Source organism: Sinohyriopsis cumingii, chromosome 14 (assembly GCF_028554795.1).
Source record: "Sinohyriopsis cumingii isolate HCF-2022 chromosome 14, ASM2855479v2, whole genome shotgun sequence".
Taxonomy (NCBI): Eukaryota; Metazoa; Mollusca; class Bivalvia; order Unionida; family Unionidae; genus Sinohyriopsis; species Sinohyriopsis cumingii.
The window spans coordinates 97,080,480-97,204,866 of NC_142974.1; the positions used below are offsets into that span (position 1 = coordinate 97,080,480).

Genomic DNA, 124,387 nt, shown 5'->3' on the forward strand with positions numbered 1-124,387 from the left:
CACCCACAAGGGTTGTTTTTGTAAATCTTGCACAGAAGAACTAGGGGAAGAAGGACTGGTCGACGTAGCTGCGTCTGCTGCTGTGTGAAAGGGCATGATGGTCACTTCTTCTTTTTATAGTCGATGACTTGCGAAGCGTCGATCCAAGAATCGAAACTGGGTGGATATCCTTTCCAACGTACTTTGACTTCTTTGACACGTCGTTTGCCCACTTTACGGGTTCTGCGTTCGAGAATGCTTTCGATGTCGTACACGTCGTCTTCTTTTTTGGTGACACGTTGTAACTCGGGCAAATAAAACGTTCCTTTGAGTACTTCTCCGTTCATGTCTTCCAATTTATAGACGGCAGGATGACGGCCATGTACTCGTCCAGTGACGCGAAACAGTTCGGTCGTCCAGTTAGGTAAGTAACCTTTGTCGAAAGTGCGTTTGGTTTTGCCAATGCGCACCCAATCTCCCACGGTCAACTCTCCACTTTTCTTGGGGACAGCCCTCGTCGGGGACGTACCGAACAGGCGCTCGAACACCAGCACTTCGTTGTCGGGAGTCACGTCTTGCGGGGCACGTCCGATGCTTCGATGGTAAGATTGGTTGTACGCTTGCACCAGGTGCGGTAAGATGTCGATGTACTTCAGAGTGTGGTGATGCGTAAAATATTTCCACATGCGTTCTTTCAAAGTACGTTGAAAACGTTCCACGATACTGGCTTTGGTTTCGGGATTCTCGGTGGTAAAAAAATGAATGTCACGTTTCTTTAATTCTTTTTGGAAAGCTTGGTTCAGAAATTCGGTGCCTTTGTCCGTTTGCCATCGAAGAGGGCGACGACCGCTTTGTTTCAACACCCGTTGCAGGGCTCGCACTAACTCGCTGCTCGATTTGGAAGTCAAGGGCACGACCCAGGCAAATTTGGAAAAGACGTCGATGACACAAAACAAATATTTGTAGCCGCGATTGTAGCTGGCCAAATGAGAGACATCGGCTAAATCGGCTTGCCATTGATGATCGATGCCTTCCACTCGGGTGCGACTTCTGGCAAACTTGCGTCGAATGGGTTTGTGTAAAGTGTAGGTAGCTTGTTCTTGTAACCATCGTTGCACTTGAGGTAAACGGAGACTTTTCAGTCGAGTTTTGGCAGCACGATACAATTTTTGAACTCCTGCGTAACCTGCAGGATGGGAGGGATCGTAGTAAATGCTGGCTAAGACTTTTTCCATTTTTTGTGTTGGTTGATGTGTTAATAAGGCACCCACTCTTGGAAGAGGCTACTCTTTTTCTCTTGGGGTATTTTCTTGGATTGCAAGGCTTTGCGTGTGCGACCAGCAATAGGTGTCGAAGAGGAGGAGGATGTCTGTGCAGGGGATATCGGTTCTTGTTTCACTTCTGTCTTCACTTTCTTTTTCTCTTGTGATGAAGAAGGGGTGGCCATCATCTTTTTAATCCATCCAATTCTGGAGGTAGGTGGTGTTGTTAACTTGCGTACTTTTTCTGGTGGAGTTAGAAACCCTTCCTCTTCTTCTTCTCCTTTTTCTGTCTTGACCACTGGTACTGGTACTGGTACTGGTACTGGTGATGGTGCTGGACTTTTCATCAAGGTCTTAAAATCTTTCAGAGTGGGTAGAGCTGTTTCGTCTAAAGCTTTCTGGTGAAAGAGTTGCAATCGTTGCAAGAGTTGACCGTACTTTTGCGATTTTTCTGTTTCGGACAAATCTTGGCGATCCATCAAGGACTGCAATTCGTGTTGTAACTGGGACATTTCGCTCAAATTGGGATTGGGAGGTAAATGCGGGGTGCGTTGTTCTTGCCACCGATGGTATTCCATCCATCGTTTGTAAGGCACTAAAGCTAGTTTTCGTCCTTCCATGGGGTTGTCAGGGATGAATTCTGAGATCTTGGGACTTCCGAAGGCCTTTTTATCTTGCTCCCATCAGTCCTCCCAACATGGTTCCCAAGACTCCTTTTAGTATGGGGCCTAACAAGAGAGGTAAAATGCCTCCACGTTGGACCAACATCTTCTTTTTTTGACGAATGGGAATTTTCTTTTGAACCATTTTCCGAAGAACGTGACGATGTTTGCCTAAGCATTGTTTCTGGTGTTTGGACAAAGGGATCGTGCCTTTCAAAACGTTCAAACAACATTCGCACACGGTATCGATGACCTCTTTGGAGGCCGTTTGAATGAGTTTTTTTCGTAGGGGTGGAGAAGCTTTGGACAGGACAGATAACAGGTCCCCATGTTTGGCTAAACGTGGTGGCAGTCCTTTCCTTTTTTTTCCTTGGGGTTTTCTGGAGGGTGACATTTTTGCTTGTGGGTTCCGGGACATTCACCGAACAGACACTAACGTCGATGACTTAACGCACACCCTTTTATCTTTTTTTTTCTGGGACTATCGCTTTGTCATAAAGGTGACAATGTTTTTCCGAAAATCGCCAAGGAATCCTCCCCTTTGTTGACGCCTCTTTTTCTTGGAACGACTGTGTCTATTTTTAGGGTAACGTTGATGCTTGGCTAAGCGCTTTGTCGGATGACGCGTCTGCCTTTGTCTCTTTCTTTTGTGGCTTCTTGGAGGTGACATCTTTTACAAGTTCACTGATACCCCCGACTTGGTCACAGGTCTTTTTATACTGGAACTCGTCGCCACTGATTGTCTTTACGTTTTATCAGTTTGAGGACAGGCATGACACGTCGTGCAGGGGTACGTAACGGACTAAATCGAGCCAGTTCTTGCTTGGACAAATCCAGTAAACTTTGTAACATGCCCGATCTTTCATGGACTTTGATTTTGGGAGAAGGTACTTTGTGAGCAGCAGCCACTGCCGCTAAATTGGAAGGTCCTGCCACTGGGGAAGTTCTTTTGGGGGTCATCAACGGAGAAGTTCTTGGTGTGATCAACGTCTCCAAGTACTCTTCAGTTCCTGGTGACATCAACGGAGAAGTGGACAAACGTGAGGCTGCCGGAGACGCTGTGGCAGGTCGTGGCTTGCGAGTGTAAGGTTGCGTCCTGGCCGAAGTGCCTCTCTTGCGACTAGTTTTCTTCTTCTTCTGTGGACTTTTCTTTTTCTGGGGACTTTTTCTCTGTTTCTTTTTCTGGGGGCTTCTTTTCTTTTTCCGGGGTGATGGTGGTGGTGTCTGGTAAGAGGAGGGTCCTGCCACTGGAGAAGTTATTCTTCTTGGGGACCTGGTCTTTTTCTTTTTCTTCTTGGGGCTTCGTTGGACTTTTGTCTTGGGGATAACTTTGGGGGCATTAGGATCCCATCTTAAGAGTGAGCGAATGATGACCCCTCCTAGAGTACCGCTCCCTCCAGGTTTCAAAATGATTTGTTTTTTGGTTTGAGTGTCGATGCGGGGATCGGCCAGTTGGACCAAAGCGACTTTGTTTCGATCGAAAAAGCGTTGGGTTTGATGAGGAATCTGAATGATTCCTTGGAGTAATTGACGTGCCGTCACCGTGAACCATCGTAAGACTTCTTTGAGACTAGCTTCTAAGACACGAGCTCGTGTTTGTGGATCTTTTTCTCGACTGATGCCATACAAGGCACGAATCAATTTGACGGGAAGATGTGACTGAAGGGACGTCATGTTCACACTGTGTGAGACAGACGAAAAAGGGTCTGAGGTTTTTATAGATTTTTTTCATGGGGAGTGAAATGAAGTCGAGGACGGAGACGTGTACAGGACAGGCCCTCCGTCTTGGCACCAGTGGTGAAACAAGTGGGTACGAAATCGCAAATCCTCGGGAGTCGTAGGTTTCAAATCGACGAGTAAATAGGCGTGTGGCGTTTGAGTGGCATCGTCGTACGCCTGAGTCAGCCAAGGCGTTCCTAACTGTTTGGCTAAGACTTGTACTTGCGATTTATCTCGAGGGCTTTTAAACAAGACCACGTAATGCGCATTGAGACTGATGGTGCGATGAGCTTTACTTTGTTGAAACAAATTTTGGGTGATGTAAACGACACTGGCATTACGGTGATGCCCTTTGCGCGTAAACCACAATTTAATTTCTTCTTCGTCTTCTCCTAACATGTCGTCGAAAATGACCAAATGGGTTAGACGGGAGTCAGAGACGATGCCATCGTCTTCTTTAGGAATGCCTTCCACAAACACGATGGAATCGCCTTGACTTTCTCGCAAGAGGTTGTACGCCGATTGCCACTCTTTGTAACACCACACGATCCGTTGAGGGGGCCGATCGATCAAATGATGTTTATGTTCGATCAAACGTTTGACGAATTCGGTTTTGCCTGAACCGCTAGGTCCAGCAATGAGCATGTTAAAGGGATGGCGAAGATACAAAGCCTCCCAACTGGCACGATCTAAGTGTTCGTCGATGACTTTGACAGTAGAGGAAGAGGGAGCAGAGACAGCAGAGGTAGCCATGGTATGAGAAATGTCACTTGTGACACTAAAAACAAACAAGACAAGAGTTTATATACTTTTTCAGAACACGTTTATTGAATGTTTCAAATATGAACACGAAAGACAAAAATACATACAACCCAAATAGTGATGTACAGGAATATAAAACACAGCAAAGCGATCAAAGTGGAATATAAACAAGTGTCTGTACAACATGTTTTGGTTAACCAAGATGTCCTAGGGACAGTGTGTAATGTTCTTACAGTCTCTACATGAGGTATTGTCACACAAGTGTCCTCCCGGAATGACCTTTCAGGCATGTCCATGACAGTCCTGTCCTGAAGCGAGTGGTTGTTCTCGGTGACGGGTTCTTCTGGCACCGTCACTAACACAGGTTGAAAAGTAACTTTTTTCCTTGAACAACTCTTGTGCATACTGGGCCACTTCTTGGGTCCAAGCCTCAAAACCCCCCTTTTTCCAATCACGAACATCTGTCCAATGAGGGTGTAAGTCACAAGCTACACACACATCGTCATACACGTCTTGGGTAGCTAAAAGTTGACGAATCTTTTTTTCCTGTTGAGGTCGAGAAGTATCCAGATGAAAACGCAAGGCTTTGAGCAAAAGGAGTTTTTCGTGACCATTTAAGGCCATGGAGGTGGTAAGTACTGATCGTAAAGAGTCCACAAAGAATCGACTGGTAAACGAAATCCCAGAAAACAAGTCACTAAGACACACACCACTTGTCGTCCAAAATTGAATGGATACAGTTCTTGTAATAATTGATGGTAATGATCCACGGTTTGAATATGGTCATTGAGTTCCTTCCACGGAATCTGTTGGATGACATGTGACATAAACCGTGGCATGGCAGCCTCTTTTTATATTCTCTTTTTTTCGGATGCAATAGACGTACTTTCTAGCCAGAGATCTTCGTTCTCCAGTAGGGAATCTAAATCTTGCATACTGTAACCGAAACGTCAGAGTTCGTTTAGGTGTTTCCTCTTCCTCTAAGTAGATTCCACGTAAAATATGTTGGTAATCCTTTAACTTGTCTTCCTCAATGTATTGCTGTAGGTGAATCTCGAAGTAACCATAATCATGAACATGTCGATCATTAGCGACCTCAAAGTTTTGAACAATGTCTGACCATTGAAAGAATTTCTGACGAATCAGTTCTTTTATACCATTCAAGTACCAGTGGTTAAAGATCTGGTGACGTATCGGATGCAATTGTTCTTTACGTTTCACTTGTATTTTCACCAGCTCTCGGTAAATGCGTTCTCTCAACTCCACTGGCAAAGCACGAATGTTCTCTTGTAAAGTATCCATGAATAGGTCATACTAAATCCTCTTTGGTCTGACACAAGAAATGTACTCTTTGCACAAACATGGTTTCACTTCAGTGTCGAATTTAAATCGTTGAGTCACTAATCTACACATTACAATTCGTTCAGAAGTTTCCTCTTTCACCAAGTTGACATTGTGTGAAAGATGTTGGTAATTCGTTAACTCTTCCTCTGGAATTCGATGCAATACGTTTACAATGTAGTAGATAGAATCGTCAATACCAAACCATTCCTTTTTATAACCAGGAGGTCGTTGATCAATGTCTGTCCAATGGAACACTTTCAATTGAATCAGTCCTTGTATAGCCTTCAGGTACCAGTGGTTCAAACACCGGTGACGTATCGGATGCAATTGTTCTTTACGTTTCACTTGTATTTTGACCAGCTCTCGGTAAATGCGTTCTCTCAAATCCACAGGCAAAGCACGAATGTTCTCTTGTAAAGTATCCATGAACAGATGATTATGGTAAGAAGTTACTTCAATGTCTCGGTCCCACTAAAGGTAAGTAATGACAATTCGGTGACCATCGAGCATGTTCTACGTAGGCCGAATCTTGCGGTTCCCAGTGGTGAAGTGACACACCGCAACTGAAGCACTTGACTTTATCTCCTTCGCCCAAGTAGAAAAATCCGGCTCTGGCTAATTCTTCGGGGGTCGGTCCTCCCAGATACTTTGGCCATTTTCCTTTGAACGATTGAAGACGATTTTCAAAATCGCAGTATTCCGACAAACGCACAGGAAACGAATATTCGTTTTTCACAGGTTCGTTTCGATGAGGGTTGAGTGACATGGGCAGGAGTTTGCTCAGGGCTGGATGACATCCGTAGGGAGGTAAACGTGAAGGTGGACATTCCCCTTTAAAACGAAACCCAGTAAAATGTCCAAGAGGACGAGCAGCATCGCTTTCGCATCCCACAGGTTTGACACGCACAGCATCACTTTCCATGACAGGGGTAGGGGCACTAAAGTTCCCATGATGCTTTACGGCATCGCTCAGGTCACAAGGTACAGCATTGGTCCCATCGCAAGGCTCACAATCGCACTCGTCTGCAAACTCCGTTACGCAATTACAATGGTAACCACATGGACAATCGCAGTTTCCTTCCGGACATTTTCCGTCGCAATGCATGGGTCTTATCCATCCAATATTAGTCACACTAGAGGAAGATACAACTTTTTTACAATCCCCAAACTGAAACGATGTCTTTTTCAAAGTATTCATCTTGTTCGCTCGGTCTTGGTAGTCACAATGAACTATCGATCTTGCCTAGGGTTCCTTTTTTATATACAGACCAATACCGACGTGACCGTACGGTAAGGTGAAATGATTGGGAAGTCGAACTCGCTTCTGGTATACAATTTGATAGACTTTTTCCAAGGGCCGACTGACGATGTGGTGAGTGGGTAAACGTACAATTTTGTTCGGCTGGTAGGTGGTCACTTTAAAGTTTCCATCCTCTCCCGATTGCAAGGCTTCTTTCAATACCCCAAAGTTGACCACTCGACTGGTACGATAATTCAGAGTCAGTCCTTTCACTTTGCACGTCGTGTGCACTTCTCCTTGTTTGTCACGGTATTCGTAGCCGTAATTTTTGGGACCGCCACTGACGAAACTTAGAATCTTGTCGTCGGGATGTTCGTCTGTCCAGGCTCCTAAACGGTCTCCTTCGATGTTAGGGTGATGTTGAATCGGGTGATGGATGTAAATGCAACTGTCCGTGTCAAAGTACAGGACGCGTTCCCCTAACAGTTCTAAAGCTTCGTACAATTTTAAGCGAGCATGGGCTGTCACGTAAGCCGCAATGATGACATTTCCAAAAGGGTCGTCTTGTACAAAGTCCAGATCTTCTTCGTAATTGACCAAGATTAAATTCTCTCGAACGACGTCCACGTGTTTCATGTATTTGGTTTTATCGTGAATCATCTGGAAGTAGCGGGAAGGTTCTGTCAAATATTCCGTCTTGGGTAAACACGGTCGTTGTGCCATTTTACCCCACAAGCAATTTAACATCACTTTGGCAAACGATCGCCTGCCTTCGTTTTTCTCGATGTGGTCTAAAGTGATGCCTTCTTGTTCCCGGTATTTCTCTTTGAATTGTATTTGGTCTTCGGGAGTGTGACACCAGGAAGGATAGCCGCTGGCTTCTTGCTTCAGTTTCAAAAAGGCATCCACGTAGTCGGCGAAAATGCCTTTCTGAGTAGGGTCACCCTTGTGGTATTGTTGTGTCTTGGGAAAGTGGCAAATTTCGTACACTTCTAACAGTTGGTATCCCATGTCCAGAGCTTTGAACAATTCTACGCTGACCCAGGTTCCCGTCAAGGCACGTTCTTCCTGGGTGTGCTGACAAGGTTGGTCTTGGTTGCACGTTTCGGCACAAGTACGGCACAAGGGAAACATCAGTTTGCCTTGACAATGGTGAGGTAAGACGGTATGGTAGAGGTTGGTGGGAGGCAAAACTTTGCACTTGATCAAGCCTTCGTATTGTCGAATGTTTTTCAGGTCGATGTGTTCCGTCAGCAATTGTGGGTGCCCTACGGGAAAACGACAATATTTGCACACGTAGGGATACAGCGAACACACGTCCAAGTATTTGATTTCTTCTTCTTTCTCTTCGTCGGCTTGGTACAGCAAACAGGTGGCATTGGTCCTTCCTCCGTACAAACTATCCCTCGGGTTCAGCGGGTCCATGAACTGGTAACTTTCCACGAGGCGTTTAAACTCGGGATCGGTTTTCATACGGTGATCGTACTCGTGTTCCCACATTTCCACCACTTGGTATCCTTCCTGTTCTAACTTTAGGCGTCGCTGACAAGTGTCCTGGTACAAGTCTTCCATGGTTCGTTGCAAAAACTGATTTTTAGTACCACGGTCAGGGTAACAGACGGGACATCCGTGAAATAAGCAACCGTTAAACTCGTACACGATCTTGGGGTTTTCTAAGTCCCAGCCATCTACCGAATACGTTCCGATGGTCTTTTCGCCCCCTCCGTTGCGGGCATGCTGAATCCACTTGTCTTCCTTGTCGCACAAGTAATGTAACCAACGTAGGGCTTTGACCGAGTATTGACGCTTGACATAGTGGGTCGTTTGAGGACTGATGACAGCCACGGTCTTTTCAGGCATGAATCGTTGGCGGTACACTAAGGAACACGCTTTGGCAATGGTGCAAGCTTCTTTCAAAGGATCGACCCCTCCGTGTTCCATGAACAGTTCTCGAAATTTTCCACAGCAACGTCGTAAAATGTCCACGTCGGAACGACAATACTTTAACATTTCTTCCTGAAAGTCGAAGGGGTCAGAGGCATGAGCCTGGTACCAAGCGTAGAAAGCTTCTCGTTGTTCGGTACGCATGTTGTCGGGGTCGTAATAGTGAGCCTCAGGTAAATGGGGTAGAACGGCATGTTGATTGGCTTCCGTATTGAAAAAGTGTGGAAAGTACCCTTTAGCCATTTCTGTCATTCCAAACGTTTTAGGCATTCGACTCAAAGGCATGGCCAAGTAACTCATCGAATCTTTAAACTGTACTTGTCCCACTTGCATGAAAATGATTTTGGCTCCGTTCAAAGTCACTTTAGGACGCTCGGTGCCTTGTTCCGTATAGTACCTCAAAAGAAACTGTCCATCGCTTCCGGAGAAATTGTGAGCCATCACCGTGGCATGACGATGACAATCTCCGTAACGTTCGATGTCCTCTTGGCTCCACGTCTTGTCGATGGGGTCTAAGACCCATTGTGCAAAATCGGCTAACGTGTTTGGTCCCCGAAAGATTTTTTCACGTCCTCCAGGAATCTTGCTGCAGTGAGGGCAATGACTGAAGATAGGTTCTTGAATGCACTTCTCGCACGCTCGATGAGCCACGCAGAAATTAGGAATGTGAATGCCAGTCTCTTGCATGCATTCGAAATCGAAAAAGATGAAATTGCCTTTCTTCTTGTGACCGTCCTCTTTCTCTGGTGGGGGTTGGTATTTTTGCACGTAGCATTCGTGTTCCAAGTCCACAATGTGGTGACAAATGTGACATTTTTTCTTTCCTCGACATACGTGTGCCTTGGTACTATTGGTACGTATGCCTTGTCCACACGTAGGGCACAATCTCAGCAGTTGACAAGCGCATTTCTTCTGTGAACCTTGCGTCTTCAGATGTTGTTGGTAACAGGTAGGGCTGACAAACGTGCGCAGACAAGTTGAACAAGGCACTGGTTCTTCGCTCAGACAGGGTAGAGAGGCCAAACATCCTGAGCATTTCCATCCACAATGTTTGTGTTGCTCTCGATTATTATAACCATAGTCACATTTCTCACAATAATAAACATATCCCAGGAATCCAGTGATACTGGTAATGGTATCGAAATGGTCATCGTGATGATAAAGGTGAATGTATTTTCCGTCCTTAAAATCTTGGCCTCGAAACAATAGAGGCCCGCGCATTTCTTGAGGGTGCACTTTCAAGGTGTATCGTGGAGCTAGGACATCTTGCAATTTTTGCATCTCGGGAATGCCACAAGGTGTGTCTTTGGGCAGTCCGGCTTGTTGTAACAGGAGTTCTGCTTCGTTTCGTTGTTTGGCTCGGTCGGAACGTTGAATAGTGTTCCAGGTTCTTTTCCATTCTACCGTGTCGTTCTTGTTGGCATAGGTTCGTCCCACCACGATGGCACGGGCTAAACACATCTGGTCATGAGGGTTGTTAATTCGGACGAGACTCGTTTTGGTGTTGCGAAGGTCGTCCACCAATAACATCTTTTTGCGTCCAGTCCCTTGAGGAGGAGAGACGTGGGTCATGTCCAGTGTGGCTTTACCATCGGTGATGTCAAACTGATCATTAGATTGTTGTACGTGTTGAATCTTGTCCATGACTTTGGAAGCAGTTAATTCTGCAGGGGTGCTAAACTCGATCCAAACAGGGGATTTCAAACCGTCGTGTTGTATGGAAAGTCTCAAGCGATCGTCTTCTTTGGGTTGACATTGTCGCTTGAGTGCAGTGAGCAAAGAATCCCACACCTCAGTGATGAACCCTTCTGCTTTCTCTAACGGCACTTCAGCCTTGAAATCTTTAAACTTCACCGTGTATTTGTAAGCCGTGGTTCTAAATTTTCTAGAGGAGCGCTTTTCCGTCTCTCGAATGGAATAGTAATTTTCAGGGTTAACTAAGGGTGATGAACTTGGTTTAGAGGGTTCGGATTCTGGTTCACTCATGTCCTCTTCAAAATCACTGGCATGAATTTGTGCCAAGATCTCAGCCCTGGTACGAGGCGATAGATCACGTTTCTGCCTCTTACTTTCTTCTTCTTTCTTCTCGAATGAATGGGATCGTTTCATCTTGAAAGCAAAAAGTCAAATGACTCAAGTTCAAACACCATAAACTACTTTATAGTCATAGCAGACCAGCGTATATAAAAGGGTGTGTGTCTTGTCCTTTCACTATTCATTTCACTCTCGAGCCGAGCACAACGATGGAAGAGACTGACCAGATGGAACGTTTCGTCAGAGCTTTGCGAGGGGTCATTAGAAAATTCTCTTCAGACCAGCCTACGGACTACTCTCCTTCCTTTAGAGATAAAAGTCAAGATACTTGCTATATCTGTCAGAAGAAAGGGCATTGGTCTTCAGAGTGTCCAGACCGTCAAAAAAGAAAAAAAACAGGGAATAAAAGAGACAAAAGTCAAGATACCTGTTATTATTGTAAAGAAAAAGGACATTGGTCTCCAGATTGCCCAAAAAAGAAACAAGAGGAGTCAGAAGAAGAGAGGAATTCTTCAGAAGAAGAGAGGGATTCTTCAGAGAAAGAGAGGGATTCTTCTGATGAAGAAAGAAGACAGGTGAAGAAAAAGAAACAGGAGAAAAAAAGAAGAAGGGAAGAAAGCGAGGAGGAAGAAGAGGAAAAGAGTGTGACGGTGAAGAAATTCAAAAAACAGAGAGACTAAACAAGGAGAAAAGAAGAAATTAATGAACTTTTTATTAAAGTGTTGTGTTATAAATTGTGAATTGGATTGTAAAAAATGGAGAAAAGAATAAATGAATGATATAAGGTAAGTGTCTTTGAGTTGTGATTTTAAAATAAGAAGCTACACTCACGCACTCATACACAGACACGTATTAAAAGGGTAACATGGGTGAGTTTTTTTTTTTTGAGTTATTGGCAAATTGAAATTGTATTTCTTTTCGAGAAATGTGGGTGGCCCTGAAAAGGGCCTTTTTTCTTCATGGTGTAGGGGTGAGTTTAAGCAATCAATTTTAACTGCCTTAAGCCTTTGCCACGGCCAAGGCCTACTTCTGGACTGTGTAATGTTGATGATGATAATGATTGGGTTGAAATCACTAAGGGTGGTACGGTAGGCTTAGTCACAGGGTTGACATGTTTGGCTCGGGAAGGTCGTATTCTCTTCGGTCGTGATAAAGAAGTCTGATACATTTGTTTCAGACTTCTTAACTCCGCTAAAATGTCCAACAGTACCGTGACCGTTTGATTTTCACCCTCTTGTTTCTTTGCTGCTACTTCTTCTTGCTGTTGTTGCTGTTGTTTTTTTCTTACCTCTTCTTCTTGTTGCTGTTGCTGTAGGAGAAAAGTCTGTTCCGCTTCCTTTTGTCGTTGTATAAATTTCTCCAATTCTTCTTTCTGTTTCTGTCTAAAATTCTCCACTTGCGGTAATGAAGAAAGTAACGAAGGTTCCGGAACAAATTCTTGCGAGGAGAGAAAATCCACAAAATCCCAATTCACCTCTTCTGAAAGTAAGTCCGGGTTCCCTTGGGCAGTCTCCCCTGCTGGTGCACCCCACTGGATCGTTTTCTGAGTTTCCGTCATGTTGAATCACTGTCGCATAGATTGACTGCACACAAGCGCTAGCGAATCTATATTGACTACGTGACGTCACAGACTGCTCTCTTCGGATTGGATGCGAGCTGACTGAATTCTGTAACGCGTGTTCGGATTGGTAAATGAACTCAATCCGTTTCAATCCTTCCTCCGCCTATAAATAAGCGCCGTTCAATGCATTGATTCACCTGTTCTCGTCGCTTCAAGATGTGGACTACAGTTGAGTCATCCACCCTTGTGTCTTCCATGATGTTTCGGACAGACTTGCTCATGTATGTCCGATCGAAGTGGACCGTTGTCCACAGGACAAACACCAGCCTGTGGATACGTAGGATCTACGTCGAAAGACAAGGATGCCTGAAAAGAGTGCTGATGTACGGACCAACAGTAAGACGCAGCCTAAGGACAAGAAGAAGACCAATGCGGTGCCATTTATGTTAATGAATACATTAACATAAAACCCAAAGGCCCTTTTCAGGGCCAGCCATATTTCTCGAAAAGAGATAGCCTTTGAATTGCCTACCCCTTTTTTAAAAAAAATTTTAAAAAAAATCCCATGTTAAATTCCCCTTGTACGTAGAGTGACCCACGATTTATTGCCATGTTAAATTCCCCTTGTACGTAGAGTGACCCACGATTTATTCCCATGTTAAATTCCCCTTGTACGTAGATTGACCCACGATTTTTCGCCATGTTAAATTTCCATTGTACGTAGATTGACCCAGGGGTCCCTGTAATGCTAATTCCCATTGTACGTAGGGTGACCCCATTCACTACTCACAAGTTCTAATAACTTAAATTAGTCATCTTACATGATACAAATGTAACAACAAATTTCAACATGATAATAGCGTAGCAAAAATTTATAATGACACATGAGTGCAGAGGGGGTGGGGCGGGACGGGGGCTCAATTCGAATATGATGTTGACATCTTCCAGCATCATATATATTTGCATACATGTTGTAGAGTTCTGTATTATTCATTTGCATCCCAAAGCAGTAAATTTACGCTGGATATGACAATGAGCGTAATTTTCTTATCAACTCAGTTCGTTGTCTGCTGTACTTGGGACAGAACACTTGAATTGCTTAATGGTTTTTATCCTACCGCAAGAATAAAAATGGGTGTCTACAAGTTAAAGTCGGTAAAGATCAGCCTCTAATGAGCCTACACTATGTCTAGCATGGAAAATATCTAGGGCCCTTTGACTAAAACTAGGCATTTACTAGACCTAGGCACTTTTGTTTTCATGTCGCAGCAAGACTTACTACATATGTGCATTCTGTTTAAAATTGTTCCACAAGGCCATTGTTGATGGTACAAAAGATGATTTAGCCTGAAATAGCAAGTGACCATATTATTTGAACGTTGAGGAATGTTACTTATTCTGACACGAAGGTGGGATGGGAGTGGGGTGGAGTAATTAAATGAGATAGTCCAGAGTTTGCCAAGTTGAATTTTATATATTGTTAATAGTTTTTTGTTTCTTTCGTCAAGATTGCAGAATCTCCCCGCCGAGTTTCAAAACAGAGAGATTGCCTGCCCGTGTACCGTTGAGCAATGTAACTCTTTCTCATCGTTTCAAGCTATTTTTCGAGTTTTTCTGAATCTATCGAAAATAAAACTTGCCTGCTATGTTTGCATTTAAATTTTTGAATATTGATTATCCAAGGTAGTGCTATTTTTTAAAATCCTATCAATGAGACAAGTAAATTAGATTTTGATGAAAGTAGTATTCCAAGATGGTGACGAGAATTGACATACTTAAGATGAGTAGTTTTAAAACCTAGTTCATGAATATTTGTAATTTTCATGTTCGGGAGAAACAGCCACCGTTTCATTTTCTTCTGGATTAAACTTTAAGTGTAGTTGCTGGACAATTTAAACTTTTTAATTAGATCATTAGTCACGTCTAGTTCTATTTCAGCGCAAGAAGGGAACGAATAAGTGTGTGTGTGCGTGTGTGTGTGTGTGATTTTAATTTGTAACATAGCTTGAACTATTCTATTCATATCTTTATGATGTCTGCAGTGTGGCAGTTTATAGTGATGTCTATCACTGGGACATCGTACCGCAGACACGTAGCGTCATGTCCCACTGAGTCACATTATCTTGACACCAGGCTGACCTATTCTAACACTAACCTCTTAATGCTGAGCGCCAAGTGAGGCAGCTGCTAGTACCATTTTTATAAGTATTTGGTGTGACTCGGCCGGCGTTCGCTTTTGGAAAGGACGAAGGGAAACGTTATAATCGTCAACAGTTGAAATCGATATAAAATACTCATTTAATAAGTTAACCCTTTCTTTTCTGTTATAAATGCAAAAAGGAAACCTAATAAATCGTAACTTGTAATGATGGGAATTTGACGGATTTGAAACTTTCAAACGTAATTGTGTAATTTTCTACGATTTTTTTGTTAATGTTTTTACCCATTCAGAATCTGAAAGATGTGCATCAATATTACATATATGTTGCTCTTTAGAATACTCTTCATGTTGTTTAGATTATTCCTAATTTATCTACTTTTATTCCAGTCGATTGATCTACCATGACTAAAGGCACATCTGTGTGCCATGTTCCTTAATGGGGAATCGAACCACAGTTTATCAGCTAGGCGAATTGTTAAAGTTTGAAAAGAAAAGTGGAGGATTTTAATAATTTGGTGGTAAATATATAATTTGTAGCATAAAATATTACCTGGGGTTAGAAATAGATTTGTCCAGTTTGTTCCTGCTGTCAGAGCGTTGAATGTGCTGAAATCAGCTTGTTGTATATTCAGACACGGCGCTTATAGGCCGCTTGGAGGTTCATGTTAGCAACACCATGGTTACTATATTATCTATCGAGTTTTAATACGTCAGTGTTAAGTATAATCATACTATTACTTGCAAAGATTGGATTAAGCAATGTTTGGGTAGTAGAAATTCGTGTTAAGTTTATTATCACATTTCGTAGATAAATTTGGTATGAGTAAATCAGTAGTATGGTCTGCCACGGTAATAATGTTTGTACGTGTCAATTATGATATCAATCGAAATTTAACAACTTTTCCAAAATGTATTTTTTTTGGAGAGTGGAGTGGTTAAAAACTTCAGTAGAAAATTAAAAGATTGCAAAATAATTGAAACAGACCCGCTAAATATAAGTTAAATATACACAAGATAACATTCACAGTATATTATTCATCTGTTCAAACCATATTAATCACTTCTGTTATAGGAGAGTAACGTCAGGTTCATATCTCAATATCTAAGAGGTTAATGGAGAATTAAATGTGAATATTTGGACTTTGTCAATTTCTGGTGATGTTTTGAAGGAATTGCTTGTTCTAGTGGTAGTTGATTGACTATTCATACCTGTTTCTTATTCTTAAAACTACATTTAACATAATAAAGCACGAATAAATTCATTAAAATGAAGAAGAAGAAACTACAGGGAAAGAGAAGAAAAAATAATTGAGTTCAGTTCTGTGAAGATTTGCAAATGCTGCTTTAAACGACGACTGGGTGCTTGCGCGGTGAAAAACGTAAGTAAAGATGACTGGTTCATGGCATGGTCAGGTGCTCTAACTTCCACTAATAAACATTAATAGTTTTATATTAAACCGGGAACCAGGTTAAATAGTTGATTCTATATTTATTTGTTGTCTAAATTGTATAAATATTATTTCATTTTGCTATTAAAATGTTATTTTTAAAACTTAGTAAAATTTTCATATGGTAAAAAGTACATGTTTTAAAATCATTCTTAACGTTTTAATTCATTTTATTTTGGTCCAAGAGTACAGCATGACATCATCGTCAGCAAGCTGTTTTTCTAGTGCGAACCAAATATCGAGATTATTTACTATACCGATTGTTAATAAGTTTTGCATTTTGTGAGAATGTCATCACCTGTCAAGACAGATGATACAGTGCCAACGCCTCAGGCAAATGGTATGCATAGCACATAATGAAATTAATGTAAATAAGGATTTAAATATTGTTATTACTTCCCCCCCCCCTCCTTCCCATGCTTGTGTGTGGTTGTCCAAAGCATATGCAATCCGAGGTCGATAGAAGCGGTCCACTGTCCTGCCATTAAGCAGTTTTCTTCTACTTGTCCCCATATCGAAGATCGACACTCTTTTTGTCCTTTAAGTGTTTGTAGCGTTTGTTTGGCGCAGTCTCGGCACTTTGTAAACTACATGTTAGCCCGAGTTTCCTCTGACCCTTGCCACCCCATTTTTGATATTTGGAAATGTATAGTTGGGTGTAGGGTCAGAGTCCGTTGCCTATCGAAAAGTTGGATTTTTTTTTACCCCAGATTATTACAGAAAATATGAGTTCTGAAGGTTTTAATTCTGAGTAAAAAGAAGAGGAATTTTACTGACCATCCACATACAAATGTCAGTCTTGGTAAATATATTAATTACTAGCGAGCACAGGTGCTGGACGCAAGCTTGATGTTAAGAAAAAAAACCAGTCATCTAAAGGAAAAAGTCATACAGAGTGACAAAAATACCTTAGATTACCCCCATGACCCGTTCTGACATAGGACCCTCTCTATCATAATATATGAGAGAAGGTACGGAACTGCCAAATACTTCGCTTCACCCATGACCCTCGATTTCCTTCTTCTATTTCCGTCTTTAAAGGCACACAGCCATACTATATGGCACGTTTTACTCCTGAGATATTTTTCTATCCATCAAGCCATATTGACTTTTCTGCGTTATACCGAAATGAAGTTACGGGCTCCGAAACGTGGGATTTTCGCAAAGATTTTAACTGTGGACACTTCCGTGCTCATGTGAAAACTGGTGACAAGAGTTAAATGGACAATGTTTTATGGTGCATCCCTTCTTGAATTACAGAACAGTGGTAAATGCAAAAGTAAGTTTTTTACTTACCATTAACTTGATTCAACTTTACGAATCCTGTTCCATGCAAGAATTAGACATTGTCTTCTTCACTGCACATTGTATACATGCATCTCTATTTTCAAAATAGGCAAACTATGTGGCACACACGTCATGGCTGTAATATGATTGGCTCAAAATGTTATACTTATTATCAGAGGAGCACAGACTTGTCTCAGCAGTAAAACTTCACGAAAATGCAACGTTTTGGTCCTATGTCAGAACGGGTCAAGGGGGTAATTTAAGGTATTTTTGTCACACTGTATGATTTTTTCCTTTAGATGATTGGGATCACTGTCATCTCACCTCTGTCTGCGTGGGTTCGAGTCTCGGATTCAGCCAATGTGGGTATGTGAGAAAGCTTGTCAGTAGCTTCTCGAGGGTCAGTGGTTCTTTCTTTCCCATGTATAGCCTATCGTGTGCTGAAAAATGGCATTAAACCCTACAACAACAACAACAATTTAGATGATTTTTTTTTTTTTCTTAACATCAAGCTCATGTTGAGCACCTGTGCTAGCGAGCGACCGAAAATCTGATGACAGATAGATTACAAGATAATACCTTGTCCGGTTGATCTCCGTTACCAGAAATGTCAACAAAAAAAAGTGAATATTTTACAACATACAGTACTCATCCTAGATGTCATGATAAGCTGATTATAGTATAACAATGCACTGTTTAGATGGTTTGTCAATATGGACAAAGAATTTGTTTATGTAACAACAGATACTTTTCAGTGCATTTTTTAGCCAGCTTGCAGCTTCCTTTCATGGGCCTCTGAATTTCTCCACTCCAAACCAATGGTTGTATATAAAAATTTAAACGGCCAAAGTTGCAAATAAAAAAATCGCCACATGGTATGTTTTTGTAGCCAATAAGGAAAAACAATCCAAATTTGCGACATTGGCGAAGACCTACATGATCTCAGAATAAACTTTTTATACGTTATTTTTTGTACTTTTAACCATGCCACGATCATCTTGTATTATTCATACGTGATCTCTTCCCCAAAATGATAAAATTTTTACGTTTTTTTCATACTTTTAAGAAAGATTTTTTTGTGCAAGAAAAATACTTGAATATGAAATTTTGGGAGCCACACTACAACCGCGTTATCTCTGAATTCATGTTACAATGGAGTGCGCCATAGCGGGGTCACACTGTATTTGCATGATACTACATAAGCTGAAGCTGCATAGAAAATATACAAAAATAAACGTTGCACTACAATAGTTATACACAAGATATTAATAACTCACATACCTATACAGCTGAAGATGTGCAAGTCCTTATAGTAGACTGCTCACTGACAAGACGTTCTGTAATGTAAAGATTTTGTCTTCTGTTGAGGCATTTATACACGGACGATTCTGCAATACATATCTGTGTGCTGGAAGTATTCAGTTCTTCCCATCAATAGCACTTCGCACATGAGGCATAAGATGAACTGAACTCACTATTTTGAAATCTTTATAGGATATACATAAATCACCCTCGGGGTATGGTTGTACACAAAAATGAAACCTGAGTACATGTATTTCATAAATAAAAGGATTTATACAATTCCATGACATATATCTCAATGAAAGGTTGTTCAAGTTTGCTGGGCAGGCTGATACGCATCTACCCCATTCTGACACCAAATAATGTCGGCAAATTCCAACTGTTTGATAAGCAATGGACTCTGACACCACACTCCAACATAAATGTCCAAATATAAAAAATGGGGTGGTACGGGTCAGAGGAAACTCGGACTAAGTATATGTAAACATGTAGATTACTGACATTTAACATTCATTGTTATTCTAAAATTTAATACTAATATAGTTTAACCAAAGTATATTTAAGTCTGACTTTTGATTTTTCAGTACCTTAAATGTCAATAATAAACTTAACGCCAACCATGCCAGGCAATATTTCATGATGAAAATTTCACCCTCCAATCCGTTCTGACTATCAGACATGCACCAAGTGCCCAGAGATATCTTTTTAAGACACAGGCCCAGGGCTGGTGACTTAAATAAACTCAAAAGCCCTGACTGAAATTCCATAAGCCTGGACTCCAATTTCAACTTGCCCAGATTTCCAGTTTTTTAATATTGTCACACAATGCTGCAATAACTACAGTTTGAATATGAATTCAATAGGGTTCAAAGGGGTTTGAAGGTAATGCAAGTGTCATTAGTATTCATCACTTTTTTCACTTGGGACTGGACTAACAGCAGCCTTGCTTGGCGCTCAGCATTAAGAGGTTAGTGTTAGGACTGGTTGGCCTGTTGTCAGGATAATGCTAAACATAACTATAAACTGCCACACTGCAGACATTGTAGCGATATGACTGCAAAATTGTTTAAACATCTACATTAAAAATCCTAATCACACACACATACACACTTGGGACTGGATGGCCCTGGTGTTGAATCTTGGTCAGAACTGAGTTGATGTATATTAATGTGTTGTTTGCAGTATGTGTAAAGAATTAATAGCCCCCCACCTTTTTTTTTTTGCGTGTTTCACAATGTAAAACTTTGTCAACAATGGGTTCTGAAATTTATTTATGTTGGGCTTTGCTGATTGCTAATTGCTTCCTAAATCGCTATTAAAAAATCAATTACACTTGAACACTATTCCGACAACTGAAATGATCATGCTTTGCATTCTATATATGTAGCAAACCCTGACTTAAGGCAACATGGCCACTGTACACAAACTTGTCAAAAATATAATATATATGGCTTAAACATTCTATTCAAGGCAGTAAAATGTAATAAATTTTGTTCTTGTACACACATCTAGCATCTCTTTGATTTACCTAAAATGGGCTGTTCCACTTCCTGATCCTACCAATGCAAATTAGCACAATGGTCTCACCCACTGCAGTCTTCAAACACATCTCACTAGCTATTGACAACCAGTTAAGTAATGAATGAAATGCTGGTTTGTACTCGACCTCTTTTCCTTTAATTGCGGCTATTTACACTGCCCAAGGGATAGTTTTTCATCAGCTCACTGGTTTCTCACAATTTTTTGTCCAATGTCCCTTGGATCTTAAGCCTCATGTGTTTTCATCAGGAAATCAAAATCAGAATATATTTCATAACTTTTCATTAGTGGATATCAATCCGTTTCTCTGTTGGCACCAGCAATGGCTATTGTCACAAAAGCTGATAAAAACTGTAACTTGGCAAAGAATATTTATTTTACAACAATGTATCTGGCAATGAAAACATTAAAGTAAAGGTTTATGGTAGCCTGTCAAGTTGCAATATATGACAGCCATTAGTGGTACATATTTTTGTGGTTAAAGTCACCCACCATCGAGGAAAACTGAATTTATTTCGAGGTTGAAATAATGACAAAAGAGTCTAAATTTATGCAAATACACAGGAGTTGTTCATTTTAAATGAAGAGTAATTTAGAAACAGGGACTTTGTATGCACTGAAGGAGTAGTAGAATGTGTGCATATATAACAGTTATCAATGAGATGTAAATATATACAAGGAGAACAGTTGAATCAAGCATTCAGTATGCCTAGAGGGCATGAACAGCCAGATAACAGTAAAGTGATTATGGTATGAAAATGAGCACTTAGCCATTATTTTTTGAATAGGAAACTTGTCCTTTGAAAATTTTAATTGTCTGACTACGAAATTGAATAATTCAGGATGTCTGACTAAGGGATTTTCTGTATTTGTTATAGGTATTGGAGCACTATTTTTTTTTAACAGCCAAAGATCCAGTCTGCTGGTGTAGGAATCAAAACAGGGTACTAAATATTTTGAGATGCACCCATGGCTTGTAAATGGAGTTAACTTTTTCCATTATACATTTCATAAGCTTCAGTCAATGTGTACTATAGATGACAACAAAGTATTTGCATTAATTTTGATATCCTGTATTTAGTTATGGGTTCTGAGTGGTCTAAAGTGCTCACCATTCCAGATTACTGTCATCTCACCTCTGTTTGGGTTTGAGTCATAGGTTCAGCAATGTGGGTACATGAGAAAGATTGCCAGTAGCTTCTCATAGGGCAGTGGTTCTTCTTCCATCAGTTATACTGGCCGCCATGTATAGCTTATCTTGTGCTGAAAAATGGTGTTAAACCTAACAACAACAATATCCTGTATTTAATTTTCCACTGACAAAATTGCATTTAAACTCCTGTTTTGAGGCTATGTTATTAGGAGCAGACCAGGGAGTCTACTGTTCAACAGCACAAGGCATGAAAAATTACAGCAAAACATCTGTTTTTCAAGGTTGGAAAAAAATCCTTCCTTAAATGGATGCATGTATGGTTCATAGGCCAGTCAAACCAAGAAATAAGTTGGGAGTTCTGTTAACAATAAATTCTATGGGAAATGAATTAGTTTTCTGAATCCCATTGGGGGTTCAGGTAGTGTGTGTATTTATGACAAAATTTCAGCATTTATTTTAGTGTCATTAGTTAGATAGCTAGATTACAATTCTCCCAAAGAGGGAAAACATGTGCACATCAGATTCTTGCGCATGTTCTCGTAATACATAGGGTTACAACTGAGTGTTGAGCCTGGAGCTGACCTTATGTGACCCATAACTCACATCATTTGTAGCAACAGGATGTTAGAACCGTATTATCGCCCCCACCCAAGGAAGTGGCGGAAAATAAACACGTGATTTTAAAGTGATTCTCATGAGAAACTATTATTTTATGCATACTTTGTCATGCAATGAAGCACCAATTTCCATTCGCTCAGTTGTATCCCTTGTGTTGTTCCAAGATCTGTCAGCATTTGACTGAAAATGGTGTCTAATGCAAAAATATAAAAATCCAAAACAAACAAAATTAACTTTTGGACACTTTTATGACTGACCAATGATAACAGTATGTTATTGAACCAGTGGAGTCTTTATCGTCCAAGGATCAGGTAATGGTTATTCATAAGATAAAACATAATTTGTGCATCAGTTGTTGAAAACAGTGGCTACGTTTTCAGAAAAAATTTAAGTGAAGAATGTGAAAGTAAAGATGCCGTTATGTTTTGCCATATATTTACAGAGGCTAAAAAAAACCATAACCAACTGTGCAAAAAACAATAACTTTCAGAACAGTACACTGGCAAGCATGTTGGGCTGCAAGAACACAAACTGCTGATTGAAGGTCCACAACACCAGGCAGATTTGAATGCAGGGTTACAGAAACATTCTTCCAAGCAAGACATAGCAGTGAAAGTGATGTTTAAGTATGTACATTGGCTGAATGTAGAAGACATCCCTTGTGTTAAAATACAAATCTCTTCTTAATTTAATACACGACTTAACGGCTGAAGAAATTGATGCCATTGGTTTTTTGAAGAATTCTACCAATCAGTATGCCTCAGCTACTAACTGTTCAGAGTTACTGGAGAGCCAATCAAATGTTGTTGAGGATAGTCTTATATGTGACCTGCAAATTTCGTCATGTTCAGATGCTTCTGGCAAGGGAATTGCCTTATTGGCTTTAGTCATATTATATAACTAATATTTTTGTTGTGTATTTAGACAATGTAATTATCTTTTAAAAACTACTGAAAACTGATCAATAGCTTTAATAAGATTTATAGGTTTAGATTTTGACTCACTGTTTTTTGCCTTGATGAGTCAAATGACTTACATGAAGCCATTTGTAGATAAAACACTGATATGGTATCAAATTTAATTAAATTCATCACTTGAAAAGACAACAATAGGTTCCATTGTGTTTTAAAGATAAAAAAAATCCATCCAAAAAATTGAGAGAGCTGAGAATGGAGCCTTGCATTGTGATCAACAGAGGATCCAACCTTAGCCATGTGGAAATAATTTTTGAAAAGGATCTTTTGTCAAATCTGAAAAGAGCCAGGAGCAGTTTGGAGGACAATTAAAAGAATACACAGCTGTGTACTGTAAATAGTGTTACATAACTGCACATAAACATATTTTGTAATATTTTAAAATGATTTTATCATTCTTCTGGCTTCCACATGGAATTTTTGTTTGCTGCAGAAAGTTTCACAAATTCATGTAACGTTCTGTTTTGTGAGAATAAGAATAACTAGCTTGTGACAGGTAGGACATCATACTACATGTGTGCAGCATGATGCCCCTGTCCTAGGTATCACTGTAAACTTAGCTTGTGACAGGTAGGACATCATACTACATGTGTGCAGCATGATGCCGCTGTCCTAGGTATCACTGTAAACTTAGCTTGTGACAGGTAGGACATCATACTACATGTGTGCAGCATGATGCCCCTGTCCTAGGTATTACTGTAAACTTAGCTTGTGACTGGGTAGGACATCATACTACATGTGTGCAGCATGATGCCCCTGTCCTAGGTATCACTGTAAACTTAGCTTGTGACTGGGTAGGACATCATACTACATGTGTGCAGCATGATGCCCCTGTCCTAGGTATCACTGTAAACTTAGCTTGTGACAGGTAGGACATCATACTACATGTGTGCAGCATGATGCCGCTGTCCTAGGTATCACTGTAAACTTAGCTTGTGACAGGTAGGACATCATACTACATGTGTGCAGCATGATGCCCCTGTCCTAGGTATCACTGTAAACTTAGCTTGTGACAGGTAGGACATCATACTACATGTGTGCAGCATGATGCCCCTGTCCTAGGTATCACTGTAAACTTAGCTTGTGACAGGTAGGACATCATACTACATGTGTGCAGCATGATGCCCCTGTCCTAGGTATCACTGTAAACTTAGCTTGTGACAGGTAGGACATCATACTACATGTGTGCAGCATGATGCCCCTGTCCTAGGTATCACTGTAAACTTAGCTTGTGACAGGTAGGACATCATACTACATGTGTGCAGCATGATGCCGCTGTCCTAGGTATCACTGTAAACTTAGCTTGTGACTGGGTGGGACATCATACTACATGTGTGCAGCATGATGCCCCTGTCCTAGGTATCACTGTAAACTTAGCTTGTGACTGGGTAGGACATCATACTACATGTGTGCAGCATGATGCCCCTGTCCTAGGTATCACTGTAAACTTAGCTTGTGACAGGTAGGACATCATACTACATGTGTGCAGCATGATGCCGCTGTCCTAGGTATCACTGTAAACTTAGCTTGTGACAGGTAGGACATCATACTACATGTGTGCAGCATGATGCCCCTGTCCTAGGTATCACTGTAAACTTAGCTTGTGACTGGGTAGGACATCATACTACATGTGTGCAGCATGATGCCCCTGTCCTAGGTATCACTGTAAACTTAGCTTGTGACAGGTAGGACATCATACTACATGTGTGCAGCATGATGCCCCTGTCCTAGGTATCACTGTAAACTTAGCTTGTGACTGGGTAGGACATCATACTACATGTGTGCAGCATGATGCCCCTGTCCTAGGTATCACTGTAAACTTAGCTTGTGACAGGTAGGACATCATACTACATGTGTGCAGCATGATGCCCCTGTCCTAGGTATCACTGTAAACTTAGCTTGTGACAGGTAGGACATCATACTACATGTGTGCAGCATGATGCCCCTGTCCTAGGTATCACTGTAAACTTAGCTTGTGACAGGTAGGACATCATACTACATGTGTGCAGCATGATGCCGCTGTCCTAGGTATCACTGTAAACTTAGCTTGTGACTGGGTAGGACATCATACTACATGTGTGCAGCATGATGCCCCTGTCCTAGGTATCACTGTAAACTTAGCTTGTGACAGGTAGGACATCATACTACATGTGTGCAGCATGATGCCCCTGTCCTAGGTATCACTGTAAACTTAGCTTGTGACTGGGTAGGACATCATACTACATGTGTGCAGCATGATGCCCCTGTCCTAGGTATCACTGTAAACTTAGCTTGTGACAGGTAGGACATCATACTACATGTGTGCAGCATGATGCCGCTGTCCTAGGTATCACTGTAAACTTAGCTTGTGACTGGGTAGGACATCATACTACATGTGTGCAGCATGATGCCCCTGTCCTAGGTATCACTGTAAACTTAGCTTGTGACAGGTAGGACATCATACTACATGTGTGCAGCATGATGCCCCTGTCCTAGGTATCGCTGTAAACTTAGCTTGTGACGGGGTAGGACATCATACTACATGTGTGCAGCATGATGCCCCTGTCTTGGGTATCACTGTAAACTGCAACACTGCAGACAAAATAGTGCTATGACTGGAAAATTGTTACGGCTACATTAAAAACCCAAATCACACACACACACAAGTAAATGGCTTAGTTTCTAACATAAAATTGAATTTACAATTCTCATTGCCAAGGTATTACTTGTATAGGTTTATGTCCTCTGGACCATCTGTCTGAAGTTTAAAATGGTACATGTATTTTGCATTTTTTTAAATTACAATTCAGAAGAAATGATTTTAAAATATTTTTACCAACACTCCCTTGAACATAAAGTCATATCGGCATTGATTCTTTTTCTTATAATCTCCAGGTGGTCCTAAACACTTGGATATTCAATATGATTACTTCTTGAAAAATTGTCACTACTACTGAATGATCATAAGAACATGGGCTTTTTCACTGAAAGACTTTCAGTAATGTCTGATTGGCCATGATGTTGAGTTGGTAATGAATGAAAATGGTGCCCATCTGACCTGCAATATGGTCACCAGTGGCAGCTTAGAAAATCTTATTGCTATTTTTCTATGGTTTTTGCATTAACACATTAATCCCTGGAGCTTTTTGTCATTTTTGCCTGAAAATCGAGTAGGAAACACATTTTGAAAGCTATTTCTGAATAGATCCGAAAACACCAAATCCCCATTGATCTTTCAATAACCTACTGCCTGGTTGTGTTAGAAACATCATTTTTCATTGGCTATTTAACTCGCACGTGAGCAGAAGGGTAAAAGTTGGATTTTTTAATAAAAAAATTTGCTAAACGGAGCCATTATTTTTGTATGGAGACCACTCTTTATTCCAAATGCCCATCTTATCTGGCTCATCTGTCCGTTTGCAGTTCATACCGGTTTGCCTTAGATCTGAGACTAAAAAGTCTAAAATCCTGACACAAAATTGGATTCCGACCACGGACATATTTTCAGTAGAAAAATGTTGGGTCCATAAAATGAGTTCTTTTTATCTGTATTTTGTTGTAAACTAGATATTCCAGATTATTTGGTATCATTGTAGAGCTACATCTGTCTACCTTTCTGTAATACCACCCACGTTAGTGTATCATGCATGACCATGACGCTACAGAGCTCATCAGTAGGCTACTACCTCCTGCCCCGTTAAGTCGTCGCTGGGGGTTAATGTGCTAACATTATGCATTTACCAGATGACTCCTTATGGTGTCTAGTTAGTCCTAAATGAAAAGTGCAAATACTGTATACTGTACAGTATGGCTACCATGGCAACCATCTTGAAAAAGCTAGTTATTCATATTCTCACAAAACAGAAAGTTATATGAACATGTGATTTTGACTTTTTATAATGTCTTGCTGGGCCTTAATTAAAATGGTAATCTGAATCCAGTATGTCCACCATGATGGCCAGCTTGAAAATCTTGTTAATGCTATTTTAAATCTAAAGTTATTTTGACATGGGGCTTTGATTAGAAGAATTCTTACGGTGGCCACCTTGATAGCGTTTTATTTACTCACTTTTGCAAATTTCTTCCAAGACAAAGTTCAGTCTATTGTAGATGAGCTTGAAAGCACAATTTCAGTTGACTCACTGTCACCATACAGTTGTGATACATATCTTACATGGTAACCTTTAACAGCATTTGGACTGCCTCTATGGATTTGTTACATACAATTGTAACTTGATCTGATTCTGACATCATTGCTACAGCTCAGCTGACATGTATTTTCAGGACCCACCACATCACAGTGGAGGTGGAGATTGAGTTGAGAGAATTAAGAAAAAACCTCCACCTTCTCGCCATGTGTCCTAACAGAGTTGATCTGTTCACCACATCAAAGATGACCACCACTGAGTGGACATGGTCTCTATCAGATGGGCATGGTTTATTGTGTATGATTCCTGCAAGCATGCTTTGTAGAGGTTTACGGAGAGAGAGAGAGGCTCCAATTTATTTACATCATTATCAGATGATTATACACATATCATAGATCTAATGAAGGTTATATAATAGATATAATGCCAGATAAAATTTAAATAGTATTACCACTGCAATGCCTTGGAAACAGAAAAACTGCACTAATACTACTGTCCTTCCTTAAGTTACAAAAGGCTGATTGACACTGTTTCAATAAGTTTATGCTTTAACTTTATTCAAAGAAATCTGAACAAACAAATGCACTGACTTGACCTTGTTGAGTTTCTCTTGAACACTGCCAAGTTATCTTGCTGTTTAAACATGATAAGCAATCCTCTGAGATATGTACTCTTTAATTACCAATGGCCGCCACTAAAAAAACAACATGAAATGTGAACCACTTGTTTAGTCCTTGACAAGTAATGACCCAGTCATAAAGCTGAATATATATGTACACAGCTGCAAATTTTAGTTCTGTTCTGACTGCATATATACTGTATGGGACTGGTCAATTTTTCTTTCCAATTGGGGTAATATTTTTATTTATTATTTCATTCATCACCAGATAATTTTGTTTGAAATAATATAACCCTTGGGAAACTTAAATGGTCTCTCCATTTGTAAACACTGTAATAACATTTTTGCATCAGAAGACGATGTCAGTTTCAGCTAATAATTATGGTTCCATCATTAACAGAGGAAGTTTGGTAAATGTTCATAATTAATCTGAACTCATTATATTGTTGAAATGAATAATAATAATATGGGAGCTTACCAAATCTTACATGTTCAACATTTTTATGGCATTCCGCATGGTTGTGTCCCAGTATCCTATTATTCGCTTGTGCTTGTAAGGAACAATATAAAAACAACTTTTATCATGATAGAAAAAACTAATCAGTCATATGGAAATGATGTCAACCTAATTGTGATACAGATAAAAGATGTTTAATCATTTCAAGACAGTTTCCTGTTTGTGACTATTGGAGCATTTGGCTATTAAGACCAAAAATATAAAACTGCAAACCAACTTCTTTCAATAGTATTTAACATATTTCTGTATCAGGTATAATATTTAGCAGCTAAAATGGACCATGTGGAAGATGTGGGATTGATAGAATGACGGTTGTTAAATTTACATTTCTCTAACATTATGCAATAACTTTACGCAAATGGAACACCTATCAGTAGCAGTATTACCATGTTTCGTCTGTACATGAATCTCAAATTGTTTTAGTGCTTTCTACTACATATTATAAAGTCCATTACTTAAAATGAAACAAGAGCTTAAGAAAGTGCTAATGGATCGATTTTGAGTACATTTAGCACAATGAATCTTATTTTAAAATAAAAATTTTCAGTACTGTGTTACTGGAATGTCATTTCCATATTTCTGTTACATTTTGTGCAATATACTTTGTTAGGTATCATATGAAATATGATTGACACATTGAGAAATTGTTTTTGTTTTTGATTTGTTTTTTTTTATATAAGCAAAAGTGGCTGTCAGTTGGATTTTATTTGTCTTAGAGGATTACTTTTCATTCTTAAAAAATCAAGATAAATGTACACTTCAAGAGAAGATCAATACATTGTGTCTCTTGTCAAGTCAGTGCATAAGTTTGTTCAGATTTCTATAAGAAAAAAAAAGTTTAAGCATATTGCAAAAAAGTAGTTAGTTTTTTCTTAATGTATTGAATATACAAGACTCATTAGAAAAATTCTTGAAATGCTATCTGATTGTAAATCATGCATGGCATCTCAGTCTTTCTTTGGGCGATCATCCTTCATTGTTTATTCTAATGTCAATCAGTAAAACTTCCATTGTTAATGACTGGTCCATAATTTGAGCTACATGAATTAAGTGAAGTGTGCCAAGTCATGCATGTGATAGAAATGCACCTTTCTCAAGCTGAAATTGACATCTTCTGGTGCTGACATAAAAGTGTTTACAATGGTCACTGTCTTTATTTCAGATTAATATCCACTAAAGCCAGTTCTTTCTTAGGAATAGACCATTTAAGTTTCTAAAAAAAACATGACCTCTCAGTCTTTCCATGGGTGGTCTTCATAGATCTGTTGTTCAAATGTTAAATCATTCATCCTCTCAGTGGTGGAGATGTGGTCAGGGTGCTGTGATGATTTGTATGTATTTTATTGCTTCATCTTGGAAGGTTATCATGGAGTGAAAGTGGAGAGGATTAAGTCCCCCACCATGATGCATAGGGTTCTGATATAATACACATGAGCTGTACTGTGTGGGCTTAGATTCAATATTGCCTTCAGTAACTAATGTTATCAATACTTTTTTCACATCTGGGGAATTCCCATAAGTTTTCAAAACTGCCTTTGCTGAAGAAATTGACACTTGATCCCAATGATTTAAAGAACTACTGCCTTGTTTCTAAATTCATTCATTTAAAACAATCTTAGAAAATTTTATTAAATCCCAACTAGTATCTCATCTGAAGTCGAATAGCCTTTTAGCAATATACAGTCTGCATATCATGCTTGCCACAGTACTCATCTGCCTTTCTGAGAGTAGTTAATGACCTACTGTCTGCTTTGGATAGTGGGAAGATTACAGTCCATACTCTTATTGACTTGTCTGCAGCATTTGACACCACAGACCAGGATATTTTACTCACTGTCTTCAGCATGTTTCTGGTATTCATGATACAGCCATACTTTGGTTCAAGTCCTACGTAGTCAACACAACACAAATTGTATCTGTAAATGGAAAACATTCCAGCCCAGTAGATCTACATTTTGGTGTTCCACAAGGCTGTCTACTCAGCCAAGTTCTTTTCATTCTATACACTCAGCCACTCAACAAATATCATAGGTCGACATCCAACAGTACACTGATGATGCTTGAATATACCTGTCTAGGTATCTGGCTGATGTTGAGGCTACCATCCAAGGTGTAGAGAGTTGCATTTCCTATGTGAAGTCATGGATGACATGTAATGAGCTGCAGGTAACTGACAATAAAACTGAAGCCATCCTGATTGCCACATAATGACTTTTGCATTCATATCCTTTACCTCAAACAATAAGTATCAACAATATCAACATTATATTTACACTCAGTACAAAACCTGGAAGTCACTCTCGACAGTATGCTGTCATTACACCAACATGTAATGAAGATGGTTTTAACACTCAGCATTGAAAGGAAGAAAGATTTTAAAATTCTGCTAAAAAATTTTTTTGTAAAGTAGACTATCAGTCCCTTTGAGGGACTCTTGTTTTTAACTTATTTTGTCATAATTTGGGTCAAGCTAAACCCTACCTATCAGATTTCTAGTCAGATGGCAGCTTTAGGTTTCTGAACCTGAATTATTTTATGTTTGTCAGCTTTGCAAATGTTTTAAGTAGTGTCTAGGAAAATCGTGGGCTGTTATTTGACCATTTTGCTTCTGAAGTGTGTTGTAGTGCATTCCCTTGTATAATAAATGGAATACTATTCACCTCATTGCATGCATATGATGTACCATTTACAGTACTCTTGTTGACTCTGATTTAACCCTTGGATATACACAGTGCAGGTTCTGAGAAATGACTGTTGTCAGAGTTTTGAAGCATTAGTAACTTCAGAAACAGATCATGGTACAATTGAGACAAAAGTAATTAGAGTTTACAGTTTATTGATCAAAACATTGGGATGTGGTCTTATTAAAGCATGCGAATATTTTATTGAATAGTATTTATTATTTTGTTATTACTGCACAAAGTTATAATGTACTGGCATTTACAAGAAAAAAATATGATCTATGTATTGCATGGTGGATAGTCAGAATGTTCTTCACAGACAAAGTAGTTACATTCTATTACCAGGATCAGCCAGGAGCCATACAAGGTGCATAGTAAAAATAATAGGTTGGCAAGAAACATACAGAGTTTGGGATGGCTAATCAACCAGAATATAAAACACATAGCATATAAATTTTTCACAGGAGATTTATGGTGATTTATAGATAATAATAATAATGAGCACTTTGTATAGCGCCTAATCTTTAGAAGCAGAAGCTCTAAGCGCTTTACAACATTAGACAACACCTATAAGATAAAAAAGATATAATGATACGATTACAAAAACAAACACCATGAAATTAGAAAACATTAAAGAACATGCTGAGAATATTTAAGGTAGGAAACATTATTAGGTCTTTAAGTTTGTTCTTGCAATCAAAATAAGTGAGTTTTGAGAGCCTTCTTAAATGTGATCACTGTGTCTTTGTGTCTAAGTTCAGTGGGCAATTCATTCCATGTTGCTGGGCCCTGGTATGCAAAAGAACGCTGTCCATTTGACTTTGTTTTCATACTTGGAATAATGAGTATACGATTGTCCAAAGAGGAGCGTAAGTATCTTGCTGGTGTGTACACATGGGTGAGGTCGGATAGGTATGTTGGACTAGAGTCCGACTGTGAAACGTAGCACAGAGAACAAATTTTGTGTTTGATTCTGGATCAAATGGATAGCCAGTGTAGGGTACAGAGCAGTGGAGAGGTGTGCTCAGATCGTGGTACTCTAAGTATGATCCGAGCAGCTGTGTTTTGAACTTTTGAAATTTCTGAAGCAGATATTGAGATGAACCAGACAGAATTGAGTTACAATAGTCCAGTCTTGAAAGTACTAATGAACACACAAGTGCTTTATTGGCATCAACTGAAAGATATTTGCGAATTGAGTTGATGCGTCTCAGCTCAAGATATGCAGCCTTGCATATGTTCATGACATGTTGGTGCAGTGTGAGAGTACTGTCCAGAGTAACACCTAGGTTTTGTACTGATTGTGTGAATTTAATGTTGGTGTTGCTGATATTTATTGTTTGAGGTAAAGGATGTTAATGAGAACGTCTTTGTGTTGTGATCAGAATGGCCTCAGTTTTATCATCATTCATCTGCAGCTTGTAACATGTCATCCATGATTTCACATCAGAAATGCACCTTTCTACACCGTGGATGGTAGCATCAGTTGGGTGGCTAGATTTGTATATTTGGGTGTCATCAGCATACAATTGGTGAGACACTGGATGATGATCTATGACACTTGAGAGCGACTGAGTGTACAGAACAAAGAGAACAGGTCCAAAAACAGACCCCTGTGGAACACCACAACATAGATCAACTGGGCTGGAGTGTATTCCATTTGCAGATACAATTTGTGTCCTGTTGACCAAGTAGGACTTCAACCATAGTAAGGCTGTATCATGAATGCCAAGTACATGCTGGAGATGGTGAAGTAATATATCATGGTCTATTGTGTCAAATGCTGCAGACAAATTGAGGAGGGTGAGAACTGTAATCTTTCCGCTATCCAACGCAGAGAGAATGTCATTAACTACTTTTAGAAGAGTAGTTTCAGTACTTTGGTAAGGGCGATATGCAGATTGTACATTGCTAAAAAGACTGTTTGAATTTAGATGAGATACAAGCTGGGATAGAACAACCTTTTCTAAGATTTTTTTATACGAATGGGAGATTAGAAACTGGGCGGTAGTCCCAGATCAGTTGCTGGGATGTTTTTAGATGTCCCTGTTGATTTGAAGAAGTTCCAGTCTCAGTTTAAATGGGCCCCACCTCCCAGTGTACATCATCTTTGCTGGCCAAGGTTCTGATATGATAACCCTATCTACACCTTAGCATATTGAGCAGATCTTCCTGTGCTTTGGGTCTGTGAATTTCATTGGATGCAGCAACAAGCCACTGCATCCAATCAGAATTGTTCAAATTTGAACACTTTTCCTACATGATTGAGACAAGGGGAGCACACAGCTTGAATGGACTGATAAATAAGCAGTTTTGCACTGCCAATCTGTGTTTCTTCAAATACCTTTCACTCAAATACAGCTGTAATGGCTTCCTTCTGGTACGTAGTCATACTTTGTTAAAGTAAGAAAGCATAATTTTTAGGACAATTACCTCCACCATTTTTGGCCAATGTACAATACATTCTGTTACATGCTATTGGTTAGTTGGCATTACATACTTAGGGAAGCAACTCATGACATCCAATTGATATCACTAGGACACAGCACTAAAATGTCTGTTTGATCTGCCAAGGTACAGATAGGAACCTTGGCTAGCAAGGATGAATGTACCAACCTAAATGGACCCACATCGCAGTGTAAAATATTTCAGTGTCCTCTAGAAAATGTTGTTCCGAAGTAATCACACAAATATTTAACCCTTTTAATAATGTTGTTGGCATAACTTAACAAAAAGTACTGAAGGTAGAGTAATGACATTTGAATTCATATGTATGTATCCTGCCCTAGTCAATTTTTCAGAATGTTCTGATTTGTGAAAGGTTTCAGCCTCTTGGACTCCTAGTATGGACAAATGTCAAAATTGTCATAGATTAGTCAGCATTATTTAATTAAGGGTTGTCATGCTGCTAGTTCTAACTACTTGATCACCTGAGGTCTCTGCTCTGCTGTGTTTACAGGTCATTGAGTCACATGAGTCACATATGTAGACCAGACATTGGATAGTATATACATGTAGCTGCATATCTGATGACTGATTGGTAATTGTTACTTACAGTGCCCTGACTGTATAAAAGTGAAACACACAGTGGATAAATTTAAATCAGTTGGACATGATTGTAATATTTACTTGCCTTTATATATTGCAGTATTTATAATATATTCAAAGCTTTCAATATATATATATATATATATATATATATATATATATATATATATATATATATATATATATATATATATATATATAAAGGGAAGTAGCTTTTAGATTTAATTAAAACTGGTATAGAACCAGCAAATCTCTATGTGTGTGTGTGTGTATATATATATATATATATAGTTCAAGATTTCATTAACTAACTGCTGGTCTACATTTGAATGGCGGATTCGGCCAATGTAGGTATGTGAGAAAGCTTGCAAGTAGCTTCTTGTGGGTCGGTGGTTCTTTCCGGGGTTTTCCCAAGTTCTTCCTCCACCATTAATACTGGCTGCCTCGTATAGCCTATCGTGTGCTGAAAAATGGCGTTAAACCCTATAACAACAAGAGTAACTTTTGACTGGTGAAATCAGAATTTTCATGCTGATACAAACTTGAATGAACAACGTTTTATGACTGTGCACTACACTAGAACATGCATTGTGTGTAAACATTATGGTAAAAGATACAAATATAATTACTGACAAAGTTTTTAAATGATATTTACAACAGTCTTGCATTCCATGCTGTTATATGTATTTAATTTGTATTGTGTGATTGACCTTGGTTGGGAATTGAGGGCCTACCAGACAAAACTCTTTGATTTTAGATTACATGTATGTTTTAAGATCATTACTACTGGAGGTAAACATGTTTGCTGGTTTCTGATTTTGTGACATTAGGTTTGGAAATTCCAGATCTTGTTGTCAACTTGGAATGTTTGAGAAATGAATTTGTAATCTTCATCATGGTCCTCATTGTGGGACTTGGGTGTTTATATAAGGAAGCAGTAAATAGAATTACTCGTTCCTATTTTAACATCAGTCTTTAGAGAAGTCAGTTTTTAGTTAATATTTGAGAGGATTTATTTATTTAAATTATTCACTTGAGTGATAAAGTGCTCATTAATATTTTCCACGTAAATCACTATTTTGAGATACCATATATACTCGCATATAATCTGAATAATTTAGGAAAAAATTAAGGCCAGGCTAATGGGGGTGTTGGCTTATCTGCGGCCCAGTTTGTAAACTTGACTGTTTTTAGGTCTTTTTGTTGACTGCTGTAATGGCTATACATCTTGGGGCACAAAACAATAGTTTCTTCCATGTCCTAAGATATAGGCATGTAAAAAAGTAATTTTCGGTGACCCAACAATTGTTAAATAATGGTAAATACAGACTTCATAATTCGTGGGCCAGTTGAGTTTACCAGGGAGACCATACTGTACAGTACTTAAACACTGCAAAGTGTGCATAGCATCACTTAAATCCTTACTTATTCCCAAACATAGATGCAGATTTTGCTTTATTGTTTCGACCAAATTGCATTCTTGCATGTAACATTTCAGCTAGTCCTAAACAGCTGTTTCATTTATGTTGAATCACGCACTCACGAGTTACTCATTTTCAGTGATGTAAGCGATCCTACAAATTGAGGTAATATTTTTAAAAAGGTATGCATGTTTATTTGTGCAAGTCACATAACCATCATAATTTACATGTTCACAAAGAGGGGTAATAATAAAGGCTAAAATTCTCATAGAGATCAACTAAGATCAACATTAGTCAATTTTAGTTTTGTGTTTTATTTGAACAAACGTAACTTTCCACACATTGGAAAGCTTGATGTTTCGGTGTCTCCTGTGTTGATAGTCAGCGAATTTGTCTCTCATTTTGCGACAGCAATACAGGCCAGTTAATCATTAAAATCCTGAAACTGGCTTGTGATAAGAGGGAATTATAACTGTTAACTCTATCAGTTTAACATAGGTTTTTTACGTTATAAAAATGCCAGGTGTTCACTTGTGCAAGTTTCTTTCGTGGGAATGGAGTTAAAGCATTCATAGTGATCATTATTGGATTGAAATTAATTGTGGACGATTTTTTTATTGTGGTGTATCTTTTTGTTCTGATTTATTTTTTTATTTTTTGTATTATTGTAGAGGTAAAAATAATCATTAATTTATGTGAATAATGTCTAAACTTAACATTCTATTTAGTGAAAAAGCGAATGCTTTATAGTAAAGTTATTCTTTCTTTTGTCACCACAATGATTCACTGGTGATACAACAGAACATGTAGGACTTTTCTTGTTTAGAAGAAATGAAAATCGAAGACATACTGTAATATTCAGTAGTTCTTTGCAAAAATCAGAAGATATTATGGAATCGGTAGGCGTTGAGTGAAGCCACAAATCAGGAGTTTTTTTGCCTCCCAGTGTGAAAGTTGTCAGGTATGGTGTAAGGTCGCTTACATCAAAGCAAACTACAACTCCGCTTTTACGGTATTAGCATAATTTTCAAAGCATTATTTCCGAAACAAAAAAGAAAATTAAATAAATTACTTTTCAAACAAGTTTATACCATTTCTTTTTAATAATCATGCATGCCAACCTTGAGATAAGTATACATGTAATTTTTTTAAATACAAGTTTGCCTAAATAAATGCATTTAGAACTTACCTCTTCCATCTTAACATGCCTCGGAGTTGTTAATTGGCTTATACACAGGTCATGTACTTTTTAGTGTTTAAACCTGTTCAGTTTGGTGGTCGGCTTAGACACAAGTATATACGGTAAATGTGAATGCATTCACAGACATTTTGTATTGTATAATTGTGATTGGCATGTTAGCACATTCAAGGGTATTTGCACATCAGCATATTCAGTGGAATTCATTCATTATGCTTTATATTTTTGGACTTGTGATAGAACTGTTAGGACTGTTTGGGCATTTAATTCACAATAGTTTAAGTTCTTTTGAGTTTTTACTTTGTATTATAAGGAAATAAATTTTTATTGAATTTTACAAAATCATGGTTTTGGCACATTTCTGTTTCTTAGTTTAAGACAATATAGTTGTAGCACATGGTCACTTACTCTTAGATGAGATAATATATAAATCATTGCTCTCTTCAGATAACTTGAATCTCATTAGTATTTTAGGACTTGAATGTTGAAACTGGAATGTGGGTGGATCATAACTTTTGTGTGGTATGAATAACTATATTTTAAAATTTAAGCAGACAATTTGGTTTGGTTGGATACTTGGTTTTGTATTCATTTGGACTGATTTTATTAATTACTGAATTACTTGTTCTCTATTCACAATGAGACAGCTAATCTCCTTCTATGTTCCTATCATATTTAGTATTGTTGACCTCATTCACTTGGCATACTAGATTTTCAGTGCACTCATCCAGCTGCAATAACATTAATTTGGTTTGTATGTGCATAGGGTGTAATAACAGGTTTCCAGAAACACCAAAATCACAGGTTTTAAAGGACAGTCCATTGTATTTTCACGAGGGGTATAGGCGAATTCAGAGTCCTGGCTTCATAATTTTAACAAAAGGAGCTGGAAAGGAAGATTTGTTGAGTTTTTAATCAGTGAAGCATCAGCCCCTTCAAGGGACTCTTGTTTAAATGGGGACTTGACCCATACACATTAAAGAGAAGAAAAATTAGGAGTCAATTACAGTAATTTTAAAGTGTAGACTTTTAAATACAACAAAGACTTGTTTGTTAGGACTCAGTTTGCCTCCATATCTCAGTATCTGAATAACAGTTTGTGGAAACACATATGGTCTGGTATTTTGAAGTGATTTGTTGCACTGGATATTCTTGTTTATTCATTTGATTATGGGAACAAAAATGTGCAGATTAATGGACTCCACTGTTTTACTTTGGGATTTGGAAACATTTTATTGTTGTCCCTTTGAGCAATATTTCATACATGATGAGCCATAAAAATCGCCCATTTTTGAAAGCAGACAAATCACTTTAGAAAGTCTTGATTCCCTTTTATGACAGTTATTACGTATTATACCTTAGTCTGATGATAAAAGCCACTCTGATATGCATATTACTGTTCATACTAAATATAACTATAATAGGATTGTCTAGTGATGAACAAGCCAGATTAACATCTTGCGCTGTCGATCTTTTCATTTCCTGTAATTGACAACAGTCAATTTATTTGCCAGCATAGCAGTGCTTGTACACTGATGCAAATATACACCTGGGCACTGATACAATGTAAACATGATTACCAGTCAGGTAAGCTATCAGGACTTACATCTATCATATGACGTGGCATATGAAATTATGGACTGATCTATTTTGACCTCGCCAGTAACATGCATTGGATATATCTTACATATACTCTCTCTGAATAGTTTATATTGACCTATGAAATGTATATGATTGTTGCAGTCTGAATTTGTGTGGTTTTATGTTTAAATTTAAAAGTGTGGATTTCTTTGTTTTCAGGATTGATAAAAAGATGTGGTACATGTATATAATATAAATTGATGCAAGAAATTTAGTTGAAAAGGGCTACATACATGGGAGTTTATTTTGCTGACTATTATAGTGAATTTGCATGTATATTTTGACTGATGATTCACTACTGAGGTTATTTCCTAGACTTGTTTGCCTTATAGTCCTAGTGTAAGGTATTCCAAACATGGGGAGTATGGAAGATTTGTTTTCTTCAAGTCAGAAGATTTGGATAAAACCGTTTTGACCAGATTGGAAGAAAAAGGTTGCATTAGTGGACTTGCATGTTCTTGTCATGGACTTGGGTGTTTAATCAGGATTGGAAACTTGAAATGGATTAAGATCTTACAAAAAACCTGTTAGCATCAGTTTTAATTTTATGGCAGATTTGCATGTACACAATTCATCATGACTGATAAAGGTAAAAAGAAAAAATCAAAGAAAATACCTGAACCTCAGGTTATGATTCAAAATAGGGACTTGGAGTTAGAGGAATACAAGCCTAAAATTAGCTCAGCAAAGAACTATGCAAGATTTCTGCAATTAGTTCACAATCGCTCAGGCTCGCTATCATCAGATGATGGTCATGTTCATGATGCTGAGGGATATATTGAGGATGATATATTTGGAGAAACTAGAACAACTGAGGATAGTGACTGTGAAGGTATAAGTATCCTATTTCATATTTGTATTTTATTGTGTGTAAGGTTCTCTTGCAAGCAGTGAAGACCAGCAGGTCTGTCAGCGTATTATGGTCAGTTTTCTGTCATCATTAATGCACTAGTATAATATGGTTCACATATCTGTTTTCATAATGTACCACCATGGTATGGGTGTCAGATCCATCACCATAATGCACCAGCATAGTATGGGGCTCAGATCTGTCACCATAATGCACCAGCATAGTTAGAGTCTCAGATCTGTCACCATAATGCACCATCATAGTATGAGTCTCAGATCTGTTACCATAATGCACCAGCATAGTTAGGGTCTCAGATCTGTCACCATAATGCACCAGCATCAGTCACTAATACACACACAAGTACAGTATGGGCCACATAACTGTCATCATAATACACAAGCATATTATAGGTCACACCATTTATTCTTTGTATGATTTATCAAAGACTTTGATTTGATCAGTGTGCACATTTGGGGATGACATATGGGTCTATATGGTTTGGAGTTTGTTACACATAATAGATAAAAATAGTTTAATTTAAAATAGATAATGAGATCTAGTATTATGAATGCTGGGAACATCTTTCTTCTACTTTTTGGTTTGGGAGTCAGTTGTTTGAGCATCATACTTGTAACGTAAGAGTGACGGGATTGGTACTATCTCAGGCCACTCCTGCTTGGCTGCCTGGTGTCTCCTTGGGAAAGGCATTTAACTCCCACTGTCATTCACATGATACAGCCAATGATGTGTTGAAATTGCTGTTAAAAAACAAAGCACAACTTCTTGGTTCTTTTATAGATATTAGCTCAATTATTAGTACCCTGTGTACATGTTACTCTTCATTATTAGTACCCTGTGTACATGTTACTTTTGATTATTAGAGTGTCCACCTTGGATGCAAGATGTCGTGGGTTTGATCCCTGGCCGAGTCATACCAAAGGCTTATAAACATGGCTCTAACAGCTGCCTCGCTTAGTGCTCAGCATTAAGAGGTTAGTGCTAGGACTGGTCGGCCCGGTGTCAGGATAATGTGACTGGGTGGGGCATCATGCTACATGTCTGTGGCTTGATGCCCCAGTGCTAGACATCACTATAAACTGTCACACTGCAAACATCTTAGCGATATGACTGAAAAATTGTTAAACCTACGTTAAAAATCCAAATCACACACACACTCTTGATTGTTATTACCCTATGTACATGTTACTCTTGATTATTATTACCCTATGTACATGTTACTCTTGATTATTAATACCCTATGTACATGTTACTCTTGATTATTAATACCCTATGTACATGTTACTCTTGATTGTTATTACCCTATGTACATGTTACTCTTGATTATTAATACCTTGTATACATGTTACTCTTGATTATTATTACCCTATGTACATGTTACTCTTGATTATTAATACCCTATGTACATGTTACTCTTGATTATTATTACCCTATGTACATGTTACTCTTGATTATTAATACCTTGTATACATGTTACTCTTGATTATTAATACCTTGTATACATGTTACTCTTGATTATTAGTACCTTGTATACATGTTACTCTTGATTATTAGTACCTTGTGTACATGTTACTCTTACACTATGTACATGCTACTCTTGATTATTATTACCCTATGTACATGTTACTCTTGATTATTAGTACACTGTGTACATGTTACTCTTGATTATTAGTACACTGTGTACATGTTACTCTTGATTATTAATACCTTGTATACATGTTACTCTTGATTATTAGTACCTTGTATACATGTTACTCTTGATTATTAGTACCTTGTATACATGTTACTCTTGATTATTATTACCCTATGTACATGTTACTCTTGATTATTAATACCTTGTATACATGTTACACTTGATTATTAATACCTTGTATACATGTTACTCTTGATTATTAGTACCTTGAATACATGTTACTCTTGATTATTAGTACCTTGTTTACATGTTACTCTTGATTATTAGTACACTGTGTACATGTTACTCTTGATTATTAGTACACTGTGTACATGTTACTCTTGATTATTAATACCTTGTGTACATGTTTCTTTTACACTATGTACATGCTACTCTTGATTATTAGTACTCCTAAGTACATGTTACTCTTGATTATTAGTACACTGTATGCATGTTACTCTTGATTATTAGTACTCCTATGTACATGCTGCAAGGTTAGTTATTCCCCCCCCCCCCCAAACTGTCTATCTAGATATTGGTAATTTTTGTGTTAGGTCAATTTGGTGCAGCATTGTTTTTCTACCTTTATACTGAAATTGACATGACTACTGATATATAAATACCTGTCTTGAGAGACCACCCCATTAGCCAAGATACAAAAGGCTCAACACAGATGGTCACAGAAGTCATCATATTTTTGTAACAGTTATGATCCTTGCAGAAAAATGTAGTCTTTCATGCCCATTAACAATGCACTGTGTCAGTCAAATCCTAGCTTATGCTAGTACCTATTGACTGCCAACAAGTAGTCACTAGTGTATATGTGAGGCATCACACCAGTTTACATTATATGCTTTACGCAGGTGTGGTTATCTCTGCTTTGATGATAGGTCATTTTGCTCTTTAAGCTTTAAAACATTGTTGTATATGTATTTAATATTGTCTCTTTCAGCTGACCATCTGTATGACAACCTTAATTCTCCAACGTATGAGATGGCTTCTGAAGTGCATGAGACCTCACCTATGCTTGATGACCCAGAGGCAAAAGAAAAGCAGATGCGAGAATGGAGGGCAGAACTAGAAAAGGTTAATATTTTTTTATTGTGCAGGAATGTTTGATTACATTTTTGTTTTTAACCACTTTTCCTGGACAAGTGGGTCAAAAGTTTTACTTTGTATCACCTTCAGTTTCACTTGTCCAAGAATTTCAACCTCCTGCTAAGATTCAGAGATTTGTATTCATTTTAATTCATAGAAAAATAACCAAAGAAATAATGTGCAACGTAGTTATTGCTTCAAATGACGTAATTTGGGGTGGGTGTAGGATGTGTTCCAGAGAGCTAATATATTTTTAATTCATTTTATTTTCATTTAGATTTCAAAAGGCTTTTCCTAGTGAACTATAAGCATCTCAGACTTCAAAGATAATTTGCATATGCTGGGTGGTGTCACACATATAGTGCAATGAACAAGTTTTATGACATCCAAAACACTCATGAGACATACTTTATTAAATCCTGAATTTGTCAGTTCATTGAGAAATACACATGTTGAATTTCCAGCCTGTACCTGCTTGCAATAACTGTAACGTATCTTTCCAATGGATAATTATCAACCCAATGTGGCTGAAAATTCCTTTCTCTTAGTTTTGTAATATTTGACATTTATTGCCACAGAGTCAGGCTTATGTCTATATTTTCCTTTCACTTTCACATAAATTTTCCTTCTCTGAATCTTTTTATGACTTTCTTTATGAAAATAATATAGTAAACTCATTTTATCCGAAAAGATCACCCCATTTGACAGCTATTTCTTAAATGATCATAGTGTCCATTTTGTCATTTAAATGCAAAACACGGACCACTCCTTAATTAGCCTGGTTGTTTTGCTTCATTATTTCACATTTAAGTTTATTTTCTGTATGATCATTTTAAAAAGATTAATTATACATTACTGTCGTTTAATTAGTTTATGTTAGAATTTGCCTTTCGTTAATTTCATTGCATTGACTCATTGAATTCAAATCAAAGGGTGATTTGTTTGTGAGAATCTGGGTGAGTAAGAACAATATGATGCGGTCATTTAAAACACTGCATAAGTAATCATACCAGATTTTTAAAAAATGTTTTGATTGGCTGATAATTTTGTTGCTTAACCCAATATGCAGTCAAGTTGTAATATAACATGCACAAATGCAACATTATAAATGACCACTTACTGTAGTATCACAGGATGTAAATTATTAAATGAAGATTCATGTATTCAGCATACCCAGAGGGCATGAATGGCCTGATAAAGGTAGATAAAGTGATTAAGTATGAAGATTAGCACTAGCCCAACTTATTTTAAAACAGATTTGCAAACCCTTATGATTTGGTTGTAATTCTTATGAAATGGCACTTAAAATAGGGGCTTACAGAATAAAATCAGAAGCTACAGAAATAATATTGTTGTAGTAAAGCAATTGGCTTGTTCATGTTTGATATGGATCCAGCCCAAACCAAAATTGCAAGCTTGTTTTAAAGCTTGCAGCAGGCTTGCCACAAGCTAATTTATAAAGCTTGCAGCAAGCTTGTATTGGAACATTCCAGCAAGCTTGCACATGCTTATTTTTTTGTGGGGGGGCCGAGTGGTCTAAAGCGCTCACCATTACGGATCACTGCCATCTCACGGATCATGTCTGCGTTGGTTCGAGTCCAAGGCTTGGCTAGCGTGGGTACATGGGAAAGCCTGCCAGTAGCTTCTCGTGGGTCGGTGGTTCTTTCCTGAGTATTCCAGTGTTCTTCCTCCACCAGTTATACTGGCCACCATGTATAGCCTATCTTGTGCTGAAAAATGGCGTTAAACCCTAGAACAACAACAACAAAAAAGCTTATTTTTGCAAGCTTGTGCAAGCTTATTTAACAAGATAGTGTCATAAGCAAGCACAAGCTTGCACAAGCTTATTTACCTAGTACAATAAATATACACAAGCTTGTTACTTGCTTACACAAGCTTGTTATTAGCTTGCGCAAGCTTGTTACTAGCTTGTGGCAAGCTTGGATTTCTTGCTACAAGCATCTGGGCTTTCAAAAATCAGACATGATTGTGGTTCCCCTCCTTCCAAAAAAAACCCTGAAAATGTGAAGTGGGGTCTGGGAGTCCGAAGGCCCCTGTCCAAAAATGCATTTTAGACTCAACTGCTCCTGGTGGACCTTATTATCATATTATATTGCAAAGTTTTACTTCATTCCAACAAAATAATCTGCATATTTAATGATTAAATAATGTAATCTTATAGTTGCAATGCAGTGGAAAACAAATCTGTTCTGCCAAAACATTAAGTTTAATTTCATTGTTCAAGTTTATTCATTCACTGCAAGCTTACCCAAGGTTGCAGAAGTTTTATGTGTTCCCCTAGCTGCAAGTGTCACGCCCCTACAAAATGATCATGAATAATTAATGAACTGTTCTTGAATGGTTCATGAACTTGGTTCAAGAACCATTCATGAAAGTTCATCAAAAGGTTCATGAATTATTCATGAATGTGCATGAACTGAAAATGGTCAGTTCACGAAATAATGAATTCACGAACTGAATTCATGAACAGTTCATAAAAGTCCACAAATTGGATCATCATCATTCATGAACAGTGCCTATAAAAAATGTTTTTATTACCTGACAAGTCACAAATACCTATTTCATCCTGATTCATAAAATAACCTTAGCAGTGTGGGGGTGGGGTTAATACAGTATAAAATGCAACATATTATCTTAAAAACTATTTAATTTCAGATAAATTTTAACTGACACGCGATATTCTTTTTTTTTTACCCTTAGCAACACTTCTTTTTGTATGTTTTGTAATTTTTCTTTGAAAATTTTTCAAGAGATATTTGGGAAGTTGTCTGCAATCAACTGTTGAAGCATAGTTCATCGTCAAGGGGCTGTCTTTCAACTGGGGTTTCTCCTAACCAATCTTTTTCCCAGAGACTGACCTGTCTGATAACTCTTTTGTGAAGATGTTCAGGGCCTATAATTTAATCAAATCCTGTCCATTGTCACTACTAAATGTCTCCATCTGCAACTTAAGCTGTTCCATCCGATTACCATTTGGATCTTTAAATTGTTGCAGCAGTCACAATTTAATGTCTCTTCCATCCTGGCCATAGGATCCATTGTTTTCAAATTTTCCTCCTTAACCTACAAACTTCATCCTCTAATAATTTTACTTTTCTGCTGTCTGGTCTGAAAAAAAAAGGTAAAGTTAGTTAATTACAGATAATCTCTGATCAACATTGTTTTTAGTTTTTAGCACATTATCATTGTACACCACTTTACTTGCTGGAATAATGTGATCCAACCCAAAAATGATTTAATCCCTTATACATAATACACAGCTTACTGAGCATTTATATTATTGCAGAATTTTGTCACTAGTTTTATATTAATTGAAGCTGTCTAGCCATAGGTATAGTCACAGGAGTCTGATGTTTTAATCAGTAAAATATGACAATTTTTTTTGACAACATCGTTACACTAAATAACTGTATCTGTGTGCATGTGTATGTATATATATATATATATATATATATATATATATATATATATATATATATATATATTACAGATAACGGTTATTTCATGCTTTCAAATATTTTTGCCATTTTTTATTGATAAAACGTCAGACTTGTGTGGTATAGGCCCTTAGTATGTCACTAATGCATCCACTCCGACTCCACATGTTGCATATAGCTGCTTCCGGTTTCATCACGTTGTTATTTGCACCTGTATTGTGTACAGTTTCACACATTAACTATTTGTTGTTTGTTTGTTTTTTTTTAAATTACCAAATTACATCAGATTGTAGAAATAGTGAAGTCATGTAATAGAAAACGATCTCGAACATTTCAATTCCTATCAGTGTTGTACCATGTCTGGTATCGAGAACTGGGGGGTGGGGGTGATGATGTTTAGTAATTTTCAAAACTTCGATGAGCAGGTTTAAATTAGGTCTGAACAAAATCGTGTCATTAGCTTGGTTATAAATAATATGATGACATATATAAGCCAATAAAATATCCATATAACTTCTGCTGAAATAATCATGAATAACCAAGAAAAAGATACTCACCGTAATTTTGGTCATCCAGGCTTGGTACGCTTTTCCGCTTAATTTTGCTCTCACCAAATCGTTTCCTTCATATTCTTCAAAATCGCTTCTCTGCACTTCTACTTACTTTTTAAAAAATGATATTGAAAATATTCTCATCTGTCCATTCCACAGAGTCCACGGTTTTTGTTCGAGGTTTTTGCCTAACCATCTGCATGATCTTTTGTTTCTGAGGATTCTTAACTGTTGAAATCTCGCGTGTATATTAACCAATCATATCACGTCTTCTTTCACAGTCATCCAATCAGGATAATCGTTGTTAATATATTTCGGTTTTTACGGCAAATTGGCAACCAGTGACTAAGTCAATAGAATATGCAGTTTATAACAGTAATGGAAAAAAAAGGCTAGGACAAAGTCATTGAAAGCTTTTTAAAGCAAATACATTTTGTTCATGCTGGCCAGAAAATATTTTCCCATATTAATCCAGAACTACTCAGGTTAAATACACAAGTATTGAATTAAAGATCTGTATGAACATTTATACAGTATCATATCATTTAAAAAAGAAAAAAATATTCACCTTTATTTAAATTTCAATAATATTGTGAGAAGTTTTTATGAAAAAATTTTCAAGAACATTTTATGAATATAATGATATAGATATTTAATACACATTTTGTTAAGAAATATCTTGGTATTGCATCAAAGTACTTGAATTGTTCATGAACCAAGTTCATGACATTTCAGGAACTTCATAGATATTATAATAGTTCATAAAAGTTCATCAGTGTGTTCATGAACTTCATGTACATGATTCATCAAAATTCTTGAAGTGTTCATGAACTTAGTTGAGGAACTTTCATGAACAGTTCATGATTGTTCATGAAGTCATGAATTTTTTTCGTAGGGGTGTAACAGTGACGGTGCATGCTAGTTGGATACATGGTCTCAAACTTTCACAAGCAATGGATATATATATATATATATATATATATATATATATATATATATATATATATATATATATATATATATAAAGAAACTTGTTGCAAGCTAGTTTAAATTTACTTTGTGAAACATACAAGAAAGCTTGCGCAAGCTAGTTTTACTTTCTGATGAAAACAAGTAAGCTTGTGCAAGCTAGTTTTACTTTCTGAAGCAAACAAGAAGCTTGTGCAAGCTTGTACAAGCTATCGGTTATATCCAGCTATCTTGCCTAAGCCTGCACTTGCTTGTACAAGCTTGCACAAGCATCCATGTTAGCTTATAAACATCAAACTAACTTATCGTAAGCTTACCGCAAGCTTGCCACAAGCTTTCAGCAAGGATGCATTTTGGTTTGGGAGGTTTCCTATTAGATTTTGTGGAGTAATCAGGGAACCAGACTAATTTTACAGTAGTACCTAAGACACTTTAAACTGCACACATTTTTTTCATGCAAAGCATTTTCATGATCAAACTGTTGATTATAAAAATATAAAAAATGGCATTCAACAAGCAATATATGTTGAAAAAAAAAAAAAGGAAACGGAGCCTCTTAAATTAAAAAGTGTTAATAATCATTACAGAAAAATTAAAAGAAATATTCATATTCTTGTGAATAAAAGCAAGAAGTGCCAAAATGACATGTTGATTTTAGTATGTCTCATGGTAGCAGATATGATTGTCATTGTCATATGAAATGGAATTTTTTCCTGCGAGAATTATGTTCATAGGTGGCAACAAGTCATTGAGCTGCATTGGCTTTTGAACTGAAGTTTGTGTATCTCTACTAGAGTTAAATAAGGTTATAATTGTGCTTTACAAACTTTTCAGTTGAGCGTAATGTTTGCCATAGCTGCATCAGTTTCAAATACTGAACATTTTAAATTTTGTGTTTTATATCTTTATAAAAACAGCACATAATATTGTGTTAGTCATTACTGAAAACTGGTCAAACTTACAGGAAAATATCAACCGCCTTACTGAGAATCTTGTTAGGGTTAGCAGGTTTGTTAAAATAAGGAAAAGCATTTGTCCCTTACTAGTGCCATGGAAAATTTTGCTTGTTCAACTTCAAAATTGAATAGTCCAGTATGTTGGGTGATGTAATTTGATCAGCCTTGATCATAATTTTTTGATGTGTACAGTATTTACCATATATACTCGAGTATAAGCCCATTTACTTATAAGTTGACCCCCAAACTGAAAAGGTATAAACACTAAAGAGTGCATGACCCACGTATAAGCCAACCCACAACTCTGGTACATCTCAAAATGCATGAGGTAAGTTCTAATGAATTTATTTAGGCAAACTTATATTTTTTTTAAAAATACATGTATACTTATCTTGAGTTTGGCATGCGTGATTATTAAAAAGAAATGGTAGAAACTTATTTGACATAATTATTAAAAAGAAATGGTAGAAACTTGTTTGAAAAGTAATTTATTTAATTTTCTGTTTTCTTATTGTTTCTGCCTAAGTTAGATTAGTGTATAATTTGATCGAATGATGACAAGAATTTAGGAATCACAAGTTGCTGTAACACTACCTCTCCCTTTTGACTTGTTTTTTTTTGTTTATGCATTATTGCATTGGACATTTTATATCAGTGCACCGGTAATTACATTTTTACTTTGCATTGAAATTGTAAATACCTAACTCATTAAAATGTAATCCCAATATGAAAACACAATGAATAACAATACAGTTTGATTCAAGAATCAGTTAGGCTGCTGAACGTATTTACATAATGGCGCCACTGCATGTACAGTGTAGGTTTGATTACATACTGAATTAAGTACATCCCTTTGAGTCGAATCATGAACACATGTGCTAAACCTTAATGATATCACCAAAATACAATAATGAAGTTCAGAAATAATGCTTCGAAAATTATGCTAATACCATAAAAGCTGAGTTGTAAGTTTGCTTTGATGTAAGCAACCTTACACCATACCTGTCAGCATTTATGCCGGAAAGGATTTTTTAAAAAAAACTCGATTTTTGGGGTCGCTCGATGCCTACCTCCCGATTTCATAATATTTTCGATTGTCTTTAATTTTCATTTCTTCTAAACAAGAAAAGTCCTACATGTTCTGTTGTATCACCTGTGAATTATTGTTGTGACAAAATAATTACTAGAAAGAATTTGCTTCTTCACTAATTAGAATGTTAAGTTTAAACATTATTCGTGTAAATTAATGGTTTTTTTTAACCTCTACAATACAAAAAAATAAATTAAACCACAACAGAAAATAAACCACAACAATAAAATAGTCCACAATTAATTTCAATCCCAAGAATGATCACTACGAATGCTGTTAACTCGATATGCTATAGCTCCATTCCCATGAAAGAGACCTACATGAGTGAACACCTGGCATTTTTATACTGTATTATACCAATGTTAATTACCATTGTTAAATTAAAAGAAGGAATGAAAATACATACCACGCAGCAAATGTGTCCTCAGAAAAATAATTCAGAATACACGTTTTAAAGTAAACAATACTAAATACTTTATGAGTTCACAATGAGGGAATAAGGTCAGATATACAATGAGGGAAAATAGCTACCACATGTATGATACCATGAGGCTGTCTATTTAGGTACTTTTAGTTTGACAAAATTGGGAATCCTTTATTTGCCAATCAGTTGCTGGTGCTTGCATAACACACAATAGTGTATAAAGTGGTTTCTTTGAATTACTCTTTGTGTGTGTGTGTGTACATGAGTGATTTGGATTTTTAATGTAGCTTTAACAATTTTTCAGTCATAGCGCTATGATGTCTGCAGTGTGACAGTTTATAGTGATGTCTAGCACTGGGGCATCATGCCACAGACATGTAGCATGATGTCCCACCCAGTCACATTATTTTGACACCAGGCCAACCAGTCCTAACACTAACCTCTTAATGTTGAGCGCCAAGTGAGGCAACTGTTAGTACCTCATTTTTTGGACCCGCTTTTTTTCACCCAAAATTTGTTCGTGGTTGGAATGCAATTTTGTATCTGGATTTTAAATTTCTTGGCCTCAAATCTAAGGCACACCGGTCTGAACTGCACACAGACAGGTGAACCTTTGCAAAAATTTGGATAAGGTGGGCATTTGGAATAAAGAGCTGTTTCCATACGAAAATGATGGGTCCATTAAACAAAAAGAAAAGAAATCCAACTTTTACCCTTCTGTTCATGTGCAAGCAAAATAACCAATGGACAACTATGTTTCTAATACAACTAGGCATTAATCTCATGGAAAATCTGTTGAATGCCAATGTATTACGATGTATACAGAAATAGCCCCCAAAATGTCTTTTCTACTCGCATTTCAGGCGAAAACGACAAAAACCTCTGGGGCCCAAATGAGTTAAGTTAGCTTAGCTCTTTGACTTCATGATGAAGCAATCATGTCAGGAAAGAAGCTGATAAAAACAGGGATATCCCTATAATGTCAGTCTGTTTTGTGGGAATAGCACATGCCACTGAAAACAGGGACATTCCTGTAATGTCAGTCTGTTTTGTGGGAATAGCACATGCCACTAAAAACAGGGATATCCTTGTAATGTCAGTCTGTTTTGTGGGAATAGCACATGCCACTGAAAACAGAGATATTCCTGTAACGTCAGTATGTTTTGAGGGAATAGCACATGCCACCTTTTCTTAACAAGTTTGTTTTCTGAAAAAGGACATTTAAACTTTTGTTTGTGAACTTCAAAATGTCGTATTGCATTACTGTAACTAGAATCTAATTTTCCTACATATTTAAACGATTTCCCTTTAAAATCTCCCCATTTTCCTTTAAAGGTTTGGGACCCACTGCCCTTGTTTGGGAGTGGTTTGTAGAAACTCCACATTTATCTCTGGCTTAGATAATGCAGTGCATATAAATGTTTTTGACATACATTAAATAGCACGGTACTTATGCTAAAGCTAATGTTGGCTTTATCATCTTTCAGGTGGAGCAAGAGATAACCACACTGCGACAGGTGCTTGGGTCAAAGGTCAGATATGCTTCAGAGTTGAAGCGAAAGTTGGGAATCTCACCACTGCAGGAGATGAAACAAGATTTCTCAGAAGGACTGAAGTTCATCAAGGAGAGTGACACGTTAGTAATGTTGTTTGTTATAGATTATATTAGTTCAAGAATCCATGAAATTGCTGCCAGTTTTCATATTTGATTGGGCAGACATGTTTAAAAAAATTGTAAACATTTACATGCCTTTTAAGAAATGAAACAGTTATATTTCAGCATAATCTTACATTGTCAGAGGAGATCATAAGTCATTGAAAGTCGGTCTTGATGTTGAACCATATCAGCCTATGTTAAGAATAATTTTTATTTTTTGTTAAAGTTTACAAGTAAATTGATTTTTTTAAACAAAAGTTTGACAGCCATCAACAACATACAGATTCATCACAATCACAATGAATTAAGCTGAAAATAAATTTGCTATGCTAGTTTTTATTTGTTACCATGATCACTGCCAGAAAAGTAGCTAGTGATTGTAATTCATTTAGTGATAAGACTAAATTTCACTTTAATCCAAACCTAATAGCTACTCTAGATTTAAAACTTTGGTAATTCTTTTTCTCAGCTGACAGGTATACCACATTGTACAAGTGTAGTTAATGTAGATAAAACTGTTTTACATAAGGCTGTCACTCAGTAGAAGTAGAGGATCATCATTGAACCCATTAGCAGACCTGCCAACCCTTAACGATTTTGACGTAAGACTTAAGGAAATGTCCCTTAAAATAAGGACTTACTGAATTAAAACTCCAGTTATGGAAATACGATTGTTTGCAGTAAAATCTGGATACTGCCTTGTCTGTTTGATTTGGAGTCTGGTTTTATATTAAATTATGTGGACTTAGTAAGGGAACCAGACTAACTTTATCAGAGTACCTCAGATACTTTAGACTATGTAGATTTTGTGATGCAAAGCATCAGCATTGTTCAAGCTTTTTTTTAAAATGGTGTCCAACAAGCAGCATGTCAGAACATAATGGGACAAAAAGGCTCTGAATAAGTTTTAATAGTGCAGCAGAATAAAAGGGTATCACATGCCCCCTACAGAATTATTACTAACCCCGAAGAAGGATGGACAATTTAAAGGTTAAGTAGCTCTGAGCCCCCAGTCAGCAAAGCTCATGGGCTAGATGTTAAAATACCAAATTAAGAAGGTGAAAGGTATAACAATTTAATAACTATATCAAGGTATTCCACAATTACAGAACAATTTTTCAATGCAGTTGCTTCCAATCAATACACAACCTATCCAAATGACAATTTTTTCATCCCTCTTAATTAAAGGTATGAGTGTCTCCTTCCCATGTCCCTTCTTTGTTACTCATCTGTAACATCTGCCTTGTATTCCTTTTGATACTTCCAGTACCCTTGTTTCTGTTTCCTGGGTCTCCTTGTTGGTACTTCTGGTATCCTTGTTTCCATTCTCTTTGCCCTCCTTGTTGGATCTTCTTGTTCCCTCGTTTCCATCTCTGGCCTTCCTTCCTCGCACTTCTGCCTGTCTCTACATGCTCTCTACGTCTTCTCTAATCTTTGGATGGAGTCCGATCCCACCTAGAAAGCTTCCTTTGGATTAGAAATTACATACGTTTGTGCCTCCTTGTTTGAATAGAGGAGAATTAACACACTCTCACAGACCTTTCATCAGCATAATGGCAATTAAATCATTAGGTCAACTCATAGACTCACATCTAAATATTCCACACACGCTTGTTCTATAATAAAGGCTATAACAACAACAATAATATCATGACTTAGATACATACATACATATCCCTAATTCTCTACATAGCAAACTATCAACATCAACAATATTCCTATGCATTTCCTACCTTACCAATTATAAAAGACACAAATATAAATGCCTAATTATACATGCACAGCCAAAAAGGCATAACTCAGCAGAATCCACAACTATATATTCAAATACAAACAAGTACAAGATCTAACACTATTAAATTCAGTTCTGCACCATGATGCAACATCGTAGCAGATTACGCCATCTGCCTTGATTTCTTGAATATTACTAATTCGCTGTACACTACATTACAACACGATAATTCAGCTATACATAGAAGATTACACTTCTACAAACTTAAATGCACATAATAACATATAAATCATAAGACACCTAGTTAGGAAAGTGAGACAGATCCGGATAAAGGTATTTTACCTCAGAAGCCTTTGTTCCAATCTCGTCTGAAGTTCCTATAACTCCCTTTCCTAACCTTTTAATGAGTGCGCAGCTTTGGCACTTGGAGGGAGGTCTAGTGTCTCCAACTTCCCTATAATCTGCTCTCGCCAATGTCCAGATATGCACTGATTCTTTCATAACAGTAACAGAATAATCTCTGGCTGCATTAGAAACCCACCCAAAATTCGACTGTTTTAGCTCTGATTGGATAACATTGGTGTCTTTGAAAAGGTCTGGGGTAATATCACTGAGGTGTTATAATGTTGGGTTTATGGCCTCTAAGCCTAAGCCAATCGGTGACATCACTGCTAATTGCAAACAAACAGTTTCTTGCCCTTCTGCAAGGTTCGTCAAAGGAAGTAACCATGAATTTGATAATAACACAATGGCTAATTCACAGACCAGTAGTTTCTTTGTTTCAGAATCGGTCTAAAGTCTTAATATTATACAACACATATTGACATAACCCAAAGTACTTTGAGTGTGTGTGTGTGATTTGGATTTTTAATGTAGCTTTAACAATTTTTCAGTCATATTGCTATGATGTCTGCAGTGTGGCAGTTTATAGTGATGTCCAGCACTGGGGCATCATGCCGCAGACATATAGCACGATGTCCCACCCAGTCACATTATCCTGACACCAGGCCGACCAGTCCTAACACTAACCTCTTAATGCTGAGCGCCCAACGAGGTAGCTGTTTGTACCATTTTTGTAAGTCTTTGGTATGACTTGGCCGGGGATCAAACCCACGACCTCCCGCATCCGAGGTGGACACTTTAACCACTAGGCCACCGGAGCAGTCCAACATACTTTGAATTTTGAATTCTGTCAGAAGACATTTATGAATATGAGGCAGGAATTGTTAACAAATTTTCTTACACAGCGTGACAAAGGGAATATTCAGATTCTTGAGAAAGAAAGCAAGAAGGGCAGCATTTTTTTGGGGTGGATATCATGTGTTGATCTGAGTATTTTACATGGTAAGAAAGATGACTGTCATCACAATGGCATACGTAAAGTTTAATTTACTTTTTAAGGATGACAAGAGATATCAAGAAGCCATTGAGCTCCATAGGGTTTGGAACTGCAGCTTGTGAAACTGTACTAGAGATAATTAAGGTTGAAGTAAACTTTACAAACTTTTTAGTTGAACATGTTTACTGTCATTGTCTTGAATCACACTTTTAGACTGAAGTACACGTTTTTCAGCTATACATGATATTTTGTTACACCTGACTGAAAACTGGTCCATTGTATGGGAAAAATCAACTGCCTTACTCAGAAGGTTTTGTTAGGGTTGGCAGGTCTGATCATTAGTGAAAAACAAAACTTGGACACTATAGCATCATGCTGACATACACTAGTTTTACTTTTGATATTTAAGAAAGTACAGGGTTTTCAAAATTAGGAAGGATCTTTTTGTTTCAGCAGCAATGTGTTCTTTCTAAAGGGCTTTGTGTTTATGCTTTTGATATATTGATTTACATTGTGGCAGTCTGACTACCACCTGAGTAAGCTAACCTTTTGATACATTGATTTACATTGTGGCAGTCTGACTACCACCTGAGTAAGCTAACCTTTTGATACATTTACATTGTGGCAATCTAACTACCACCTGAGTAAGCTAACCTTTTGATACATTTACATTGTGGCAGTCTGACTACCACCTGAGTAAGTTAACCTTTTGATACATTTACATTGTGGCAGTCTGACTACCACCTGAGTAAGTTAACGTTTTGATACATTTACATTGTGGCAGTCTGACTACCACCTGAGTAAGCTAACCTTTTGATACATTTACATTGTGGCAATCTAACTACCACCTGAGTAAGCTAACCTTCTGATACATTTACATTGTGGCATTACCATACATGCCAACCATTAAGCTTTTGGCATAATCATTACACTTTTTTTCACTAAATTATGCCTTATGTATAACTGTATTCGGATTACGCGTTTTTGGTATATCCCCCTCCCAAAAAAATAATAATTTGTTTTCTCATTTTTATTAAAATCCCATTAATCCCACAGACCTTATTCTAGAACAGACGGCTTCTATGTAACTATGACATAAGAGTACGCTTGTCCGAAGACTTGCATGCACTTTCCTAACAGTATTATGTTCTATTTATAGCAGTTGCCCTATTTCCAAGAAACATGCTGGCTTCTACTTTCAATTTTTGACCTCGGTTTCTATTTATAGTAACTGTATGGCTTAGTTAGGAGAGAACAGACTGGTTTTCTAACTTTTAATCTTTGCTTGCAGATTCTTTGTTCTAATTCATATTTGGTACAGAACCAGTCTGTAGGTATTTGGTACTAAAAGTCAAGTCAGATTTATTCTAGTCGATGCATGTGTTATGGCAAAAATATTTTCAAAATAATTTCACAGATGGATTAGGAAAGACAAAAAACATATTCAGAGATGAATACATGAATTACACAATACAACATTAAATCTTAGGGCAGCTTCATGCCTCTTGCAGGCTGCATGGAAAAGATTTTAATATTGGTCATGGTGATAAAACAAAGAAACCTTGAATTAGCATGTTTTACTAACTCCAGTACTAAGGTCATTTCTTATTTACAGCAGAACTAAATTGTGGACATGAATTTTTTAAATGCAGATGTGTTATCTACCGAGTTCTTAATAGAACACAGACTACCCCTAGTGTTAGAAGACTACCTTGGTCCTTTGTTGAAACAGATGTTTCCTGATTCCAAAATTGCAGAAAATATGCATGTGCAAGAACAAAATCATCTAATATTGTTAGGTGTTTAGCAGAAGATACTTCACTTGAAATTGTAGAAGCCATGAAAATTGGGCCATTTAGTATTGCAGCAGACAGGAGTAGTGATCATGACAAAAAGTTGTACCCAGTCTTTGTAAGAGACTTTGACAACAATAAGAGCGTAGTCATAGTGCTCTTCTTTCATTACCATAATTAATAGTAGATTCCACTGGAGAAAGCATTTTTATTTGCTTGATAATGCTTTGAATAAACATAATTTGGCAGAACTGTATGGGGTTTTTCAGCTGATAACTGCATCAGTGATGACTGGAATTCATAAACGAGTTGCATTCTATATTTTGATAAATGTCCCCATCATTGTACATATCAGATTGTCTGTCATATGATGCACCATGCTGCTGGAAAGGCTGTTGATAAATTAGAAGGAGAACTCTTGAAGTATCAAATTAGCACTCTACCTGACAATGTACTTCATGCGGACAGCGTTGATTTTTTTTCCATCTTATTTCCAAGCTAAAAGACCCAGTAATTGTAAGATATAAATGGCCTCTTTGTCAGGTTATGAAAGGAATATTGGTTCTTTACCTTCTAATGCTGACTGTGAGAGATTGTTCAGTATTGTTAACAAAAATAAAACTGAATTCAGATCCAGGCTCTGTAACCCAGCACTTAGTGCTCTACTGGTGTGCAAAACATTCATAGTCTCATCTGGTACAAAGTGTTTTGAAATGCAATATGAGAGCCTGTTGCTCTTTAAATCTCAAAGTGTTATATATGAAAACTTGAAGCAGTAATTTATGTTAAAAGTCCAGAGAGATAAATAAATCATTTTGTACCTATGCTGGTTGAATTTTCATCATGTTATATGTGGATTACTCTTTTTCTGCTTGGATTACTCTTTTTCTCCACTTGGATTACACTTTTTCCTCACCAGTGGTTGGCATGTATGCAGTACTACCACCTGAGTAAGCTAACCTTTTGATACATTGATTTACATTGTGGCAGTCTGACTACCACCTGAGTAAGCTAACCTTTTGATACATTTACATTGTGGCAGTCTGACTACCACCTGAGTAAGCTAACCTTTTGATACATTTACATTGTGGCAGTACTACCAGCTGAGTAAGCTAACCTTTTGATACATTTACATTGTGGCAGTACTACCAGCTGAGTAAGCTAACCTGTTACACTTTAATCACATTTAATATTATTTTTTTCACTATATCCACCTCTGAAGTATTTCAAAAACTTAAGAATTGCTTTTGTGTTGTTTTGGTTTTTGGGGCATTCACTTTGATGTAACTTGAATGCAAACTTTCTTTAAGTCATTGATCATGTTTTAATTGTTTAAATGGAATATTGATTTTATACACATTTTCATGACAAACACAAAATGATCTCATTTTAATGTTTAAGCAAGGCATATCTACACTAGTGTACATTTTTTGAAAAATACTTTTCATCTCTATTTATTATTTGAAAGGTGATACATATTTAACGTTACGTTTATTATCTGTGAAGACATATTCTTTAGCAGCACTCCAAGTACATACCCAACTTTAGTAACCTCAAGTGAATTACTTGTAAATTATAGTGGCCATTTCAAGTTTATGGTTTCCAAGCCCTGATAATTTGGTCACCATAGGCATTGAGAGCAAACATTATTGAATGTAGTTATCAAAAAGTGAAAGTTTTTAGTTAGAGCAAATTAAAGAGTAATCATAACTGGATGTACAGTAGTAGTACATGCAGTCTTAGTTATGCAGATCCCAGCACTTCTGGCATAGCCTTTCCAGCATGGAAGCAAAAGCTGGCTGAAGGGAAGTGGAATCGTTCCCTTCCATCTGCTATGATGGTCTAATCACCCCTGGTCCCTGATGGGTTTCATTATCTTTGTAAATTTTTGGAGTCTGGTTGACGCATTGAATCAGCTGATCACACTGTCTCTGGTGTGATGTTTATTAATCCTTTCATAGCAGGGATAGCCACCTTTTATGCCTTTTGGCAATGTAACATACAGTTCAGCTTTTGTAATTTTTCATTTCTACTTACGTTGCAGTGGCATAGTTTATCTTCTTCATGCTTGCTCCAATGTGAAGCTCTACAGTGTAGGGTTAATAACTATGATTCACCACTGTGATTTAGCAGACATATTTTGTGCAACTTCATAGTGGGTGGGTGGGGAGCCTGGTAGACGATACTGATTGACACTTGAATAGCTTGTGCATAAAAACTATCCATAGAAAGGCTTGTGACCTTGGAGTGATTTATAGCCAGATAACAGTTGAAGAGTCATATTTGGACAGTAAAAGAAAATAATTTCAGAAGAGTCTTGTATGTTAAGGATGTGTGTGTTTAGAAAAGTTTGTTTGGGCTTTATGCAGTACTTCTATCAGAAACTCTTGACAATGTCAAAAATTCATGTGCACTCCCAGTTCATTTTTAACAATTATGTCCAAGAACTTGACAGTGTGATCAATGGAAAGTAGATCACTGAGACTGCAAGGAATATTTCATTTTCACATTATTCAAAGAAATCGGAACTAACTTTACACACTGACCTGATAAAAGCATGTCTTGGCTTCTTTTAACAGCATAAATTTATCCCATTGTTACAGCTGAAAAGTTATCATCTGAGATATGGTCGTATAAATTCCAAATGACAACCACTGCTATTTAAAATAAAGTAAAGAACAGAACACATTGAATTTACAACAAAATGCAAACCATATGCTTAGTCTTAAAGCAGTAATGGTGGTTCACACCCTGTTCAAGAGGGATCAATATATTCAACTTTAAGCCATGGAAAAATGAAGATCAGCATAAGCTGCACTGTATGAGACCTGTCAACCTTTAAGATATGACTATAAGTTGTATTGAAATTACCCATAAGTTACAGACTTGTGGATTAATAACAAGAAACACAGAATGTGATTGTTATTGGTAAAGTCCTTATATTTGTTTATCTGTGTTTTGGTCCACATATGGGTTTTCATATTGCGTTCGTGGAGTAGGTCAGGAAACCAAAATTATCAGATGTACCTTAGATACATTAATCTGTCCTTGTATTTTCATGGACATGCCTGCTTTTGCTTTTACATTATATCATTATCTTGAAATGTCATCCAATAAACAAGTCGAAGGTATAATAAGCTTGTTGAAAATTTCAAACTACACAGAAGTGTTAATAGGAATATCCATAGAATAAACTATAGGAGAGACAAGATTACTGGACATGTATTGTTGATCCGAGTGTTGCTTATGGCTGGAGGGATGATTGCCAGAAAAGTAAACTGCTACGCTGAGTTGAGAGATTTAGTATGAAGCTATTGACCTCCATGGGGTTTTGAAGTCAGATCACATTTCTAAACTTTTAAAGTGCATTTTCCAAGCCATTGTAGTACATGATATTTCATTGTATCTCCCTGAAAATTGGTCTAAAGTATGGTACAGTATAGACAGCCTGCCAACCCTGATGAGTAAGGCAGTTGATTTCTTTCCATAAGATTGACCAGTTTTCAGTAAGGTGTAACAAAATATCAATAACTGCCATTGTAAAGTTGGAAAACGTAATTAAAAGTTTGACGCAGCAACGATAAACATTATGCTCAACTGAATTGTTTGTAAAGTACATGTAGACTTTATTTACCACTGGTTGTTGTTGTTGTTGTCGGGTTTAACGCCATTTTTCAGCACACGATAGGCTATACATGGCAGCCAGTATTAATGGTGGAGGAAGAACCCGGAAAAACCCCGGAAAGAACCACCAACCCTTGAGAAGCTACTGGCAAGCTTTCTCACATACCCACATTGGCTTTACCACTAGTACAGTTGCACAAACTTTAGTTCCAAAGCCTATGCAACTCAATGGTTTGTTGCTATCTCTCAACTTTACGTAATTCTTGGAAATTCTTTTTCCGTTTCACATGACGAAGCAATCATATCTCCTGCCACGAGACATACTCAAATTGGCACACGATGTCCAATAAAGGTAATCGTGCCCTTTCCAGCTTTTATTCAAAAGAATTTGAATACTCCTTTTTATTCTTCTGTGTTAATTATTAACACTATTTTAGAAGCTTATTTTCCCTTTCTTAAATGATGCATCACTTTCTGGTCACCATTTTAATTTGAATTTTTTTATATAATCAACAGTTTGATCATGCAGATGCCTTACATGAACAAATAGGTGCAGTTTAAAGCATCTGGGGTGTTGCTGTAAAGTTAGTCTGATAACCTGACTGATTTCGCTAATCCTAATATGAAACCCGGATCCATATAAAACACGGATGAATCGATTATCCGGATTTTTTGGCAACTATCATGTTTTCTTAGTTTTTTTCTTGTATGCCGTAAGTCCGTATTTTAAGGGTAATTTTTTTAAGACTTATGGCAAAATCGTAAGAGTTGGCAGGTCTGCTATTGTCACCAGAACCACTTGGTGGTAGACAAAGGTATCACAAACCAAAGGGTTGCAGCCAGTGCACTTGGTTCAGATGACATTATCATTTCATGCAGCCAGGATTTGACTCGTTAGTGATAAAACGAAACCTAATATTGATTACGTGTGGTGTGATGGGGGTTAAGAATCCTGATAACTTCTTGAATTATAAAGAACATGGAGCATCAGTTTCCTAGTTGGTGAAATTTTATCGAGGGATTGAGCAGGTTGAATAGTTTTATTTTAGTTATATTGCCCATTTGATTGTGGAGCTGAATATGTTTTCAAATGAAGATACTTGATTGAATATATTTCAATAATATTGATTGTTCCATTATTCAATGTATCATTATCATGCAGAAGAGAATGGAATGAATTCTTTGTTCTCTGTAATACAGGTGGGTTTATTTGGAGTAATATCCAGTAATCATTTACAAATATGTGCTAATCAAAGTTGAATGAATTAATTAGGTTTAGACAGAATTTCTCTATACAGTATATTTATTTATTTATTTATTTATTTAGATCTTTCATCCTGTTATATCTCATGGAAGAGGTGGCAGTATGCTTGTATTGAATGTGGAAAACGTTTAAATATTGTTCCAGTGATTGGCTGTGGAAATTTATTTTGAGCAACATTGTTAAGACAAAGAATGACGTCAGTGTAATTGACATCATTCTCACAGATTAAGGCTGGTTATGGAAGAAGTATGGCTTTTCCTGGAGAGTAAAATATTGCAGCAAAAGATAATAGGGCTTAGGTATATAGATTACAATTGGAGGAAAATAATAAATGAAATATCATGCATGTACATGTACTCCCATGTAAATATTGATGAATATTCCTCTCAGAATTGTAGATTATGTTATTGTTGGATCCAGTAACACTGTTTTTATGCTCAGTGTTGCTACTTAATATTCTGGATCAGACATTTTTATTAATCTGATATTGAACAATATTTGTTTTGGTAATGGGGTATCCTTCATTATGTAAATGTCCCTGAGCTGTTATTTTTATTATCACTTCAATTCCCTGTTGGTTTCATTTACACATTATTTGCCAAGTGTAACAGGTAAGTTAATAAACGATGTAACATGTTGTACAGTGGCCTCTTGTGTTGAAATATATATCAGGTTTGTATAAGTGCTTTGGTTGATATTGTTCACCAGAATTCTTTCAAAATATTTCATTTCTGAAACGGTAGATTGCTAACTTTTAAACTAGATGTGCAGGAGACAACCTTTAAAATTATATTTTTGTCCTATGGCTAGCAGAATTTATGCAAATGAAATGCATACATATTAAGATCATGATATTTCATCTGATTAGCTTGTAACCAATCTAAAGACCATTATCTGATTGAAACCATTCTAGAGACCATCATATGATTGGCCTGTAACCACTATAGAGACCATTATCTGATTGGCTTCTAACCACTCTAGAGACCATTATCCGGTTGGCCTGTAACTACTCTAGAGACCATCATCTGATTGGCCTGTAACCACTTTAGAGACCATTGACTGATTGGCTTTTAACCACTCTATAGACCATTGTCTGATGGCTTATTATAATCACTCTAGAGACCATTATCTGATTGGCTCCTAACCACTCTAGAGATCATTATCTGATTGGCTTCTAACCTCTCTAGAGACCATTATCTGATTAGCTTGTAACCACTCTAGAGACTATTTTGTTTTCATCTGATTGTGAGTACCGGGTACTGGCTACAGTTTCAGACTTGTACTCTAGTCATTGTGGATTCCATACCTGACCATGTCAGCATGTTGCAGCTGCATTAGTATGACCTTGGGAAAGGCACTCAGCTTCCATTTTCTTGGCATATTACAGCTAGTATAATGTGAAAGTGTTGTTAAAACACACAAAATATAAAACATACTGATTTTTAATATGCATTGTAAATAGGCTTAAATCATCTAGCAGTCCAGTGATTTTTAGTATGAGCAGGTGCCCTGGTGGCTCAGTTGGTGGTGATTCAGACTACAAATCCAAGGGTTGCAGGTCTACAAATTTGGGTCAGCTACTTCAGTGTGTTGTAGCATAGGCACTCAGCTTCCATTTCTTGGTATGATATAACCTAAAATGTGATAAAACCAACAAAATCAATCTTTTTATTTATGTATATTAATGAAATTCATCACAGTTAGAAAGAAATACATAATGTAATTGGGGTCCCGAGTGGCCAAGTGGTCTAAAGCGCTCACCGTTCCGGATCACTGCCATCTCACCTCTGTCTGCGTATGTTCGAGTCCAAGGCTCGGCTAGCGTGGGTACGTGGGAAATCCTGCCAGTAGCTTCTCGTGGGTCGGTGGTTCTTTCCTGGGTTTTCCAGGGTTCTTCCTCCACCAGTTATACTGGCTGCCATATATGGCCTATCTTGTGCTGAAAAATGGCATTAAACCCTACAACAACAACAACAACAACATAATGTAATTATTTTGTTCCCTTTACAGTACTAAATACTTGACTTTTCACTATATGAATACAAGGGAAGTAACCCATGATATTGACTATTGGGATTTATTGAGTTGGGTTTCACATAATTTCGTCCTCTTACAAAAATATGCAAACCAGATTTTACATTTTTGTAAAATAAATTTTAATAGAACATAAAAATCTGCAAAATAACAAACATCAGTGATTCCATTAAATATTTTGTAATTTAAACCTGAAAAAAAAGAGTATAAAAATAAATATTTTTATGGAAATGTTTGTTGTGGGCTAATATAAACTATGTGTAATATTGTAATTTAGAATCAGAATTGTATTACATAATTATTGATATTTGTTAAGCTAAATGTGTTTTTAGCTCTGATGGACACAGACCAGAAGAGGTTATGGGCTGGTCTTTTGTCCATTGTTCAAGTTTGTTATTGCTACTTCTCTAAACTACTTAGAGGATTGCCATGAAACTGTACACACACATTTATCACAAGGTCTTGTTGATCCTAAAGGAAAAGTGTGTTGCTCAGACATCCTACACGACTACTAATCTTGTTATTACTACAGATCATAAGTGAATGGTTATATCAGCTTGAATTTTTCAACTACTGTATTTGCCAACCTATAAGTCGTTGCTGAGAATAAGACGAGGCCAGATCAATACCTCGGCTTCATCTTTTTCATTGTTTTCCTCACAGCATCACGAAGTTTATCTTATCTGTAACTCAGAAACCTTTACTGTGTGGATCAATAAACATAACTAAAAATACCTAATTTGTTTCACATAGTATTTTAATTGTATTTTGTTTTAGCTACATATACTGATGCTGACCAGAAAATTTTATTGAGTTACAAATAGGATAAGATTTTATTCTTTTGTATTCTTCATTTGGGGTATTTGTAGAGGTTAAACCATGAAATTAAATACCTACTAATATGCAAACTTTGACTTGCAAAACCACGAATTTAAGTATCCACGAAAAAGCCTTTGTTTACAAAACCACGAAAATTGAGCCCAACGAAAATAAATGATACTACATTACAAGTATCTGTAATATGGGTGGTTTTACCTATTGTACCACTTGTAATGTTTATTGCTCATATGTGACACACACAGCAGACATAAGAGAATTTCAAGTTAGAATAATTCAATAAAAAAAAAATAGCTCAAGGACATCAGCAAAAATAATTCAATAAAAGAATAGCTTTAGGACATCAGCAAAAAGGATGCTGATACCCAGTTATCCAAACAAAAGTGATCAATATCAGATGTTCAGATCATAGAAATTATTTTTTCGACTCCGATATTTTTAATAGTTGCACTGAGCATAAAAAGAAGAGAATATTGTTATGATATATCAATAACAGACTGTACACTTTGGATAGGTATTGATGTCTGAGTTGAAATAGGAGTCTAGGCATTGTATCGTATTGCACTGCCAGCAAAGTTTCAGTAAAATCCTCAAAGTGATGTGAGAGGAGAAGCAATTACAAGCTTAATCATGGATAGACTGTTGGAACAGATAGGTGTATGGTGTCAGAGACCAAAGAAGGAAATCATTTAAGACAACCATAAGTCTCAAAATTCCCCCTTTTTAAATACATTTTTCAAGGAATTTACCTGAAAATGGATCAGTGAAAAAAGATTATTGCACATGTACACCTAGTATAGTTCACCAAGTTCCATTAAAAAATTATCCAAGTAGCGGAGAAATGATGACATTAGTAAAATGCTTTAACCAGTGCACAACAAGAAGTAGTGATCAGTTCTCCATTTTTGGACAAGTTCTCAGGAAATTCCCCCCAACATGGGCCAGAGGGGCTTGCAGCTTTATGTGTAGATGTGTAATCTACATGAACTTCATATCCAGCCTAGAAAGTTTCAATAAAATCCTTGAGCTAATTAATATGGAGAAGTGCTGGTGAAGTAAAATCATAAAAGGGCCCCACTTATGACATTATTTCAAGAAACTTCTTCAGATGAAAGTAATATGTGCATATCATCTGCACCGACACGTAGTCTAACCCATAAAACGTGTCTATAAAATTCTCATCTGCATTGACCACATGTCTAACCCATAAAAAGTGTCTATGAAATTCTCCTATCAGTGTGGGAGGGGAAGTAATAACAATCTTTGTCATGACCAATAGAGAGACTGACACATAGGGGAAACAACAGAATCCCCACAATTACAGAAGGGTGGAGATAAGAATGCATAAGGTAAATTTAATAGTCTATATGGAATTGTTTTACAAACTTTTAATGTAAGTCTTGATGTTGGAACCTGCAGCTTCACAACTGTAAAAATAGACAAAGCTATCAATTAAACTGCATTTGCTGCTATCAGGTCTGAGCATAACACTTGTAATTATAAAGTATGAATGTCATTTTCTTTTTGCATTATTAGGATTCTTAAGGTTGTCATATGGCAACATGGTGACTAGCTTGAGTCGCTAATGATACCATTTCACTTGCAACTTGGAGTGCTGTTGAGGAAAATGAATGCATAAAAAGAAAAAAATTGTTTATACATTCACATGGTAAAGTCTTGTTCATATTCTAATAGATTCTTTCCTGTAATAAAATTTGTGTGATGGTAACTATTTACATTATAATTTGCAATAAAAAAACATACTGAAATTGAATAGCAACTGTACAAGTTACAAAGTAGTATTTTATTTCCGTTTTTTCACCTCTAGATACCAGAAAACTAATCAGAAGCTTCATGAATTAAATGATAGGATCGCATCATCTACAGTGTAAGTAAACGTTTGGAAAATTTGGAAGTTTGATTTTTTAAACACAATTTCCAAACACTATACCCATTTGCAGCACCAACATTTTGATTTAATTTAACTTGATGTACAAATCAATTTGAAAACAGGGTTTCTTTCTGAAGAAAAGAGACACATTTCTTGGCAAATGAGAAAAGATAAGATGTAAATGATACTTACATATAAAGTCATTCCTCAGCCTTCTCTCCTAAGCTTTTTTTTGATGCTTGATGCCAATATACTTTAAGCAGTGTAACGTAAGAAAATTGGGCCTCAGCAAATATGTTTGATTACAAATACCAGCAGTTGGTTTAGTTCTCAAATGCTTTATTTCATGCCTGTGAAAGGCCAGACATGGGTTTCACTTTTTGTTGGTGATGGCAACAGTAACAACATCAAAGATTTTAGGTACTGTGTTGCAGTTTTAAAAGGTCATCTTCATCAATTGCTGTAATAAAATGTTGCTGTATATTTAATGTTTATACACAGATAGGCAAGGAGTTTAATGTTTATTCACATATAGGCAAGGAGTTTAATGTTTATACACACATAGGCAAGGAGTTTAATGTTTATACGCATATAGGCAAGGAGTTTAATGTTTATACACATATAGGCAAGGAGTTTAATGTTTATACACATATAGGCAAGGAGTTTAATGTTTATACACAGATAGGCAAGGAGTTTAATGTTTATACACATATAGGCAAGGAATTTAATGTGTATACACAGATAGGCAAAGAGTTTAATGTTTATACACATATAGACAAGGAGTTTAATGTTTATACACATATAGACAAGGAGTTTAATGTTTATACACATATAGGCAAGGAGTTTAATGTTTATACACAGATAGGCAAGGAGTTTCTGTCTTATCTGCATAAGGAGAAAGTTGCATTTAACTCATTAACCCCTAACGCCTCATTTGTATCAGGAGGTAGTAGCCTACTTACGAGCTCTGTAGCATCAATGTCAATTAAGATACACTAAAGTGAGTGGTATTATAGAGAGGTAGACAGATGTAGCTCTACAATGATACCAAATAATCTGGACTTTCTAGTTGCACTACAAAATACAGAGGGAAAAACATTTTTGGACCCCGATTTTTTTCCACCAAAAATCCACCATTGTCGAAATCTGATTTAGTATTTGGATTTTAGACTTTTTGGCCTCAGATCTAAGGCAGACCGGTCTGAACTACACACAGACAGGCAAACCTTTGCAAAAAGTAGGATAAGATGGGCTTTGGATATGAAAATGATTTGTCCATTCAGCAAAAATAGAAAAAAGAACTCCCAACTTTTACCTTTCTGCTCATGCGTTAGCAAAATAGCCAGTGAAAAATGACATTTCTAACAAAACTAGGCATTAGGTTAACTGGAAATCTCATGGAAGTAGATGTATTCAGAAATAGCCCCCCAAATGTGTTTCCTGCTTGCATTTCCCAGTGGCCTATTGGTTAGAGCATCTGTCCCAGATGCAGGAGGTCGTGGGTTTGAACTCAAGATGGCTGATGTTCACAGCAGGTGTCAAAAGGCGCTTCCATGCGAATCTTGTAGAGGCGTCAAAAGGCGCTTCCATGCGAATGGAGTAGAGGCGTCCAAAGACACTTGCATGAGGTAAAGGGATAATGTGACTGGGTGGGACATCATGCTACATGTCTGTGGCATGATGCCCCAGTACTAGACATAACTATAAATTACCACACTGCAGACATCATAGCGATGTGACTGGAAAATTGTTAAAGGTACATTAAAAATCTAAATCACACACACACACACACACACTACTTGCATTTCAAGCGAAAATGACAAAAAACTTAAGGGGTTAATGAGTTGAGTAGCATTATTCATAGGTGAGATATTATGTCATGCATATTATTTATTTTGGTTATTAAAATAACAGCTGTCATTTTTTAAACTGTATTTAGTCATGTTATATTTTTGAATATAAGCTAAAATCTGTGTTTTAATATCTACCTGGTTTTCTCAAGCTCTCACTGTATTGAGAAAATATTATTAACTAATTTCCATGGAATACACATTTTTTCATTGGATTTGATGGTTACTCCAGCCATTAATTATAAAACCCATTGAGCGATAATCCTGATATAAAAACAGTTGGACCCTTTCCCCGATCCAAATGTAATTTTTTCCCAGTGGCACCAATTTGATACTAATGGAAATAACCGACTTTCACAATTGTATTGGACATTGGCCCTTCCTGCTGTATATTTCTTGTTAGAATTAAAGCACATGATTAAATAACTAATATCAGAGAGATCAGATGGTAAAAAATTAAAGTATATTTGCCAATATTTAAAATTTATTGGAAATTTAACTTCATCCAGCATTTGTAGAATAGAAAAATTATCATTATTATTATTAAAAAAAAGAACTGTCATGTACAGTATTTAAACCAACATGGTAGAGCAGGGGTGCACAACATGTGGCCTGCAGGCCAGATCCAGCCAGTGAATGTGTTCTGTCCAGCCCTCAGGGCAAAGTAAAACAACACAGAAATCTGGCAAGTGACCAGTAATTATATTAAAGAAATCAGTGTTTGAGACCCTCAAGTGGTTTTAGAAAATTGCCATCTGGCCATTGGCCAAAAAAAAAGGTTGTGCACCCCTGTGGTAGAGGTACAGAATTTACAGACCCATGGACCATACATGTAAAACAACCATCTGGGAAATATTTCCTTGATTTCCAGAAATCTTTTTAATTTATTCAGTGAAATAGTGAGTTATTAGTTTCAGGGTGATAATTTGATCCCAGTTTCACAAAAATTCTCAAAATAGCTCCTCAGATTGAGATTTTACATTATTTTGATTGTGTTACTTTGTATGATTCAGTATTTATGTCAGAGGTAGAGGTAGCGAAAAAGATGCCAAAAATTACATCTTAGTTTTTCAGATTTAACACTTGGAAACCCATTTAATTTTGAAACAAGAGTGGAGTAAATCCACATATTTTAAGAAATCCTAAAATTTCCAGACATCTTCAAAAAATTGTTAAAGATTTTATGGAAGTATTTTCAGGTATTTCAATCCTGAATCTCTGCAGAATATTCTGGGATAAAATCGTAATTAGTACATTACTAACCAAGCATTAGTACATTGCCAGCAAGTTATTCAGATATCTTGATTTGAAGATGAAATTTTGGGTTTTTAGTCAACAGCCTGATCTTGCTTTCATAAAATATGTCAGTGTAGAGTAAAAACTAGGTTAAATCTTGCATGATACTGATATTTTGTTAATCAAAATAAGCTAATTGCATTTGACCTTCATTTTGAAACAAGCTGGTTATTTTGGCTTTGAGATATTGACCTTAAATTATTTCTCGTTACAGAAATTTTACAGTGGGTCAAAACTTTTAGTTGGGTACATATATTTGATCAGGTTGAGAGATTTATGAAAACAAAATCAGAAAATGTATTGCACATATACACTGCTCAACAAGAATGACCTTTGGTTAAATATTACGTTGTAGGCTGCTGGAGAAAATGGTTTATAGGTATGCCTTATTCATATATCTTGGCTATTTCTTCAAGACAGTTATTCCTCATGTTGGTATAGTCATTTGCACATCAGTCATACATTTTTTTTTTTTATTTATACAATTTCCTTGCAATTAAAGATACTTAGAATTGATGTACTAGTAATCAGCAGTTTTGTCACTTTCCAGATACCAGAAAACCTCAGCGGCAGCCAAATCAGCTGTTGAAAAGACCAGCAATGTGGCTTCTAGCATAGGAGCTTCTGTCTCCAAAAAGCTTGGGGATATTAGGTAAACTTTGGCCCATCCATCAGCTTCTTAGTTATTAGTTAGCTTTGATTACTCTATTTAGTCATGTATGCACAAATGTGTAAATAAGGTTGACCCTGTTCTATTAATGTATTATAATTTGACAGATCAGGGTCAATGCTGTTTAGATCAGTAGGGAGAATAGCATTTACCCATTTCTGCTGATATATTATGCAAGCTCAGACCTTTCTTTGGTTTGGTATTTTACGGCACAACAACATTTCAAGGTAATTTAGTTCTGTAGTAATTGTCAAGGGAACTACAATGGTAGCTGTAGAGGTTCCTACCATTACATAAAACTATAATGGTAGTTGCAGAGATCTTCACTGTTTGTGGAAACTACATTGGTTTCTGTAGAGTTACCATCCCATTCAGACAAAAGTTGCAGAATTAATCATCATTTTGAATGGTAGCTGCAGAGATGTCCACCATTTTAGACATCTGCAAAGATGCCCACCATTTTGGATGGTATCTTCAGAGATTCCCACCATTTCCGAGAGTAGTTGAAGATACGCCCACCATTTTGGATCGTTGCTACAGATATGCCCACCATTATTTAAAGCTGATGCAGAGATTCCTACCATTTCAGATGAAATGTTGAAATTCTGGAAAGTTTTTAATAGGTGCTTTCTATATGAAAATGAGTAGGATCAAAAGTACTTTAGCACTGATGTGATATACTTAACTCATTCGGTCCCATCACTGTTGTCAGTATCTCTGCTGCTATGCCCCAGAAGCGATAAGCTGTGTCTAGTTGCTTGTGCCACAGAGTTTTTACCCATTTGAAATTTTTTGAACACATCATGCACATGCATTCACTCTTAACTTAATTTCTCCTCTTATATCCAATTAAAATCCACAAAATGTTCACCATTTATTCCAAATGAATTTGTCTACACAGTGATGTACTTTTTTTCATATTTGTCCAAGGCTTTCACAACTTATTTATACACTATTTACAAACTTGTGTGCAAAGTTTATCCGCAAGAACTCGTATCATTGCTGTCAGCATCCTCATCTTCTGACACACATTCATCACGCCTGGAGACGGGATCGACCATTGAATGCAGTAAACAATCCACGACTACAGGCGGGATTGGCCAGTGAATGCAGAAACCGGATCACACCTACAGACAGGATCAGGGCTGAATGAGTTAATGTAAAAATAAATCATTGTAGGTAACAGGATACCAGTTGATTAGACTGCAATTAGGTGTAATGGCAGCAGATAACATTAAGCTATTTCATGGGGAAAACTTTTTTTGTATGGTTATTTTGGTCCAAAAATGTTTAAGGAACTTCAGGTTCTGGAATTTGAGGAATGGATACGTAACTTGTCTTCAATGGACCTTAATTATTACTGCCTTAATTATTACTGCCTGTGTACCGGTATGTATAAGCACAAGGTAAAATGCACTATGACTGTATACAAGTTGGTTACTTATAAAAAAAAATGTGATATCCAGTCCAGATGGGCTGCCTAGATTGCAACAGAATGGATGTCAGGATTCGTGACAGTATGCTCATGGCTGTTGTCTCTGCAGTTGACCTTGGCTGATCCGATGGTAGGATTCAACAATGCAGCTCTTTTGGTCATGAGACTGGCTAAGAACTGAGACACTCTGGCTCCTGCAGCTTCAGATCTCTATGCTGTCTTAGTGGAATTCAGGTTTTACATGCCTAAATTTTATGTGTAGTGTCCACCTGTTCTTAGTATGTCAAACTGTTTCTCGGAATCAAGATTGTCCCTATCCCCTATATGATGATTGTATGCAAATGATCTTGTACTAGAATGATTATATTATATAATGTAGATGGCTTGTCTAAATTTTGCAAATTTGAATGGAGAGTATCTTTTTTATGCCTTAGAATGAATATAGCAGGCCATATAGTGCTACCATTGGCAGTCCATACAAAGGGCATAGTATTTCCTGGGCACTCTTGTGGATAATTATGTTCCATGAACATATTTTCTTGTTTATTGAATTTAAAAAATGCTAATATTGATAGTTATTTTACACTAAATTGAACTTTTGTAGAAATTCAGTCAAAAAATTATCGTTTAAAAATTTATTGCGAGACATTATTACATTCAAATTCTGCAAATGAGGCCATTAGAAGGACTGATGAAAAATGGTTGTATAATCAGTGTGTTCTTAATATCAGGGTTGTTTTTGAAATCCTGTATCTATGTATGTATGTATGTATGTTTGTATGCATGCATGCATGCGTATGTGTGTGTGTATGTATGTATGTATGCATGTATGTATTTATTTTTGCATATATTTATATATAGATCCCTTGATGGCTGGATAGAGAACCAGATACAGTACATACAAGGAGGATTGAATGAGTGACATTGCATTTGCTTGGTAGAAAAATAATGGAATCATCAGACGGGTCTGGAATATCTGGTTGTAAAATCTATGACTGTGGGGTCTTTTTTTCCAAAGTTAGAAACACTGGAATACTGAAGGGAAAATTTATTTATTGTATCCCTTTGTGGCAGCTGCATGTTCTGTGTACCACTTTTTTTTAGGTCAGATGAGGCATTAGTTTATCATGACCACAGGCTGTGGGTGAAAAGCTACATTCATGGAACCATTGTTGAACTATAAATATTGATGATAGTGTGTGTGAAAAGATGGTCTGGTTTTAGAAAATTGTAAGTGCTTTTCAAGCCGATAATGTCTGATTGTTAACCCTTTGCTCTCTTTCCTTTCAGAAATTCTGATACATTTAAATCTCTTGAGGTCAAAGTGGAATCAACATATGCCAGTGTTAAGGTAAGACAGTCCTCTTTTGGTGAGAACATAGGACAGAGCTATATACACAAAAAATGGGGGAACATACTTTACTTGGGTTACTTTATTCATAAGGTTTTTAGATGTTGAGATTTTGTATTCATTCCTGCGAATTGCGATACATAGAAACCACTTTTCAAGTAGTTACAGCAGCAGTGGTAATTATATAAGAAATGTTCAGATTTTGTGATAAAGTTATTAAAAGTCAAATAACTTTTAGATCAGTTGGTATTTTCAACTGCCATATATATATATATATATATATATATATATATATATATATACTAGTCTAGTCCAGCTGCAAACAACATCAATCCAGATCTGCCATTGCATAATGTGCCATGTAGTGAGGGTCTGTGTTTATCTGCTGGTGAATTATTCAATGGCAGATCTGGTTATGTGCATTATGCAGTAGGACTTGACTTATAAGTTATTATATGTGGTAATACTTCACTGTATGTGGGATTTACTAAATTTTCTAAATGGTCTTGACACCATTCACAAGCTTAATAGATGTTGATGTTTTTAAATGGACTCATTTAACAGAAGAAGTACTGTAACCAAATGTTAAACAAAGAAATATGAAGGTTTGTGTGTTTATTGTAGCTAATTTATTAAAGCAATGACAGTTAATGCCACCCTTTCCTTTACAAATGAAGCTTAAAACACTAATTGATGGGTGGAAATTCCCCCATGTCAGTTGGATAAAATTAGATATATATTCTTTTATGTAATATACAAAAATCTTGTCTTCTTTCCTTTACTGCTGCTTGTCATGCAAAAATATTTCCCCTTATCCAAAAGTATGCCTTCTGCATGATGATATTCACAACCTATGTTGAATCTCGCTACGTTTTTGACGAGTGCGTACCACTGGCTCTTTTCACATGCGATGCTATGGAGAATGACGTTTAGAAATCAGGACTGCACTTTCTTCACAACTTCTTGTCTTGCCAATACTGGGTAAGTGAGAATAACTATTTATTCCCATTTTCCCCAACAATCTAATCAATTTCATTTGTGAAACTTTTTACCTTCTGGATCGTGGGTTAATTTGAAAATATAAGTGTTCAGAATAGTCTATAAATAATATTACATAAAGCAGCCTAAGTACCACAGGGTAAATACCATTTTGTCATTTTCTTATTAGTACCTATATCTTCCAACTAATGCCTTGTATTAAAGAATAGACATCAAAGAAAAGTGGTATTCAACCAATTTACAGTATGCACTTTGCTGCATTTCATTAGCATTTGACTGATTCAACTGCTCAGTCCATTGAGGTGTGGGTCAGTGGTCAGAAGGAGAACTAAACCTACCATCATCAGTAAAATGCCATTTTTTTGTGTTGCATGTGAATGGCAAGACATGGTATGCTAATTCCAATGGCATTGTCAGTTCATCATTAAGAATGTGAAGTAATATTTCTCTAAGGTCAGTTTTCTTTTAAATCAGTTGCTGTATTAAACTGAAACTAGAATAATTTAACATATGTCTAAAGTTGGCATCCTGACGTTGACATTGAAAGATAGTAACCTTGAATAATAGGGTTTTCTGTCTTGCATGAGAAAGCTACTTTTCCATTTTCAGGCAAGATACTGATTGCCATGGAACTCATAAAGTGCTATTTACCCTGTGTTAACTTCTGTTGCAGCTCTACACAAAGGTGTTAGAGTAATTGTGGAGGAATCATCAGGAGTATTTATGTGGGCCAGTGCCTCATTAAAAGACTGTCAATAACTTTCTGTAATCACAGATTTATATTGTGCCATTTAAGCTTTACTGGCAATAGACCGGAAGAGCTTATGAGATGGCCTGTTGTCTGTTGTCTGACTGTCCATTAGCACACATTTGTTAACACTGCTTCTGACATCCCTGAAGGCTTGCCATGAAATATGCTGCTCGGACATCCATTATGACCACAAGAGGGTGACCCGAAGAGATTGTCATATCATAATAGGGTTTTAGCTAAGACTAATGAAGACTAGTTGGTCTTAAATGAAAATGGTGGCAGTCTGATATCAGATATAGCCACAATGGAAGCCATCTTGAAATTCTTTTTTTTTTTCTTCATCTCCTTAGCAAATGGTCATATCAACATGGGGTTTTCACTTTAAGACTGGTCCTAAATGGAAATGGTGTAGATCTGATGTCATATATGGCTTCACAACTGAAAGTTCATATTGACATGGGGTTTTCACCAAAAGACTTTTTATGATGTCTAGGTGAAAATGTTACTGATCTGACCTCCAATTTCTTGAAATTCTTGTTATCACAAATTCTTCTGGATTGACTTGATGATTTTCACTGAAAGACTTCTTATGAAGTCTAGTTAGTCCTAAATGAAAAGTGTTCATATGACATCAGATATGATTTCATGGCAGCCATCTGGAAATTCTTGTCATTACTGTTTCTTCTAAATGAAAAGTCAAATAGTTATTGGGTATTCACCAGAAGACTGTTAGTTTGGTCCTAATGATAATTGTGTTGATCTAACAAGGCAATATGGCTGCCATGGCAGTTATCTTGAAAATTATATTATTGTTACTCCTCCAAAGTGGAGAATCATACTGATGTGGGTTTTAACCAAAAGTCTTCTTACGGTGTCTAATTTGTCCAAAATAAAAATAATGCTTATCTGACGTCTAGTCTGACCATCTTGAAACTCGTGTTATCACTGTTCCTCCTGAATGGACATCCATATCAAATGGACTTTTCATTAAAAGTTCTTACAGTATCTAGCTGTTCATAAATGAAAATGGTGCAATTCATTTATCCAATATGGCTGTCACGATGGTCATCTGGAGAATATTCTTTAATACCTGTAACACAATACCTGCTACTATTGCACTGTTTTCCTTTTACGGCTACCGTATTTACTCTCATAAAAACCCGTTTGCATATAAGCAAACCCCCAAACTGAACAGGTATAAACACAAAAGAGTGCATGCCCCGCGTATAAGACGACTTACAACTCCAAGACATCTCAAGATGCATGAGGTAAGTTCTAAATGCATTTATTTAGGCAAACTTATATTAATAAAAAGTACATGTATACTTATCTCAGTTGGCGTGCATGATTATTAAAAAGAAATGGTATGGACTTGTTTGAAAAGTAATTTTTTTAATTTTCTGTTTTCTTATTGTTTCTGCCTGATTTAGATTCATACCAAAGACTTACAAAAATGGTACTAACAGCTAACTCACTTAGCGCTCACCATTAAGAGGTTAGTGTTAGGACTGGTCGGCCTGGTGTCAGGATAATGTGACTGGGTGGGACATCATGTCTGCGGCATGATGCCCCAGTGCTAGACATCACTATAAACTGTCACACTGTAGACATCGTAGCGATATGACTGTAAAATTGTTAAAGCTATGTTGAAAATCTAAATCACACACACACACACACTTAAACAATACTAAATGCTTTACGAGTTGACAATAAGGGAATATGGTCGAATATACAAAGGGGAAAATAGTTGCCACATGTATGGTACCATGATACTAGCTATTTTGGTACCTTTAGTTACCGAAATTGGTAATCCCTTGTTTGCCAATCAGTTGCTGGTGTAAAACGTGGTTTCCTTGAATTACGATGGAGGGCCAATCATTTTCACAAAATAGTTGCATGGATAAGGTATAACTCGTAATCAGTCACTCTGGCTTTCTTTCTTGTTTATTTAAGACTAATCTTTAGCTATTGTGCAATTTGACCACAGCTGACCAGAATATGAAAATAGGGCATGTCCTGGGGGTAAATAGGGCAGGTCACAGGGAGAAATGGCGAGTCCTTTTGCGAATTTCACACATATTGGACCAGGAAGATCGATCAATATTTAGTGAAAACAAGGTTTTAAAAATGCCATGAAAAACCTCCTGATTTTAAGTCCCAATCTCAATTTTTGTTATTGAGTCTCCTTGCTTGGCTTTTGAAAGGTCATAGGTATGTCTTACACCCCATTTTAAAAAACTATGGTAATTGTGCTAATATTATGGAATAAAATGCAATTACACATCATTGTACTGGTATAGTTACCGTTCAAAATTCCCTCATCACAAGCCAGTTTCAGGGTTTTAATAATTAACTGGCCTCGACTGCTGTCGCAAAACGAAAGACAAATTCACTTACTATCAACATAGGAGATGCCGAAACATCAAGCTTCCTATTGTGTGGAAAGTTATGATGTTTGTTCAGCTAAAACACAAAACTAAATTGATGTTGATCTGTGTGAGAATTTAAGACTTTATTAATACCACTCTTCGTGAACATGTAAATTATGATGGTTATGTGCCTTGTATAATTAAAAGTGCGTAACTTCTAGAATATTACTTCAATTTGTATAATTGCTTATATCATTGAAAATGAGTAACTTGTGAGCGCATGATTCAACGTGAATTAAAGAGCTATTAAGGACTAGCTGAAATGTTTTCTGGAAGAATGCAATTTAGTCGAAAAAAACCATGTATCAATGTTTGGGAAAAAGTAAGGCTTTAAGTGACGCTATGTACACTTTGCACTGTGTCTATACTGTACATTATAGTTCAGCCTGGTCTCCCTGGTAAACTCAACCAGTACAGGAATTATGAAGTTTGTAGTTACCTCTGTTTAACTTTGTGTTGGAGAAATCAGAAAATATGCACATGAAAAATAATAATGAAATCAATCATAGTACTTTATAACAGTTTAATAATTGTCAGGTCACTGAAACTTACTTCTTCTACATGCCTATGTCTTAGGACACTGAAAAAGTTATTGTTTCATGTCCCAAGATTTACAGCCATTACAATAGTCAACAGAAATACCTAAAAACTGTCAAGTTCAGACATTGGCCCGCGGATAAGCAGACCCCCCACCTCCTTTCCAGGCCTTTATTTTTTGCTAAATTATTTGGCTTATACGTGAGTATATATGGTAATTATTTACTTCTCCAGTTAGTATTGGAGGAATGTCAGTGGCACTCACTGCAGAGCTTCTTGACCTCTGCGAGGATACCACCTTGGAGATATAAAATCTCTTGTTGACCACAGCAAGAACCTTCTTTATTGACCACAGCAAGAACTTTCTGTGGTTTGCACCTTTTGAAATCAAAAGGATCTTTGGAAACCTCATTCCTTCCATGGTGATAAAGGATTTGAGGGACCAGCAACACAGGTCCTTGACAGCAACTATAGATTCTTTGAAATAGGCTAAGAAGGTTACCACGACTGCCCTTTGGGATCTTCTCCCAAATTCTTAAGATAGATGCAGTCAGTCTCAACAGTCTCACAAGCAGTCTCAGTTCAAAGCTCTCTTTCACACTTTATTCACTAGACAAAGCAGTCGGAGAGGCCAAGGGAGAAAGTCTGGAATTCTTCTGCTTGGGAGTTGCACCCTCTTCTGCAGTGTCTTCCTCTTCTCAGAATTCTGGTAGGAGCTTGTCTAGCTCCCATTTCAAGGATTTAATCAGTCATTATGGATAATGTTTTGTCTCGATCAGGAGGTATTTAAATTTCTAGCTTCCATATGCCCTTGCCTCCACCCCAGTGCTTTTAAAAGGGTAGTCACAACCCACTTGAGGCCATTAGGGATCTCCATCCATCAGTACTTTGATAACTGGTTGATATACAGTGTCCTGGTTGTATATCACATTCTCTTCTAAAGGATCTGTCACTCTTTTGATCTGACCACTCTAGTGGCCTAGTGATTAGAGTGTCTGCCTCGGATGTGAGAGTGATACCAAAGACTTATAAAAATGGTACTAACAGCTGCCTCGCTAAGCGCTCAGCATTAAGAGGTTAGACTTAGGACTGGTCGACCTAATGTCAGGATAATGTGACTGGGTGGGACATCATGCTACATGTCTGCAGAATGATGCCCCAGTGCTAGACATCACTATAAACTGCCACACCACAGACATTGTAGTGATATGACCGAAAAGCTACAATAAAAATCCAGATCACATGCACGCACACATTTTTGATTTATGGTGACCCCTTTCAGCCTTATCCTCAGCCTACAGACTTAATTAATGTGGGGATGAATTTCGTCACCAGTTCATAGAGAATTCATGTTATTCCAATCAGGATCAACCAGAAACTGTTCCCTAATAACGGCTCTTCTGACCAAGACCTTGTTGGCTTGTCTTTTATTCTATCGTGTGGACTGTGAACTCAGCTGTGGACTGCTAGGAAGACTTTACCCGCACCCTCTCCAGATAATATCCAGATAAGCCAGATGCTCATCTCAGTGGGATCCAAAGAAATTAAGCTTGTATGATAGGCCAGTAATGAATTCACTTGTGAACTGAAATTTTGCCTGTTTTTAACGACAAGTTATAAATAATGAAAAAAGCATGATCTTTATGAAGAGGGATGAAACTGATGTCTCCTGTAAAATGTTTACAGTTTTTAATTCACGGCAAATAGTTTAAAATATTGAACTCTGCATGTCACACTGGCACAAAAGGCAGTTTTCAGTTTTGTTGCAACTTTTCCCACCATCAGCAAATGGAGTGCTTTGACCTTTTACCCTAATGATGAAAGCTTCGTTTCAAATTTGACATATGACCTTTGAAGTTATATTAACACAGTGACTGGAGTATGAAGAGTACAAGTGTGGTAAGAACTGTTTGCCCATCAATTCAGATGATATTCCTTTATCTAAACAATTCCTTCCTCATGAAGCAAGTTAAATGAAGTGGTTATTGTAGATATGATCCAGTAAGAGCCTAATAGGAGTGCAATGATTCATCAGTACTTTAATAATTTTGCCATATTTTTACAAGAGGTGGAGAATTGATGCAAAACAATACTTTCCCTTTGCAATTCACTATAAGTTGTTTCCATTTTTATTTTTCAAACAGTATTCACATGAGAGAGCTGTTGCAGACACAGGCAGATGCTTATGGCTACATACAATTATGTGGTTCTTAGTAATAGATTCATCTGTCCAGCCATGCCTACTGCACAGCTGGTACCAGCTCCAACCGGACTGCCATCAAAATGGCCAAAACCATGCCAGCCATAATCCCAGTGAACCAGCTGTCCATTCCATTTCATCAGTATGGTCTGGTAGAGCTGGCTTCACCTACATTCCCTGCTTGACCACAGGATATTGGCTGTGAATTATATAGAGATGATGGCATTGCATCATCATTGCTACAGTGAATAGTTTATCCTGAAATGGAGACAAAATAGCCCTGCTCTCATCTGACCATGGAGAGGATGGAGTTTAGTTGAGGAGATATGCTGGTTGTTGGTGGTTTTGGAATGCCCACAACCCCCTTCCACCTTGCATGATTATAAAGTCAAAGCATTGGTTGACATAGATGATTAAGGAGTCTCCATCCTTCTGGTTGCTTCAAAAGTTTTTTTAAAAAAAAGGATATTTAAAAAAGCTGTGGGGTACAGACACCACTTATTGTACTGAACTCTCTGTGTTGGATAAAAATTTAGAAGCTGTTTACATATATGTCCTACATTTTATAGAGTGCAGACATGATTTTCTTCATTTTAAAGCAGAATTCTGCTTTTCTCCTGACTTGAATCAGATTTTTCTTGATATAGTCTGTTTTTTATATCATCTCCAATCCCGGGGTATTTTTTAACGGTCTGCCCAATCCCATTTTGCAATGACCCTTGGAAAGTATTCGTTCTATATATTAGTTACTAAAAGAGTTTCGTAAAGACTATTCTGTTTGGTCAAAAGTTTAAATTCATCCAATGAATCTTCACGTAATGGAAACTGATGGCAATCGAAAGAAGAAGCATGTTTACAAAACATGGCACCCCAAATTGAGAGAGACCATGACGCAAAAACTTTAGATAAAGGTTTTTAAAAATGTATGGAAATAGGAATGGCTGGATTGAAAAGTTGACAGTAATTTAGTTGGTCAGTTTATAAGAAAACTGAATGCTAGAGGACTGGCATTTTGTGACCTCTGCTCTATGGCAATCACGGTTGGAATAGTTTGGGACAGCACGTACAAAAGAAGCTGCATATGGAAAATTTGAAGTTCAGAAGGTATCTGGAAAAAGTGCAGTTGATTACTATAAGAAGAAAGATTTCTTGCATGAAAGAACAGATGTAGCCCTCTTTAGAAGCACCAGCTTGAAGGGAAAAAGGCTCTCATTGAGAAGGAAAACAGACAATTGCACCTTGAGCCAAAAAGTCAGTTTTGACAAAAAGGAAGGCTAAAGAAATCTTTAACAAAGCTGCAAAAAGATTGTAAATGGCTTGAAATCAACCCCACACCCACCAGTAGTTGCATGCCAGTTATTTTATCCCAAGAGCATATTCAGTCAGTGATAACATCTATCACTGTAAAAGAGATGTTTCAAACTTGTTCCCTCTATATGATTGAATTACTTCATTGATCATTTAATAACCGTTTTTATGTGAAGTTTTTCTGTTGCTTCATATTGTGTCTTCTTGGATCAGTTAGCAGGCTGCATGTACTATTTGTCACTTTGTGAAATATGCAACATTCAGTTCAGATTGGTTATTGTTTGTTTCACTCCAGGGTGAACAGTGACCACTAATCAGAATTGAATGTAGCTTATTCACTGCATGACAGCCAGAAATATTGGCATCCAAACTCAGTATAAGTAAATTCATAGCAACAGTGAAATTGTTTGCAATAAAGCGGTTATTAAATGATTAGTAAGGTATGTAAATTGTACCTAGAAACAAGTTAGGAATGTTTCCTTTTACAACTGATATATGTAATCATTGACATAACGTTCTGACAGATTTTAAAAAATGTGCTTAGAATCAGAGGACAGATTTGGAACTGCTGTGAATTTGTTAAGAGTAGTGAGTGTTTTCAGTATTTTTCTTTTTTCACTGAGTGAAATGATTGTCTGGCTGTGGCATTTGTTTTGCATCTGTATAAGTTCAATTTGATGGATTTGGTTGTTAGTCATCTCCATGTGGACTTGTTCTAGATAAGGTTTTCTTTGAATGAGGAAATGTATTTGATCTATTTCAAAGATAACACCATGATGCCTTCCAAATTTAAATGAAAGCATGAAATTGGTAATAAAACGTTTTTAAAGTGTTCATGCAATCAAAAAAAAAAGGGTGCAGTGACCAAGAAGAGTCCTGTACATGATTAAATAGAGCAGTCTGAAAAGGCCTAAAAGATTGGATCAGCATCACTGACAACTAGCAGGTATTCTGTTTGGAAGTATTTTTGTCTTGTCTTGAATGAAAATGGCATATAAACAGATCATAAGTCTTGGTATCTGTCCAGTCTACATACTGGAAATGTGACCAATATGTTGACATATTCAAAATGGCATCATCCAACCACTGACATAGCCTCTGAATGTGACTAAGTCAATATATGTATCATTAATGTATTGTATCTAAGTAATATACTGCAATATGTATCAACATGTGTCACAGGTTATCATTTTAACCCTATTGCTTAAGGCAGGGAGATGCCATTGTTTCATAAGGAAACACTAACCACGTACCCATATGACATTTACATAGGTTAGTGGGAGAGGATTAGAATGGCTGTTGTGACCAGGGTGACCATTAGGACAGGTTTGATAGTACTTGAAAATGTTCAGTAGTTGATCAGTGCTTCAATTACAAAACAGAGGCTTTCATTGGAAATATATATATATATATATATATATATATATATATATATATATATATATATATATATATATATATATATATATATGAATACACACATGTATATGTGACATTTTTAGAAAAAGTAATAAATTTGATTGATCTTTATGGAATTGCACTTCTTGCATGGTCACTTTTATATTAAGACTTGTGGTTATTCTTATATGCTTATTATTAGTCAGCCTTATGATCACCTCTTGATGTCTAAATTAATGCTGTGTTGACCAGGCCATTCAATAAGAAAAAAAGAAGTTTAAGTGCTATGTATCGTATGGAGACAAAGAAATTAAGGAAGAGTTATGTGCTGCATTTGTTGAAAGGAAATTGACATTGAATCAGTGGATTAAAGTAATCTCAGGTCTCATGCCATGGGCTATCACAAAAAGCACACAGAGAAATATCAAGAGTAGTAATGAACTAAGAATACTTTGTGCTAAACATGATAACCTTAAATGGGAATAAAATCACCACTCACTCCCACAATTTTGCGAATGAGATGATTGACCCATACCCCCTTCTGCTGCACACTCTTCCCAAGCCAATCAGCTAGTGTCTTTACCATCAGATATTTCAGTTGCATACTTAAATCTGAAATTTCATAGACACTACACACCATTATCATCATTCTTCCTAAGTTTGTCAATGAAATGTGCTAGAATTTCCTGATGTGTATATGAAACAAGCCTGAAACTTTGTAAATATTATGGTCATCACCTGAACATACACAAATCACTGACCTCCAACACTTTTTATTAGAGTTATTGCCCTTTTTGGATTTGCCACTAGATGCAATATATGACACAATTATAGTTTTCATTGGATTGCATGAAAATTACTACATATTTGGGTCATCAGAAGAAGATATGCATCTTAACCAGACACTCTGCTTGCACTATATTCAGAAGAGGAATAGACTTAATTTTTTTAGACTCTGATCATCTCCTTGATGGAGGTAGGGGTGTGATGCAAGAGAATTGGGGCATATTTACTTTAGCAAATTGCTCACCATATGTTATGATCATTATGAGTTACATGTAGGTTTCTGACTGTGGTGGTTGTTGCTGCTTAATGTTAAGCTCATTTGACCAATTGAATTGCATACAACCATTACATTGACTGTTACTGCATTTATTTTTTGTTTCATATTTACACATAATTTTTGCAAGAACAGATAATAGAGAGAGCATCCTGATTCTTCTGAACGTCATTCATTTCATCATTGATTGATATTAATTTGTTACACTTCATTGATTGAACTTTAAAATACAGAAGTTTTATTTTTCCTTGGTATCTTTAAAACTGGTAGTGATTGATGTCCATTGTTACAGTTTGACACTGTCTTGCAGAGGCACTGGCCATGAGCCACCCTTCCGGCAGAAATAGATGTAAATGATCACATTTATTACTTTCTGTCATAAATATCGTTATATGTCATTGACGGTTAACATATGGCTACATTAGTATCACTAATTTCATGTGGTACCAACTTTATTGGAATTGTTGTTGCTGCAGACCATGAATTTAAAGAACCTAACAATAAATTAGCCACATATAATAAAGAGGCCTCCCCCATTTTTTCTTACTGTGTTTTATTCCAAAAAATTGGCAAAGCTATTTATAAATCAGTGTCATTTCAGAACCTGGTTATAAATTGTTAGCTTTTACATGTGTTTATCTTATTTTAATTCTTAAAAAAAAACCAATTAAATTATATTTCATTTTATATTGTTTTATTGCACATATATCTATACCGTATATGGTTGCTATAATTTCCACTCAGTGCCTTAAAACAGTATACCGGTATTGTTTGGATTTTTGCACAAAACCAGTGAACTAATATCATGTCAATCAAGCCTGCTTTACATACAAATATTGGTCGAGTAAATCGTTATGAAATTGTCAAATTAAACAAGTCAAGCATTCTCAAAGCCATGAGTAATAATTAGACCCAATCTTTTACACAATTTTGCGTGAGCCACATTTACTCATTTAGCTTGATTGATGAAGTGTTAAGTAAAGACTAGTGGTTGATGTTGGGCAGGCTCAAACAAAGGAGTGATTACATTGCTCTTAAGTTTAGTTAGCATCTTTGTACTTTGATGACCTCTGGACACAACAAATGTGTTTACTAATTGCATTGAATTGAGATAGATGCATCTTGTATATTTGTTTTGTGGGTTTAACGCCAAATTTTCAAAACTTGATAGGCCATTCATGGTGACCAGTATATTTGATGGAGGAAGAACCCTAGAAAACCCTGAGAAAAACCTCTGACCTGTGGGAAGCTTTCTCGCATACAGTACTCACATTGGCTGAGCCAAAACTCAAAACCACACAGACAAAGGTGAGATTAAAGTGATCTGTAAAGGAACGCAACCTTGACCACTTGTCCACATGGGACTCCCAGCTGGTCACTTGTTTGGTTTACATTTGGAATAATTACATTATCTGGAATAACAAGGATTCCATTGAATTTTACTGTTAGAAAGTAGTGTTGATGGTGCAACTTTATGGATTGTGTTTTAAGAAAGAGATCATTCATATATATTCTTCAGTTACAGATTAGCTTAGTGTTGTTGGCTGTTTCAGCTCCCGTTAATATTGAGTGCAGGGGATTGATCTTGACAGTCATATGATTTGTGCTGTGTCAGGCACTTGTATTGTTTTAACCTTCGAAGCAACGGCTGTTTAATTGTGGCATAGTTGTTATTTTGTTGTCTTTTGTTGTATTTATAGATGTTATTACAGGAAATAAAATACATCAAAAATACAAACATTGACTGGCAAGACTATGAATTTAAGAACCCATGAAAATGTCTCTCTTTACAAAACTGCAAAATTTGAGACACACAAAATTAAATAATACTGTGGTATATCACATATCAACATTATTGAGATACCATAAATCTCCTATGGAAATAAATGCCTATAATCCTGTCCCCCTAATGGAACCCGGTTTTGGCAAACTTGTTTTCAGAGAAAACCTACTCCAATGATAAGCTTGTCTGCCACTCTAGAAACTTACAAACCAGGCTTGAGGGACTTGTCATAGGAGACTGTGCAAGTTAATATTGTGTTGTCATGTGAAAAGATATTACACTTGTCTTAATTATATTTGATATTTATGAGATTAGTTTAATTATGCAGTCTTTAACACTGATAGAAGCTCACCGTATATTTGGCACTTTGAATAGATTTGGTGGGAACTACAGCAATCCCTGATAAAAAGGCTCCTCATTATAACATGTTATTAGGCCTTTCATTACAACACAGTTCATGTCATCAGGTTCTTCATTACAACAATTTTATGTTATAAGGTTCTTCATTACAAGTTGACACATTTTATATTATAAGGCCCATCAGTATAACACATTTTATGTTATAAAGCCCTTCATTATAACACATTTTATGTTACAAGGCCCTTCATTATAACACATTTTATGTTATAAAGCCCATCATTATAACACAATATGACTGAGACATTGTTAAAGCTGTGTGAAAAATCCCAATCACGCACACACACACAACACTTGTTATAAGGCCTTTTATTACAACACATTTTATGTTATCAGGTTCTTCATTACAACACATTTTATGTTATAAGGTTCTTAATTACATCACATTTTTTGTTATAAGGTTCTTCATTGCAACACATTTTATGTTATAAAGCCCTTCATTATAACAGTTTATGTTATAAGGTGAGTATGGCCATTGAATCCATTTCATAAAGAATAGTAAAATTGTATGTATATTATGTGCTTCACTGTAAGGCAGTATGACTTTAATGCAATATACTTTTACAAACAGTGTTATATTAATAAATACTTTACATCTGTTATGACCACTCATTGTGCCTCATCAATGGATATTGTCTGGTCAGTCTCATTAAGTCTAAGTTATCTCAGTTGATGCTTAATCTTGAAATGTTCTTAAAGTGAAATAGTATAAATAAGCAATGTAATCATGTGAAAAAATGTAATATTTCGCATTAGCCAAGCAATCATCATCATAAACAAATTACTACATCAGATGTCCCTTTGGGGGAAGAAGCTTTGCTAATTTTTGATGATTGAAAGAGGTACCAATTTTAAGGCTTGATTGTAAAGTAGAGCTACATGAAATGTGAAGGTATTAGCAATGTCTTTCTTTTTTCAGAGAAAAAAAAAGAAAGAATCCCGCACTCCCAATGGACGATACAGGTCGTATCCAGCCTCAGCATTAATCAGTGCTTACTTTGCTGTTATCAATGGTGAACTATCCACTCAAAAGGCAGCAAAACACTTTGGAGTTCCAACAACAACTCTGATGGACCGTATTGATGGCAAAATTCCTATAGAAAAGATGCGATCTGGGCCTCCCTTACTATTCACAGATGATGAGGAAATGAATCTTGCAGTACATATGCGTAAAATGGCCTTGATTGGCTACAAATATCTTCGGAATCAAGACATTCTCAAATTAGCTACAGATTATGCAATATATCTGAATAAGAGGAATTTTGGCGAACCACTAAGCAAGCGATGGCTTTATTCCTTTTATGAAAGATGGCCACAGTTGAATGACTTCAAACCAGGCAGTTCATTGAAGTCAGAGAGCAATTCTGCGATGCGTTGTTTGAGGAATTATTACAAGGAGTTGTTAAGGCTGATGAATGAGTACAAATTGCAGGAATCCCCAGAGAACATCTACATCCTTGAAGAAAGGCCCGTCATCTCAGACAGCATGGCTCAGTCAGAAGATGAAGATGGAGATGTGACTGAGAAGGGACATATTACTGTACTTGGCTGTGGGAATGCAGTTGGAGCTCAGATACCTCCATATTTTGTGTTTGCAGGAACAAAAATGAAGAAGGATTTGCTCCATGGAGCAGTGCCAGGAGCAGATGGTATTGTAAACGACAGTGGCAGAACAGACACAGATGTGTATATGAGGTATCTGAAAACTCACTTCATGGAGTTTGTGGACTCAGAACAACCTGTCATGGTGCTATATAATGGATCCTGCAAGCACATTACCCTGTCAGTCATTGAGTGGGCCAAGCAAAACAACATTATCCTGTATGTTCTGCCCCCAGGTACTGTCTCCATGCATCAGCCAGGTAGTGAGGGACTGTTTGGGCCCTTTGAGACCATCTATGCAGAGGAGTGCCAAGTGGTGATTGATAACCTCGATAACAATGCCTCCCAGAATGATATTTGCCGTGTTGCATGTAGAGCATACACACATGCTCTCTCTGCTTGCAATTTACAGGCAGCTTTCAGAAACTTGGGTATATATCCATTTGCATCTCCAATTGACCTAGAAGAGTCATTGGATGGGGAAGATGAGGATTTAAACAAGATTGAGCCAGTTGAACAGCCACTGGACCAGATTGAAACTACTGAACAAGGTCATGTGGGTCAGCAGGTTGATTCTGGAGAAGATAACATTCTCAAGGTTAAAATAAGAAGGAAACGCAAAAAATCTACAAGTGACACAGACAGTGCCACAGTGTCACCAGCCAAAAGGAAACGGGGAAAAAAGAAGTCTCGCTTGGTCAGAGGAAAGAAAAAGAGAAAAACCAATAAAAAATGAAAAAAGTGAAGTCTCAATAATAAACAAAGAAATCACTATAAAGCACAGATCAGTTTGAAAATCAGAGATAAAGGAAAAATAATTTCTGATGAATAGTAGAGGATGAAATGTTGAATTTGCTGAGGAAAAATATTTTCTTTTAATATCAAATATTGCAGCAATATGGAAAAATGCTTGTCACCAAAGAAAAGGTGGAAATATGTTGGTGAATGCAATCAAATGTTAGATATTGTGTGTTCCCATCATTTAAGGAATTGAGTAAGTTGCAAAAGTTTCATGATAAAAATGTTTGGAGTTAAAAGTTTTGAAATTATATGTTATATTGACCAAACTATCTAGTGATCCACCCAAGTGAGTAAAGCTCACTGTAATTCATGTTAATTGATAGAACTTATTGTTAAAATTCATATTTCTAATGTGAATTATGCTGGCAATTATAGTGTAAAACGTTACAAGTATTGTAATAACAAACAATGTGTTTTAAAAATACATGGATCAGAAATCATTATGCGTTTATTTGGCATGATGTCAGTGTTTTGGTGGGTTGGTATTGGCAGTATATGGAATGTTATAAGTGGGTCAGTCTTAATTTTTGTGAGGTTCATGCCAAATAAAAACTTGACTGACCAAGGCCTTTTCATGAGCTGTTAGGAAAATGCTGGCAAATTCATATTTGGTTCCTGTCATATATACATGTGGTTACCATAGTAGTTTTGTGACAATAATTTGATTTGTAAAAAATTACATGGTTTTTATCTATTATAACCCCTCAGTTGATTTTAAGTAGAATATTTTGAGATTGTGCAGATAACTGTTGAAATGTTTTTGAATGAAATTTCATGTTGTACAGTTGAATTGCCAGTGCTTGAAATTAAAATGTGTATTTCAGAGAGTATTAGCAATTTTAATGGAACAGTTCATTTGTATGTATTGTGAAAGCTGTCCTTAAAAGAGACACAAAAGGATCCCAGTTTCTTTATGTTTACTTAAGAAAGGAATTATCCTTTTGGGCAGGTGTCCTTGATATATAAGTGTCTGCTAAAGCAAGTATCACAGTATTCAGCTTAAGGATAGAGGATGGTGTTTTTCATTAGTTACAGTTCATTTCTCACAATATTGCCAGGAGTTACAGTGGTTCAGGTTCATAGTGTCAAACTAATCTTAGGTCACTGGTTTGATAACTGCGCAGGCCAATCCAAGTTAACTCCCTTGATTACTCACTGGGAAAGGTACAAAGGTTCTATTTCTTCATCAAGATGTAGTTTAAAAAAATCAGCCATCATAAATTACTCACACTGTACCCAATGAATGTTTGATTCAGATGATTGTTTTAGGTGTTATTGTGGTTATGAGTTCATCCGTCAACACAATGAGGACCACTTTAGTCATCCATGGTTTGAAGGAGATCAATAGGTATATGGCTGTACAAGTGGCTGAAGTGGCTGGTGTGTGCCCTGAATGTTCTATGGCATTGTGGACAGGGGATGGCAGCAACGCAGTAGAACAGTGGAGGCATGTCAGGAAATCCCAGACCAGTGACCCCATGATATGCATTGCTGCCATTGTGGTTATACACATGTCCCCACATACACTACTTTCCTAATTATGTAGCTATATGCAAGATGATAGACTTTCTCTTAAAACAGTTCATCTGAAACTGCAATGTTACATGCTACATCAATATAATTGTCATCTATTCCCTTGTAATTTTTGTTTGCTGTTATGACATTACCAGTATTTGCAGTTTAATTTAAATCAAACTTTTCTTTACCCAATGCAAATAATTATGTACATTGATGCTAACAGTTTGTGTATATTCCCAATTATTAAAAATCAGTTATATTTGTTATCTCATATAAGTGACTAGTAGATAACCATTTTGAGAAAATAAATTATGCCAATTATATTCCTTTTTTCTTGTTCTCTGTATTTTGTCGTACATATATGCATGTAAATAAAATTACAATTTAATTTGTACATAACGGATTTTTTGTTAATATGTGTATAAATTTTCAATTCAGTCTTGATTGTCAAGCATTATTAGTTTAAATGTTATTGCAGTAAAAAATATATAGTATTTTCTAACTCTTCATTCATTACCATGTATCCAGTGTTTTGCATATTTTGTCACTTTTTATCACCCTATTATGTAATGGGGGAATATATATATTGTTGTGTCCATCTGTATGTCTTACTGTTTGTTCTATCAGTCCCAGAACATTTTCATCTCATGAACATAACTCCAGACATTTCAAGCTAACTTGTTACCCATCAAGCAAATGGCTTAGAGGTTCCTTTTCATGCTTAAAATATTCCACATTAGATGTTTTGTTATGTTAGCATGGAACAAAGTAAAGTGTAAATAGTAAGCTGATAGCACTTTACGATAGAGTACCAGCATACATACAAATTGGGTGTACTTTCAGTAGGCAGGGAACTGACTGGGAGGCGGGGCATCACAAGATGACCTTTGTTTTAGTTTGTTACATCATGGTTCCCACTGGTCCTGGTTTCCAGATAAAGTTTTGGAATTTAAAAATAATTTCAAGGGCCTTAAAAAGTACTGGAATTTCTCAAAGCTGCATAGTTTTGGAAAAGTCATGGAATTTCTGACAGTTGAGTTCCAAAAAATTGATAACTGCTAATTTCTTAAAGTGCCAAGCACCAATTGAGAAACCTTGTTTAGAACTTGACAATTAATTTTCTTGACAATGCAAGATACTGTGGTCCATGAGTTTCATGAGATAAGGCAGACTTAAACTTGGTGAAACCACAAAGTTCAGAGAAACCAATTGACCTTGAATAGGCAATTATTGTACCCTTGTCATTTTTTATGTCATTCTTGTATCATCATATTTCATGGCCAAATAAACTATAGGATAGTCCCAGGGAAAATATAAGTCTCTCTGGGTGATGTAACCCTGGAATGAAAGTGATAAATGTTTAGAAAGTTAATAGGGAATTCAAATTTCAAGACCATAATCTTTATATTGTCAGTTTTTTCTTTTTAATTTTTTTTTGTGGATTTGCAAAAACGTTTTTGAATAGAATTTTGAATTCATGAGAGGACTTGGTTCTGTTGTTGTGAGAGATAAGTCATTGTTCTGATAATTGTTTGTTGGTTTGTCAGAATTGCCAAATCCACAAAACTGGTGCCCAGTAGCATGCTTTTTGCAATGAGACAAAGTAATATATAATTTTTATGAGCTGTGTAAAAAAAAAACAAAAAGAAATACAGGTTGTTCATTGGACATCTGTGTTTTGTAAAAACATCATAAAAATAAATTTCATTTTTTTAATGAACCATTGTCATGGTTTTCTGTGTTTGTTACCAATTTGTATTAATCATTCAAAAGAGGTTACTTTATTTGTATTCTGACAGCATTCAAGTAGAAGACTCATTGCTGCCCATTAAACTAGGGAAACATGTTAATATCACATTTTTCTCCATAAAATATTTTAATCTGGTGAATAATCACAATCTTCTACCAACATGCAGACATCCCGTTCTATTGAGGGTTTGAAAGAGCGCCTGGTGAGTTTCCCAATAGATATCACAATAATTATTAATATGTTATTATCTTGGCTGGAAATGAACAAAAGAAATGTATTTGACTTAAATATTCCTCTTATGTTTCTCCATCATGCATGATGCAATGGTGAAAGTTATCAAATTTTTGAAAAGATAACATGAAGAGTTTCCAGCAAAGGATCATGCACATAAGTGTATTTTATATGATATTGTCATTTTGACTTGGTTCCCTCTTAGAGTAATTGAAAATGATCTTGCATCTTGGCTGTATGGTGAATCTCCTTTATAGCCTTCACAGACTGACCAAACACTGACAGACAAACAAAATATATATGCACACTAGGATAGATTTCAGTCAGTCCATGTGTTTTGACATAGTGTCCATTCTCTTTCACAAAATAGTTTGCATTACTGATAATAGTAATAAACCTGTGGTGGTAATAAAATTTGTAACAAAATATTGAACCAATAGCCTTTCAGAGAAGCGTTTTATGTATCAAGGGAGGTAACTCAAATTTTGGTAAACATTGTTCCTCTGCAGGTGATACTTTAAGCAAAATGTAGAAAATGCTTTTAAAAGCAAACACAATAGTTCCTTAAATAATGTTGAAAATGTGAACATGAATTCTCTAGTGACATCTAATGGAAAGAAAATTTAGAAGATTATTTTAGGGATTATTTTGAGCACTATTATGAAATTAATAAGGCCAATGAATAGTAATATCAAAAGAGTTGTAATTTTAATCTGAGTGTATGTAAATTATTATCACTTAAATCTGCAAGCCCCCAGTATTCTCAGTACTTAGATTTCTCTTTCATTTTGGGTAAGAAAAGAGAAATTTATAAAAGAAGATAGAGTTCCAAATTCTGTCATCAGTGCACCATCTTTTTGATTGTGATCTGAAGTTGGGAATCACTGCTTTAGTGGAAGCAAATACATAACCAAATTATATACAAGGAAAATACCCAGAAATCCAGTCCTATTGAGCTAACAAAGAGATTAGCCTTGTATTTTGGCTTGTTTCAGCAATAAAAATCTTGGACATCATCTGCTTGTTGAGACAAAAGTGGCTTTTAACAAGTTGAATGATCCTTAGTATACTCAATTTATTACAGAATTTAACTCCATCTTCATGGAGGAGAATATTTTGCAAAACAATTGACTTATATGATGAGCTAATTTTAGGTTTTTTTTAACACACCTCTGATTTCAAAGCTGTACACTCGTCTTATCTTCTCTTAATTAAACAGTATCCAAGAAAGATTTGGACTTCATTCGTCCATTTCTGGCTTCTGACTCCAGAGTTCTCTTCACATTCTGCTTCATATATAGTTCCTTAAAAACTTCTATCGATGGATCTATCGTCCATGAATAACCAGGCTACATGCAAATAGCTATGACACTTTGGTCAAGACACTGAGTTTTTAAACATCAACAGGCCTTTGTTCAGCGTTAACTTCTAATTTCCATCCAGCCTTCTGCAAAGCATGCATTCCCAGCCACTGACATATACTGCAGGCCTGGAAATGTTGAAACAATCCTGTCTATGTATGTACCAGGAATATTTTTTTTTTATATACCTAAATGTTTGCAGCATCATAGCTGTTGACTCATACACAATAAAGTCTTGATGGCTACATCACTCCAGTAAGACCACTGCCAGCAGACACTTTGCAAGTTGGTGTCACTCGTGTCTCATGTACTCAAACATGGCAGCTCAGCATTTGATCTCAAAATCCATAACAGCTACTCTGTACATTAGCCTACAGAGAGATGCATTTATATCCACATATGTGCTTCCTATCTTGTATTCCAACATCCTGTTTCAGTGCCACATAGAGAAGGACTGGAAATTGGCTATCAAAGAGTTAAACCTTGCACACCAGTGTCCCAGAGCTCACCGTTTATTTACCAAGATGGACCAGAGAAGTATGAAGGACTCTGATGAGTAAACTCTCCTCCAAACCTTCTTGGCTAATGTCCAGTTTCCCAGAGAAAGTTATCACATGACACAATGAAGGATGGACCAGTTTCTCTTCTCAACAGTGTCTTTTTTACAAGGCTTATGTCACCCTTTTCCAACATGACACAATTTCAGACTCATTTTGCCATCATGTAAGGGAGGATATAGGCCTGTTCAAAAATCTTTCTGATCTTCCAGCCAATTTCAACTTATCTCACATAAGGCCATGGTCTTTTGTCTCAAATGTGTTCTGACTTGATTGACCAAGGCATTCTTTGTACCACTGTTGAGAACCCTGCTTAATCATTCATTTATATAAGAACTGCTTCCTAGTTACTCAGGATTCAGCAGGCAGAGTCATTTAAATTCACATCTTTTTTGATCAACCTACACTATTTTTAGCTCTGGCTTTACTATAAAGGTATCAGAACATCACCGATGGGAAATGTTTTGTGGCTTTTGGATCCTTCTTGCTAAGGATATCATCAGGACTCTGTTAGAGGACTGAAGTGGTTCCTGGAGCATACTGAGCCAGTCAGAAGAGCTTATTCTTACAACTCATATTTTAGGAATGCTTACATGTTCAGCTTACAAGGACTTTATGGATTTCCTATTGTTGCATGAAGATTGGGCAGTCACCTCTTGCATAGCATTCAAGCAAAACTGTACCAGTCGTATCACTAAAGCCATGGGATGGATGTCTGATGCAACATTCTCCAGGTTTTAACCTGGACACATTTCATCCTAAAGAGCTCTGTTTAACCCACGTGCAGCATATATCAAAAGAGCCTCAGGCTACATTCTAAAGTCACTCAGCAGCTTTGTTGTTGTTGTTTTATAGGGTTTAATGCCATTTTTCAGCACAAGATAGGCTATACATGGTGGCCAGTATAAATGATGAAGGAAGAACCTGAGAAAAGCCCAGCAAGAATCACCGACCCACATGAAGCTACTGGCATTCTTTCTCACATACCCACATTGGCCAAATCTGAGACCCAAATCCATGCAGACAGAGGTGAGATGGCAATGGCCCATAACGGTGAGCGCTTTAGACCACTCAGCCACTCGAGGCCCCCCAGTAGTTTTGTAATGATGTGGGTTACACTTCGTCTGCTGGATTTGCAAAAACTGTTTTTTTGTCAAGACTACCTCCATTTATTGCCTGAACTAACACAAATCTGTTTGTACTTGAGACTCAACTCGCTTCACATTTGTTAGGAGACCAGAACCAGGTTAACTTTGAAGTAAGGGGGATGTAACTTCTCCACCTCTTACTTTCTATCAAATGTATTAAGATTGGGTAATGTATTTGATAAAGAAATAAATATTTAGAGTAAAATATGTTTCTTTAATAATACTAATCTGGTCATGATACAGGCATTTTCTCCTCATCCATTCCCACAGCTGCATCCCAGTAAGAGTGTGCATTTCTACTCCAGTAGTAACTGATGAATGGTGGGATATGGCATCAGATATTATCCTTGGGGAGACCACTCTTTTCTGACATCAACTTAGCAGGCAGATGTTTCAGCACTTTTATTGCTAAAGGAAGTGAAAAGATGTGCTTAACAGGTTTTTGGTGGGAGTGGGGCTTGGGAGGGCTAGGGTTGTAAGTTGGTGGATGCTCTCAAAACAAGTTGTTATTCAATTAGTATTATCAAAGAAGCTTATTTTTCTCCAAAAACTGTTTTCCAAATTTAATGTACAAATGGTTCTGAAATCTATAAGATTCAAACCTGAACTTTATTAATAAGAGGATTTTACACAAGTGCTCATTTCAAATGTTATTCTTAAATTCATGAAATAATTTCTTTTACAAATTGTGGTGAGTAACATTTTGAAATTATTTAGCAAGTTCTGTAAATTGATTTTAAATGTGCACATTATGAAAATGAGTGATTTGGATGAAACAGCAGAATAATGTAGTGGAATGACTTCAAAATACATTTGGAATGCTTTTGTCATTATGCCTTAGCCATGCATGATGTCTTAATGTCATCAATGACATCATGAGGTATTAACTGTTACATATGGAAAAATTATATCTTTACATCAATCTAAATTACACAAAAATCTTCTAATAAATTAAACTCTATCATAGATTTTTTACTTGCATTTGAACTTGGTAAAACTTAAGCTTGCATGTTAATGACATATACTTGTCAAGGTTAATGGTTTGCCTAACCCACTGGTGGCCATGGGGGTTTATCTTGGTTTCCTTTCTGTGAAGTAACTAATGAGAGTACATGACTAACTCAGTATAGGACACTATTCCAGTGTTGGTTAATCCCATTTCCCTCATAGGTCAATACCTATTTACAGCTGGGTTGATTGGAGTATGTGATCTATTAACTGCTGAAAGGCATATTAACACTTGCTTGGTTTGCACTGAACCTTTTTTTGGTTCCATTAACATGGCTGTTTATAGGCTCATCTTTAATTGAGATATGTACCAATTTATAAACTTTGAACCTATTTGGACAACAGTTTTTCTTAGGGATCACTTTGGCATCAGTGTTTGTCCATCCAAACCCTGAGTGATTTTTTCATTTTTCATTTCCTTTTATTTCAATGTAATTTTATACGACAAGGCTTGATATGCAGGCCATGACCAGCTTCTTGTTTCTATATTATATAACATGAAAACAGTATATTTATGACATTGTTGGTACATGTATTTTGATATGTAGAACAATTATTAGAGGGAACCAACTCAATCTGAGAGGATGCCAAATGAGCATTTGTTTTTTGACATGTCAGATCAGAAAACACGGCAAGTTTGCAGGTATTAAAATTACTGAATTTCTTCACAGATAACTTAATTAAGATTTATGACTTTGTTGGTTTGATCTGTCCATATCCTTGCAAATTAAAGTGTATGGTTTAAGTTTAAACTTAATTATTTAAAGGTTTCAGAAAAATGATAGGAAGAAGATATATTGCCATAAAGCATTGACTGAAATAGTGCAGGTGTTTTTATTGCACACCTAAATTCTTGGAGAATAGCCATGAAACTTCACACCCACATTTATCCCAGGGTCTGATTGGTCCAAAATGAAAATTATACTGCTGAGACATCCATTATGGCTGCAAAAGCAGCCATCTTGAAAACTGTGTTATTGCCACTGCTACTGAATTAATAGGTTTATCAACATATGATATTTGCTAGTAGACTTCTTTTGATGTCTAGGTGATCCTGAATAAATATGGTTCCAATATTGCCACGACATCAGCCATCTTGAAACTAATACCACAGCTTGTCGAAATGATGAGCTTATCAACATTTACAGTGTCATTGGAAGACTTATTGCGATTTACAGTGTCATTGGAAGACTTGCGATTTACAGTGTCATTGGAAGACTTATTGCGATATCTAGCTGGTCAGGAATAAAAATGGTGTTGATCTGACATCCAGTAGCCATCATGAAAATTGTGTTACTGCTGCTACTTCTGAATAAAAAGTCATGTCGGCATGGCGCTTTGCTGGAAAACTTTTTCTAGTGTCTGGTTGGCTTTAAATAAACTGCAGATCTTGTATACAATAATGAAATGGCATTGGCCATCTTGAAATTTCTTCTTGTATCTCCCCCTTGATGGAAAGTCATATCAACTTTGGGTTTTTGCCAAAAGACTACATGAAAATGGTGCTAATCTGATATCTGATATGGTCACAATTGCAGGCATCTTGAAAATCTTGTTGCTGCTCCTCCACAATGAACAGTCTTATTGACATGGGATTTTCACCAGATGACTAATTATGATATCTAGTTGGTTCTCAATGAAAAGTCTTATTGACAAGCGATTTTTCACCAGATGACTACCTATGATATCTAGTTGGTTCTCAATGAAAAGTCTTATTGACAAGGGACTTTCACCAGATGACTTAATTATGATATTTAGTTGGTTCTCAATGAAAAGTCTTATTGACAAGGGATTTTCACCAGATTTAATTATGATATCTAGTTGGTTCTCAATGAAAAGTCTTATTGACAAGGGATTTTCACCAGATGACTTAATTATGGTATCTAGTTGGTTCTCAATGAAAAGTCTTATTGACAAGGGATTTTCACCAGATGACTTAATTATGATATCTAGTTGGTTCTCAATGAAAAGTCTTATTGACAAGGGATTTTCACCAGATGACTACTTATGATTTCTAGTTGGTTCTCAATGAAAAGTCTTATTGACATGGGATTTTCACCAGATGACTACTTATGATATCTAGTTGGTTCTCAATGAAAAGTCTTATTGACATTGGATTTTCACCAGATGACTACTTACGATATCTAGTTGGTTCTCAATGAAAAGTCTTATTGACATGGGATTTTCACCAGATGACTACTTATGATATCTAGTTGGTTCTCAATGAAAAGTCTTATTGACATGGGATTTTCGCCAGATGACTAAATATGATATCTAGTTGGTTCTCAATGAAAAGTCTTATCGACATGGGATTTTCACCAGATGACTACTTATGATATTTAGTTGGTTTTCAATGAAAAGTCTTATTGACATGGGATTTTCACCAGATGACTAATTATGATATCTAATTGGTTCTCAATGAAGTGCCATGCTTGACCTCAAATGCCACTTCTTCAAAGAATATATTGAAAATCTTGTCATTAATTTACCTGAATGGATAGACATATGATCATGGGGTTTCAACAAAAGTCTTCAAATGGTGTCTGGTTTGTCATAAATGAAAATGGTGCCAATCTTAGATCCACTATGGCTGTCACATTGGTTACTTTGAAAATCGTATAGATTATCCATTTCCAGAATTAACCTCAGTGTTAAAATGTTACTTTTGTTTGCTTTGATACCATTTTGCTCTGCCCACTTCGAATGTGAAATATAGCTCTGTGGCAGACTCAAACATACAAGCCATGAGCAGCTTATTGTTATGCAGAAAAGTTACAAAATGAAATCAGGGGCCGAAATTATCTTCTGGTGAAATGTTTACAATATTTGTGATATACCAAAGACTACACTGATAAAAGTGGGGTCTGTTCTGACATGTCAAAATTACCAGCACTAGATGTTGTAACTTTGTTGTTAGTTTTTATTATCTCTACTGGTCATTGACCAGAAGAGCTTATGAGATGGTCTCTTATTTGTTTGTTGTCTTTTTGTCACTTATCCTACAGCCTTCCTTCCTTCCATTACTGCAGGACAAGTTTGATATTGCTGCTTCAACTAAATTGCATAGAGGATTGCCATGCAACTTTTATATAGTTCCTTGTAATGTATAGATTGTCCCAAGTTAAAATAGTGCTACTCGGTCATCTGATATAATTGTCACAGCAGCAATATTGAAACTTTTGTTATCTTTACTCCACAATGAGGGCAGTTTTCAATAAACTTTTGTTATCTTTACTCCATACTGAGGGCAGTTTTCAATAAACTTGTTATCTTTACTCCACAATGAGGGCAGTTTTCAATAAACTTTTGTTATCATTACTCCACAATGAGGGCAGTTTTCAGTAAACTTTGTTATCATTACTCCACAATGAGGGCAGTTTTCAATAAACTTTTGTTATCTTTACTCCACAATGAGGGCAGTTTTCAATAAACTTTTGTTAACTTTACCCCACAATGAGGGCAGTTTTCAATAAACTTTTATTATCATTACTCCATAATGAGGGCAGTTTTCAATAAACTTTTGTTATCTTTATTCCACATTGAGGGCAGTTTTCAATAAACTTCTGTTATCATTACTCCACAATGAGGGCAGTTTTCAATAAACTTTTGTTATCTTTACTCCATAATGAGGGCAGTTTTCAATAAACTTTTGTTATCATTACTCCACAATGAGGGCAGTTTTCAATAAACTTTTGTTGTCATTACTTCATAATGAGGTCAGTTTTCAATAAACTTTTGTTATCTTTACTCCATAATGAGGGCAGTTTTCAATAAACTTTTGTTACCATTACTCCACAATGAGGGAAGTTTTCAATAAACCTTTGTTATCATTACTCCATAATGAGGGCAGTTTTCAATAAACTTTTGTTATCTTTACTCCATAATGAGGGCAGTTTTCATTAAACTTTTGTTATCATTACTCCACAATGAGGGCAGTTTTCAATAAACTTTTGTTATCTTTGCTCCACAATGAGGTCAGTTTCAATAAACTTTTGTTATCTTTACTCCATAATGAGGTCAGTTTTCAATAAACTTTTGTTGTCTTTACTCCATAATGAGGGCAGTTTTCAATAAACTTTTGTTATCATTACTCCACAATGAGGTCCATTTTCAATAAACTTCTGTTATCTTTACTCCATAATGAGGTCAGTTTACAATAAACTTTTGTTATCATTACTCCATAATGAGGGATGTTTTAAATAAACTTTTGTTATCTTTTCTCCACAATGAGGGCAGTTTTCAATAAAAGGCTTCTTATGATGCCTTGTTAATACTATTTGTGCTAATATGATGTCCAGTATGGCATCCTTGTCCTAAATTAAAATGGGGCAAGTTAGACATCCAGTAAGGTCTCCAAAGTGGCCAGCTTGAAAATCTTGTTATAGTTACTCCACCTGAATGGATGGTTATTTTGCATAAGAGAGATTTCACTTGAAGATTTGTAATGATGTGAAAACCTTCTTGTTAACAACCCCCTCAAGTGGAAAGTCGTCACTTTTATTCTCTTGAATGTTATTCTTCAATGAAACTAGCTTTGAGCATGCTTTTATGCCATCAGAAGACTTCTTAAGGTGTCTGAATGGTCTTGAATATAAATTGTGTTTATCTGATGTGCAGTATGGCTGCTACATTGGGCATTTTGAAGATTTGTCCCGGAAAGAAAGTCCTATCAACATTGGGTTTTCACCATACAACTTTTTATCATCTAGTTAAATGATGATGACCTAAGTCCAGTATGGTCACCATGACAACAGTTTTAAAAATCTTGTTACTGCTACTCCTAAATGGACAGTCATGTTGGCATGGGGTTTCACCAGAAGACGATATCTGGCTGGTCTTGAATGAAAATGGTGTCGATCTGACCTCAAATATGGCAGCCACCTTGAAAATCTTGTAACTACTTCTCCAAACTAGAAAGTCATATTGACATGGGGTTTTCACCAATAGATTTTGTACTGTGTCTAGTTAGTCCTCAATGAAAGAAAAATCTTGCTCATAGACAGTACAATATGGCTACCATAATTAACAGATTTGAAATCTTGCCACAGATTCTCCAGAGTAGACAGTCATGTTAGGCATTGGGTTCTCACAAAAAATCCTGGAATGGTGTCAAGCTTGTTGCAAATGAAAATGGCGCTGATCTTGTATCCAGTTTGACAGCAGCTAAGTTGCTCAAGAATATCAGAGATGGTTTCACCACTCAGCAATTGAAATGAAGATATGAACTTGTCTTGATTTTCTGGACATTCTTTATAGACAGTGGACCAGTCCCTTCAAGGGACTCTTGCAGCTTTATCGGGCTTCATGAAAGGCTGTTATACCATGTTATAGGGCTTCATGAAAGGCTGTGATACCATGTTTAGCTAATTTTGTGGAAGAACCTTAGAAACAGAATTTGATTTTAGTGAGTTTTTAACACAGATTCATTCTAGTGGAATTATAGATAAATAGTTTAAAACATGTTCAGGATATCTGCTAGGTAGATTCTAGCCAGTCGCAGTCCTGAATTTTTGTGATTTCAGCTTGGAAAGGAAAAGGATCTCTTTGAATTAGGTGCTTTGTTCCTCAGATGCAGATTACTCAAGTTGCTATCTTTCTTCACAGGTGGGACAAAAATATGCAAAGACCAAATATAGAAGATTAGAGTTTTGATATTTATCAAGGAATTTGCCGATTCTTGATGATGAACCTACCCTGTTTTTAAAATTCATGGCAGATATTCCCTAGGGATATTTTTGTCTGATATTAAGCTGACCAAAAACTTTTTAACAAATATGTTGGACTATTTTCCTGATCTTGTAACCTAAGAAATACTGTGTAATTTCTCATTCCATGATCTGTATTCTGAAAACTTGTTGAATGTAGCTCATGATCAAAGTCAGAAAAGTTTGCAAATATCTGTAGAATAAAGTTAAACCTTCATGATTTTCTTATTTCATTTCCTCAATCAGCTTGCTGAATTTCAATGATCCAACCTTGTATTCCAATTTGGGCTCGAGTTTCTTGCTTAAATAGGGTTAAAGATCACCTTTGTAAAGCAAAATTCTAGGAATCTGGAAGCCACTGGCAATAAATTGAAGCCATTGTCAGGTATTGTAAAATGTTAATTATCATAGACAATGTACATGTTTATAGGAGCTCTTCTAGTGCACTAGTTGTTTTGTCCTTTTAAGATGTATCAGTTTTATTACTTTATAAACTGCATGCATCATCTCTGACACCAATAAAATTGCAGTAGATAAGGCATTTTCTTCATTACTTGTATTGTTTTTTTTTTCTTTTTTCTTTTGTTCTGTTGAGTTGATTGTTAGATATGAAAGATATACATTATTGAAATAAATTTAGTGATTTATCATATTTGTTCAGAAAGTATTTTGATCAATGTTGATTACTCTATGTCCCACCTCCTTTGAAGCAGCAAGGTGAGATATAGGTATCCTATTTCTGGCAGCCACAGCATTGTAAGACTTAAATATTTTTGCAGTGGTGATATATGGATCATTGCAAATGTCTCAATACCCTATTCTGCTGAACCAGTCTTTATCAAAAGTCAATGCTAATAGCATGTTTTCAAAGAGGAAATGCTACTGCTTTGAAGGGGGCAATGTTACTGGTACATTATCAAAAATTTAAATCATTCAGCAGATTGATTTATGTAATTTTATATATACGTGTTTTTAAGGACATTTAACATAAACATTTTTCAGTATCATTGCAGTTTTGTCATGTGGTTTGAATGTGAAAATTTTCCAAATATTTTTGTAACTAATTGCTGTTGAGAAACTGAGCTTATTATTGGTGCCCAGATTTATTAATAAATCATCAGTAAGATTCTTAATTCACAGAATCATTCCCCAGCATTATTAACCACAGTATTTTGACAAGGAATATTAGCAAGAACACTTATTATAGACACTCTCAGCAAAGTCAGCAAAGCCCTACAGCAATCACATTGCACATCTGTCTGTCTGGCCATCAGTTTTTGCAAGGAAACCTTACTGGTAATTGTTAGATTTTGACTGAATTGTATATGCAGCTTTTTATTGATGAGAGTTTACTTTAGGCCTTTCAAAGTCATCATCATGAAAGAGTTAACTTTAGGCCTTTTAAAGCCATCATCTGAAAGAGTTTGTTAGGCCTTATAAAGCCGTCATCTGAAAGAGTTTACTTTAGGCCTTTTAAAGCCATCATCTGAAAGAGTTTACTTTAGGCCTTTTAAAGTCATCATCTGAAAGAGTTTACTTTTGGCCTTTCAAAGTCATCATCCTGAAAGAGTTTACTATAGGCCTTTCAAAGTCATCATCCTGAAAGAGTTTACTTAGGCCTTTCAAAGTCATCATCCTAAAAGAGTTTACTTTTGACCTTTCAAAGTCATCATCCTGAAAGAGTTTACTTTTGGCCTTTCAAAGTCATCATCCTGAAAGAGTTTACTTTAGGCCTTTTAAAGTCATCATCCTGGAAGAGTTTACTTTAGGCCTTTTAAAGTCATCTTATGAAAGAGTTTACTTTTGGCCTTTCAAAGTCATCATCCTGAAAGAGTTTACTTTAGGCCTTTCAAAGTCATCATCCTGAAAGAGTTTACTTAGGCCTTTCAAAGTCATCATCCTAAAAGAGTTTACTTTTGACCTTTCAAAGTCATCATCCTGAAAGAGTTTACTTTTGACCTTTCAAAGTCATCATCCTGAAAGAGTTTACTTTTGACCTTTCAAAGTCATCATCCTGAAAGAGTTTACTTTTGGCCTTTCAAAGTCATCATCCTGAAAGAGTTTACTTTAGGCCTTTTAAAGTCATCATCCTGGAAGAGTTTACTTTAGGCCTTTTAAAGTCATCTTATGAAAGAGTTTACTTTTGGCCTTTCAAAGTCATCATCCTGAAAGAGTTTACTTTAGGCCTTTCAAAGTCATCATCCTGAAAGAGTTTACTTAGGCCTTTCAAAGTCATCATCCTAAAAGAGTTTACTTTTGACCTTTCAAAGTCATCATCCTGAAAGAGTTTACTTTTGACCTTTCAGAGTCATCATCCTGAAAGAGTTTACTTTTGACCTTTCAAAGTCATCATCCTGAAAGAGTTTACTTTAGGCCTTTCAAAGTCATCATCCTAAAAGAATTTACTTTTGACCTTTCAAAGTCATCATCCTGAAAAAGTTTATTTTAGGCCTTTCAGAGTCATCATCCTGGAAGAGTTTACATTAGGCCTTTCAATGTCATCATCCTGGAAGAGTTTACTTTAGGCCTTTCAAAATCATCATACTGAAAGAGTTTACTTTTGACCTTTCAAAGTCATCATCCTAAAAGAGTTTACTTTGGGCTTTTCAAGGTTATTATCTGGAGGAGTGAGGCACACTGATTGCCTTATTTTTATAGCTCTGTTTTCTGCAGCTTAACTTCACCAATTATTGTTGAATATGAATGGCAATTGGCATGCAGCGTAACTTCACACCAATCATTGTTGAATGTGAATGGCAATTGGCATGCAGCTTAACTTCACACCAATCATTGTTGAATATGAATGGCAATTGGCATGCATTTTAACTTCACACCAATCATTGTTGAATGTGAATGGCAATTGTCATGCAGCTTCAAATTATTGAGATCTTGAATGAGTGATTTTCAGACTTCCATGACATCATTTATTTTACAGGAATTCCACGACATTTATTTCAAAAACATTCCAAGGATTGTTTAATTTCAACCTGATTTTGAAATTTTAAACCAGTCAGACCTTGACTGTCTTATGCCCCCTGAGTGTCCATCTTCAAAAGAATTGTGTAAGTTCAGCCAAACTTGGCATGCAATTTTATACTGATGAACCCTGAATGACTTTAATTTCTAGCATTCCATTTTATTTTTTAGAAGAATTGTGGCCCCCCCTTGCCCATCCTCCTGACTTTGGTTTCTGCAGCATTACTAAGCCAAAGATTGTTGACTTTCAACCAAATTTGGCATGCACTTTTACATTGATGAGACGAATAAATTCAGTTCCCAGTATTTCACAACATCATATAAAGGAATTATGAACAATTTGAACAATTTACTAAGGCCTTGAATATTTTGATTTTTAGTATTGCATTGACATCATTTACATGTCCATTCTATTAACTTTGATTCCCAACAGAAGTTCCTCTGTTCAAGACCCTTGCCAAGCAAATTGTGGTGAGCTAAGCCCTTTGTAATGCAGCTATCATTAATACCACCCATAACTAATACAACTAGTGTAGTAAAAAATATGGTAATAAGTCACAGAAATGCTGACTGTACTGATGTTCACAAATTTAAAGAGGCTGAAATATAATAGACATGGAGTAGATATGGAATTATATATTTCTATTTATTGTTTAACCTTATTTTCCATTTTTGTAGGCCAAAGTGACTGGAAGCAAGTCAGAGACCAGTTTTGAGGAGGCCTTACAGAGTGAAACCAATCGAATGAATGCTGGAAATGATGCTGCTTCAAAAGAGAAAGAGATGACCAGCAAGCTGCCAGAAGAAAAAGTTCCACTCTAAGGCTATAAGCCATTCCATGCATGCCATGATTATGATGCTTTCATGCTTGTACAAACAGATGGTATTTTGTGTTCAACAGTTACAGAACTGTGGGCTAAGAGCTATGTACAATTGTTATGTTATTTGTTCATTATTTTGTGGTACCTTATTCTTCCAAACACTGTAATGTAATATGTATCTACCTTCATGTACAATAAACCTGCCTTCAACTTATAAAATGTTTTTATTGAGTTGATAGATTTAACAGTAAATGATGATATGTTGATCCAATGAATTTTACATCAGGGTTACTGATACTTTGAAGATTAATAAATTCTCACATTCCTATGTGTGTATGATCATTTACCAAGGTAGATCAGCGATGGGAAATAATTGTCTTTCATCACATGGTTGCTGTCTTTCATTATATGGTTTTTTACAATGATAAAGATAAATATTCATTCCAACACATTTACATACTAAAATATGTGGCAGTTGAAATATTGTTCTTCTTCAAAAAGGATTTGGCATTTATTAATCTGGCTACAGGTACAGATTCAGCAGTCCAGTTTTAAATATAAAAAGGTTGCTTTTAGTTGTAAATTTTTTTCAGATTCCTCTTTTGATTATTGTTTATGAAAGGAAAATAAGTTATACATCAAAGTTGAATAGAGGATTATACTAATTTGTCTGACTCACTTAAGTTTAGTTGTAAGAGTGGACTTCATGTTTTGACCACTGCACATTTTTGTCGTTATAGCTATCTTCAGCAGACTCTTTGACAGTATGTATTTCCATTACTTTGAAGGTTTGAAACCTGATATGTTTCAGCGTCATTTAAAGCTTATACTTAATTTCTCAGTATAAACCAGTCATTTTATACATTATTATTACAAGGTGAGAAAATATTCATCGGATGTTTTATGGTTTTAAACTTGCATCAGTATTGAAAGTTTGTCATTTTTGTTTTGACCCTATTTTTTTCTGGTAGAAATGTGGGCAGAATAATCCTTCATTATGTGTTGGTGCTGGATGGAAAAAATCCAGCCTCATAATCATAATTTTAACAAAGCCTCTTATCTGATGCACAGTTCTGACCCTCGGGTGAAATTTTCCTATCCTACGCCATTGCTTATGAATAGTTCTGATAATCTGTTATACTGATGGATGTGCAGTTGGAAAATCAAATCTGAGGGTAAGAATCTTGGAAAAGCCTCATTCCTGCCCACACATTTTGACCATGAAGGCGTGATTTTCCTATCTAAAATGCATGTGATTTTTTTTTCTTCATTCTTATGTCAAGTACTTTAGTCCAAATCAAAATGGAGAATGTACTGTAAAATAATAACAACACTGCTGACATCCATGAGTCAAAGGTGATATGTCAGTTTCATGTCATCTAGTTCTCTATTACGAGATATATGTATCCCACACTGCTTTCTCATTGGACATGCAAAATCATATACATGTAGGATTGTTGGGACATTGCTCTGTCTTCTCATTGGATGGGGTTTCCTTTTTGTTTGGAAACATACTTATTTTCCATTAGTTTCTGCTTATTTCTAGCAGTGGTATCATTATGTTTGAATTTTGATCTTAATTTATTTAAGAAGAAAGGGATTTTTTTAAAACCCATTCATGGATTTCAAAACAAGGAACTTAATTGAGCCTCTTGAGAAATAGAGTTTTTAGCAATAGAGACATTATAGAAGTCATTGATGGTAAATTTATTGAAACTCAGTTTGGGTATTAAATTCCTATGCAGCTGTTAAGTTTTAATCCATACTCATACATCAAGATTATGCTAAGCTATATTAATACAAATTGATATGACAAAGATAGGAACTAATTTTTTCAATCTCTGAATAATTCACATTGAATAGTTATTCCGTTATTATGCAAAATGAAATTGCTCCATCTTATCTGTGCAACAGTTGATATAAAAAAGTTCAGAAAAGTTATATATATCTGTTTACCTAAAAGTATGTTGATATCTTTTAAAATGAATGAATTTGATAAATGACATTTTACAAAACAATTTGGACCTAATACTTCATGAATGAACATTTGATTGAAGTACCTTGTTTGGATAATCTTTTTTTTTTTTCTTCTTCACATGTAAAACTTAGAAATAAGGTATAATTTATTTGATCAGTAGTTTTATTGCTTTTTACCTTTCTTCTATTCACCCACATGCCAACCCTTCTTGTGTGCTGGAAGGAGTTGGTTTATTTAGAATGCTTATTAATCTCTAAAAAATTTAGTTATCAGATTTTGAGCATAAGCATAGAATAACATGAAATTCAGAATATCAATAAATTGTTTTATCTTTGTGATGGTTCTTAATGTGCAATAGCTAATGTGTGATTTGCACATTAGAGGTTTACAGAACTAATAAATATTTTTTGAAGAGTTACTTCCCTTTTATAAGGTCAATCTATGTCATGTCCATTTTTTAGTTCTACAGTATAAACAAAAGTATAATTTCACCATCATCTGATAGAAAACTTTTAAAAAAAATGGTTTATGCTGTATCCCTTGGGTAAAACTAGGTACTTTGGGCATACTACTTGCTCAGCAAAGAGCATTAATCATTTTGGTCCCTGCTATCATTTGGATGGAGAGAGGAAAACTCTTGTGAAAAAATGCGTTTTGGAAGTCATTGTCTGTTGGTGAGTTGGTACTTATTAGGTTTGTGTGCAAAATCCCAAGTCATTGATGCACCATTGCTCTTTGGTTGAACTGAAGAATACCAACAGTGATTTTGTGTTGTGCACCAATACATTACAATTATACCATGAAAAATTAGGGGGCCCCGAGTGGCCGAGTGGTCTAAAGCGCTCTCTGTTACGGATCACTGCCATCTCACCTCTGTCTGCGTAGGTTCGAGTCTCGGATTCGGCCAATGTGGGTATGTGAGAAAGCTTGCCAGTAGCTTCTCGAGGGTCGGTGGTTCTTTCCGGGGTATTCTCGGGTTCTTCCTCCACCATTAATACTGGCCGCCATGTATAGCCTTTCGTGTGCTGAAAAATGGCGTTAATCCCTACAACAACAACATGAAAAATTAATGAATGAAAAGAACTCTCAGATTTTGTTATCGTACTATTTTTTATCTATTGCCTATGTACAAGTGCATTTTTGTTGTATTCAGAATGTTTAAATTTTTGGGGAAAATTTGTTTCATTTTCACACTATATTAATATTAGAACCATTTTTGTCACATTAGTATATAATTTTAATTAAACTATTTTGAAAATCAGCTTTAAAATGTTATTTTTAGTTTGTTCACATTGGGTAAATAATGTTCAGCTTTCAGTTTTGAGTATCCACATCAGACGAATTAAACTGTGTGTTGTAATTTCAAACTTGTACTAGTGATCTTGACAGTACCTTCAAGCTTTATTTCAGAATTTTTGCATAAAAAATTAAATTGGTTAAATTTTTAAAACTGTGCCCAGACATTTGTATATTTTTTAAAAATAATTTGTAGTGCTGAATTTGTGAATATATTTATCATTTACAATTTTCATTCTTCCATTTACACTAGTTTATGTTAATGTGCTTTACATATTAATGCCTATGTTATTATACTGGTATATAATAACATTGATTGTAACGAAAGAGTTTTTCATCTGATTTTGAACAGATTTGATAAGAATTGGCAACCAGCCAGGAACATAAAGTACAACCTTGCTACTTGGACCATGTGGGATAAGAAGATTGAATTGCTTTTTTGCACAAAATACTATAAATTCATTTTTTGGCTTGGAGCAATTTCAAACACTCTGTGCCTATTGGCATTGTACCCATTCTCTGTCACTAAATATAGTTTGTGTTACTAAATTAGTAACAATGTAGAGATTGACTTGCCTTTCATCAAGGGAGGCCTCTCACGTGTATGTAACTGATTAGACCTGATAGTAGTTATCTCTCTTGGATATCGTTCCACTGATAATATCAAAGTAATTAGTTGAAAATGCTTTAAAGAGGAAACTGCAATTATTACTCATGTTTGAAATCTTGCTATCAATTCTATAATGACAAAGTTTAAAAAATATTAAATTTTTTTTAATGTAGTATTCTTATGATTGTAAAAAGGACCCTGAATAGCAAATAGCTCAGGACTTGTGTACTTCCATCTGATCTTGTGTAAATAAGGACCACGAATACCGTTAGCTCAGGACTTGTGTACTTCCATCTGATCTTGTGTAAATTAGGATCATTTTTACTCTCCAAGCTATCAGTATTCTCAATACTTTGATTTTTGGCTTGGGGATATCAGAGATTGTCATCTGATAGGGAAGAGATTTGGGTCTTAAGTAATTCATTGGTTTTAAGCACAAAAATTAGTACCATGCAGATAAAGTGAAATCACATTAGAGTGTTTATGGTCAACTTTATGTTCATATACTAGCTATCCATTGTATCCTCCCATTTTGTTTCTGTGCAATGGCTTTGGTAGTTTTTTTCTGGGAATATTGATGTTTTTTGAATGAAATAAATGTACTCAGAATTATAATAATTTTGCATCTTTTATCTTTTACAAAATTGATTTCAAATTAATGATGGACTTCACAAATATTTTATTGCATTGCTTTGAAAATTATAATAACAAATTCATGGTCCTTACTTATTATAAATAAACATTGATGGTCTTCACTAATTACTTTCAAAATCATGATCATTGACTAAATTTGGGAAAAGTTAGTTTATGATATTTACTCTAGCTTGATATAAGCTTTTGAAGTTGATACCTTTTCAGTAAGTTTTACAGTCAACAATTAGTAAAATTAGGATTTTCAAACTACATTTATAACTTCAATTTTACAGAATTTTCATATTTCAGGTTAATGCTTCCTTGAAATATTGTACAGGACCATATTGCCTTAATTGTATAAAAGAGTAGTTCTCAATGCAGTTTATTGAAGAAAAAAAAATGTCTCAAGATGTTTTATGGTTATGCCTAATATCTGTAAATAGCTGTCAGACATTATTTTAAGTGTTTTGTTTCAGAAATTATGGAGGATAGATTTCATTACATGAAAGAAGTAGTCATTTTCTTTTGCTCATCGATCTAATTTTTGGCAATATCACAAGTGTCATGACAAAAAAATATGGAATGTACTTATGTTCACATGATAACTTGCCAACTTGCTTTCCAACTTGAAGTAGAAATTTTCAGAATGGAGCAGAATTAAAATTTTAGCACAGAACAAACCTTTTCTGTAGCTGTATTGTTTGCGGTCACAAGTTTGTTTTAAGTACTGACCAACATTGCAAAGGAACATATTTCTATATAGTGCAAAATATTATTGATTTTGTTTTGTGGCATGTTCTTGTCAGCATGCAACCTTATTTGTAAATATGGTCTGGTGCAAGTTGTTCTGTTGCCTATAATGCATCATAAGACGGAGATGATAGATTGAAATAGTATTAGACCTACTAATTGTCAGTCACACACTGATTTTAGCGCATTTACTGACATAAATTTTAAACAATATCACCCTGTCTACTTGATTGTGCCTAAAACTGTAACAGTATGTTATCAGTGACTTCGCTGTTAAACATTTTTCAAGGAATTTTGATGGACAAGGTGCAAAATAAAGTGAATAAACATCATTTAAAGCTGTGCTGTCAAATTCTCCAAAATGACACATGTAACTGCATAAAGTGACTTAGAGCTCATACCTAAATATTGTTACTTGTACTGTAATATTCACACAATATATTGGTCATTGCATACCTATGTCATGATGAGAGGGATTTGCAAGCACATGTACATGCCATTAAACCAAACAGTATGCATAATAAAAGTTCTAAACTTCAGTTTGCATTTTGTCTGTACTTGCATCACTATGGATACATATTAATAAACAGAGTAAGTTTGTAATTGGGATCTTCCAAATGACCTGAGAGAAGAAAAAAAAGTGTCATATGGAATGGTGTCATCTGTTCAGGGGGACCATTGTAAATAATTTAGAATCTGTATAGCTGTTCGGAATCTTAGAAATTGGGATTTAATTTCTTGCAATGAAATGGATGTGAAATATTATTTAGTATGTATGCAGTTACTTTTCAGCCTATTTCACCAATAAACTTCTTTTGAAAATGAAAAGATTAACATAATTATTTCTTGCCATTAGGATAGTGATGAATATTGGTGTAAAGTCAATGATCACTCCCCATTTGATGAGAATATACTTTGACGCTGTTTGCAAATCATAATTAAAACAATTTCTCAAGTGCTTGGCATCACTATTCATTTTCTCCATTGTGGCACAATGGTTTTCTTTAGTCCTTGACCGACAACTTTTGTTTGTAACAAACCTGGCTGCAAGACAAATTGATTGTATGATATGCCCTTTATTGTTGCATTACCTGTTCACATTTGATGGTTACAATTTCTCAAAAATTCTTGAAATATTTTGCAATGCCATGACCAAAAATAGATAAATCTTTCCATGTCATCTCAACAGATCATGATTAAATTTGATAGAAATCACAAATGCCTTTAAACTTTATGCAAATTACACCAGACTACCATCCAATTTGGCCGCCAAGAAGTTAAATTTTCAAATGACTTTTTAAAACTAAGCACCAACTAGTGATCAGAAGTGAAGCAGTGTTTTTTTAGTGAAGAATTTTATTAAACACATGGTAGTTGGCACTGAAGTACGGAGAATATTAATAGGACACCTCACTCAACCATTGAGAAGGAAAATGCAACTAAAGAGAGGAGCAATTAGTGTGACTCTGAACCGTTTGCTGTTTTTTAATGTTACTAGTTGATTTGTTGAATCCTGGACCAACTAAGAGTAAGGAAAAGCAGGCCAGATTATATTGTTAGATCTGCTTCTCAATCTACAAAGTACCTGGAATAGAGCGCTCCAGTGTTCGAAGTGGTTAGAGCTTCTGTCTTTAATTTTTATGCAATGTGTTCACGCTCGAATAAACATTAACACAAGAAAGAGTGAAAACAACAAGCTTTGAAAAATACAATAATTTATTTCCCTGGAAAATTCTATAAAAATGAAAAAAATTATGAACTTACAGTTTTAAGAATCAAATCCAAGAATAAAATTTTAGTAGTCCCAACAACAAATAGTTCATCTGATTTCAAGTTCGAATCCCGACGAAGAATCCAAGATGGATGACATATGTTGTAACCTGTAGTTTTGAAGTCTACAGTTCTTTGTAGAAACAACAATTATCACTCTGGTTTTGGAAATCTAAATAAATTTCTTATAAGAACTGTCTTTGATTAAGAATCTCACATGAGCACATGTATTTTCCAGGAAAAAAAGAACTACCCGTTTTGTAATCCAAGTATTTTGAAATAACTCCAAACAGCACAAGAAACAACTTCCAGTGTAACAGCCCAGCTTCTACTGAGAATAAGTCTCCAAAACATAGGTTATATCATCTTCTAAACGTAAAAAGGGGTCACGTGATCATTTACTTGAACCACATAGAAATTAGGTACTTGTTAAGATACACGTACACCCAGTGTGGCCCTGACGAAAACCAATCATCTTACTCGAAGAAAAAAAAATGTTTACATCTTAAACACGAAGTCCAATCATGACCTTGACAACAAAGCAATCATTTTAAAACAAAATAGAACTCATTTACGTGGTTGCTACAAATTTCGAAACAAGGTCAGCAATTAGATCAACACCTGGTGTTTATAAAACGAAGTCAAGGTCAAACTCTTTTCTGAAAAAAGTATCATCTCTAGTGAATAAATTTACATTACAATAGCATGTAATGAAAAATATAAAGAAATTAAAACTGTCAAACAATTCAATTGAAATAAATATGTATTAAATCAGATATAATTAAATCAAATACATATAATAGGATGTGGGAGTCCTACCAAAGACTAGTAAAATTGGTACTAGCTACTGCGTCATTTGGCGCTCAGCATTAAAAGGTTAGCATCAGGACTGGTCAGTCTGGTGCTAGGATAATGTGACTGTGTGGGACATCATGCTACATGTTTGTGGCAAGATGCCCCAGTGCTGGACATCACTAAAAACTGCCACTGCAGACATCAAAGTGATATGACTGGACAATTGATAAAGCTGCGTTAAAAATCCAACAGACACACATATTTTGTTCTTATGTTTGGAGAGAACTGCATAAGAATACATATGCACAAATGGGATTGTTTTCTTTTTTAAAAATATAATGGAGTTAATGCAGATATGTACTGGACATTATTTGGTATCGGTAGCTACTAAAATGATCATGTCAGAAACACACACACATATACAAATATATACAGTATATATAATGCTATAAACAAGTGTGCCTGAATGGTGTGAAATCAGCCCAAATGCTTTCAGAATGTACTTATTCCTCATTCAATGGTACAGAAGCATAAAACACAATTACACAAATGAAACGAGAACAAAACACTAAACATAATTACTGTGCAATATAGAATTTACATGGGGGGGTGCGTGGCCTGGGCCTGACGTCACGCTTGCCAAAGGAAAGTGAAGCGTCTCTCATAGCCTCTCCTTCCCAGGTGTAGTGATCGCCGCAGGACCACTGTCTCGCTCTGCGGGGCAGGAGGTTACTTGCATATGGCCTCTCCTACACTATTGTGTCCACAGCAGCACCTTCACGCGGTGCCCCCTGTTTTAACAGAGCCTGCTGTGTGGCGCGACCGAGTACCCGGCGGTATAACTGGGTGGGCAGACTGGGCTCATTAGCCTTGGCAGGCAACCAGTCTAAGAGAAGGGAAACTCTGACCCCAAACCCGGGCAGATGAAGCTCGTTAGCCTTGTCAGGCAGTTCATCTAGGAGAAGGAAACTCTGATTCAAAACCAACCAAGTCCCATCCATTGGATTATGGCTCCACTGCCTTGTGGATATCTTTGGGGGAAGGAAAGGCTACGGGAGTAAACCCAGACAGAAAATCAGGAGTGGAGCCCCTAAGGCGGCTGGGGGTTGACTACGACCTCCTTCCGGCAGCTCCTGCATCCAAACTGGTGCCAAATGTCATGCTCAGCATTCCTTTGGACCCCACCAGCAAGGACGAGAGGGGGATCCTGACGTCTGGGCAGCCCAGGATCTCCATATTCCACGCCCAGGCTTGCGCCCTGGAGAGGACACTCCAGTCTCGCTACTGAGTGAGGAAACAACACGGAAGCTGACAGTTTACGGGTTATAAGTCCCACCCGATTGGCGTAGGGAAGGGGCGCCACGGGTCAGCTTTGACGGTGGGAGGGATCATCGTGTCCCACTGGCCAACTATCGCCCGCCTCAAGCCGGGCAGCCCCCGGTCAATAAGGTGTTGACCCGCCATCGTCTGCCTGCTCCAGTGAGTGTCTGGAGCTCAGTGTGTTGTTCAGCATGACAAGCAGACGGTAATTCCACACCAGACAAAAGAAACAAGAAACCAATAAAGAAGACTCCAGCTCTTCGATTTGCAAGCTGGAATGTGCGCACCATGTGTACAGGCACCTCCGACGACCTCAGAGAAGTGGACGACACCAGAAAGACGGCCATCATCGATAGAGAACTCACCAGACTAAATATCAGCATAGCTGCCCTCCAGGAAACCAGGCTCGCCTCTAGTGGCTCCCTCAGAGAGGAAAACTACACCTTCTTCTGGAAGGGTCGAGAACCTGAGGAGCCCCGACAGCACGGAGTGGGCTTTGCCATCAAAAACAATCTCCTGGCCTCGGTTGAACCTCCAACAGGGGGCACTGAGCGTCTCTTGTCCATCCGCCGCACCACTACTTCAGGTCCTGTCAACATCATCAGTGTCTACGCCCCAACCCTCACGTCATCAGAAGACGTGAAGGATCAGTTCTATGGGCAGCTGTACGAACAGATCAGAGGATGCCCCAAAAATGAACCACTATTCCTCCTCGGCGACTTTAATGCCAGAGTAGGTGCGGACCACGAGTCCTGGCCTACCTGCCTCGGATATCATGGCACTGGAAAGACCAACGAAAACGGCCAGAGACTGCTGGAGCTATGCACCTACCATGGCCTGTGCATCACAAACACCTTCTTCAAGTGTAAGCCACAACACAAAGTGTCATGGAAACACCCCAGATCTCATCACTGGCACCAACTCGACTTGGTCATCACCAGGCGCTCTGCCCTTAACAGCGTCCTCTCCACCAGAACCTACCACAGTGCAGACTGTGACTCCGACCATGCCCTTGTGAGCAGCAGAGTGCGACTACAGCCACACGTGCTACACCGCACAAAACCAAAAGGATGTCCTCGCATAAACACTGCACAGATGTCAGTCCCTGCCAAGGTGGAGGAGTATGTGTCTGCCCTGAACAAGGCTCTCCAGGACCTGCCTGAGTATGACGCTACAGCCAAGTGGAACGCCATGAAGGGTGCCATCTACAGTACAGCTATGTCAACGTTTGGCAAGAAGGAACGACCCAGCCAGGACTGGTTCAATGCACACCTATCAAGGATGGAACCACAAATCGAGGAGAAACGAAAAGCCTTCATAGCTTTCAAAAAATGCCCTAATGAATGGACGCTTGCTGCTCTCAGAAGTGCCCGAAGTAACACCCAACGCATTGCTAGACAGCGTGCGAACGAGTACTGGCAACAACTGTGTGAAGGGATCCAGCGCAGTGCCGAGTCCGGACACATCCAAGGCATGTACAGTGGCATCAAGAAGGCTCTAGGCCCTACAGTGAAAGGGGTCGCTCCCCTGAAATCCCTGACGGGAGAGAAGATCACAGACCGTGGGCAACAGATGGCCAGATGGGTGGAGCACTACTCAGAACTATACTCCAGAGAAACGGCAGTCACTGATGCAGCCCTCAGCAGCATAAAGAATCTGCCCACCATGGAAGAGCTCGACAAAGTGCCAACCTTAGAGGAGCTCAGCAAAGCAATCGACTGCCTTCCAAACGACAAAGCACCAGGTAGTGACAGCATCCCGCCCGAAGCTATCAAACGTGGAAAACCAGCATTGATTAAACCACTGCACGAGCTACTTTGCCGCTGCAGGGAGGAAGGAGTAGTCCCCCAAGACATGCGTGATGCCACAATTGTGACCCTTTACAAAAACAAGGGTGACCGCAGTGACTGTAATAATTACAGAGGGATCTCGCTCTTGAGTATTGTTGGTAAAGTGTACGCCCGCATCATACTCAACAGGCTGCAGTTGCTGGCAGACCGTGTGTACCCGGAATCACAGTGCGGCTTCAGAGCAGGCAGGTCGACGACAGACACGATCTTCTCCCTACGACAACTCCAAGAGAAGAGCAGAGAGCAAGGTCAACCACTCTACATGATGTTCATCGACCTCACCAAGGCCTTTGACTTGGTCAGCAGGAAGGGCCTTTTTGAACTTCTGAGTAAGATCGGTTGCCCCCCAAAACTCCTCAGCATGATAATCTCTTTCCATGCAGATATGAAGGGAACAGTCCTGTATGATGGATCATCCTCAACTTCCTTCCCAATTAACAGTGGTGTGAAGGAGGGCTGCGTGCTGGCACCAACACTTTTTGGGATCTTCTTCTCCCTGCTCCTGTCCTACGCCTTCGACACATCCACGGATGGCATATATCTACACACCAGGTCTGATGGGAGCCTGTTCAACCTGGCACGACTGCGCTCAAAGACCAAAGTGAGAGCTGTGCTCATCAGGGAGATGCTTTTTGCGGATGACGCAGCTCTTGTGGCCCACACCGAGGAAGCCCTCCAGAGACTGGGAGACCGTTTTGCTGTTGCCTGCACGCACTTTGGTCTCACAATCAGCTTGGAAAAAACAAATGTCAGTGTGCAAGATACCACCATTGCCCCTTCAATCAAAATCAACGGTGTCACCCTGGAAGCAGTCAACAACTTTACCTACCTAGGGTCAACCATCAGCAACACTCTCTCGATTGATATGGAGCTGGACAGAAGGCTTGGAAAGGCAAACACCATCATGGCTCGATTAACAAAGAGGGTTTGGGAAAACAACGCGCTGACAGAGCACACCAAGGTCCGAGTCTACCAGGCCTGCGTTCTCAGCACCCTTCTATATGGAAGTGAGACGTGGAGTACCTACATGAGGCAAGAACGCCGGCTCAACTCCTTCCATATACGGTGCCTAAAACGCATCCTGAAAATCAGCTGGCAAGACCGTGTTCCACACAGCAAGATCCTGCAGCGTGCAAGTACCCCCAGCATGTGCTCCCTGCTAATTAAACACCGCCTTCGATGGCTGGGTCACGTCCGACGCATGGAGGATGGAAGGCTGCCAAAGGACATCTTATATGGACAGCTGGCCACTGGCATGAGAAGAGTCGGACGCCCCTCACTCCGTTTCAAAGATGTGTGCAAGAGGGACATGAAGGCATGCAACATTTCACCCGATGGCTGGGAAGAGCTGGCTGAGGACCGAGGCACCTGGAGACTGGTGGTAAACAATGGCATATCAGTCGCTGATGCGAGGAGAGGCCAGTTGGTGGCAGAGAAACGTAAGAGAAAGAAGAACGCAACAGCAACCACAGTAATGCAGACTTCCCAGTATGTCTGCACCAACTGCAGTAGGGACTGTCACTCATGTATAGACCTGCACAGCCACAGCAGACGTTGCCAACAGAGACAGGCAACACCCCAAGGGCGCTATTCGCATGGTCTTTCGAGACTGAGTCGCCAATGATGATGATGATGAGAATTTACATGATGAATTGTGTCGATATTGACAAACTATCCAGTAAAACATTAAATAAATCGAGCAGCAAGTTTTATCAGGGAATGAATGATGCTGTGTGTAAATTCTGTAAAGTAATTACAATTTTGGGTTTTGTTCTTGGTTCGTTTGTGTAATTGTCCTTTGTGGCTTCGTGCACTTGAAAAGGAATATGTTCATTCAGTAAGCATGTTGATTGGTAGCTTTTTGCCAATTTTTAATCCATATTGATATTTTTTTTATTGTCCTGGCCCACATGAGTTTTTTTTTTTTTAGAGAGAGCACAACAACTTGCTAGTTTTGATATTGGCCATGGTGAGTGTAATGTGCATGCATGCCCTATTAAGTTCAACTGGTACAAAGACAAGGAACATGTACTTGTTAAAGCTGGAAAAAGCTACAATGGAATAGTAGGCATCTCGTAACAAAACTCACAAGTTTATCAAAGAATTGATAAATGCCTTGTACAACTACACGACTGAACACGAGCATGAATTTAGAGTTATACAATATAATAAGCTTACTTTGGGAAATAGCACATGTATGTAGGACTGGAGCATGAATGAAGTGACCCAAATTGCAACCAGATGTCTTTGGATGCATGGCTCGCAACTGAGGAGTTATAATCAGAGTGGCAGGAGAAAATCCACAGGCAAATATGATGCTTAATTATAATGTAGGTGATTCTTTATTTACAGTAAGGTATACATGTGGCCAAGGTTCGACAGGACAAACTTTTGTTTAAAATCAGTCATCAAAAGTTTTTACGCTTGAATACTGAAAAATGTCTAAACATAATGATTTGTAAGCTTTGGTAACAAATTTGATATTGTAGATTTTTGTGAATTTTGATGATTTTCTTTTGAGTGATGCTAACTTTAGCAAAGTGAGAACGAAGGAAGGAAAATGAAGAAACTCTAGGGTAATGTCCGTCTTTTTTAGAAAAAGATATCTACAAAGAATGGTTGTGAAAAGAATCTTGAATATTTCTAAGATCGCACAGCATTACACTTCCTTCTTACCTCTGAACAAAGTATTTATATCATTCTTAAATATGTGCATGTCTCACCACATGGATCATTAATAATTAATGTCTCACCACATGGATCATTAATAATTAATGTCTCACCACATGGATCATTAATAATTAATGTCTCACCACATGGATCATTAATAATTAATGTCTCACCACATGGATCATTAATACATAGTGACCCTTTTGTGTAATAAGATTTGATAAAAACTATCCAGATTAAGTCTGCTGCTAGCAGGCAATTTTAATGCACACATGAAAAATTTATATGATTTTATACCAGATGATACTCTGCAATTTGTATCTGGAAATGATATTGATTAAGGAAACAATGCATTTACATTACTGACCAACAACAGAGATGGCCAGTGAAAATTTGTACATACATAACTTGTAATAGGAAAAGTGTAGTGGAATACATTTTATGTTCTACAAATGTATTCGATTTTGTGACAATTTTTGGAGTTGGGGAACAAGATTACTCTTCACATTTTCCATTGTACTGCTCCCTGAAAGTGCCAGTAACAGGCAAATGCGGAATGGGAACAGTTACATCAGTTTGAGATAATGTGTGCAAATTGGAGCAATCTTGAAAATGAACATAGGGAAGCTTTTGAACAACTATTTAAGGAAATCTTTCAGGTGACAAAGGAACATCTGCTCAAAACAAATATTAATGATACTTTGAAACAATTTACCTGTTTATATCAAGATGCACTTTCCCACAATGAAAACAAAAAAGGTAAATTCCAATATAATACACAAATGCAAACACCATGGTAGGACAGAGAATGAAAAGTGTGTACAATTACAGATTCTGGTTGGTTCCAGTACTGATCTGAGGGATTACAGGGACTTCAGGAACAGTATTAGAATAACTACTGTGAGATAGGCCAAAGTGAGAAATTAATAAAGTACAGAAGAGACCTGCATTTAGTTTGAAATCATGACCTTTAGAAAGGACACAGAAAATCATCTTTGAAAAGGTTTGGCACGAGTATTTTGAAATCCTCCAACAAAATGAAAACCCTGTGAATAGTTACAAATCTTGACAATGATGACAAGGATGATAACTGCCGTATCGGAAATTGACAATATTTTGAACATAATAATTGAGCAAGAGATCATAACCAGTTTAAATTCAATGAAAAACAAAACCCCTGGACCCAAGAGGATTCCAGTTTTTTGTTACCAATTGACAGCATGAGTGTCTTACCATTCCTGAACTCTCTTTAATTTTATTCTGGCATCTTTCCAAATGAATGAGCTTAAACCATTATTTGCCAAATATTTAAGAATGTGAGCAGAGATTAATAATTATAAAGGTATATCCCTAATGCATGATACACAATATAGTACAGTTTATAACGTTTAATTTACAAACCTCAGTGCAAATGTACTTGCCCAAAAGAAAAAGATTTTATTACCTTTTTGTTGATTTTTAAGAAGCGTTTGACAAAGCTGATCATGGAAAACTGTGGAGATCACTTATCCATAAAGGTCTCCTTGGTAAAATGATAAATATACTAAGAAAAATGCATCCTTAAAGAGTCATGTTAGAACTACAACTGGTTTGATAAATTATTTTGACTGGGATAAGAAACGATTGCATGCTAAGCCCAATTTTATTGAGTTTTGTAAACAAATGATCTGATCTCAGAGTTAAAGAAGCAAATGAAGCAAAGGCATACTTATCACTCCAGACATTGAAGAACTTGTTGATTCAATATATGCAGATATGGCAAATTGCTCTGATAGTTAGATTACTGCAACAACCAATATATATTATAGGACACTTTTGTGATAAAACTGACATGGAAGTAAACCCCCCCCAAGACAGAAATAGTGGTATTTAGGAATCGGGAGTATGTGAAGAGAACAGAAACATGGTATTTCACTGAAGATTTGTTGTTGTTGTTGTTGTTGGGTTTAACGCCATTTTTCAGCACGCGATTGGCTATACATGGCGGCCAGTATTAATGGTGGAGGAAGAACCCGGGAAAACCCGGGAAAGAACCACCGACCCACGAGAAGCTACTGGCAAGCTTTCTCACATACCCACATTAGCCGAATCCGAGACTCGAACCCACGCAGACAGCGGTGAGATGGCAGTGATCCGTAACGAAGAACGCTTTAGACCACTCGGCCACTCAGGGCCCCATTTCACTGAAGAACGAATAGAAGTAGTGCCTTATCATAAATATGGGGGATTATGTTTTACATCAAAGCTGAAATGGTCTTTGGCTAAACAAATGTTAGCTGCACAAGCCAAAAAGTCTGACACAAATATTTTATTTTCAAAAGCAGTTTAGGCAAGTTCATATCAGAGATGTTTAAAACATCTGACTCGGTGATTAACCCAATATTATGTTACAAAGCCAAATATGAATACTCTAATATTGAGGAAGTGCAGTTTCAATTTTGTAAGAGATGCCTCTCCATTTTTCAACTACTGCAAATAACTAGGTTCCTTCTCGTTACCTCATATGGTACAATATATAAAGTACTGGATTAAAATTATGCGAGACCATTTAGCTTTTCTTTTAAACTATACATTATTGGTAAGAATTTGATATGGTTCATGAAATATCAATAAAACATGTTGATTATGGAGGGTTTCACGTTGGAGAGGTTTTATTTATGAATCTAAATATAGAATGTGCCAAGAAAATTGTAATACTTATCTTCATTTCGTGGGAATAAGGTTGTATTATAACATATCCTCCATCTGATCTTAAACCGGAAATAAAGTACAATGAAATCTGTGGCAACACGTAATCACCTTATCAGTATAAGAACTATACATATATTTATAGTATATTAAGGTGATTTAGTTAAAACATCAGTCTCCTTTGGTAGCAACTATATACTCAATGAACATAAATATAGTCACTACCTGTAACCAGCAGTTTGTTTTTATTTTTACTGCTACAGCTATTATTACTGCTTGATACCTTTGAATATGAAATTAATGTTGTAGTAAAAAATATTAATACAAATTTATACTTGTATCTTCACAAATGAGATGCAATCGTTTTCTGTTTGAATAATAAGACCCACCCACCCACCCAGTAATAATTCAAAGGAAACTTTTTTAAGTTTTTAAAGTTACTCACAACTCAGGCTGTTGTAGCATCCATATCCCCTGCATAAACATATTTGTCTGTGATTTTATAGTTATTTTACATGGTTTAAAAAATAAGTTAATATTGTTATGACCAAAACAATGCCAGCACAATAAAGCACTGCAAAATAGATTTATTAAAAAAAGTATACAGAGTACTGTATTTAACTTTTCACAGGAAATATTAGAGAAAAATAAATATTTTATATATGCTTTCAGTCATAAAAATAGTGTTAGATGAATTGGTCTAAACAAATAAATTCTAATACAAGTAGGTATTTAAAAGGAATAAATACTGGATTATCTTGTTACTTCGTCCTTATAGATTTCTTTTGAAAAGTATGGATGGAGGTGTTACCAATCCCCTTTGTTTTTCACTTTCACATGAATAAAACATGAAAACAAGCTTTACCTATAATTTGGCTTTTGGATTGGATGTACACTCATAGTTATAAATTCTGAGTAATTAAAACTGCAAATTCTGAATTGGCCAAGGCACATTTCCCCAAAATTTCCTTTTATATACCACAAACATTTGTAAAGTATGCCTCAATAACAGTCTGGTTATATTTTCTAGTGAGCGTTTCATTAATTAACACAAAAAAAAAACATTTTATTACTGGATTTATTTTCAATAAAAAAACAGGTATGATATAGAGGGGTATAATGCGAGTGATTTTTTATGGAATGATTTTTTTTTAAAAATCTGGCAGTCTTACAGAGGGGACTGAAAAAGCAGCTTCATTGAAATGATTCTTTTACTTGTGAGGTTCTATGCATTCCAAGCTATTTTATCTTATCAGGCAATATTTACAGTACATCAAAAAACATTTCTAGGCATAGCTGTTTCACACACACACAGTTCTCTGAGAGTCTAGAGGTTAAAGCTTACAGAGCACAGTGTGCTGAATTGATCTCCCAACTGCATGGAAAGACAGTCTGCACATAGTAAGCAGATGACCATGGGATGCTGGGCTTTTGTCTCATCTTACTGAGAACAATGTCCAATGAAGCTGATATACATGTCCTCCTTTGTGGAAAGGCTTTCAGTGTACTAATGCATCATTCTGAACACATGAATTCTTTCTGACGAGAACTTTGGAATTTTTAAATACATTTTCTAAAGTATTTCTCAATCAAATTTATTTTTAAAATTGTGGTTACATAAATAATGTTATCACTGACTCAATACCAGTTTTAAGATGCAGTGGAACCACAACATGCAAAACAGTATTGTGCATTATACATCTACAATTAACTGAATGAGAGATTAAGAACTAGATAAAAGTATTTCATAAATCAATTGATCTATACAAAAGATTCTGTCAAAGACAATTATTTACTAATCAAATGAGATGTACATGCCGATAAGACTTTCCAAGCAATGGTAGTGGTGATATAATTTTTCAAGATATCTGTTGCAGTGGCTATATATGATATCAGATTGGCATCATTTTCATGTAGGACCAACTTTACATTTTAAGAGGACTTTAGTGAAATCCCCCATGCTGATATGACCATCCATTCATAAAGTGTAGCAAAAAAGATTTTCAAGATGGCCACTGTGGCAGCCACATTAGGGTCATAAACAATGTATTAATGGCCTTGAAATCTAAGCAGCTAATCTACATATGTATACAAATATGCCTACCCTAATTCATTCTTCTCAACAAGTAATTTTGCCCTATGCAACATGGAGTAAAACCACTTAAGTGTAAAAGAAATAAATGGCAGGACAGGACAAAATAAAGATGCAGCTCCTGTATAATAACTTAGTTATGAAAGATAATCTAAGGTGTTAGTGAAATGTGGTAGTTGAGGTGTAGGACACGAGTGGATTGACTGTGTGACTGGATAATGTTCATCTAAGGTGTTAGTGAAATGTGGTGGTTGAGGTGTAGGACACCAGTGGATTCACTGTATGACTGGATAATGTTCATCTAAGGTGTTAGTGAAATGTGGTAGTTGAGGTGTAGGACACCAGTGGATTGACTGTGTGACTGGATAATGTTCATCTAAGGTGTTAGTGAAATGTGGTAGTTGAGGTGTAGGACACCAGTGGATTGACTGTGTGACTGGATAATGTTCATCTAAGGTGTTAGTGAAATGTGGTGGTTGAGGTGTAGGACACCAGTGGATTCACTGTATGACTGGATAATGTTCATCTAAGGTGCTAGTGAAATGTGGTAGCTGAGGTGTAGTTGTTGTTGTGGGGTTTAACGCCATTTTTCAGCACACGATACGCTATGCATGGCGGCCAGTATTAATGTTGGAGGAAGAACCTGGGAAAACCCTGGGAAGAACCACCAACCCACGAGAAGCTACTGGCAAGCTTTCTCACATACCCATATTATCCGAATCCTAGACTCAAACCCACGCAGACAGGTGAGATGGCAGTGATCCATAATAGAGAGCGCTTTAGACCACTTGCAGCCCCCAGTTGAGGTGTAGGACACAGTGGACTGACTGTATGACTGGATGTTCATCTAAGGTGTTAATGAAATGTGGTAGTTGATGTGTAGGACACCAGTGGATTGACTGTATGACTGGATAATGTTCATCTAAGGTGTTAGTGAAATGTGGTGGTTGAGGTGTAGGACACCAGTGGATTGACTGTATGACTGGATAATGTTCATCTAAGGTGTTAGTGAAATGTGGTGGTTGAGGTGTTGGACACCAGTGGATTGACTGTATGACTGGATAATGTTATCTAAGGTGTTAGTGAAATGTTGTGGTTGAGGTGCAGGACACCAGTGGATTGACTGTATGACTGGATAATGTTCATCTAAGGTGTTAAGTGAAATGTGGTGGTTGAGGTGTAGCACACCAGTGGATTGACTATGACTGGATAATGTTCATCTAAGGTGTTAGTGAAATGTGGTGGTTGAGGTGTAGCACACCAGTGGATTGAATGTGTGACTGGATAATATTCATCAGCATATGGAAGATTATTTCATGCTACGGCAAGTTAAGTGCACTGCCCACAGACCACCATGGCAGTCAACCCAAGCTGATCTGGGCAGGAGTCGAGCAAACTAAAAACGTCAAATTGCAGCTCCATGGATCCTATTTCAAACAAACCCAATTCCATATGCAACCACATACAGTACCTTT

At 36.7% G+C, this 124,387-nt stretch overlaps 1 protein-coding gene across 3 annotated transcripts; it reads left to right on the plus strand.

The window, feature by feature from the left end:
* Positions 1-16,302: 16,302 nt before the first annotated feature.
* On the plus strand, positions 16,303-101,313 carry LOC149784448 (uncharacterized). Of its 3 annotated transcripts, none has more exons than XM_089932525.1 (7): positions 16,303-16,456; positions 41,734-41,867; positions 50,815-50,963; positions 65,436-65,495; positions 69,195-69,296; positions 72,040-72,100; positions 85,902-101,313. In XM_089932525.1, the coding sequence occupies exons 1-7, from the start codon at positions 16,405-16,407 to the stop codon at positions 87,318-87,320; spliced, it is 1,977 nt and encodes a 658-aa protein (XP_089788651.1). In that variant the 5' UTR covers positions 16,303-16,404; the 3' UTR covers positions 87,321-101,313. The 3 variants fall into 3 exon arrangements, with proteins under 3 accessions (XP_089788651.1, XP_089788648.1, XP_089788650.1); XM_089932522.1 differs by lacking the exon at positions 16,303-16,456 and adding an exon at positions 38,273-39,073; XM_089932524.1 differs by lacking the exons at positions 16,303-16,456; positions 65,436-65,495 and adding an exon at positions 38,274-39,073.
* Positions 101,314-124,387: the final 23,074 nt, after the last annotated feature.

What these genes read in the sequence shown, in the direction of transcription:
- LOC149784448 (XM_089932522.1), top strand. Translation starts at nt 38,818, where the DNA reads ATGACTGATAAAGGTAAAAAGAAAAAATCAAAGAAAATACCTGAACCT. An exon ending in AGGATCGCATCATCTACAGT is followed by an intron (nt 65,496 to 69,194) that starts GTAAGTAAACGT and finishes GTCACTTTCCAG; the next exon opens with ATACCAGAAAACCTCAGCGG. An exon ending in CAACATATGCCAGTGTTAAG is followed by an intron (nt 72,101 to 85,901) that starts GTAAGACAGTCC and finishes TTCTTTTTTCAG; the next exon opens with AGAAAAAAAAAGAAAGAATC.